We start from the raw sequence: 140,403 nt of genomic DNA on the forward strand, positions 1-140,403 counted from the left end.
GCCGAACCATCAGCCTCAAGAAAACGAACATCATGGGGCAGGATGTCAGAAATGCTCCATCCATCAATATTGGATACCACGCTCTGGAAGCGGTTCAAGAGTTCACCTACCTAGGCTCAACTATCACCAGTAACCTGTCTCTAGATGCAGAAATCAACAAGCGCATGGGAAAGGCTTCCACTGCTATGTCCAGACTGGCCAAGAGAGTGTGGGAAAATGGCGCACTGACATGGAACACAAAAGTCCGAGTGCATCAAGCCTGTGTCCTCAGTACCTTGCTCTATGGCAGCGAGGCCTGGACAACGTAAGTCAGCCAAGAGCGACGTCTCAATTCATTCCATCTTCGCTGCCTCCGGAGAATACTTAGCATCAGGTGGCAGGGCCGTATCTCCAACACAGAAGTCCTCGAGGCGGCCAACATCCCCAGTTTGTACACACTACTGAGTCAGCGGCGCTTGAGATGGCTTGGCCATGTGAGCCGCATGGAAGATGGCAGGATCCCCAAAGACACATTGTACAGCGAGCTCGCCACTGGTATCAGACCCACCGGCCGTCCATGTCTCCGCTTTAAAGACGTCTGCAAACGCGACATGAAATCCTGTGACATTGATCACAAGTCGTGGGAGTCAGTTGCCAGCGTTCGCCAGAGCTGGCAGGCAGCCATAAAGACGGGGCTAAAGTGTGGCGAGTCGAAGAGACTTAGTAGTTGGCAGGAAAAAAGACAGGGGTGCAAGGGGAGAGCCAACTGTGCAACAGCCCCGACAAACAAATTTCTCTGCAGCACCTGTGGAAGAGCCTGTCACTCTAGAATTGGCCTTTATAGCCACTCCAGGCGCTGCTTCACAAACCACTGACCACCTCCAGGCGCGTATCCATTGTCTCTCGTGATAAGGAGGCCGAAGAAGAAGAAGAAGATATTTTAATGCAAGCTGTTTAGAAATAGTATGTAATTAGGCCCTTATTTGTTCCTAATTTGGCTGACGTAGCCACTGTTCAAATCTCTTCACCTGTGAGTTTAAGCTCCAGACACAAAAAACTGCTCAGTAGTTTGCACAAATTTAGGCTAGCAGAGTTAGTGAGCTGCCAGCCTTTCTTGTAGATCAGCAGTTCTCAATTCACCAATCTGACAGGGTGAACCTTAGAATTCATTGAGTTTTTATGGTCATGGTCATGATTTGAGTGTATTCTAGCTATCTTTACTGTGTCCAATGTAAAAATCCTCTTCCATAGATAAGCCCATGCTTTCTGTGAACTGAAAGCTTATAATGAAAGTAAGTGTGAATAGCAGGTCAAAGGCGAATAAATGATCACTTTTGAGCTAAAAAAAAATCATAAATAATATTGATTTCATCATACACTACTCGCCTCTCCAACAAAAGACAAATGAAATGCCTTGAGACTATGGCCAAGATTTTATCAGGGCGACAGGGGTCTCAACCTCCGGCAAAAGGGCCGAGAGCCCCGTGTTGTCCCTTCTATGGGAGGTCCACTGAATCAAGTGCCAATTAGGCAGTTAACTGGAGAACTGAGGGCCTTCCACAGGATCAAGGATCCTGACCATGGAAGTCCCACCCTCAGAGCAACTGGCCAATCATAGGCCAGCAGCTCTTTAATTGAGCAGCACTACCACGGAGGTGGTGGCTTCTGCTGGTGGAGCACGCACACGAGGCCCAGAGGTAGCGCTGGACCCAGGCCACAGGTAGGTCAGGGTGGGAGAGGTCTCGTGGGTGTTGGCAGCAAGAGCAGGGGGTGATTCTCAGTGGGCCTCTCGCTCCACTTTCTCCATACCAGGTCCCTCATTCAGATACTAAGTGCCTTTTAATGAGGGACCCCACCCCCCCTCCCCACCTCCCCCCAGAGCCGGGAAGCAACCTACACGGTTTTTCTTGCTGTGCTTCCCGTGCAGTGACAGGCCTGCCCGCCACTCAGCTAATTGCGGTGATGGCAGGATGAGGCCCTTAATTGCCCAATTAAGGGACTCAGTTGGTGGCAGGGCAGCAAGGCCATTCACAGGCCTTCCCGTCCCGACATAATTTCAGCAGAGGTGGGAAGGTGGCGGGGTCCTTCTGCACCACCATCTCACCTGATTATATGCTCTCCCCGCCTCCAAACCAGTCGCAGGGGAGAGCATAAAATTACCCACTATATATCTCAGGCTATAACTAAGAAACAAAATTAAACAAAAACAAAAGCCAAATAATACCATGTAGATAAATCACAGTGGTTCATTTAACTTACAAAATCTGTAAAGTGTCTTAAAAATCCTGGAAAAACACTCTTAGTTTCGGCCAATGATCGTGAAGCAGTTCTGATGAAAGGTCACAGACCGGAAAGTTAACCGGAAGTATTAGATAGGCTGTCTGTACTTAAAGTGGATAAAGCATCAGGACCGGATGAAATGCGTCCAAGGATACTGAGAAAAGTGAGGGTGGAAATTGCAGAGGCACTGACCATAATTTTTCAGTCTTCCTTAGACTTGGTGGTAGTGCCAGAGGACTGGAGAATTGCAAATGTTGTTCAAAAAAAGGCCAGTCAGTTTAACTTCGGTGGTGGGGAAACTTCTGGAAAAAAATAATGCGGGACAAAATTAATAGTCACATGGACAAATGCAGGTTAATTAAGGAAAGCCAGCATGGATTTCTTAAAGGAAAATCACATTTAACTAACTTGCTGGAGTTTTTTGATGAAGTAACAGAGAGGGTTGATGAGGGCAATGCTGTTGATGTGGTGTACATGGACTTTCCAAAGCCGTTTGATACAGTGCCACACAACAGACTTGTGAGAAAACTTATAGCTCATGGAATAAAAGGGACGGTAGCAAAATGGATACGAAATTGGCTGAGTGACAGGAAACCGAGAGTAGTGCTTAATGGATGTTTTCGGGCTGGAGAAAGCTTTGTAGTGGAGTTCCTCAGGGGTCAGTGCTGGGTCTCTTGCTTTTCCTGACATATATTAATGACCTAGATCTTGGTGTACAGGGCACAATTTCAAAGTTTGCAGATGATACGAAACTTGGAAGCACTGTGAACTGGGAGGAGGATAGTGTCGAACTACAAAGGGACATAGACACTTTGGTGGAATGGGCGAAGAGGTGGCAGATGACGTCCAATGCAGAAAAACGTTAAGTGATTCATTTTGGTAGGAAGAACATGGAGAGACAATATAAAGAGTACAATTCTAAAGGGGGTGCAGGAGCAGAGGGATCTGGGTGTATATGTGCATAAGTCATTGAAGGTGGCGGGACAGGTTGAGAGAGAGGTTAATAAAATGTACAGTGTCCTGGGCTTTATTAATAGGGGCATAGAATACAAGAGCAAGGAAGTTATGTTGAACTTATATAAGACACTAGTTCAGCCTCAGCTGGAGTATTGTGTCCAGTTCTGGGCACCACGCTTGAGAGGAAAGACGTGAGGGCATTGGAAAGAGTACAAAAAAGATTCATGAGAATGGTTCCAGGGATGAGGAACTTCAGTTATGAAGATAGATTGGAGAAGTTAGGACTGTTTTCCTTGGACAAGAGAAGGCTGAGAGGTGATTTGATAGAGGTATTCAAAATCATGAGGGGTCTGGACAGAGTAGGTAGAGAGAAACTGTTGCCACTTGTGAAAGGATCGAGAATGAGAGGCCACAGATTTAAAGAGAAGCAAGAGTGACACACAGAGAGTGGTTAAGGTCTGGAATGCCCTGCATGGGAATGCGGTGGATGCAGGGTCAACTGAAGCATTCAAAAGGGAATTAGACTTATATGAGAAGGAAAATTGTGCAGGGTTACAGGGAGAAGGCAGGGGAATGGAACTGAGGGAATTGCTCTTTCATCGAGCCGGTGCGGACACGATGGGCCGAATGGCCTCCTTCTGCACTGTAACAATTCTGTGATTCTGAGTAGTGAGCAACTTTGTCCACATGAAAAAACAGGCACGTGCTTGAAAAAAAAATATTTAAATTAAAAAAAAACAGAAAAATATTAAAAAGGCCAGTCATTCTCTGAAATTGTTGAACTCAAGCTTGAATCCACGAGGCTGGAGAGTGCCTAATTGAAAGATCGGGTGCTGCTCCTTGAGCTTGTGTTGATGTTCACTGGAACACTGCAGCAGGCCAAGGACAGAAATGTGGGTATGAGAGCGGGGTGGGGGGGGGGCGCGGGGCAGTGTTGAAATGGCGAGCAACCGGAGGTTCGGGGTCGTGCTTTCAGACTGAGCAGAGGTCTTCTGCAAGGTGGTCACCAAATCTGCGTTTGTTCTCCCCAATGTAGAGACAACCACATTGTGAGCAGTGAATACAGTACACAAAAATTGAAGGAAGTACAAGTAAATTGCTGCTTCACCTGGAAGGGAGTGTTTGGGGCCTTGGTTAGTGAGGAGAGAGGAGGGAAAAGGGAAGGTATTACACCTCCTGCGATTGCATGGGAAGGTGCCGTGGGAAGGGGACGAGGTGTCGGGGTGATGGAGAAGTAGGCCAGGCTGTCACAGAGGGAAAGACCCCTTCAGAATGCTGACAGTGGAGGGGAGGGGAAGATGTGTTTGGTGGTAGCATCACGCTGGACATGGCGGAAATGGCGGAGGATGATCCTTTGGATGTGGAGGCTGGTGGGTTGGAAAGTGAGGTCAAGGGGAACCCTGTCGCGGTTCTGGGAAGGAGGGGAAGAATTGAGGGCAGAGGTGCGGGAAATAGGTCAGCCGCTTTTGAGGGCCCTGTCAACCACAGTGGGGGGGAATCCTCGGTTGAGGAAAAAGGAAGACATGTCAGAAGTGCTGTTGTGGAAGGTTGCATCATCAGAACAGATGCGTAGGAGACGGAGAAACTGGGGGAATGGGCTGGAGTCCTTACAGGAAACAGTGTGAGCAATTGTAGTCAAGGTAGTCGTGGGTGTCGGTGGGCTTATAATGAATATTTGTGGACAGCCTATCCCCAGAGATGGAGACAGAGAAGTCAAGGAAGGGAAGCAAAGTGTTGGAGATGGACCATGTAAAGGTGAGAGAAGGTTGGAAATTGGAAGCAATGTTGATGAGGTTTTCCAGTTCGGGGTAAGAGGAGGAAACGGCACCGATACAGTCATCAATGTACTGGAAAAAGGGGAGGGAGTGGGCCTGAGTAGGACTGGAACAAGGAATGTTCATCATATCCCATAAAGGACAGACATAACTAGGACCCATGCGGGTACCCATAGCAACACTTTTTATTTGAAGGAAATGAGTGGAGTTGATGGAGAAATTGTTCAATGTAAGAACAAGTTCAGCCAGGCGGAGGAAGGTGGTGGTGGATGGGGACTGGTTGGGCCTCTGTTCAAGGAAGAAGCAGAGAACCCTTAGACCATCCTGGTGGGGGATGGAGGTATAGCGAGATTGGACATCCATAGTGAAGAGGAGGCAGTTAGGACCAGGAAACTGGAAATTGTCGAAATGATGTAGGGCATCAGAAGAGTAAAGGATGTAGGTAGGAAGAGACTGGACCAGCTGAGAAAAGATAGAGTCAAGTTAGGAAGAAATAAGTTCAGTGTGGCAGGCAGGCTGAAACGATGTGCCTACCTGGACAGTCCTGTTTGTGGATTTTGGGAAGGCGATAGAAGCGGGCTGTCCAGGGTTGCGGGACTATGAGGTTGGAAGCCGTAGAGGGAAGATCTCCAGAGGAGATGAGGTCAGTGACAATCCTGGAGACATGCCTTGATGTTAGGTGGTGGGGTCATGGTCCAGGAGGAGTTAGGAAGAAGTGTCTGAGAGTTGGCGCTCAGCCTCTGCAAGGTAGAGGTTGGTACGCCAGACAACAACAGCACCACCCTTGTCAGCAGGTTTGATCACAATGTTGGGGTTAGACCTGAGAGAATGGAGTGCAGCAAGTTTGGAGGGAGATAGGGTGGAGTCAGAGAGTCATTGAGTTATACAGCACAGAAACAGGCCCTTCGGCCCATCTTGTCCATGCCGGCCATAAAGCACCTATCTATTCTAATCCCATTTTCCAGCACTTGGCCCAAAGCCTTGTATGCTATGCCATTTCAAGTGCTCATCTAAACACTTCTTAAATATTGTGAGGGTTTCTGCCTCTACCATCGCTTCAGGCAGTGTGTTCCAGATTCCAACCACCCTCTGGGTGAAAACGTTTTTCCTCAAAGCCTCTCTAAACCTCCTGCCCCTTACCTTAAATCTATGCCCCCTGGTTATTGACCCCTCCGCTAAGGGAAAAAGTTTCTTCCTATCTAACCTATCAATGCCCCTCATAATTCTGTATACCTCAATCAGGTCCCCCCTCAGCCTTCTCTGCTCTAAGGAAAACAACCCTAGCCTATCCAGTCTCTCTTCATAACTGAAATGCTCCAGCCCAGGCAACATCCTGGTAAATCTCCTTTGCACCCTCTCCAGTGCAATCCCAACCCTCCTTTAGTGTGGCAACAGTACTCCAGCTGTGGTCTAACTAGCGTTTTCTACAGCTCCATCATAACCTCCCTGCTCTTATATTCTATGCCTTGGCTAATAAAGGCAAGCATTCCATATGCCTTCCTAACTACCTTATCTACCTGTGCTGCTGCCTTCAGTGATCTATGGATAAGTACACCAAGGTCCCTCTGACCCTCTGTACTTCCTAGGGTCCTACCATCCATTGTATATTCCCTTGCCTTGTTAGTCCTCCCAAAATGCATCACCTCACACTTCTCAGGATTAAATTCCATTTGCCGCTGCTCTGCCCATCTTAGCAGCCCATCTATATCATCCTGTAATCTAAGGCTTTCCTCCTCACTATTTACGACACCACCAATTTTCATGTCATCTGCAAACTTACTGATCATACCTCCCATATTCACGTCTAAATCATTAATGTGCACTACAAACAGCAAGGGTCCCAGCACCGATCCCTGTGTTACACCACTGGTCACAGGCTTCCACTCGCAAAAATAACCCTCGACCATCACACTCTGCCTCCTGCCACTAAGCCAATTTTGGATCCAATTTGCCAAATTGCCCTGGATCCCATGGGCTCTTACCTTCTTAAACAATCTTCCATGTGGGACCTTATCAAAAGCCTTACTTAAGTCCATGTAGCCTATATCAACTACTTTACCCTCATCTACACATCTAGTCACCTCCTCGGAATAATTCAATCAAGTTTGTTAGACGTGATCTCCCCCTGACAAAGCCATGCTGATTATCCTTGATTAATTCCTGCCTCTACAAGTAGAGATTAATCCTGTCCCTCAGAATTTTTTCCAATAGTTTCCCTGCCACTGATGTTAGACTCACTGGCCTGTAATTACCTGGTTTATCCCTGCTACCCTTCTTGAATAATGGTACCGCATTCGCTGTCCTCCAGTCCTGTGGCACCTCTTCTGTGGCCAGAGAGGATTTGAAAATTAGTGTCAGAGCCCCTGCTATCTTCTCCCTTGCCTCACATAGCAGCCTGGGATACATCTCATCAGGGCCTGGGGATTCATCCACTTTTAAGCCCCCTAAAACTGCAAATACCTCCTCCCTTTCAATGCTAATTTGTTCAAGTACATCACAATCCCCCTCCCTGATCTCTACACCTACATCGTCCTTCTCCATAGTGAACACAGATGAAAAGTAATCATTTAAAACCTTACCTATGTCCTCTGGCTCCACACACACATTGCACCTTTGGTGCCTAATAGGCCCTACTCTTTCCCTGGTTATCCTCTTGCCCTTAATATACTCATAAAATGCCTTGGGATTTTCCTTTATCTTGCCCGCCAGTGTTTTTTCATGTCCCCTCTTTGCTCTCTTAATTTCTTTTTTAAGTACCCCCCTACACTTTCTATACTCCTCTAAGGCCTCTGCTGTTTTCAGCACTCTGGATCTGCCATAAGCCTCCTTTTTTTTCCTGATCCAATCGTCTATATCCCTTGACATTCAGGGTTCCCTGGACTTGTTGGTCCTACCCTTCACCTTTACGGGAACATGTTGGCCCTTAACTCTCACGATTTCCTCTTTGAATGACTCCCACTGGTCTAATGTAGACTTTCCTACAAGTAGCTGCTCCCAGTCCACTTTGGCCAGATCCTGTTTTATCATATTGATATCGGCCTTCCCCCAATTTAGTACCTTTATTTCCGGTCCCTCTTTGTCCTTTTCCACAACTACCTTAAACCTTAGAGCTATGGTCACTATCCCCGAAATGCTCCCCCACTGACACTTCTACCACTTGTCCATCTTCATTCCCTAGGATTAGGTCCAGTACTGCCCCTTCCCTTGTAGGACTTCCTCTGTGCTGGCTCAAAAAGCTCTCCTGTATGCACTTTAAGAACTCCGCCCCCTTTATGCCTTTTGCGCTTGATATTTCCTCATGATTAACTTGACTGTCAGAGGTTGAATGTCTTTTCTAAGAAAGACAAGTATACTTGACATCTTGTCATATTGTTTCTGTGTCATGCAGGGAATTCTACTACCCTTCAGTAATATCTCCACCCTTCAAGAAGATCTCCAGTTTACTCCCCTCATGGCTGTGTGAGCAGGAAGGTGCTGGGTCTCTGCTGAGTCAGCTGACTTCAGTTTTGGCTGGCAGTAGGGTTGGGAACATTGCCCTCAGTGGACTAATTTGCAGGGTTATGGGGAGAAATCTGGGGACTGAATTGGACAGCGAGCTGGCACAGGCACAATGGGCCCAATGGCCTCCTTCTGTGCTGTAAGATTCTCTGATTCAAATTGGCCTTGTGATAGAAAAGGAAAATTGTTCAGTGTTTGCACTCTTGATTGCTATTCAGTAATGCCTTATTGAATGGTGCATGTGTATGGATGTCCGTTAAGGGATAACCTTCTAACATACACTGCAAAAACTTGACATGAATAATGCTCACTTAAATGAGGTACAGGACACACACTTTCTATGTATGGTAACATGTCAGATTTGGACTAATACTGGAAAATATACCACATATTTTTCAGGCAAATATGTATCTGGCATGAACTATTTAGTGATAAAGACTTAACGATATACAATGTAAGACAATCAAAGTGGAATTTGAGGGCTACAAACTAATATATAACCTTCGACATTATATGCTATCTCCTCTTTGCCAATGCATGGAAATCCCAGTCTTGACATTTTTGCTGCACAATATTATAAAGCTCTGATTGATGATATGAGGGAAGAACTTCTTTAGTTGCTATTTGTAGTGAAATCAAAAAGGCATACAAAATGCACTACACATAAAGTGAAATAAAAACAGAAAGTGCTGGAAATACTTAGCAGGTCTGGCAGCATCTGGGAGAGAGAAACCGAGTTAACATTTCAGATCTGTGACCTTTCATTAGAGCACCTAAAACATCACAGACCTGAAACACTGAAGCACACCACTACAGAGGCCTCTGCTCTCCAAGCCTAGCTGTCATGATCTCTTGTCTTCCACAGGTTCCGATATCTGGGAGCCACAACTGGCTCCTGCACCATCACCAGGCCCAATGCAGTCAGAGCACACCCCAGAACAAGCGCACCCAGCACCAGCACTGATACAGTCACCTCGGTGGGTCCTTGCACGCAGATAGATAAGGTGGCACTGGGTAATAGGCACGTCACTAGTGTGCAAGAGTAGTTGTGAGACACAGAGGCAGCTGTGGGCAGTCCTCCTCAGAGGATGAAGGACAGACATAGCCCTGGGTGCAGATACAGGGCCTCAGGAGTCACAAGAAAGGAGGCTCCACCTAGATCTGCAATAGCAGATGTGCTTCCTGTGTCAGAGTTCCCTGAAGTAATGCGGGATCATGGGCTGAGAATAGAGGAGTGCTTTCAACTCATGTGCACCATGGTTCCGCACTTTGAGCGCATGAGCTCCTTCAGCAAGAGAGTGGCCAGCCTCATGGAAAGTCATATGCGGCAACACTCAGAGTGCATGCAGGAACTTCACAGTGACATTCACAAAATGAATGCCACGCTATGCAGCCTTGACCGGTCATTTGCACTGACAGCGCAGACATGTTTGGAGGGGATGCCATCTGGTGCTCGCCTCTACCCATCTGGAGTGCCAGCCAAGGGTTTCGGCAATCTCCGAGAAGAATGAGGGTGCCCCCTCTCATGGGGTACCATCATCATCATCGACTTCCTTGCTCTTCTGATGGAGGGGCCATCTGTGCAGCATAGCCCAGTGATGGAGGCTGCTCTTGCAATGATGCAGGTGCGGATGCCTCTGGAGTTGCCCCCACTGGCACTTTCACGATGAGGAGGTCCACCACGTGCATCTTAGCTGCAGGCAGGGTCAAACCGGCAGGTGCCTCCACCTCTTCCAAGGCCACTGCGTGCAAGTGGCTGAGAGTGAAGGCCATCAAGTGGGTAACTGGGGTATCTATCACATGAAGCTGTGCAATGTTTGTCTTTTTGAACACCATGTAAATTTTGACACATGAAGCCAGACCTATAAGCATCCTTTTGTAAATGGCGGGACAGGAAAAGAGGTATGACGTGGTGGAGGCGAGCAAGGATCTGTGTATGGTGATGATGAAACCTCTGGGCAGATGTGCAAGGTTGCACCTTCAATGGAAGTGTCAGCACAGACAGCTCAGAGTGAGTTCCAGACCATGCCGTTCCTCCTGGATCAGAGGGGCTCAGCTGAATCGACGCTAAATCAGATGATCCCTGACATAAATGGCATCTTGGCAAGACCCTTGTGCCATGCACTGTGCCCAGCCACCTCCCTGGGCACCTCAGTGTTCTGCATAATAATAAAAGCAAAATACTGCAGGTGCTGGAAATCTAAAATAAAAACAGAAAGTCTGGAAATACTCAGTGGGTCTGGCATCATCTGTGGAGAGAGAAACAGAGTTAACGTTTCAGCTCTATGACCTTTTATCTGATGTAGGACCTCAAAGGTAGCAATTTCTGGATTACTCTTGGTGCCATGCGGTAGTGAGTACAGAAATAGGCAGATATGCAGATGAATGTGGGGCTTAACAGATGGTGTCGGCAGGGGTGGGGGGGGGTGGTGTTTAGATTCCTGGGGCATTGAGACTAGTTCTGGTGGAGATGGGACTTGCACAAATCAGATGGCTTGCACCTCTACGGTGTTGGGACCAATATCATGCTGGGGAGCAATGTTCCTTTTAATTTCTGTTTGCTGTGAGTGGTCAGCTTGTTGCACATGTGATCCCTTGAAGATTGACAGGTGGCCCGCATGCGCACATCTTAAAGGGCACATTGCTTGTGCGCAGTCTGTTTGTTCCCTGTCCGGCACATTCCTGATTGTTGAATGGCTGCGCACCCATGTAGCTTAAAGAGAATATTGCCGAGGAGGTTTGTGAATGCTGTTGAGATGGGTTTAAACTGAGGTGGGTGGGTGCTGTTGTGAAGGGGGTCTCAACTCTGCATTCATGAAGGGAGGCACTCTGTTCCCTTGTACCGTAAAGGGGGCCACTCTGCGCCCGTGAACTTTGTGGGGGGAGGGGATAAGGGGGCTGACCCTGCAGTCGGCCAATGATGTTTGGGGGAGGGAAGAACAATGGCAGTCCATGACTCCTTCATGTGGGGTGGGGGCCACAAATGGAAGCCAGTTTAAGGTCATGTCACCGGTGGACCAATCCAGGTGACTGCAATAATATGACTGTGGTCATGCTGCCCTGCTCTTATTTAAAGCTAAGACGGGCAATGTCATGCCAGACCATATAGGTGATTTCAAAACGTACCAAAGCACCAAGTCACATCACTCTCTGCCCTGATAGGTGCCATTGACCTACCAAAGTAACCGAGCTCACGTCCAGCTTACAGATGGGACTGGTTCACCGTCTTTCTGCATCCAGATGCCGTGAGGAGTCATATCCGCTGGAGGCGGAAACAAGAGGCAGGTGTAGCACACATGGAAACTCCCAGCCTCGAGCAGCAGCAGCCACCAAGGCGCATTTGAGACCAGAGAAGACAGCGGGTCTACATGCCCCACATGACATACCTGATAATGTCAGAGCGCCAGTGTCAGAGGTGACTGTGGATGTCCAGAGAGGTGGTGACACTTCTTTGTGTACTGCTGAATGATGACCTGCAGTCGATGGGCTCTAGTGGACACCTTATACCTGTGGCCCTCAAAGTGACCGCGGCTCTTAACTTCTATGCCTCCGTATCATTCCAGGGATCCACCAGCAACCTGTGTGGTGTTTCATAGTCTGCAGTACACCGCTGTATCAGGGAGGTCACTGATGCCTTGTACAGGAGGGCCGGTGACTGTGCGCTTCAGGACAATCCCTGAGAATCAGGCCCAGAGGGCCCTTGGATTTGGGGCCATTGCAGGATTCCTATAGGTGCAAGGGGTCATAGACTGTGCGCATGTGGCCATCAAGGCTCCAGTCGGACAACCAGCCACATACATCAATAGAAAGGGCTTCTACTCACTCAACATGCAGCTAGTATTTGGCCACAGGAAACACTTCGTACAAGTACATGCCCGCTATTCAGGCAGCTGCCATGACTCCTTCATCCTGCACCAAGTGCTGTTGCTCTTCACCACACCAGCTCAGATCCAGGGGTGGATTCTTGGAGACAAGGGATACCCCTTGCAGACATGGCTCCTGATGCCAGCCAGAAATTCCACCAGCGATGCAGGGGAGAGATACAACGCCTGCCATGGCTCGACACGAACTACCATCAAGCAGGCAATCAGCATGCTGAAGATGCGTTTCTGCTGTCTGGATAGATCAGGTGGGGCCCTACAATTCGCACCAGAAAGGGTTGGGTGCATCATTGCTGTATGCTGTGTGCTGCACAACTTTGCAATAAAGAGTGAGGAGGCCTTGCAGGATGATGAGATATTGGAGCAGGAGACATCCTTGGATGATAAGGACACAGAGGGGTTGCAGCAGCATACGCACATAGGAGGACAGAGAGCATCGATGCAGTGCATACATGGTGAGCAGCGAGCAAGGGATGCACGACAATGCCTTATTGCTGATGTCACGGAATTGTATTTATTTTCTCCTCTGTTTTAAACAGTGCACCTTTAAGACAGAGAGAAGGTTTTGGATTGCTGAGGCACAGTGTGCCACAGCTGTATTTTGTTAACTAGGCCACAAAAGGAGAGAGGTCACATGGCATAATGTTTTGATTTGACTGTGTGTAAAACTGGCAAAAACCGGTCTGAACCAGGCACCAGAGAAGCATGCTATTGAAAAGAAGAGCTGTCTGTTTCGCAGCAGAAATTCTACAATGAGCTACATGCCTTGTTAATTGCCTAAGGAGGAAAAAAAGCCCTTTTTAAAAAAAAGAGACCATTTGTATTGCTGGAGGTAGCAAAATTCCTTTTTCTTTACTTCCAATCTAAGAGTGTTTGCTTCAAGGTTGACTCTCAACTGAGAGATGGTCAGTTTTAAAATCTGAGTGGACCCATTACTATACTCCTTGTTTAAAGAACTGTTTGGTGCCTGCTGCAGCCAAAGTGTTTTGAATGCCTATAAAGAACAGACTATTATATCAAATCTATGTGGAAACCTCAAGTGGCATTTGATTATTTTCACATAGAATACCTCACCCATCAGGAACGTAACCCACAAAGACCTACTTATTTATATAATTTAAAGAAACAGCTATTTTTTTCAAAAAGCACTTTTTAAAACCAGTTAACTGTTTGTTTTGAATGTATGTGTGTGAATGGGGGAGTTAGGTTAAAATAAGAAGTTCTAAGGTCTTAAGACATAGGTTTATCTTAATAGTGTTTATGATTTAGTTTTTATTAATAAATGGTTAATTTGTTGTCTAAAGATACCTGGTGTGGTCTGTTTTATTCCAGGGGTTATGAGAGTGTTTAATTTGGCTGTTTTTTCAGAAGGGTGGGAAAACTTTAATAATACGTTGCGACCTGTGGAGTGATGGGACTGAATTGACGATGCATTGCTCCTGCTCGGTCGTAACACTGAGCACTTCCACAATCCCTAAAGTGTACCATATGCTTCCCATGTCACACACCGCCATCCTTCATCTGGGAGGCAGTCTTCTGCATCTGTGACATGGTGTCTCCATCATTACTGGCAGCAGATGATTGAGCCATTGCCCATGTGACTGTATCTGGGCAGTGCCACATCACGCAAACAGACAGATCAATGACATTATTCCATACATTGGCAGTTTTGTCAGGTCAATGATGTAATGGGCGGATGCATAATCAATACATGCTGGCATGCATCATTCACACAGTAAAAAGGCACATGTTAGAAAAGCACATTTAGTGAGAAGGAATTAATACAAAGGCGTGTCACTTGTGAAAACCCATACATGTCATGATGTCTTTTTGAAATGTTTGCGGGTGTTCCTTTGCAATGCTCCTTCTGCGCCAGCAGCTTGACTGGAGGCAAGCTGCTGAACAGGTCGCCCTTCGTCTTTTGACAACTTGGGCGGTCGTCCTCTGGGCGCCTGACGCCTGGAGGGCCCGGACTGCCTGAGGGCCTCTTGCACTTGTGCAGGGCTGTCCTCAGGTATCATAGCTGCTGGAGCTGGACTCACCGGCGGAGGGGCTGAGGAGTCGATGTCCACATTGGAATCACTCTGAGGGGGGACCTGAGATGTGGAGAGCTGGCTCTCCTCCTCCCTCTCAAGGCTCATAGAAACCTCACTGCTCTCCTGAGAAGGACCAGTAGTAGAGACACTTTCCAGGCTCCTGGTCCCTCTCTCGCCTTGCCAAGGCTGCGTCCAACTCATGGCCGAGACGAGGGTTTGCAGGTCTGCGCACATCTGTAGAATGTGGCTGTCCTTGAGGATCACCCATCTCTCAATGGAGGAAGCCCGGTGCTCATATTCCTGGGACATGGCAGCTGTCATGGCCTGGATAGACTCCCCCATTGTCTGCTCAAAGTTGTGCATGGCGTGTGGCATCTCTGCCAGATGTTGCCTTAACTCTCTCTGCAACTCCAGCATGACCTGTGCTGTTGACAAGAGAGGGTCATCATCAGCCTGGGGTTCTGCACGGGCCTGGCCACCTACAGTCCTCCGACTGTCAGAGGCGGAGCCTTTCTCAGCCTCAGCCAGCTGTTCAGGCGTATGTGTGGTGCTCTCACCAACTTGTGACTCAAACACTAAAGCCGAACGGATTCCCACCGAAGTCAGCGTATCTGCACTGGTGGAAGGTACGGGAGTGTCATAGGATGCTGCGTCGTCTGAGGTTGTCTCTTCCTCAGAGATGCTGGAGGTCTCCAAGGGCATTGAATGCTGACTTGGAGCATCAACCTGCCCGATACAATGTGAAGAGCACAGTTTTAGGTTTTGTGGTGCACATGTCATGAATATGACAGCATTGTGTCCAAAAATGAAATGTTTTGGTTAATCGTTGTGTTTGTCAAAGAGCTGTATGTCCACCCGGGAACCCAAGCTCCACGTCTGAAATGGCACGTCCTCCCTGGCTGCCAGCTAGCTCGAGGGCCTCCTCCTGTGTTCGTGGTCTCATGCCTGGCACCTCTCCACGGTCCTGGAGGCCTCCCTCGCATTGTGGGCCCTCTTCGCTTGGAAGAGCATGGATACTGATGTTGAACAATTCCAAACAACAACATGACGCATGTCACAACAGGGCGCTAAAATAAAAAGTGGGGAAGTTCAGTCTGTACTACGGACTCAGCCTATCATGTAGGTGCCATGCTCTGAAGCGCAAATGAGGGTGAGTTTTTTCACACATGCAGCCACTCATGTGGCATCAATCCTCCCTGCCGACCTCCCTGCCTTTGATACTGCAGTAGCACCCATGTGCCACTCTGTGCAGGGACACCCAGGTCAAATGGAGCCGTACAAAAAAGTGCCACTTACCTTTGCCGAGCGCATGAGATCGTTCATCCTCTTGCGGCACAGCACCCAGTCTCGCGGCTGACCCCAGGGCAGCTTACCTCTTCTGCAATCTCCGTCCAGGCTTGCTCAGTCAGGCGGAGGACCTTTTCTTACCATCGCCGGGGAAAAGGATCTCCTGCCTTTCCCTTGCAGCCTGGAGAAGAGTGAGCAGGGAGGCATTGCTGAACCGTGGGGCCACCCTTCCTCGCACTCTGCCATCTCCGGTGCCTTGCAGGAGTAGTTCCTTGGCAGATGGGGCTCTTCAGACTTCACTGCTGGCTGGTCAGCTCCAGCACCAAAAGTTTAAATATGAAGGAGGCTGTATGCAGGGCTGGATGTCATTTAAATATCGCGCCAGCATCTACTGACTTGTCAGCTGATGCCATTCCCGGCGTCGTACAGCCTGCTCCCTCCACGTGATTGCGGTGTGGGGGTGGGGGGTTCGGGCTGACACGAGCATGCTAATGAGCTGCCACACGTGAGATCGTGGTGGCTCTTTGGCGTGCGGCCCGCATTTGTTGAGCTCACTGCCGAGACTGGCAGCGGACTCTTAAAATCCAGCCCTGTATCGCCGTTCCTTCACTGTTGCTGGGTCAAAATCCTGGAACTCCCTTCCTATCAGCACTGTTGGTGTACCTACACCCCAAAGGACTACAGCAGTTCAAGAAGCAGCTCATCACCATTTCCTCTAGGGCAATTAATGATGGGCAATAAATGCTGGCCTAGCCGGGGATGCCCACATCCCATGAACGAATATATAAAAAAAGTTACAGACCAATGATTCTAACTTTGGTGGTAGGCAAATTGTTGGAAGAAATTCTGAGGGAAATTGTAAATCGGACTATACTTTCCTAACTTTTACTTTCACAGCTAAGTGATGCTTTAGCCAATGCTTTTATCCACTAGAATATTCGGAGCACTTTCCACCTCACTGTACTAAATAAGTGGCACGTTCTTTAGCAGAATAGATACCTTCTAAAAGCTGGCAGAAAAGGAATTGATACAGTAGGAGTTTTCTCCACCAAAGAGCCACTTAGTTACTTCAATGCTCTTTTTCTCGTTGGGCTGAAAGATTAACCCATTGTTACGATCAAATGAGGAGGGCTCACATGGCTCCCTTCTTGCCCTTCCTCTTATTTGACCGCAACAGGTATTATTCCTTTTTAAACAATAGATGTGCTTACCACTTCAGTGAGTGTTTTACCTTTTTCCTTTGTTGTGATCGTAAAAGAACCAATCAGACAGGTTTTCTTGAGTTTAAACAAGAAAGAAATGAGTTTATTATACTTAACAATCTAAATCCAATCTAAATAAAATAATAAAATTACACTGCACATTCACACAAACACACAAACAAGAATCACACACACACAAATAGATTACAGAGTGCTGAGGAATAGATTTGTGGTTGGATTAAAGTCCAGAAAAAAAAATTAATACACAGTCTGTGGGGTCGGGTGATTTTGTTGACTTCCGGCTGAAGTTGTGTTCTTGAAGTCTTTGGCTGGTAGAAGTGCACTTTGTGGCTGGCCCACCTGGTTCAGTGTTTTCTTGGAGGCAGAAATGTAGGTGGCTTTCTTCCCCTGGTATTTTTGTCTTGGATCTTGCAACCGGCAGCTAGGCTTCACATGCCCCACCAGGCCTTCTGAAGAGAGCGACAGAGACAGAGAGAGACAGCCCTTCTGGCTTCTGCATAATTTGAGTCACTGGCTTGTTTGCTTTGTCCAAGGGAAACTCAGTTTTCACAGAGGTGGACAGTCACATGACTGCCTAAGTGTATTCGCCAGTATTTTCTAATGAGATTCAAGTTTAGGAATTTCAGTCTGTTAGGCCTCAGGATGTCAATGGTTACACCTGGAGGGGTTTGCCCTTTCAATGTGAATGTCCCAGGATGGCTTTGAATGTCTTGCTAATGAAAGAAATCTACGGTAGTTTAATCAATAGAGCAAACCATTGTTTTGGGTACAGGCTCATCAGACATGTGTCTCCACTTTGATGCCTTGGAATGTGCAAGCTGTTCAAATGCAAATGAAGGCGGCCATTTTTAAGCTGTGGCCATGTCTTTGTAAAAGTTGTGTGTAATATTCCAGCTTTCCTTTTTTTAAGTTTAATGTAAATTTCTCACCGATGAATTAAAATTCCTCATTTGGCATAGCATATTTTCTTGACGCCATTGATTTTTGAACTAGGTTCTGAGAGGCCCTGTCATCAAAAATGGTTTACTTGTTTTAGGATCTTAGTGTAATTATACTGCTTTAACCAGCCCATGGGCTGACATTTGGATTTCATTAGTTTCACTGTTCTCTATCATTGTCACCTGCTGACCACATCTTTAATATCTGTACTGGAGAAGTTACCAGAATCTAGTGACAGAGTGGCTCAGCACATGGACAAATGTGAACTGATCAGAACAAGCCAGCAGGAATTTTTAAATGGTAAGTCATGTCTAATGAATGTAGTTGAATTTTTAAAATTTATTTATTCACGGGATGTGGGCATCGCTGACTGGGACAGCATTTATTGCCCATCCCTAATTGCCCTTGAGAAGGTGGTGGTGAGCCACCTTTTTGAACCGCTGCAGTCCATGTGGGATAGGTACACCCACAGTGATGTAAGGAACGGAGTTCTAGGATTTTGACCCAGTGGAGGTAACTAATGCAGTAAATAAGGATGACAATAGATGTTATTTATATGGGCTTCCAGAAGGCATTTGATAAAGTTCCACATAAAAAATAGTAACATAAATGAGAGTACATTCACCATCTATGATAACACATGAAAAATGGCCATTGTGCCAATATCCATAGAATTGTGGATCAGAAGAGACACTGCCTTCAACAAGGGGGAGAGAGAAGAACGTTCCTGTGCTATCGTCTTTTAAAAGGTTCACAAACCTGGTTGAAGATACTGGAAGAGAAATTAGGTTCTGTAACGTCTGCATTTTAGGTGCTGCAAGGCCTCCTAAAGGTTGAAAATGGCATCTGAGAATCACGCCATCTTCCAACAGTAAGGGTGCCGAACACCATCTTGGTAAAGGTGTTTGTCCAAATGCCCCTAACAGTCACCGGCAGCAAGCAGAACAGGGAGATTATTCTATCAACCAGTGTGCAATGTTAATTTGATGTGAGCGCTGCCATTTCCAAATGTCATTTTCCAGCCAACACCTGTGTTGACCCCATACAGTTGAACATGACGTTAAATGTCATGAAGGATACCCCACCAGTGCTACTTTAAGAGATCATGAACAATTTACAGGGTAATTGTTGGATTATTTGTTCTGGCTGATGATGCAATTGTATGTGCTTTTGGAGATTTCCTATACTTGCCTAAAGTTTCAATAGTGAACAGGGAGTGGTCTGGCTGGTGCTGAGGTACATTTTTGTTCATTTAAAAGCTTTAAATCAAATTGTTTCCAGACCAAAGAAAAACTCACCTCCTGACTCCCCAAAGCCTGTCCACTAGCTAAAAGGACACGTCAGGAGTGTAATGGAATACTCTCCACTTGCCTAGATGAGTGCAGCTCCAACAACACTGAAGAAGCTAACCACTATCCAGGACAAAGCAGCTACTGATTAGCACCCCAATTACCACCTTCAACATTCACTCCTTTCACCACCAACGCACAGTGGCAGCAGTTTGTCACTTACCAATTGGTGTGGAAGGTGATGCAGAGTGAGAATGGCATGGAGGGTGTAGTTAGAGGCAAGTAATCATGTGATGAAACCTTCAGGAATATGCTCAACCAGAGTTATCAACCCTACTCCTAGGAGGTGTGTAAGATTGTCATAGGCCTTCCCAAAGCCGTCCTTAATTATTTGCATAGCTAAGCTTGTGATCCCACTGCATACAGGAAAATGGGGATGGGAATGTGCATTGTAAGATCACCATAGGTCCTCTACCACAGTGCTAGCTATGTCCACAGGTCATTCCTTAATTAGAAGACCAAATGGCTGAGTCAAGAGACTTCCAGGATCACAGTTAGTGTTGCTCCTTGGAAAGCCTGTCAGCAATTACTGAAGCAATATAAAGACTAGCTGCTCCACAGAGCTAGATCTCCTCCCGCACTTCCAAACTTAGATGGGAAAAGTGAGTCCCTAAAAAAAATCCAGATTGTCAACGCTACTTTTCAGTGAAAACCCTATCCTCCCCACCCTAATGTTAGAACAACTCGACTGCTCAAAAGTCATTGTTTTTCAATGAAACTGTGACATAATTCCTACATTATTTTTAATATGAGAACACCATTTTCAATCTGCTACTGAAAACAACAAAAACAGACCCTGACTATTAGAATGTGTTCTACAGCAGTGTACTCCTGTCGTTTCTTGTATGTCATCGATTTTTTTTAATGAGGAACTCAACACTATCACTGAATTGAAAGGTCACCTACATCTTCTAGATTATTTTCGGACCTACCCCATCACCCTTGACTGATGAAGGTCTTTCATATATTGACAGCTTCACCAGATGTAGTAATATAAATTTGGGTAGGAAGGTTCTGTTGCAGGTGCAAGTAGTTTCACGCCCATGACCAAGAAGTAAATTACACCATCATTCAGTGTCTGCCTGACCACTAGACCATAACTTGTACTAACTGATAAATCCGCTTTTCTGGCCTGTAGACACAAGGTTGGTGGTTGCCTTTCGTGTAGCTACCTTAGTATGGTGCAGGTTTTATTCAGTGGTCTAACCGCTTTGAGAGGCAGCTATCGTTTACAATGCATAGAGTAGGTGCCTGGTTTGATGATGTAATTTTTGTCTTGACAATAAAATGTTTGGATGTTTGATATTCTTTCATTATCTTTCTAAATGTAAAGACAATGGTTTTGGTTACAATTAATCTTGAACGAAAAATAACACTTTGATGCAAAATAAGAAGGCTCATGATGGGCAATGTAACCTTCGTCAAAATATTTTAAGTGCCTGTCTCTTCAAGTCAGTTGCATTTTATATATCAGCTCAAGCACTTCACACACAACATGTTAGGAAACATCATGGCCATTTTTCACCCAGCAAGATCCCACAAACAGCAATGAGATGGTTTAGTCACAGACATTATTGTGAGCTGCTTGCTCCTCCTGGAAAAAAACAGTTTCCATGAGATCTTTATAGTTCACCATTTTATAGTATAGTTAGCATTTCATTCAAAAGATGGCACCTCTGAAAATAAAACAGTTCCTGTGAACTGTATAGGAGTGTCAGCTTAGCTTTAGGTCTTGGGAGTAGGACTTGAATCCACAACCTTCTAATTCTACCAAGTAAACTGAAATGACCATCCTGAAATTAGATGTGGGTTGGCAGACTTAAAACCAGCATAGTGTGAGAACGTGTATGCTTTGTGAAGCATGCCATCTGGTACTCTAAGATAAAATTACGCACCTTGTAATAAAATAACATGGACTGTGAGGTTGGAAGCTTTACGGAAGATCTCCGGAGGAGATGAGGTCAGTGACGGTCCTGGAGACAGCAGCTTGATGTTCAGTGGTGTTCTGCTCTTCTCTCCCATGGGATTTCCATTTGTCTGTTTTATCTTGTTCACCTTCATTGCTTTCTATTTCCCTCCTGGTGTTTGATAAGGTGTCTACCAAAACTCATTTTCACAGCCACATCTCCTTCCTCAGCGACTGTTTCCAGCTCCAACTTATTCCATGTGGATTCCAACTGAAGTTCTATCCTTCATGTTTTGAATTCACCCAGGATTACAGGTATCTCCGAGAAATACAACGTTCCTCGGATGCTGCTCTTGCTGTATCCTGAGATCCACACTGAGTACCGTGCGCCGCCACATGTGCACACTCGATCTCTCTCTCCAGAAGCACTGCCTCACCTTATCTCAAAGTTGTTCCGCTTTGCAGTTTCATTTCATCCTTCGTCTTATCCATTATCAAAAACTTTTTCTCTTCCTTTCAGGTGTTCAGGAACGCAAGCTCCAGCAGCTCATGGGTACTAACGTCCCTCCAGATCCTTCTTCCCCTTCACTTCCCTCTGACCCCATCCCTTCTCCTAATCTGACCCCTTGCTGTGCACTCACAATACCCTCTGACCTGCCCATCTCTGACGCTGAATGATCTGTACTTAACAAGACTCAGTTTTATCCCCTTTTGCCCTCACCTTAATGAATTTCATGCTCGGCATGATGTTGAGCTCTTCTTCTGTCATATTCGCCTCCCGTCTCGCTTCATTACCCAACTGGATGACTCTTGACTGTCATTCAATAAGCTTTTCTCCCCCATATCCAATATTTTTATAACTAGTAAATGAAAGTGTTCAAAGAAATTTTAAAAAACACAATATTTTTATTGCCCCTATGATCTTTCCCCTGGGGGTTGCTCATGGTTGATTAATCTTTAATCTCTGGAGACTCCAGGACAATCCTGGCAGATTGGCAAACCTACCTAGGAGACAGCTACAACTATAGCATCCAATGCTCTCAGCTGGGGAAAACTTTGTGAAGGAAGACCGAAAGACAAGAAGAAAACAGAGCAACTTATATAGGGGCACATACAGAAAAAAGCAATATACTGATAATTTGTTTTGGGCTGTTTGGACTGTTCTGATTGGTTGATTTGGTGGGCGAAGCCTGGCATTTGCAGAGGCACATAGGGTGAGCAGAGGACTGGAGTGCACGTGCGGCTGACAATGGTTGGTGGTGGCGGAAGATAAGGGTGGGACATGAGATACTTAATCGTATTCTATTACACAGATAGGGGTATAATTGATATATGGGGCAATATTATCTCCAGACCATTTAACATACTGAGATCAATGCAACCTTGTCTATAGTGCATAGAACCCAAAATGCTAAATACTGTGTTTGAATGTTACACCATTTTAAATGATTCCCAATATTTATATAATCAGTGAGAGATCTATAGACACCACAGTTTCTCCAGAGTTAACTTTTGTTTGGAAGGACAAAATCTATCATTGTACTATTAGCTTTCATTATTGAAGTGAATAAACTGTTACATGTCCATTGTCAGGCTATTTTGAAATCCCAATGGAAAACATTTGTATGAGATTTTATAGGCTGAGCTTTGGTTGGTGGTAACCCTAGCTGGAGAGATTATTTCCATGAGAAATGGGGATGTCATGGGAAGGAAAGAAGGAATAGCATAGGGATGGTATGACTTACCTGGGAGACCAGAGAGGCAGTCTCTGTCTGTGTCGGCAGCAGGAGATCGGTGTGCGCTGGGTGTGAAACGTGAAAACAACTAACAGTGACATGACGGGAAATACATAAGCTGATTGGTTGGTGAGTAACAACTGTTAGATAGTGCCTGTAAATAGTTGAAAAATCAGAGATAAAAGTTCTTTTTCTTTAGACTTTCAATTATCCCCTTATACGTGGTAAAGTTGGTATTACTAAGTTTTAGTTGGTGTAATTTATTAGTAATTACTAATTAGAAAGTGCTGTTTGGACAGAATGTGAGGCTGTGAATTGGTGTGTGAGGGACTTCAGTGACAAGGGGAAGGAGGTGCTCCTTTGTCTCTTTCATTTCTGTCTTTTCAGCCGCCACAGTACAGGGTAAGAAGCTGATCGGTGAGTAACTGGTAAGTTATTCTACTTATTACAATTATTACACTTACAATAACTAGTTTGTAAAGCTAAGGTATGGCAGGGCAGCTCGGCTGAGTGGAATGTGCCTCCTGTGGTATGTGGGGAGTCGCGAACGCACCATGCGTCCTTGACAAACACATCTGCAGGAAGTGTCATCGGCTGCAGAAGCTTGAGCTCCAGGTTTCGGAACTCGAGCAACAGCTGGAGTCGCTGTGGTGCCTCCGTGAGGCAGAAAACTACATGGATAGCACATTTCAGGAGGTAGTCACCCCGGAGCTTAAGAGAGCGCAGGCAGAGAGAGACTGGGTGGCTGCCAGACAGACAAGAAGGTCAAGTCAGGTAGTGCAGGAGACCCCGGAGGGCATCCCACTTTCAACCAGTATTCAGTTCTAGGTACCAATGGGAGAGGGGGGTTCCTCTGGAAAGTGCAGCGAGAGTCATGACCAGAGCACCATGGGTGGCTCAGCTGTGCAGGGAGATAGGAGAAAAGACAGGAGAGAAATATTGGTAGGGGATTCTATTGTTAGGGGAACAGATAGGCGTTTCTGTGGTCACAGATGTGATTCCAGGATGGTATGTTGCCTCCCTCATGCGAGGGTTATGGATATCACCGAGCGGCTACAAACCATTCTGGAGGGTGAGGGTGCACAGTCAGAGGTCAGGGTCCGCATTGGTAGCAACGATATAGATAGAAAAAGGGATGAGGTCCTGCAGGCTGAGTTTAGGGAGTTAGGAAAGTGAGTATAGAAATAGGAGAATACACCAGATGAATGCGTGGCTGGAGAGATGGTGCAGGAGGGAGGGCTTCAGATTTCTGGGGCATTGGGACCAGTTCTGGGGAAGGTGGGACCCGTACAAGCTAGATGGTCTATACCTGAACAGGACTGGGACAAATATCCTTGCAGGAAGGTTTGCTAGTGCCGTTGGGGATGGTTTAAACTAGTTTGGCAGGGGGATGAGAACCTGAGGGCAGTTTCAGAAAGGACAATTTCAGGGCAGGGAACAGGAGGCAGAAAATTAGCGAGTGACTCTGAAAGACAGTAGAAACAAAGGTTAGAAAGTGTGCAACACAGGAATTTGGCAGTGTTAAAGGGTATTTATTTAAATGCAAGGGGGAGAGTAAATAAAGGATATATAAGTGAAGCAGCAGAGGTACAGCTTGTGATTGTAATAAACAACCTGGGTGTGTTATCCTGTTACGTTAACTATATCCTGTGCCAAGTACTTGAACACTCTGCTACTTGTGTAATACATATACTGTGAAACACGTTGCATCCCTTTAATCCACCGAAGGAAGTTTCATCTCCTATACTTGATGAGGTTTATCGTTGTTTCGTCAGGTGGGAAGGCAGGATGCCCTTGAGATCTTCATAGCCCGCACATGCAAGGCTGCTTCAAGATAGCCCAACAAGAGACACATTTTTTAACAATACTTTCTTATTTCTGATCAAGGTTCAAGTTCTTTATTTTCTTTGCAGCTAAAAATAAAATAATCTTGGAGCCACCTACATTGCAACAAAGCTGCTGCCTCTCCTCCAGTGTGTTTAGTTACGGACCTGGCTTCATCTGTTCTCTCAGGTTGATGGAAAAGATTGCATGGCACTATTTCAAAGAACAGGGGAGTTCTCCCTGCTGTTCTGGGCTAATATTTATCCATCAGTATCACAAAAACAAAAAAGATCAGGTCGTTACCAGATTGCTGTTTGTGGGAGCTTGCTGTGCACAAATTGTCTGCTGCATTTCCTACATTACAACAGTGACTGCACCTCAAAAGTACCTCATTGGCTGGAAAGTGCGCTGGGAAATCATGAGGTAGTGAAAGGTGTAGGAGGGGGTTTCCGTCGGGTGCTCCGATTTCCTCCCACAGCCAAAGACTTGCAGGTTGATTGGTAAATTGGCCATTGTAAATTTCCCCTAGTGTAGGTAGGTGGTAGGAGAATTGAGGGAATTTGGGGATGTGGTAGGAAATATGGGATTAATGTAGGATTAGTATAAATGGGTGGGTGATGGTCGGCACAGACTTGGTGGGCCAAAGGACCTGTTTTGGTGCTGTATCTCTCTATGACTCTGACTAAAACAGATGAGCTGAGGGCACAGATAGACATATGGCAACACAATATCATTGCTATAACGGAAACTTGGCTTAAAGAGGGGCAAAAATAGCAGATCAACATCCCTGGATATAGAGTTTTCAGGCGGTATAGAGAGGGGGATAAAAAAGGAGGGGGTGTACCATTATTAGTTAAGGAATCAATAACAGCTTTACGGACGGACGATATGTTAAATGAAACATCAAATGACGCCATATGGGTTTAGCTCAGAAATAAAAAAGGGGCAGCCACACTACTAGGAGTGTACAACAGACCCCCAAATAGTGAGCGAGAGATAGAAGAACAAATATGTAGGCGGTGGCATAACGGTATTGTCACTGGACTAGTAACCCAGAAACCCAGGGTATTTCTCTGGGGACATGGGTTCAAATCCCACCACAGCAGAAGGTGGAATTTGAATTTAATTAATAAATCTGGAATTTAAAGCTAGTCTAATGATGGCCATGAAACCATTGTCGATTGTTGTAAAAACCCATCTGGTTCACTAATGTCCTTTAAGGAAGGAAATCTGCTGTCCTTACCTGGTCTGGCCTACATGTGACTCCAGACCCACAGCAATGTGGTTGACTCTTAAATGCCCTCTGAAATGGCCTAGCAAGCTACTCAGTTGTACCTCACCGCTACGAAGTCAATAAAAAGGAATGAAACCGGCAAGGACTAGGCACTGGAAACGACAACGGCAAACCCAGCCCTGTCGACCCTGCAAAGTCCTCCTTACTAACATCTGGGGGCTTGTGCCAAAGTTGGGAGAGCTGTCCCACAGACTAGTCAAGCAACAGCCTGACATAGTCATACTCACGGAATCATACCTTACAGACAATGTCCCTGACACTGCCATCACCATCCCCGGGTATGTCCTGTCCCACCGGCAGGACAGACCCACCAGAGGTGGTGGCACAGTGGTATACAGTAGGGAGGGAGTTGCCCTGAGAGTCCTCAACATCGACTCCGGATCCCATGACGTCTCATGGCATCAGGTCAAACATGGGCAAGGGAACCTCCTACTGATTACCACCTACCGCCCTCCCTCAGCTGATGACTCAGTACTCCTCCATGTTGAACACCACTTGGAGGAAGCACTGAGGGTGGCAAGGGCACAAAATGTACTCTGGGTGGGGGACTTCAATGTCCATCACCAAGAGTGGCTCGGTAGCACCACTACTGGCCGAGTCCTAAAGGACATAGCTGCTAGACTGGGTCTGCGGCAGGTGGTGGGGGAACCAACACGAGGGAAAAACATACTTGACCTCCTCCTCACCAATCTGCCTGCCGCAGATGCTGCCATCCATGACCGTATTGGTAGGAGTGACCACCGCACAGTCCTTGTGGAGACGAAGTCCCGCCTTCACATTGAGGATACCGTCCATCGTGTTGTGTGGCACTACCACCGTGCTAAATGGGATAGATTTCGAACAGATCTAGCAATGCAAAACTGGGCATCCATGAGGCGCTGTGGGCCATCAGCAGCAGAATTGTACTCAACCACAATCTGTAACCTCATGGCCCGGCATATCCCCCACTCTACCATTACCATCAAGCCAGGAGACCAACCCTGGTTCAATGAAGAGTGCAGGAGCGCATGCCAGGAGCAGCACCAGGCATACATCAAAATGAGGTGTCAACCTGGTGAAGCTACAACACAGGACTATCTGCGTGCCAAACTGCGTAAGCAGCATGCGATAGACAGAGCTAAGCGATCCCATAACCAACGGATCAGATCTAAGTTCTGCAGTCTTGCCACATCCAGTTGTGAATGGTGGTGGACAATTAAACAACTAACTGGAGGAGATGGCTCCACAAATATCCCCATCCTCAATAAGAAATCCATTCCAGCCAAGAAGAAGACCATGTCTGCAACATCTTTAAACCACTGAGGCAAAGACACTGCAAGGTGACCTTGAAAAGTTCCCACCTGAGAAATCATAACAAGCTTCTCACCATCGACTTTGACTGAATCTCAATCAGAGCAGTCTGCAATACTTCAGTGAACCAAGAAAAGGAACACCAGGCCTGCACCGCTGTTAACAAATTCCTCCCGAAAAACCAAGGAGGTTTCAAAGTGAACTCTTTTTACAACAATCGGACTTAGATGCATGCTATCCACTAATCTCTATCTCTTCTTGTGAGTGTGCAAGAGTGTGCATGTGAGAGTGGGTAAGGTTGTGATATTTTTCAGATATTGTTTAATAAATAGTTTATCTTTCTTTTAATCCTACGAGAAAAGCTATTGTGTGTTTATTTGACCTGTAAAATACTCGGGGACTAAAACAATATTTTTTAAACACTGTCTGTGGTCAGTTGAGATATGCAAAGTAGAAGTCATCCACATCATCTCCCTCCTGTCCATAACACTGTTTTTATATTTCTTGCTAGTTTACTCTCATAATCTATTTTCTCCCTCTATTATTTTTGTAGTTATCCTTTGCTGGTTTCTAAAATTTTCCCAATCTTCTAGCCTGTCATTAATCTTTATAACTTTGTATGCCTTTTCTTTCAAGTTGATACCACCCTTAACTTCCTTAGTTATGCACAGATTGCTCATCCTTCTCGTAGTCTTTCTTTCTCAATGGAATATATTTTTGAGAAAACGAAGCCACGTGCAGTACGCAATCATCAAATATGAACAGGAAGATTTCAGTGAACTTTGTACATTTCCTGAGGTTCTGAAAGATGCTAAAGAAATGAAAGTCTTTCTTTTACGTGCACCAAAATATTCAGAAAAAGGCTTTAAAATGCACAGAAAGATGACAAGCCATAAAACCACTTAATTATCTGAAATGTATTGGGTGGGCAGAATTTTATGCAGCCAGCATGAATGGGTTACGAGGCGTGGGGGGCCAAAAAATCATGAAGAGATGTTGCTCGCCTGGAACTCTGACGTTGGTTCCGTATTTTGTCAGTGGTGGGACAAGTCCAAGGCAGCGGTGCTGCTACGACAAAGCAGGACTGCAATTAATCTTGCTGATCAGGTAAATAGCATGAATTTGCATGTGTCTGAATGTGATTTTACAAGGGGTTTTAAATTTAGCCAACAGTGCACAAGAATCACGTTCCTGCAGACCCCTAGCCAGTTAAAGGTGGTGGTACCAAGGCAATGCCTTAGTGCTGCCTCTGGAAGTCAGCCATGGTGACTGTTGGCTGATTCCTCATTGCTTTGAAGAGGAAGAGTGCAAAGCAGAGGTTATTCCCAGTCTGGGTTGGAAGGCCTGTAAGGGTGGGTGCTGTTTTGGATGGTGAGCTCTCTGATAGGGTGGACGCTGTCTCAGGTGGTGGGATCTTCAATTCTGTTGCAGGGGTCTTGAATTCTGCTGGAGGGCTCTTCATCAGTGTTCCTGAGGCAATGGTTTGCGGCAAAACAGCACTCCATACAAGGCTGGCAATGCTTTAAATATGGCGCCAGCACCTGCCTTTGACATGTTGCCCACCTCCGTGCTTCTGTTGAACAGGATCTGCGCCTCCGTGTGTTCGATCAGCCACATGACCCTCATGCAGAAGCGACCCCCACTTCCAGGTCCGCTACCTTGAGCTGCACTATGGGCTAAATTCAGCCTGGTGCGTGCACTTAAAATCTGGACCGAGCTTTTTTTAAAAAAAAAATTGCTCTTGAAGCTCATACTAGTAAAATTTGATATGTGGGAAAATATTAAATACTAGTACCAAAGCACTCTTTTCACATGGTCAACTGGACATTTACTGTTGCACCTCTCGCAGATAGTTCCAGGTACTACTGTGTTGTTTAGACAAGTATATCTATGCCAGAGCTGAGTGAACTGATTTCACCTGGGGCTGTTGTGGTGCAACTGGAATTGGCTTCAGCAACCTGGAACTAGGGAGAGGAATAAAAAAAAACAGCCAGCGTTCCTGCTCCTGATCATTGTCCAGGGACCATTGTTGGATTCTGTGTGCCTGTATAAGAGAGAAACCTGCAGCATGAGCAGCCCACTGAGTTTCACTATCTTGGCTCACACATTTGAGAGGTACCCAAGGGTCTCTGCCACCTGTGGAAGAATTACCCTAAAAAATTTCAGCACCATAAGAGGGGAGAGAACCTTCTCTCCTCCTTTAACATGCTTCTTAAAACGTACCTCTTTGACAAAGCTTTTGACAATAACGCTCCCATAAAGTGGCTTGGGATATTTTACTATGTTAAAAGCACTATATAAATGCAAGCTGTTGCTGTTGTGTCAATGTAATGCTTTAGAATGGAACGTTTGCCCACTATCAATACCCACTGTTGACAAATCAGGTATAGCATGGTTAGATGTCAATGAAAGATGCTCTAACTTTGCAGTTCTGATTTGCAGAGCATCACACTCACTACCTAATTGTTTTCTAAAAGAATTTACAAACTTTGCTTCAATGATAGTTTGCAGCAGAGAATTCCAAATGCTAAATGTCCTCTCCTCACATAGGTTGGTGGTGGGCAAATTATTGGAAAAAAAATCTGAGACATGATATAAATCATCATTGAGAAGGATGGATTAATCAATTATTTGTTAAGAAGTTTGCAGATGATGTGAAAATTGGATGTGTGGTTGATAGTGAGGAAGAAACTATAGTTTGCAGCAAGATATCAATGGACTGATCAGGTGGACAGAAAAGTGGCAAATGGAATTCAATTCAGAAAAATGTGAGGTAATACATTTCGGGAGGACAAACAAGGCAAGGGAATACACTATAAATGCTAGAATTCTGAAAAGTGTAGAGGAACAGCAGGACTGTGGAGTCTGAACTCTGGAGGTAGCAGGACAGGTAGATAAGGTAGTTAAGAATATAGGATAGTTTCTTTTATTGGCCAAGGCCTAGATCATAACAGCAGGGAGGTTATGCTAGAACTGTACAAAACACTAATTAGACTGAAGCTAGAGTACTCTGTACAGTTCTGGTCACTGCATTACAGGAAAGATGTGATCACACTAGAGAGGGTACAGAGGAGATTTACGATGATGATGCGAGGAATGGAGAATTTTAGCTATGAGGAAAGATTGGACAGACTGGGGTTGCTTTCTTTGGAACAAAGGAGACTGAGGAGAGATTTAATTGGTGTAAAATTATGAGGGGTTTAGATAGAGTGGATAGGAAGGACCTATTTCCATTAGCAAAGAGGTCAATAACTGGGGGCATAGATTTAAAGTAATTGGTGGAATAGAAGGGAGTTGAGGATAATTTTATCACCTAGAGGGGTAGTGGGGGTCTGGAACTCACTGCCTGAAAGAGTGGTAGAATTAAAAACCCTCATTGCATTTAAAAAACATTTGGACATGCACTTTGAGGTGCTGTATGCACTGGGCTATGGACCAAGAGCTGAAAGGTGCGATTAGACTGGATAGCTCTTTTTCGGCTGGCATGGTCATGATGGACCAAATGGTCTCCTCTGTGTCAATAATCTTTCTATGTTCTCTGTATGCAAGCTGTTTAATTATCGTTTTACTGGTGAGTTTTTGTCGCCAAGAGTTGTTAAAAATCCTGGTGTAAAACCATTTGGTTGTGAGTTATTAAAATAGAAGGTTATAACTGCAAACAGATTAAAAGCAAACAATGCTGGAAATACACAACCGCAACAGCATCTGTAAACAGAAAAGATATGTTAGTTTTATTGAGCGTTTTCCAATTGTCATTGGAGCAGTGTCCAGTTCTAACTAATAGTCGACCATCTGGTGTTCACATGTCTTTTCTCAACAGATGCTGACGATCAGATCGACTGTGTATTTTTACTTGATTACTTGATTATTTCTTTTTTTTCTGTATCTACTAAAAAAAATGGTTGAATCAAGTTTAGAATGTTTTAGTTTTGCAATGTTCACAGTCTTCTTATGACACACCTCCCTACCGGTTGACATTCAAATATTAAGTGTAATGCCGAGTTGCTGAACAGCATGAGGTCACAGCATGAAACATTCCGAAATTGACAGTTACGATTGGAGTGAGAAGTTCATACAACTGCCTTTTCAGGCAGTACTTTTCTGAAGTTAAAATTGAAACATTATTGAAGTGGGGCGGGACAGACAGAGTCAGCAGCATTAGTACCTGGAGAGTACCTAGTTGCTAACCCAAAATAGAAACCTGTTTCATTCCCGAGTACTTACACCAGTGGCTTTGGTGACTACAGTACCTTAAAGTACTGTAATTACTGAAACCACTGAAGCTTCAAAATGAATGTGTTTCTTTTCTCAGAAGCACTTAGATCCAGACGTTGCTGCTTGTGCTTAAAGACAAATGGAATCGACCTATCGAACGTTTCTGTCATTTTTTTTTTCAGACTTGATTCAAACAGTTTCAGGAACTAACCAAACAAAAAAGTTCTAGCCCTTCCCACAGCATGCTGCTGTAAAAAACAAGCTCTGTTCAAAGTTCCATCCGAACATACAAGAATGTTGGACAGGAAAAGACAGTCCATTTACCCTGTCCCATACAGTCTGATTGCGCTGAGCACATAATTCCCACCACCTCCTCCACCCATCAACAGCTATGTAATCTCCTAGCTGCCCTTTCCACCTCTCGCCTGGAATTTAAAATTCATTTATGCACGAGAAAACCCATGAACAGTTTTGCCCAAACTCATACCTTCGATATCTGCACTGTTACTTTAATACACAAGATTCATCAATGCATGGATAGGTTGTGTGATTAAACTTTTCTCCTAAACCCCTGCGTATATCGAAGAGTGAAATTTGTGGTTTTGCATTTCCATTGTGGAGCCGTGCCCATCTTAAGCACATATCACAATTCTAGGACTCGGTTTACTGAGCATCGTGGGCTCCACACACAAATCGCAACGTTGGAACATGATCTCTGTTAGCTATAAGAAATGCTGGAAATACTCAGCAGGTCTGGCAGCATATGCGGAGAGAGAAGCAGAGTTAACGTTTCAGGTCAGTGACCCTTCTTCAGAACTGGCAAATATTAGAAATGTAAAAGGTTATAAGCAGGTAAAGTGGCGGGGGGTGGGTGCAAGAGATAACAAAGTAGAAGGTGTAGATAGGACAAGGTCACAGAATAGCTGACCAGAACGTCGTGGAGAAAAGGCAATCAATATGTTAACAGTGTGTTGAAAGACAAAACATTAGTACAGATAGGGTGTTAATGGACTGAAAATTGAACAGCCGCAAGTACAAACATGAAAAAAGTGGGTAAGCAAACTGAACAAACTAAGATGAAATAAAATAAAATAAACACAAAAGTAAATATATAAAAAAAAGGAAAAAGAAAAAAAAACTAAAAATAAAAGTAAAATGGGGGGCCCGTCATGCTCTGAAATTATTGAACTCAATGTTCAGTCCGGCAGGCTGTAGTGTGCCTAATCGGTAAATGAGATGCTGTTCCTCCAGCTTGTGTTGAAGCTTACTGGAACACTGCAGCAATCCTAGGACAGAGATGTGAGCATGAGAGTAGGGGGGAGTATTGAAATGGCAGGCAACCGGAAGCTCGGGGTCCTGCGAGCGGGAGCGAGCGAGCCGGCCAGGGAGGGGAAGGAACAAGCGGGCGGGGAGCGAGTGGGCCGGGGGTTGTGACTGAGCGAGCGGGCAGGGGGAAGGAGGAGAGTGCACCCGCCACCAGCAAGGTCTTTCGCTGTGCTCTCCCCGCACCCGCTCTCTACCTGCTCCCCAGACCCCCTCTCCCCCCACCCCTGCTCCCCAGACCCCCTCTCCTCCCACCCCAGACTCCCTCTCCCCGCGTTGTGATGACATCATCTGCGCTTGTGCTAACCAGTCCTGGCACTGTGGAACGCAGCACATGCACAGAAGGTAGGAACCCATGTGCGCAGATTGGTGCAGTCGGATGACGTAAGCTGTCTGCTGCGTTGTCAGTAATCACTTTGTTTCTTATATTTGCCAGTTCTGAAGGGTCACTGACCTGAAACGTTAACTCTGCTTCTCTCTCCACAGATTCTGCCAGACCTGCTGAGTATTTCCAGCATTTCTTATTTTTATTTCAGATTTCCAGCATCCGCAGTATTTTGCTTTTATCTCTTGTTATCTGAGTGGTTTCATAGTGTTGTGAAATTTCTCCTGTTGCTACACATTGGTAACATTGTTAAAACATGTCAGACGGGTTGCCATTAATTGATTTATAATGGCAATCCATTTGTTCTGTTCAGCTCCAAAACATTTTTGGAGACACTTTTTCAGGAGGATTAGTGACCAGAGGAAACCTTTCCCCATACATCTTACCTTAAGAGGACAGTCTGAAAAAAGATGCAAGCCCAGGATAATGAGTTTTCATTTTATTTGTCTGCTGTGTGAGACGAAGGGGCAACGTCAACCGAACCTACAGGAGAAACTGATAAGATTGGGCGTAATGATGGTTTACAGCCCGTCGGATTTTGCTCTCCATTGCAGTCAATTGAAAGTAGCTCTCATGCCTGAGTTACAAGGTCGAAAGGTTCAAGCCTCTCTCCATGACCTGAACTCCAAATCCTAGGCTAACATTTCACTGCACCTTTGAGAGCATTATTGGAAAAACTGAAGCTCCGTTATCTGATGGTAAATATTCCACAATTTTTTAAAGGAACAGCAGTGAATTTTACCCTCACTAACGTTTCTCTCAACGAACATCACCAGATACAGGGAAACTGATCATTCCGTTGCTTTTTTCTGAAATTTTCTTAACGTGCAAAGTCACAACTTTAAAAAAAATTAATTGTAAGGAATATTTTAAGGCGCACTGCAGGTCTAGAGCAGCGCAAGTCTTATTTCTAAATCGTTCCTTTTCAATGGAAACAATGGTGCTACGTCAATACACAAAAAACCCACAGTGGGAGATACTGAATGTCACTAAGAGGAATCTGGTTCAATAGAGTCGGCAAATACAGTCTTTTAAAAATGTTTCATTTTTAGGGGTCTTTTGTTCTGTTAAGAAAGTAATCAATGTTCATTTTATGGCTCTACATTCCCCCATTATCATCAATATGAACTCTTAATTTTCAAAGCACTTGAATAAATTCGGTGTATATGACACACTTGAATTTTCCTATTATAAACAGAACACTCTGACATTATTCTTCAAATGCATATACTTCTGACAAACATATGGAGATGGAGAAAAAAGATCAGAAATATTTAATAAAAGCACATTATTCTGCAATAATATAAAAGGAAAATACTGCAGATGCTGGAAATCTGAAATAAAAACAAAAATGCTGGAAATACTCAGCAGGTCTGGCAGCATCTGTGGAGAGATCTGATTAAGTTCTGATGAAGGTCACTGACCTGAAACCTTAACTCCGCTTCTCTCTCCACATGATTCTGCAATCCTGTTCCCCGGAAATATAATTTTATCCAAAACTGGTTTATTGTAGTCTTGGTTCCTTTCTTTTAGCGTCATGTTCTGTGGATTGCAATTGTCAGCGAACAAGTTTCTATGTGGAGAAACTGTTATATTGAGAAAACAACAGGAAGAACCAATCTACCTTTATTTTGTGATTTTGGCTGAGGGATTAATATTGGCCAGGACACCAAAGGAGAACTCCTCAGTTCTTCTTTGAATATGCCATGGCATTTTAAAAAAGTTTAATGTCCCATCTGAAACACAACATCTCCGACAATGCAGCACTCCCTCAGTACAGCATCAAAGTATCAGTCTAGATTTTGTACTCAAGTTAGATTGTGCTACTGAGGTGAAAAATCAGGCATAAGGGTAGAGCAAAGTGCAAGAATACAGGAGTAATTGGGGATTCAATAGTCTGGGGGACAGACTGACAGCTCTGCTACTACCGATGAGAGTCCACTATGGTATGTTGCCTGCCTAGTTAGTGTCAGAGTAAGAGACATCATGGAGAGGGTGCAGAACATTCTGTAGAGGGGCAAGGGAAAAAGCAAGAAGTCGTGGTCCACCAACAACACAGGGAGAAAGAAGGTTGAGGTCCTGCAGTCAGAGTTTAAGGAGCTAAGAAGTGAAAAAGCAGGACCTCAAGGTAGTAATCTCTGGATTACCCCTGGTGCCACACACTAATAAGAGTAGAAACAGGAGGACATGACAGGCTAGAGACATAGTGCAGAAGGGACATGTTGCACCTGAACAGAGCTGGAACCAATATCCTCACGGGCAGGTTAACTAGTGCTGTGGGGGAGGATTTAAACTCATTTGACAGGGGGTAGTGTTAAAAGTAGAAACATGGGGCAAATAGGACTGGGAGAGACCGTTAATCATACTACAGAACTAGCAGAGACTGGCAAAACATTTGCAGTGAAATTAGTATCTTTATTGCAACAGTACTTCTTTAAATCCCCATCCCAAGTATCATGATCCTCGTGGAAACCACAAGCAAACCAAAAGAATCAAATTCACTGAAAGATCCCAATTTAGGAAATAAAAACCAAATGGACAAGATTTCACTTTTACAAATTTTACTTTAACAGCCAAACCAATATCAACATAAATTAAACATGAACAGTTAAATCATGATTGATATATATATAAAAAAACTACACGTTAATTATCAGATGCAACAAAGGTAGTCCTTATGGGCCACTGAATAGTCTTATCAGCAAAATGGATTGAACAGTTCCACAATACTAGATCAGGATCTTCCTCAGGTAGTTTCTCAAGTCCAGTCCTCCAGAATGCAGATATGATGTCCCGTCGATAGCAAGCAATGCCATCTTCCCTTTAACGGTTCGGTCTTGTGACCTCGTGAACCAGCTCAGCCTTCACACCACCATCCTGGTGGTGTGGCACCGTGGAAACCAATGTCCAGCCCTCAGTCCAGGCTTCTTTAAACAACCACTGCAGAACTTCACAATTCTGAAAGCCTTCTTTTAAAAACCCTCCCAGTTCTTCAGCTGGCTCTAACACTCTGGAGTTTCTTGAAACTGAAACTAAACATTTCCTTGGTAAGAAAACTGTTTTCAATCACAGGACTGTTTGTTTGTCTAACCTGGGTTTGGCTTCCAACCTGGAAACCCCTAGCCCCAAATTAGGGGCATTTTCAAAAAACACAAACTGTACAGCATCACACATGCCATTGCTCTCATGCAATACCCAACTCATTCCTTTCATCCCCCTTGTATCATCCCCATCCAATCCCCCTTTCTCCCCTTCTTCCTATGCTATCCACTCCATGCCTCCCATGCATTCCCTGCCCATGCTACCTGCCCCACATTCCCCCAAGCCATTACCCCTCCCCCCTCAACAAATGGCCATTTGAGAATATGATATTGTGGCAAGAAGACAGACTTGACTCAAAAAGGGGAGGATTGGATGGTTAATATTCCTGGGCACAAGATATTCAGGACAAATAGGGAAGGTACAAAAAAAGAGTGGTAGCAGTTTTGATTAAGAAAAATATTACAGTGCTACAGAGAATGTCTTTGAAGTGTCAAAGACTAGCTGATAGAGTGGTGGATACAGATTCAATAGTAGCCTTCAACAGGGAGGTGGATAAATACTTGAAGGAGAAAAAATTGCAGGGACACGGGGAAAGAGTGGTTCTAACTGGATTGCTCTTGGAAAGAGCCTGCGCAGACTTGATGTGCCGAAATACTTCCTTCTGTGCTTTACTTTTCTATTCTAAAACTGAACAAACACAAGTGACAAACTCCAAACCATTTCATCTTTGCTTCCTGATTCAACTTAAACATTTACTTTCAAACACAACAGTTTTATTTTACTTGCGCTAGTGGTTATCATGCATCATCCTTACATCCTTCCAGTACTAAACCTATTTCCCCCAATTACGGCATTGAGCTGCTGTCTAGACAGTGAAAATCCAGAGAAAGAGAAAGTGACACAATTCACACGTATACAGCGCTGTTTTACTATATAATGGACTCAGTCCATTTCAAACACCAACTACACTTCTACAGATATCTTTATGAAGACTAAGATATGGTGGACTGGGCTTAATATTTCACGATTGTATTGAACAGAAATGCTGGAGAAACAGCTGTCCATCCCCCATCCCCTCAGAGTTTTGAAGAAAATATCATGATTTGTAATTCTAATACATTACAGTTTTTAAAAAAAAGTCACATGATTAATATCTGCTTGCTGGATATAAATGGTGTTGTAGCAGCTTTGAGTGCAGTTTGATAGTCCTGGAATTTAACCTTGGTGCAAACTGGTGCCCTCAGCTTCCCTGCTTGAATCAAGTCACACAACTCGCAGATCATTTCCTGCAACAAGTCTGACAAAATAGAAACACAGCTTTAAAATCAGATATGAAGATTGCAGTCTCCTCTTTTGTTGCATTACACCAAGAAATTGGGGAGAAAAAATGGAGAGTAAAATATTGGAAGGCCACTACTTCACAAAACTGGGAATGCTCAGTTGCCAGCTGCTATGTAGACGAACAGGGATGGAAACCTGCCACAGCAGGCCTCCATTTCTCCCAGATTCATTGCCTTTCCTAAGCAAGTGGACCTCAACCTGTGAACCTCATAGGCACCGGCCCAACAGTTTTAACAGAATGAGACCACCACCACCTACAAGTTCCCCTCCAAGTCATACACCATCCTGACTTGGAACTACATCGCCGTTCCTTCACTGTCGCTGGGTCAAAATCCTGGATCTCCCTTCCTAACAACATTGTGGGTATACCTACCCCAAATGGACTGCAGCGGTTCAAGGAAGCTCACCACCACCTTCGCAAGGGCATTTAGGGATGGGCAATAAATGCTGGCCTGGCCAGCGACGCCCACATCCCTGAATGAATAAAAAAAAAAGGACGGTGCTAGCTCACCAGCCACAATTTTGGTCCAATATACCAATGGGGCACACTGAAATATTGGTGGTGGGACTTGGCCAGGACACTTATCAGGGGGTTGCAGTGGGGGAATAGAGAAACGGCCCTTTGATGTTGGTCCCCGATGATGACGTAATTCCTAATTCTGTTCAGATATTAGTCCTAAAAGCACAGTGCAGTATGTAAAGAAGCATTCTATCTGACAAATTCGAGATTACTGCAACAATTTTAAAAGGCTACACAAGAATGACGTTACACAGATCCAGCTTCCAGTTTCTGATGAATGGTAATTGACCTGAAAGTTTGCCTGAACCGCTGAGTGTTTCCAGCATTTATTGTTTTTATTACACAATTAAGTTACTGATAAACATAAAGTGCAATGGTGTAAATTAAAATACAAAGCACTCATAGAACCAGCATTCCTATTCTTCCACCAAGCAGCATGGAAGTAGGAGCAGAGCATGGACCCTATTGCTTGCAAGTTTTGCTTACCATGTACCCTCTGCTTTCTATAAACCTTTATTGCATGCTACTCTTTACTCCTCAAACATTGAAAATTGGGAGACAGTCAAGGGTCAAACTCTTGACTTACGCTTCAACTAGCAAACAACAGGAAACTGAAACAAGTGGTCTACTCACTTAAGATGATCTGCTGAGGTAGATGTAGGTAGTGGACAATCTGTTTTTCATAGACTTACCAGACTCAGAGGAAACCTTGGCTTGAGGAGTTAATTTAGGCTACTCATGGGAATGGTGGTTTTTTTCCCCCCTCATACTACGGGGTAAACAAAGTCGAAATGAGGAGAGATTAGCTATAAATGTTACTCAATATGTTCGCTTGAAAATGGTAAAATAAACCAATTTGTTGATACATACAGCCACTTTTCACTCAAGTGCCAATCAGTTCTCCTTTTGGACGATTAGACAAATGCGAGCAGAGGCATAAATGAGATCACAGATCCAGCTCAAATAACAAAGGGTGTTCATTGCTACAACCTCCTGACAACTTTATCATACGACTAGACATTGGGCAGTAAAAGGACACTCTTCATTGTAAAGCATACAGGATCTACTTACAGAACCTGAGGGATATCGTGTGCAGATCTGAAATTTGTAACAGGCACAATGACCAGAGGTCCGAAGTTTCAATTTCCAACCTGTGCTGTTGATTGCACTATGAATAAGGCATTTGGCCCATCCTGTCTCTGCCAGCCCTGAAATCAGCCGGGGAGCAACAACTGGGAGCAGTGGGGAATTTACTGACCCTGATTGTTTTCTTTCCCCCATCTCCTTACAATTACAAAATACCAGTTGTATTTTTCCTCTTTCTGAATAATACTCGGGTGCCATAGATCCATATAACATTCTATCAGAATTCAAAGCATCAACCTGCACAAAATCCTTGATACAGATTTCAGCTTCAAAGTTCCACTCACCATGCCCATGGTGTCGTTTCCATTGTGTTACCCAGAATCCACGGATTTTAATATCTTTAAAAATAAGTGCACTCTGGAAAAAAGTAGGAAATGTTAGAAATCCCAACATCAGTATTTTGATCAAACTAAGTACGTTGTCTTGAAAAGATGGTTTAGGATTAATTATTTTGGGCTGGACATAGAAACAATAATTCACCGGACGATCCAGTGGAGTTTTTAAAATATTCGCTCATGGAATGTGAGCATCGCTGGCAAGGCCAGCATTTATTGCCCATCCCTCCCTAATTGTCCTAGAGAAAGTGGTGATTAGCCGCTTTCTTGAACCACTACAGTCAGTATGATATAGTGCTGTTTGGGAGGGAGTTCCAGGATTTTGACCCAGTGATGTTGAAGGAATATAGTTCCACATCAAGATGGGGTGTGGCTTGGAAGGGAACTTGCAGGTGGGTGCTCCCATGCATCTGCTGCCCTTGTTCCTCTGGGTGGTAGAGGTCATAGAGAGATACAGCACTGAAACAGGCCCTTCGGCCCACTGAGTCTGTGCTGACCATCAGCCACCCATTTATACTAATCCTACATTAATCCCATATTCCCAACCTTCCCTCAATTCTTCTACCACCTACCTACACAAGGGGCAATTTACAATGGCCAATTTATCTATCAACCTGCAAGTCTTTGGCTGTGGGAGGAAACCGGAGCACCTGGCGGAAACCCACACAGTCACAGGGAGAACTTGCAAACTCCACACATGCAGTACCCAGAACTGAAGCCGGGTCACTGGAGTTGTGAGGCTGCAGTGCTAACCACTGCGCCACCCCCAGGACGCAGGTTTGGAAGGTGTAGGGCGGGGCCAATAAGACTGAAGTTCCCAAATTTGATTCCCAGTCTGTGCAGAGTTAAGTGTGTCTCAGCTAGGAGGCAATAGTTGGTACATCACATTGGCACCAGTGTCTCAGCTTGGGTTGTGGCAGGGGCCTTTTTGCTGACCACTATTTACTGACCCATGCTGGTGTGTGTAGGGACATCAGGTGTACACAGCATTAGGCTTAGTTAACATGCTGCATAAAAACAGAAAATGCTGGCAATACTCAGCCGGTGTCGGTGGAGAGAGAAACAAGAGTTATTGTTTCAGCTCAATGACCGTTCATCAGAATTAGGGAAAGTTAGAGATGTAATAGGTTTTAAGCAATTAAAAGGTGGGGGGAGAGTGGGAAAAGAACAAAAGGGAAGGTCTACCATAGAGTGGAAGGCAGGAGAGATTAAATGACAAAAGGGTTCATGGTACAAGTTTAAAGGCAGAGGTAATGGGACAAGTAAATAAACAAAAGATGTGTCTAGAAGAGGTGTGAATGGCAGAATCGTGATCAGCTGTCCAAAAGCAAAAAAAAAGAAAAATTGAGAAAAAGCAAAAACAGCAAGGAAAAGGAAACAAAATGGGGGCAGAGGTTACAATCTAAAATTGTTGAATGAATGTTGACTCTGGAAGGTTGTAAAGCGCCTAATCTAAAGATGAGGTGCTGTTTTTGGAACCTCACATTGAGCTTCATTGGAACACGGCAGGAGACTGAGGACAGAAAGGTCAGAGTGTGAGCACAGTGGAGAATTAAAATGACAGGTAACTGGAAGCTTGGAGTCATGCTTGCAGACTGAACTGAGACATTCCACAAAGTGGTCACCCAATCTGCAATTGACCGCCCCTGTGTAGAGGAGACTGCATTGTGAGCAGTGAATATAGTATACTAAATTGAAAGAAGTACAAGTAAATCGTTGTTTCACCTGGAAGGAGTGATTGGGGCCTTGGACGGTCAGAAGGGAGGAAGTAAAAGGGCAGGTGTTGCATCTCCTGCACTTGCATGTAAAGGTGCCTTGTGGAAACATACCTGGAAAAGTCAGTACTTTCAGGAGAGGCGGAAGGAGAACTGGGTGAAAGATACAAATAACAAAATCTGCGGAAATGGATTTTTCCCATGAAACAGAGCTTGCCAGTAACTCACTAAAATTTAGAGACTGTGGAAAATTTCTGGAAGAGTGCTAAGATACATTTCCTAGCACCAAGATTCTTGGTCATGTTTTACATCAACAGTTACCACTGTAAATTGCTTGGTCTAGGTTTACCTAGGTGCTAGTGAGTATAGGAATAGGAAGACAGAGCAGATGAATGCGTGGCTGAGGAGATGGTGCAGGAGGGAGGGCTTTAGTTTCCTGGATCACTGGTTCTGTTTCTGGCAAAGGTGGGACCTGTACAAGTTGGATCGGTTGCACCTGAACCGGAAAGGGACCAACAGCCTTGCTGGGAGGTTTGCTAGTGCTGTTGCAGGGGGGTGGGTTTAAACTAATTTGGCAGGGCGATGGGATACAGAGTGGAGGTACAGTAGGGGGTGATGCACAAATATAGTGCAAAAGGCTTAAAGGGGGCAGAATTCTTAAAATCAATAGAGGAGAGCTTTTTGAGCCAGTACGCAGAAAGTCCTACAAGAGAAGGGGCCTAATCCTAGGGAATGAAGCCAGACAAGTGGTAGAAGTGCAGTGGGGGTGCATTTCGGGGATAGTGACCATAACTCTAAGATTTAAGGTAGTTATGGAAAAGGACAAAGATGGACTGGAAATAAAGGTACTGAATTGGGGGAAGGCCAATTTCAGTATGATAAAACAGAATCTGGCCAAAGTGGACTGGGAGCTACTACTTGTAGGAAAGTCTACATCAGACCAGTGGGAGTTATTCAAAGAGGAAATAGTGAGAGTTCAGAGCCAACATGTACCCATTAATGTGAAGGGTAGGACCAACAAGTCCTGGGAACCCTGGATGTCAAGGTATACAGAGGATTGGATAAGGAAAAAAAAAAAGGTATACGGCAGATTCAGAGCACTGAAAACAGCGGAGGCACTGGAGGAGTATAGAAACTGTAGGGAGGTAAATATAAAGTAATTTGGAGGGCGAAGAGGGGACATGAAAAAACACTGGCAGTCAGGATAAAGGAAAATTCTAAGACGTTTTATAAATATATTAAGGGCAAGAGGATAACCAGGGAAAGAGTGGTGCCCATTAGGGACCAAAGTGGCAATGTGTATGTGGAGCTGGAGGACATAGGTGAGGTTTTAAATGATTATTTTTCATCTGCGTTCACTATGGAGAAGGACGATGTAGGTGTAGAGATCAGGGAGGGGGATTGTCATATACTTGAACATATTAGCATTGATAGGGAAGTGGTAGTTGTTTTAGCGGGCTTAAAAGTGGATAAATCCCCAGACCCAGTTGAGATGTAGCCCAGGCTGTTATGTGAGGCAAGGGAAGAGATAGCAGGGGCTCTGACACAAATTTTCAAATCCTCTCTGGCCACAGGAGATGTACCAGAGGATTGGAGGACAGTGAATGTGGTACCATTATTCAAGAAGGGTAGCAGGGATAAACCAGGTAATTACAGGCCAGTGAGTCTAACATCAGTGGTTGGGAAACTATTGGAAAAAATTCTGAGGGACAGGATTAATCTCCACATGGAGAGGCAGGGATTAATCAGGGATAGTCAGCGTGGCTTTGTCAGGGGGAGATCATGTCTAACTAAAATAAAAGCAAAATACTGCGGATGCTGGAAATCTGAAATAAAAACAAGAAATGCTGGAACCACTCAGCAGGTCTGGCAGCATCTGTGGAAAGAGAAGCAGAGTTAACGTTTCGGGTCAGTGAACCTTCTTCGAAACTGGCAAATATTAGAAATGTCAAAGGTTATAAACAAGTGATGTGGGGGTGGGGCAAGAGATAACAAAGGAGGTGTAGATTGGACAAGGCCACATAGCTGACCAAAAGGTCATGGAGCAAAGGCAAACAATATGTTAATGGTGTGTTGAAAGACAAAGCATTAGTACAGATAGGGTATTAACAGACTGTAGATTGAACAGCAGCAAGTACAAACATGAAAAAAAAAGTGGATAAGCAAACTGAACAAACTAAGATGAAATGAAACAAACAAAAAAAAATTGTAAAAAATGTAAAAAAGAAAAAATAACTAAAAATAAAAGTAAAATGGGGGGCCCGTCATGCTCTGAAATCATTGAACTCAATGTTCAGTCCGGCAGGCTGTAGTGTGCCTAATTGGTAAATGAGATGCTGTTCCTCGAGCTTGCGTTGATGTTCACTGGAACACTGCAGCAATCCCAGGACAGAAATGTGAGCATGAGAGCAGGGGGGAGTGTTGAAATGGCATGCAACTGGAAGCTCAGGGTCCTGCTAACATGTCTAACTAACTTGATTGAATTTTTTGAGGTGGTGACGAGATGTGTAGATGAGGGTAAAGCAGTTGATGTAGTCTACATGGACTTCAGTAAGGCTTTTGATAAGGTCCCGCATGGGAGATTGGTTAAGAAGTTAAGAGCCGATGGGATCCAGGGCAATTTGGCAAATTGGATCTAAAATTGGCTTAGTGGCAGGAGGCAGAGGGTGATGGTTGAGGGCTATTTTTGTGATTGGAAGCCTGTGACCAGTGGTGTAAAACAGGGATCAGTGCTGGGACCCTTGCTGTTTGTAGTATACATTAATGATTTAGACGCGAATATAGGAGGTATGATCAGTAAGTTCGCAGATGACACAAAAATTGGTGGTGTCGTAAATAGTGAGGAGGAAAGCCTTACATTACAGGACGATATACATGGGCTGCTAAGATGGGCAGAGCAGCGGCAAATGGAATTTAATCCTGAAAAGTGTGAGATGAAGAAATTTTGGGAAGACTAACAAGGCAAGGGAATATACAATGGATGGTAGGACTCTAGGAAGTAGAGGGACCTTGCTGTACTTATCCATAGATCACTGAAGGCAGCAGCACCGTAGATAAGGTGCTTAGGAAGGCATATGAGATACATGACTTTATTAGCCGAGGCACAGAATATAAGAGCAGGGAGGTTATGATGGAGCTGTATAAAATGCTAGTTAGGCCACAGCTGGAGTACTGTGTCCAGTTCTGGACACCACACTATAGAAAGGATGTGACTGGCCTGGAGAGGGTGCAGAGGAGATTCACCAGGTTGTTGCCTGAGCTGTGACATTTCAGCTATGAAGAGAGACTGAAAAGGCTGGGGTTGTTTTTCTTAGAGTAGAGAAGGTTGAGGGGGGACATGATTGAGGTATACAAAATTATGAGGGGCATTGATAGGTTAGATTGGAAGAAACTTTATCCCCTAGCGGAGGGGTCAATAACCAGGGGCATAGATTTAAGGTAAAAGACAGGAGGTTTAGAGGGGATTTGAGAAAAAATGTTTTCACTCAGAGGGTGGTTGGAATCTGGAATGCACTGCCTGAAGGGGTGGTAGAGGCAGGAATCCTCACAACATTTAAGTAGTATTTAGACGAGCACTTGAAACGCCATAGCATACAAGGCTACGGGCTGAGTGCTGGAAAATGGGATTAGAATAGGTAGGTGCTTGATAGCTGGCACAGACAGGATGGGCCGAAGGGCCTGTTTCTGTGCTGTATAATTCTATGACTCTATGACCATTCCATTATGCTATGCCAACTTGGATAATGTAACTGCAGACTCTAAGCACTGAGAGGCTTTGTGGAGCAGGTTTCTGAAGTCTCCTAACTCTGCCATCATGCTAAAACAAGCTAATATAGCTCAACTGACTGTAGGCAATACCACAGGCAATTTACTAGAACTGTTAAAAGGATAATTCTTCTAACTTTTTGAAAAGGTCAGCACCTGGATTGTTCAATTTCAAACTTATCAAAACTGTTAGACATGAATCCTCCCTCAAATGCTACTCAGTCTCTGTTGATCAAAGCAATGTTCTTGACATTTCAGACACTGCAAAAGGCAGCAAGAGAGAGAGTGCTGAAATGTTTTTTCCACCGGCTATACGAAACATATTCTGCCTCAATTAAATTCACTTTGAAACAAATGCAGGGAATGTACAATACAATCAAACATCGATATAACTCAATAACTGGAGTGTCTTAAAGCAGAACAATTTTCCAAGAGGCGCAAATGGGTAATGTTGAGTTGTAACCTCTGTAATCTTGAGGTCATCCCAAACTCTGCTGCCCATGTCCTAACTTGCACCGAGTACCATTCATCCATAACCCCTGTGCTCGCTGACCTAACTTGGCTTCCACTTAAGCAATGCCTCGATTTTAAAGTTTTTATCCTCGATTTTAAGTCCTGCCGAGGCCTCATCCCTCCCTAATCTTCCACTGTCCCACAATCTGCCAAAATGTCTGTGTTCCTCCAGTTCTGGTCTCTTGAGCAATCCTGATTTAATCACTCCACTCTCGGCGGTCATTTTTTCATCTGCCTGGACCCTAAGCTCTGGAATTCCTCCCCTAAATATCTCTGACACTCCTCCTCTTTCCCCCTTTATGACTCTCCTTAAAACCTATCTCTTTGACCAACCTTTTGCTCATCTGCTCTAATATCTCATTATGTAGCTTGGTGTCAAATTTTGTTCTATAACACTCCTGGAAAGCACCACGGAACTATATATATTTTTATTTATTTACAGATACAGCACTGAAACAGGCCCTTCGGCCCACCGAGTCTGTGGCGACCAACAACCATCCATTTATACTAATCCTACATTAATCCCATATTCCCTACCACATCCCCACCATTCTCCTACCACCTACCTACACTAGGGGCAATTTACAATGGCCAATTTACCTATCAACCTGCAAGTCTTTTGGATGTGGGAGGAAACTGGAGCACCCAGCGGAAACCCACGCAGACACAGGGAGAACTTGCAAACTCCACACAGGCAGTACCCAGAACTGAACGCGGGTCGCTGGAGCTGTGAGGCTGCGGTGCAAACCACTGCGCCACTGCGTGTCGATATATATAATATATATATATATATACACACACACAAGTTGTCGTCATTATTGTTGTATTAGCTGCACTACACTATCAAATTGTGGAAAGCAAACCTTTGTGTACCTAAATTTACATTATATTTTTAATGTTAGAAAAACGCTTCCCTCTGTTAGCTCTTGTCTAACATTAGATACTCAGTGGAAGAAATGAACAGGAATAGAATACAGGCAAGTAGAAGTCATGTTTCAGCTATGCAAAGCCCTGGTCAGACCACATCTGAAGTACTGCGAACAGCTCTGGGCAGCATACCTTACTAAAGATATACTGGCCTTGGAGGGAGTGCAACATAGGTTTACAAGAATGACACCTGGATTCCAAGGGTTAAATTATGAGGACAGATTACACAAACCCGGGCTGTATTGCCTGGAATTTAGAAAGCTAAGGGGTAATTTGATCAATGTTTTCAAGATATTAAGGGGAACAGATTGGGAGCAACCCATTTCCGCTAGTTGGGGAATCTAAGACTTGAGGACATAGTCAAGAAATTAGGGTCAGACCTTTCAGGAGTGAAATTAGGAAACAATTCTGCATATAAAATATGTAGAAGTTTGGAACTCTTCCACAAATGGCAATTGATGCCAGATTGATTGTTAATTTTAAAACAGAGATTTTTGTTAGCCAAAAGTGTTAGGGATATAGGACAAACACAGGCATCAGAGTTTGGATGCAGATCAGCCATGATCTCATTGAATGGCGAACAGGCTTAAGGGGGGAAATCGCAAACTCCTGTTCCTATGTTCCTGGAAGTCTCTTTTTAAACTTTAATTTTAACTTTTAAACTTTAGCAACTGACTTTACACTACAGGTATACTTGTTGCAGGTGATCTTAAAGGTTGCTACTAAATTCCAAACTAACAAGAATTTCTGGTGCAGTTACACTACTTCTGGGTTACTGCGGTCAAAGCCACTTCACAGTAATGCATAACTTCCAGTTACAACTAAACTCAACATTTCGCTTTGGTTTTAAATGAACAGAAGTAGATAACTAAAGGGTACACTGCACATCTTACTTATTACACATGCCAGTATGCAATCCACTCAGTAAGCAGGGCCCCTTTACAGTGCTACCTTTGGTAGTCATGCAATTGGGCATTCACATCATGGTGTCAGGGGAACTCGCACACAATGTCCATTATCAGGTTATCTAGATATTCTTAAAGTGCGAAACACAGCAACACAAGGAAGACAAAGATTAATTAAGGTGAATTTGCCACATATTCAGCATAGTCAGTAAACTGAAACTGCAGAATTGCATCATGTGAACCCAACTTTGTTTTTAAAAAAATGGTGTGTAGAACTTCATATTCTAAAAAACATTGCTGCAGGCATTCTGAACTTGAATTACATAAATAAATAAATTAGATGCAGGCACTGAAAAGTTCACATTCAAAAACAAACTAAAATGTAACTCAATTATAACAAACTACTTTTGTTTATCATAGGTAGCTGCCTAATGTATACATTGGTGGCTCTTGGCATCTCTTGAGGCAGTGCCGCCGGTTCATTTACTTATTGGCACTGCTGCTGAAATCGGGGTTGCTGTCAGCAGTAGGGATGCAACATATATGGAGCACAAGAACCACTTTAGCACCTTGGTTACTGGAGGTTACACAGATGAAAGTATTGCATGCTGGTTTACATCAGAAATCAGTCTCCATTTGTTCCTTTAGGACATCTGAAGAAGTGATTAATGGCACTCTCACCAACAAATTATGATGGGCTCTCAGTCACTAAGTGAAGCAGTTTTTCATCTCCAAATGCATCACTTCACAGAACCGTCCAAACAACTTCTTCATGTTCGTAAGATTTTCACTATCAAAATAAACTTGAATAAATGTATTAATACTGCTGTCAGGTAATTAAGTACTAAACTATGGAGCCAGGCTTACTTCCAGTACAGCAAGAATATTGAGCACAGCAGGAGTACACTGTTGGCCACTAGTCTAACTACAATGTTGAGACTGAATAGTGACATCATGCAAGACTATTTACGGACATCAATTTTCTTGTTTGCAAGCAAAACAGACAACAAAGGACCTTTAAATTAATATCCACAAATAAGAACACACAAAGAGACAGCACCAGTATCAGTACTCATTTGAATAGATGATGCTTAGTGGATAAAGACGACATGTGCTGTGACATTAAACCATGCAAGTTCAATCCCAGGTTCAAGCCAAGCTCCTGCAGAGTTAGCTGATTTCAACTTTGCAACAGTTGGGGTAATACAATTGGATTTAGTGACCTGGGCTTAGAAAGGAGAATAAAAATCCAATAAAGTAAAAATAAAATAGGAATAAGAATGGTGAATGTGTACCAAATAGCTGACATTCGCTACCTGGGCTTGAACACAAAGAACAACCATTTAGGCGACATGCTGGCGGACAACTGCTGCCTGCGGTACTGTAGCCTACCTAGAAAGTGTCCGCACCTTCAGGAAAAGAGTGGAGAAAATAGGGAAATATATTTTCAACTAGTTGATGTTGCATATGGAGTTAAGACCAAATATAGTCTCCACGTGAAACGAGATTAGAGGGCAGGGACTTTTGGACCAGGCATGCATACGTAACGGAGTCCCCATTTCGCAGTAAGACATAGTCCTTATTTTTTTTACATAATACTTTGATTCTACATTGTTAACAGTTAAATAGCAAAACTTAATAGCAATTTAGGAAGCAGAGAAGTAAAGTTAGTTGGAGCACAGGAGTTTCCTGAAGTGTGGGTTGAGGGGTTGGGAGACACAACATTGAGGCACTGAAGTGCCACCACTATTGAACAGACTGATAATGTAATTTTTAAAAATGGCAACACTTGCATCATGGAATTGCAGGTTGCAGGCTTACACCCATAATTTCCTGTCCTGGCAAGGTCTTACATAAAAATTGATAACTGGTTGACAGGTAGGCGACATGGGAGTAGGAATAAAGGGAACATTCTCTGACTGGCAGGATGTCACAGTTGGTGTTCCTCAGGGATCTGTACCAGGGCCTTTGCTTGACATGTTTAGTTTAGTTTAGTTTAGAGATACAGCACTGAAACAAGCCCTTCGGCCCACCGAGTCTGTGCCGACCATCAACCACCCATTTATACTAATCCTACAGTAATCCCATATTCCTACCACATCCCCACCTGTCCCTATATTTTCCCTACCACCTACCTATACTAGGGGCAATTTCTAATGGCCAAGTTACCTATCAACCTGCAAGTCTTTGGCATGTGGGAGGAAACCGGAGCACCCGGAGGAAACCCACGCAGACACAGGGAGAACTTGCAAACTCCACACAGGCAGTACCCGGAATTGAACCCGGGTCGCTGGAGCTGTGAGGCTGCGGTGCTAACCACTGCGTCACTGTGCCCCCCTATATATTAATGGCTTGGGTGAAGGAATATATAAAGTTTGCAGATGACATGAAGTTAATTAATGAGGAGATGGGAACAGGAAGTTACAAAGAAACATAACCAGATTAGGTGAGTGGGCAAAACAACGGCAGGAGTTGTTCAATGTGAATTATGGAGCCAGCCACTTTGAATGAGACACACAAATCTTTTTTATAAATAGTCAGAGCAAAGGGATCCATTTACATAAATTGCTAAAAGCTAGTGTATAGGTACATAAAGTAATCAAAAAAATTAATGAAATGTTAGTCTTTATCTCAAATCTGAAGAAATGATGCTTCAGCTGTGCAGTCCTTGGTGCGACCTCATCTGGACAATGAATCTCATGAAGGATATATTGGCTTTGCAGAGTCACCAAAATACCAGGGCTTAAAGAGTTAAATTAGGAGGACAGGTTGCATAAACATTTGTTTGCAATTCCTTGTGTTTAGAAGGGCGTAGGGTGATCTAATCGACGTGTTAAAAATGATAAAGGGATTTGATAGGATAGATACAGGGAAACAATTTCCTTTGGCTGAATATAAGGGGTATAATTTTAATAAGTAGAGCTAGGCCATTTAGGAGTGAAATCAGGAAGCACCTTTTCACTCAAGAGATAGCTGAAACCTGGAACACAGTCTCTGAAAAGACTGTGGACGCTGCAACAATTATTATTTTCAGGACCGATTAATATTTTTTTTGCTACTGTCATGGAAGTGCTTCCATCTTTTGTTAAATGAGTCCTTAAAAAAATATTTAAAATGTAGAAGTGTTTAAAGTTGGAAGACTGAAGATTTCCTAGATGCTGGACTTTGTTTTTTTGTTGAAAGTTCACTGAAAGGACACAGAATTCTTCTTTGAAAACAACTTTTCCTGGATATCACATGCCTTAAGCTCAATAAACAACAGAAACATTGGTGACCTGGGGGGGGGGGGGGGGAGATGTTAACAGAGAAGTGACATGACAAGATTTATGAGGGTCAGGAGGTGGTTCCGCTTCCGAGATATTGTTTTGGATCAGTTGGGGTATGAGCAGTTGGTTTTGTAGCCTGCTGAAAAGAAACCCCCAGCTCAGCGTTCCTGCACCTCTCAAAGAGGCCCTGAGAAATACAGTGTGTCAGCTCTTCTTTCTCTGCTTCTTTGAAAAAATTCTGGCAAATCCAGAGTATGATAACTGAATCTCCTGTTGCCACATTTCTCCTGGAAAGTCTACCAGACTATTTTTCAACATCTCCAGAACGAACTGCTTCCAAAAAGACCCCAGTGACCCATCTCCGTATACCCGGATGCCAGACCAAAAGGGACAACTGGCATCCTTCCATATATCTCTTTTTTTCTTCAAGAATTAGCAAGTATCTGGCCAAGTATTCCTTTTTCTGTCTTTTGTTTTGTTTTGGGCAGCACAGTGGTTAGCACCGCAGCCTCACAGCTCCAGGGACCCGGGTTCGATTCTGGGTACTGCCTGTGCGGAGTTTGCAAGTTCTCCCTGTGTCTGCGTGGGTTTTCGCCGGGTGCTCCGGTTTCCTCCCACATCCAAAAGACTTGCAGGTGATAGGTAAATTGGCTGTTGTAAATTGCCCCTAGTGAAGGGAGGTGATAGCGAATATGGGATTACTGTAGGGTTAGTATAAATGGGTGGTTGTTGCTCGGCACAGACTCGGTGGACCTAAGGGCCTGTTTCAGTGCTGTATCTCTAAATAAAAAATTAAAAAAAAATCTCTGCAGAGAGAATTTCTTAATTTTTTTTCCAGTGTGTATGTGGGGGGAGGGGGGGGGCATTTAAAAAGGGAACTTTCATATTTTAATCTGTGTGTTAATGCTTTGCTTTGTTACTGGATAAGTCTTGTTTTATAATAAACAGATAATTTTGTTGTTTCTTAAAGAAACCTGGTTGGTGTATTTTATTCTGTAATAAAGAGCAGAGTATATGATTGACTGTATCGGTAACTGGGTAAACATTAAAAATATATGTTTTGACCTGTGGAGAAGTGTAACTCTAAAAGACAGTGCACGATAGTGCACTCCTCTCGCCTCGGTTGTAACACTAGGTAAGGGCACCAAGGATATGGAGCAAAGGTGGGTAAATGGAATTGAGGTACAAATCAGCTATGATCCAACAGTGGGAAGGAGATAGAGGAGAACATTTGAAGACAAATTACAGAAAGATACAAGAACTACATACAAAGTAGAAATAATAGGGGACTTAATTATCCCAATTTAGACTGGGATAGTAACAGTGCAAAGGGCAAAGATAAGGAGGAATTCTTGAAATATGTAGAAGAGAACTTTCTTGATCAGTATGTTTGCAGTCCAACAAGGAAAGCAGCAGTGCTGATCTTGTTCAGGGGAATGAGCTGGGACAAGTAGAGCATGCTTCAGTGGGAAAGCATATGGGGAACAACGATATCATCAGATTTAGAATAGTTATAGAAAAGGACAAGGTACCAAAGCATAGAAATACCCTAATTGGAGGAGGGCAAACGTCAGTGAGTTGAAAAGGGACCTGGCCCAAGTGGACTGGAATCAAAAATTGATCGGCAAAACAGCAATCAAACAATGGGAAGCCTTCAACGAGGAGATGGTCTGGGTACAGAGTGAACACATTCCTATGAGTGAGAAAGGAAGGGCATCCAAAGCTCCCATGATGACTAAAAATGCAATTAAAGCGAAACTAAAAAAGGAGGCTTATGACAATTGTTAGGTTCATAATACAGTAGAGAACCAAGTTGAATATTGAATGTACAGAGGAGGTCTGAAAAAGGGATTAAGAGGGGCAGAGAGAGAGTATTAGTATAGATTAGTGGTTCACATAAAAGGACACCCAGAAGTCTTTTATAAACGCAACTAGTAAAAGGCTGTGTTCTCACACCCACACTTTTTGGGATTTTCTTCTCCCTGCTGATTTCACATGCGTTCAAGTCCTCTGAAGAAGGAATTTTCCTCCACACAAGATCAGGGGGCAGGTTTTTCAACCTTGCCCGTCTAAGAGCGAAGTCCAAAGTACGGAAAGTCCTCATCAGGGAACTCCTCTTTGCTGACGATGCTGCTTTAACATCTCACACTGAAGAGTGCCTGCAGAGTCTCATCGACAGGTTTGCGGCTGCCTGCAATGAATTTGGCCTAACCATCAGCCTCAAGAAAACGAACATCATGGGGCAGGACATCAGAAATGCTCCATCCATCAATATTGGCGACCATGATCTGGAAGCGGTTCAAGAGTTCACCTACCTAGGCTCAACTATCACCAGTAACCTGTCTCTAGATGCAGAAATCAACAAGCGCATGGGAAAAGCTTCCACTGCTATGTCCAGACTGGCCAAGAGAGTGTGGGAAAATGGCGCACTGACACGGAACACAAAAGTCCGAGTGTATCAGGCCTGTGTCCTCAGTACCTTGCTCTATGGCAGCGAGGCCTGGACAATGTATGTCAGCCAAGAGCGACGTCTCAGTTCATTCCATCTTCGCTGCCTCCAAGAATACTTGGCATCAGGTGGCAGGACCGTATCTCCAACGCAGAAGTCCTCGAGGCGGCCAACATCCCCAGCTTATACACACTACTGAGTCAGCAGCACTTGAGATGGCTTGGCCATGTGAGCCGCATGGAAGATGGCAGGATCCCCAAAGACACATTGTACAGCGAGCTCGCCACTGGTATCAGGTCCACCGGCCATCCATGTCTCCGCTTTAAAGACGTCTGCAAACGCGACATGAAATCCTGCGACATTGATCACAAGTCATGGGAGTCAGTTGCCAGCTTTCGCCAGAGCTGGCAGGCAGCCATAAAGACAGGGTTAAAGTGTGGCGAGCCGAAGAGACTTAGTAGTTGGCAGGAAAAAAGACAGAGGCGTAAGGGGAGAGCCAACAGTGTAACAGCCCCGACAAACAAATTTCTCTGCAGCACCTGTGGAAGAGCCTGTCACTCTAGAATTGGCCTTTATAGCCACTCCAGGCGCTGCTTCACAAACCACTGACCACCTCCAGGCGCTTATCCATTGTCTCTCGAGATAAGGAGGCCAAAGAAGAAGTAAAAGGGTAGTCAAAGAGAACTGCGTACAATTTTGGTCTCCTTATTTAGGGAAGGATATACTTGCACTGAAGGTAGTTCAGAGAAGATTCACTAAGTTGATTCCTGGAATGAAGGGGTTGTCATATGAGGAAAGGTTGAGCCTATACTGATTGGAGTTTAGGAGAATGAGAGGAGATCTTACAGAAACATAAGATTCTGAGGGGGCTTGACAGTGTAGATGCTGAAAGGATGCTTCCCCTTGTATGGGCATCTAGAACGAGGGGAACAGTTTCAGAATAAGAGACCACCTATTTAAGATGGAAATGAGGAGGAATTTCTTCTCAGAATTGTGAATCTTTGGAATTTTCTGCCCCAGAGAGCTGTGGAGGCTAAGTCAAGGCTGAGATAGATTTTTGAATATAGAGGAGTCAATGATTATGGGGAACAGACAGGAAAGTGGAATTAAGGCCACAATCAGATCAGCCATGATCTAAATTGAATGGTGGAGCAGGCTCGAGGGGCTGTATGGCCTACTCCTTTTTCTTATGTTCTTAAAGGAAGAGTGGGGCTGATTGGGACCAAAAAGGAGACGTTCTTGTGGAGGCAGAAGGCATGGCTGAGGTAATGAAATTAGTACTTTGCATCTGTCTTCACCAGAGAAGAGGATGCTGTCAATATAGCAGAAAGTAGGAGGCAATAGTGATATTGTATAGGATAAAAATAAACAGGAGGTACTTAAAAGATTGGCAGTCTTCAAAGTAGAAAAGTTATTGGTACGATGGGATGCATTGGAGGTTAGAGGGAAATATGGGTGGAAATTGCCGAGGTTCTGGCCGCAATCTTACAAGCCTCTTTGGATAAGGGGGGTGGTTTCCTAGCCACCGGCTCCATCTCTCCCGGTACAGTCTGAGGCTGCAACCTTGGTGCCATACTGACCCCGAGATGAACTTCTGACCACATATCTACGTCATCACTAAAACCACCCATTTCCTGCTCTGTCCTTGCCTCAGCTCATCTGCTGCTGAAACCTTCATCCATGGCTTTGTTACCTTTAGAGTTGACTATTTCAGTGCACTCCTGGCCGGCCTCCACCATTTTTCCCTCTGTTAAGTCCCATCCACCTATCACCACTCTGGGCTGATCTACATTGGCTCCCAGTCAAGCAATGCCTCGATTTTAAAATTTTCATCCTTGTTTTCAACCTGTCCACGGCCTTGCCCCTCCCAATCTCTGTAATCTCCTCCAGCCCCACAACCCTTTGAGATACCTGCCTCTTGAGCATTCCCGATTTTAATTGCTCCACCATTGGAGGCTGTGCTTTCAGCTGCCAAGGCCCTAAGTCCTTGAATTCCCTCCCTAAACCTCTCTGTCACTCCACTTCTCTCTCATTCTTTTAGATGCTCCTTAAAACTCCCTATTTGACCAAGCTTTATAATGCTCCAGTGAAGTGCCTTAGGACTTTTTGTTACGTTAAAAGCGCTATAATAAATATAACTTGCAGTTGCCAGAGGACTGGTAGAGGGATAAACCCGACAACTACAGGCCAGTTAGTCTATTAGTGGTGGGGAAACTTTTAAAAACAATAATTTTGGACAAAGTTATTTGGAACCTGGAAAAATTAGTTAATAAATGTCCACACGAATTTGTTAAAGACAAATTGCGTCTGACTAATTTGATCATGTCCTTTGATGAAGTAACAGAGGGGGCTGATGAGTGTGGTGTGGTTGATGCTGTTTGTGTATCTGGACTTTTAAAGAATGTTTGACAAAGTACCGCATATAGACTTGTTAGCAAAACTAAAGCCCAAGGAATTAAAGGGACAGTGGCAGCATGGATAAGGGACAGAAAGCAGTGAACGACTGTTTTTCAAACTGGAGGGAAGTATACAGTGGTGTTCCCCAGGGGTTAACTGTAGGACCACTGCTCTTTTTGATATACATTAATGACCTGAAGTTAGGTGTACAGGTATAATTTCCAAGTTTGCAGATGATACAAGACTTGGAAATGTAGTAAACAATGCGGAGGATAGTAACAGACTTCAGGCAGACATAGACCTACCTACTGGTAAACTGGGCATACTCATAGCAATTAATGCTGAGAAGTGTGAAGTGACACATTTTGGTCAGAAGAATAAGGAGGCAACATGAACTCAATTGTACAATTTTAAAGGGAGTGCAACAGCAGAGAGACCTGGGGGAGTGTGGGGACATAAATCTTTGAAGGTGGCAGGACAAGTTGAGGAGACTGCTAAAGCATATGGGCTCCTTGGCTTTATTAACAGATGCATAGAGTACAAAAGCAAGGACGTTATGCTAAACCTTTATAAAACACTGCTTAGGCCTCAGTTGGAATATTGTGTTGAATTCTGGGCACCACACTTTAGTGAGGGTGCAGAAGAGATTCACTAGAATGGTACCAGGGATGAAGGACTTCAGTTATGAGAAACTGGGGCGCAGAGAGCAGAGAAGGTTAAGAATAGATTTAACAGAGGTGTTCAAAATCATGAAGGGTTTTGATAAAGCAAAAAAGGAGAAACTGTTTCCTGTAGCAGAAGGGTCAGTAACCAGAGAACATAGATTTAAGGTGGCTGGCAAAAGAATCAGTGGCCACATAAAGAAACTTTTTCTTAAACACAGCGAGTTGTTGTGATTTGGAACACTTTGCATGCAAGGATGGTGGAAGCAGACTAAATAGTAACATTTAAAAGAGAACGGGATAAATGCTTGAAGGGAAAAGATTACAGAGCTACAGGGAAAAAGCATGGGAGTTGGATTAATTGGCTAGCTCTTCCAATGAACTGGCAAAGGCACGATGGACTGAATTGCCTCCTTCTGCGCTGTATTATTCTATGATTTTATAATAGAATGGTGTAATAAGCCTGAGGCTCCATTGGCTTACACCTATTGCTATAAGAATTGGTTGCTTAAGGCAGTGAGCCATACAGACTGGAAGGTCAGTTCTTTTCTTTCCTTCATTAACTCACCTCAGTGAGTTGTGATAGGTGTAACATTTTGTGACTTTTAGTCAGTTTTATTTAATTGCAGATAGGATTTTGTGAATGAGTTAAGCTGAATCATTGTATTTTAACAACAGCATGTTGCACTTATATAGCGCTTTGTCCTGGCATTTAACAAGAGCAATATCAATAAAAACATTTTTGACACCAGGCCACAGAAGGACCAAAAGCTTGGTCAAAGAAGTATGTTTTAAGGAGCATCTTAAAGGAGGAGAGAGAGGTAGAAAGGCAGAGAGGTTTAGGGAGGGTATTCCAGAGCTTAGCTTCAAGGTAGCTGAAAGTATGAATGCCATTGGCAGAGCGATTAAAATTGGAATGCTCGAGAGCCTGAATTGGAAGAGCACAGAGATCTCAAAAGCCTGTAGGGCTGAATTGAAGTTATACAGGTAGGAAGGGATGAGGCTATGGAGGGATTTGAAAGCAAGGATGAAGATTTTGAAACTGATGTGTTGCCAGATTGGGAGTCAATGTAGGTCAGCAAGCACAGTGGGTGATGGGTCTACAACAGTTGGAGCAAGTTGAGATAGGGGCAGCAGAGTTTTGAATAAACACAAGTTTATGAAGGGTGGGAGATTTTAAAAAAAGTACTTTTGCACAGGTTTAAAAAGAAAGATTGCAGGCATTGCAAAATGTATATTAAAGCCAGCCAGCTTGGCAGTTGTCACAACTCAAAGCCTATTTCAAACTGATGTGAGGATATATTGCCTCATCCCAGGCAATGTTCCCTTTAAGTTGTGTGGCCACATAAAAGTTCCAGTACAGACTGAGAGCAAGTTGGACCCCACTTGTTACATGTGCATGGCTATAAAAAAAAATTTAAAGGGGCCGCGTGCTCCAAAAAATAATTAGAGGTTACACTAATCCAAGATAGATCCATTAGCCAAACAGGGATAAAGAGGAACATTAATCATTTGGTTAGCTCATCTCAGGTGGCCAAATATTTACATCCAATATGGTGAAAATGATTCTATTAATAAGGGCCTGGTATCAAGTCTCTTTGGAGGATATACTTATGGGAGAAAGGGTAGTCTGTCTGGTTGATAGGTGTGAATCCCCTAGATATCAGGGCACTACCCTTCTTCCTAGGGCCAGAATTAAGAACAAAAGGGACAAAGGGGTACAAAGAGGACTGACAGACCCAGCCCTTGGCTCAGAGCTGGAAGTTAAAAATTGCTAGCCAAGTTTTTCAGTTATTAGTCTGAAAGAAAATTAATGCCAAAAAGCAGTCAGTCTCAAAAGTGACAGGGTGCATGGTTGTTTATTTCTTTCCATGTTTTTGAGGATGGAAGTGTGATTGAGCTAATAAGTTGTGTTTGTTTTGACTGTTATTCGGTCTACAAAATAAACAAGCTTAATAATTTGCATCTGACCTTGTCTTATTAAATGTTTTTCACTCTACCTTCAAAGAAACTACAGAAGCAGATGTGCAGAATACATAAAATTCAGTTCAGATCACCAGTGATCCTAATGTTACAGCCCTGGTTTATGTTATTGTACTGTTTGATATTGAGCAACCCTAAGCACAAGGTGCTCAGACCACTTATGTGAGAATAATCAGCACTGTTGCACTCAAGAGAAAATGAGACAGACCCTGAATTTGTAACAGTAGGCATGCTAAAATTAGCCTCACAATCAACTGTGGAAACCCAATGTAACATTAATGTGTCAGGATAAATCAAACTTGATAGAATGGGATATTTTACCTGGGCAAGTAAATTACAATAACACAATAAAAATCCAGAATATAAATATATATTTGAAAATTCAATTGACGCCTGCCCACTGAGTTTCCTATTAGACCTGGCTTATAGTGGCAGACTAAATGTCAGTGTGAGAGCCCTCCTTACTTTGTCTTATGCATCTTATCAGTTAGTTCAAAGTGCTTCTGACAGAGGTCAGGAAGCAGGTTGCTTGCCTTTTCAGCCAGAGCTGCTGCTTGCTGTGAGATGATCAGTGGAGATGATTTTCTTTAGCTGTTTTAACTTGTGCTCTTGTAAACAAATAGCTCGTATTTTGAGTAAAATCACCAAAACAGACCATATTTACTTTATCAGTAGAAAAAAATGCTCCTACATTTGTTTGTCATGCCACTGCACTGGGAGGAAGTCCACAGAGGACAAAAAAGGGAATTTACACTTAAAACAGACAGGGTTTCTTACCACTGGAACTGTGACAGGTTGTTTTGCCATTCCACCATATGTTACTATAGTCCCTCCTTTCCTGCATTAAATACAAAATACAGTGCCTGTTGATAAGTTATATGAAAAAATTAGATTTCATCATAACCTTGTAATTACAGGGCAAAGAATATGATAGATTGGTACAGAATTTAGAAGGTTTGCTGTCATTTATCAAATTCATTATTGCCAGTATCTACTTTTTGTTCCTTGCTTTCCCAATTCCATTGAGTATGATTCCTTATATTTCAAATCTTGAATATTGTTCACACAATCACTCATGGTTCTCCAGAAAGGACGTTCACATTCATGCAAACAAAATGAGCAATTTTCAGGGATATGGTACATAATCTGCTTCAATGGAGCTCATTTTACAAATATCTGGATCTGTACCATCCATACTGCCTATTGCCACATAACGAGAAGCATTAACATGCGATTTGAAAAAAAAATCCATTAGGTAAACCCACTTGGAATTGGGGTCAAAGGGGGAAGTCTGTGCAGGGTGCCTCAATATACCAAGCAAACTGCTGGAATCCCTATGATAGCTTTGACTCATGACAGGACCTTAGACCACATTTGAAATTTTGTTTCAGTTTACGTTATATGAAGTCACGGCTTCTTATTATGGAATCACTTTAAATGACAATAGTCCTCCAAGGTGCTGAATTCACCCAGGTTGCATTGCAGAGTTAATTCAGGATAACAAATGCAAAAGCACTAATTCTAAAGTCATGTTTTCAACTTTATTATTGTGGCTTCTGACTTTCAGTGTTTGATGGGGTGGGTGGTGGGGGGAGGGGGGGTGTGGGCAATGGTGTGGGTGGTAGGATACTTATGTTGACATCAAAACTGCTGTGGACCAGATGTAAGTGCTGTGCAGAAACTGGCCATTGCACTGTCGGGCAGCAAAATTACTACCACGTCCTTGGAGATTTCAGTGCCTTTGCAAACACATGCGCCATGCCATTAATGCTATAGAACTATTTACAGTGGCACACTTAGAAAAATAGAAACATAGAAAAATAGGAGTAGGAATAGGCCATTCGGCCCTTCAAGCTAGCTCTGCCATTCAATACGATCATGGCTGATCGTCCAAACTCAGTAACCTGTTCCAGCTTTCTCCCCGCATTCCTTGATCCCTTTAGCCCTAAGAACTATATCTAACTCTTTCTTGAATATGTTTAATGATTTGGCCTTAACTGCTTTCCGTGGTAGAGAATTCCACAGGTTCACCACTCTCTGGGTGAAGAAATTTCTCCTCATCTCAGTCCTAAATGGCTTACCCCTTATCCTTAGACTGTGAACCCTGGTCCTGGACTCCCCTGCCATCGGGAACACCCTTCCTGCATCTAGTCTGTCCAGTCCTGTTAGAATTTTGTAGGCTTCTATGAGATCCCCTCATTCTTCTAAACTCTAGTGAATACAAGCCGAATCGACCCAATCTCTCTTCATACGTCAGTCCTGCCATCCCAGAAATCAGCCTGGTGAACCTTCGCTGCACTCCCTCCATAGCAAGAACATCATTCCTCAGATAAGGGGACCAAAACTTACCATTGAAGGCACCCTGCAAGGTAAACTGGGTATTAGTCTTCAACACCTGATGCAAGCGCACTGCAGGCTGCTAAGTTTAAGCAGCTAGTGGACTGACCAGGTATAGCATCTTTGCTGCAATTTGTGATTAGCTACAGGCAATGGCTTCAACTATGTTGCAAATCTGCAGCTTGAGTGGACTGCTAGAGAGGAAAGTTCATATAAAGCATCACTTGAGCATCAAAAACCACTGGGATGGGGAGGCGAGCTGTAAACAGTGACAATAACAACTGTACACAATGAAGCACGCACAATACAAAGCTGAACTTGCATCAGTGTGGATTAGCAAATAAAAGTTACAATACAAAAACCTGTCAGGGTCACTGGTAGGGTCCCATTCACAAGCAACTCATTTAGAGCATTCCTTTGAGGTCATTCAAGGCGTACAGTCTTCAGATGAAGCCATTGGTAATCCCGTTCACAGTACTGTGCATTTCCTCAATTCAAATTGGCAATTCTGTCTGCTGTAATCTTGTTACTCACTTTAAATGCCGCATGATCTCTGTTGCACTTTTGCCTCCAACTCCATTCAGAGCCAGACGTGGTCTTGGGACTTTCTGCTTGTAGGAAAAGCATCAAAAATATAATTTTTTTTAAATTTAAAGAAATGAGATAATTTTCTATATGTCAGTTCAACAGTCTAATTTGAAGTTGCAGCTAATATGAATAGAAGCACCATTTGCATACACACTAGCTAGTTTGAACGTAAATGTTTGTGCACTTAAGCTTCTTTCATACGGGTCAAAAAAATAGAAAGCAGGCATACCATTGTATGGAATGTAACTTGGTTCTGCAAATTATAATACTGGTGATGCTTCAAAACAAAATAATTGATTAAATGCATTTTTATTGCTGACCCCATTATCTACAAACCCAAAAATCAGTTTGTTACAAATTGCTTTGCTCAGTGAAAATAATATCCTTTTTACAATGTTTAATATCCTTAACAGGAGCACCCGCAGCAGACAGGTGAACTCGTGCTGAAATTGTAATCTGCCACAATGAAATTCAGACAAATGTATTGAACAAAAATTACCCTTTTTGAAAAACATGCTATCTATAAAACCGTCATTGATCTTCAAAACTTGCATGAAATCTTTATTCTTACATTACACAGAATCTTGCAGCATACAAACAGGCCATTCATCCCAACCAGCCTATGGTGGTGTTTATCCTTCACGTAAGACTCCCCCCACATTACTTATCACCCTATCAACATATCCTTCTGATGAACGGTCACTGACCTGAAATGTTATCTCTGCTTCTCTCTCCACAGATGCTGCCAGACCTGCTGAGAATTTCCAGCATTTGTTTTTATTTCAAATTTCCAGCATCTGCAGTATTTTGCTTTTATTTTAACATATCCTTCTAATTCCTTTCTCTCTCATGTACTTTTCTAGTTTCTCCTTAAATGCATCTATGCTATTTGCCTCAACCACTCCATGTGGTAGGGAGTTCCACATGCTTATCATTCTCTGTGTAAAGAAGTTTCTCCTAAATTCCTTACTGGATTTATTAGTGACTATTATATTTGTGGACTCTACTTTCGGACTGCTCCCCCCTTCCTCCACCAAGTGAAAATAAATTCTCTACCCAGCAAGTTTCTTCATAATTTTAAAGAACTCCATCAGGTCACCTCTCAGTCTTCTCTTTTCCAGAGAAAAGAACCACACCATTGTAAATCTTATATTCTGTAATGAATTCACTTCAAAAGCTCCAGCTATTTTATAAGCTCATAATGCGTTTTAACATTGACCACTTATTCAAATGCTTCTTTCCTTCTGGTTTCTTTTTAATTACACTTAGTGCATTCAAAGAAAGTTACAGAAATATGATACTCATGCTGAGCTGCAGAAACAAATTATCTGCACAAACAAAGCAGACACTGAAATGGTTTATATGTAGCAAACACAGATGAACAAAGTGTATAATATTCCCAATGTTTAACCCTTTCAGACAGCTATTTTGGCTAAAAGTAATTCCAGAAGCTTTTCATTTATTCAGAAAAAAATTCCAACACAAAATATTCAATAGAGCCAAGTGTTCCAATGTTTTTCCCCTACAGCTTTTCAACATTCAAACACTTACAGGTTTGTTTAGTTTAGTTTAGAGATACAGCACTGAAACAGGCCCTTCGGCCCACCAAGTCTGTGCTGACCATCAACCACCCATTTATACTAATCCTACACTAATTCCATATTCCTACCACATCCCCACCTGTCCCTATATTCCCCTACCACCTACCTATACTAGGGGCAATTGCTAATGGCCAATTTACCTATCAACCTGCAAGTCTTTTGGCTGTGGGAGGAAACCGGAGCACCCGGAGAAAACCCACGCAGACACAGGGAGAACTTGCAAGCTCCACACAGGCAGTACCCAGAATTGAACCCGGGTCGCTGGAGCTGTGAGGCTGCGGTGCTAACCACTGCGCCACTGTGCCGCCCTGTTGTTAAAGATACACAAGTGAAGGGCATTGTTTAATTCAGGACTTAGAGTGGATATAAAGAGAACCTGCTGGGACAAGGGGGCAGAAAGCAGAGATATGTAATGCTGCATTCTGTGAATAAACCGACTATCAAGAAAAGGATCTGTGTCTAGCTTCATTCTTCACCATTTGGCTTGGATCCATTTATCACAGACGCCAGCTCACCAACAGAGCCATCTACTTTAACCTCATTCCCCAGACACTTCTGCCTCCACCTCTGCAGGTGTGCTGAGTGCTCAGTCTGCTTGTAAGTTGGCTTATCACTTGTTAGTTTGTTCTGTGCTTTGAGTCAATAGGGAAGGTCCAGAAACTAGAAAATAAAGTTGTAAATTGTAATGTAAATGGAACACACTCTACAGCTTTGGCAGAATTAGACATTATCTGAAGCAGTTCTGGAATACAAAGGCAATACAAAACCCAATAGTAGGCAGTCTAGCAGTGCATTGATAGTCTGTGCAAATGGAATAAGCAAAGCAAAAGGTTTCACTTAAAGACTACTTATTCAATTCAGATTGTTGCACAAAGGATTGAAAATAACTGGAGTTTGGATTTCATCTCTTTCTTGTGTTTTTTCCAGTCTCTCAGTTAATCACATACCTTGATCATAAATTACACACAAAGAACAAACTGACATGCAGAATTTACAATAATGACTTGTCTTCACACCTTGGGATCTATTTAAGCAAAATCTTGCTGGGTAGCATTCTGTTCCACTTTCCAGCACTTTAGTTGCATTTACTCAATTGCAAATCTAGCCCTGCTAACACCAAGATATTCATATCTGGACTGGTGGTTGTTTTTGTATCGTAACACCATTCTCCAAAAGAGTGTGAAGTAGTGGAAAGATTTGCAGGTTGATAAATAGTCTGGCAGGAACTGTTCCATGAAACACACCTTCAACAGAACCAATAGCAGCCAATAAGATAGTTAGTCCTATACTAGCTGGAGGGTTTTATTGGCTCCTACAACTCATAAGATTAGGTGGCACTCACTGTTGAGGCTCATGCATAGAAAAAAGGCACGTAGATTAATTACCAGAACGCTGTCGGCACCTGTGGAACCTGCCCTAATATGCGTTAGTGTCTTTAGGACAATGCTTTCTTCGCTGTATATGCTGCTGTGAGAAAATAATTTGCTCCATTTGCATTAAGTTCGCATTGGGACAGCTCCCTCCTCAATGAAGAGCTGCACGGAAGTGCAGTATAATCCAGATCATGGAGTTTGGGATATATATTTTCAAGCAATTTCAAATTGAGAATAGTGATTAATTTTAGCTAAAATTTTGCTCTTTAAATGTAGCTGATAAGTTTGAGATTGTAGATGAAAGTGCTCCGGTTTCCTCCCACAAACCAAAAGACTTGCAGGTTGATAGGTAAATTGGCCATTATAAATTGTCACTAGTATCGGTAGGTGGTAGGGAAATGTAGGGACAGGTGGGGATGTTTGGTAGGAATATGGGATGAGTGGAGGATTAGTATAAATGGGTGGTTGATGTTCGGCACAGACTCGGTGGGCCGAAGGGCCTGTTTCAGTGCTGTATCTCTAATCTAATCTAATCTAATGAAAACAAGGAATCAAAAGTAATTACCATTGTGTTACAACCAAGGCAGGAGGAGTGCACTGTTAATTCAGTCCCACTTCTCTACAGGTCACAACATATTCTTTAAAGTGTTCCCTTTTGTTGAAACAGTCAATCAGATCTCCTATTCCCACCACCCCCCCCCCCCCCAGAATAGAACACACTAACCAGGTTTCTTTACTGAACAACAAAATTAACAGTTGATTATAAAACAAGTCTTACCTAGTAATGAAGTAAAATAATAGCACATAGATCAAATTTTTAAAGAGTCCAACATTAAATTCTGAAAAGTTCTCTTTTCTACCTTAGTCCCTTCACACTCACACACACATATATATTCCGGTTAACCGAAAAAGTAAAAAAGGATTTTTAGTTCACAGCTGTTACAAACAAAAAGAGCTTGGATCGATCACTTGCTCATTTTTTGAAGTAATCAGCAGATGAGATATGTTGTTCCAAACTGGCATACAGTCCAAGTTCTGAGCACACAAATCTTTAGAACCTTCCAGAAATTAGTTCTGTTCAGACAGCATTGAAAATTATTTAGCAGGCCTTCTTGAAATACAGGAAACGAGACGAATTCACAGTGGACTTCACAGGATCCTTCAGAAATATTGGAAAATGAAGCTGGGTTGTGGTCCTGGGCTTTATTAATAGGGACATACAGTACAAGAGCACGGAAGTTATGTTGAACTTGTATAAGACACTAGTTCAGCCTCAGCTGGAGTACTGCGTCCAGTTCTGGGCACCGCACTTGAGAAAAGACGCGAGGGCATTGGAGAGAGTACAGAAAAGATTCATGAGAATGGTTCCAGGGTTGAGGAATTTCAGTTATGAAGATAACTGTTTTCATTGGAGAAGAGAAGACTGAGAGGTGATTTGATAGAGGTATTCAAAATCATGAGGGGTCTGGACAGAGTAGAAAGAGAGAAACTGTTCCCACTTGTGAAAGGATCGAGAATGAGAGGGCTCAGATTTAAAGGATTTGGTAAGAGAAGCTAAAGTGACATTAGGAAAAACCTTTTCACACAGCAAGTGATTAAGGTCCGGAATGCGCTGCCTGAGAAAGTGGGGGAGGCAGGTTCAATTGAAGCATTCTAAAGGGAATTAGACAGTTATATGAAAGGGAAGAATGTGCAGGGTTATGGGGCGAAGGCAGGGGAATGGAACTGAGGCAGTTGCTCTTTCAGAGAGCTGATGCAGACACGATGGGCCGAATGGCCTCCTTCTGTGCTGTAGCGATTCTGTCATTCTGTGGTCTTTTCTTGACTTCTTCTCCAGGCTTGACACACGCACTGATTGACAACCAAAGAGCTTGGCAGTTTTTGCCCACCCAGATGTTCTGTGCCTCCTACTGGGCTTGTACAATCAAAGGAGTATTGTCAATTTTCTGCCCCTGTTGCCATGGCCCTAAGCCATGTTAGCCCTAAGCCTAACCCGACCCAGCTGACAAACAGTAATACTGTTGCCAGTTCAGCCCTCACTGTCCCCTTGATACTTAAACATTCAGCTTAACTATAAATTTAAAAAAAACTTTATTAACAAAACAGAGTCACTTTTATAACAACAGCTACAACTTAGTAAGGATGTTGAAAGATTTAACATTGTATCCCATCAGAGTGCATTAACATATGTAAATCTTATATTAAAATTGGTGCTTTCTGGTTAATTTTAAAACACATTTTTGTGCCTCACAGTTGATAAAATATTAATCCTTAAAAAAATCTTAGTCGATGAGGTTGGGTCCCCACCTTGATAAAAGAGATAAAAATTGCTTGAAAATATATATCCCAAACTCCATGACCTGGATTATACTGCAATTCTGTGCAGTCATTCACTGCGGAGAGAGCTGTCCAATGTGAACAGCACTGTGGGTGTACCTACCCCACAGAGACTGCAGCAGTTCAAGGCGGCAGTTCACCACCACTTTCGCAAGGGCAATTGGAGATGGGCAATAAATGCTGTCCTATCCAGCGATGCCCTCATTCCATGAATGAATAAAAAAATACATTAAAGGGTATTTTTCCAATAGGCTGAATGTAGGCTTGAAAACAGCAGCACAATTAGTATGAATTATGGGATGACAGCCTTGAAAATTTTTTCAGATGATGGAAATCTGGAATTCTCTTCCTAAAAAAAGACCGTGGTTGCTGGGCTAATTGAAATTTTCAAGACGGAGATTGATAGATTTTTGTTGGTAAGGGTATTGAGGATATGGAGCAAAGGCTGGTAAATGGATTTGAGGTACAGATTAACTCTGATCTAATTGAATGGTGGAGCAGGTTTGAGAGGTTTAATGTTTTATGCAAATTTGCCAGAGCAATAAATTAGTGCAAATGTACCATGTGTGTACTTGAATTTACCGAGGCAACGACACCAAAGCTTATAATTCTTTCCAGCTTTATTCTCAGCCTGTAAAGAATGATCCACGGACACTTGGTTTGCAAGAACCATTCAACAAAAAGCCTGATGCACTTAGTGAAAAAAAAAAATCGAATTCTAGTATTTAGTCTAGGAACACTTAGTATGATAATCATTTGTTATGAAATGTATGCAGAAAATAAGCAAAATGTTCAGACTACTTTTCAACTAAACAAACTCTCATCCACCATTCACTCACTTTTTTTAATTGACACATTGGCCGGAATTTTACGGTGGATGGATGGGAGCCGGACTCCGACGTGAAAGTTGGTGGCGAACTCGCTTCCGCCTAGCCCGGGATTCCGTCCCGTACTTTACGGGTCCCCGGGCTTTAATTGTCCTGAGGCGGGACTTCCACCCACTTGAGGGAGGAGGTCCCGCCTCGGAGAGCTGTCGATCAATCTACGGACTGGCAGCTCTTAGTCCCAGCAGCACCACCGGGAGCAGTGACCACTGCTGGGACTGCAGCCCAGCCGACGCCATGGATTGAGGAGGGAAGGCAAGTAGGGGCATGCCTCACTAGTGGGATCGGTCCTTCCCTGGTGAGGCTAGAGTTGTTGTTTGGGGGGAGGGGGCTGTCTTGGGTCCCGGGGGTGGGTTGGGAGGCGGGGGCAGCCCTCAATCGGGCACCCTGTGCCCGACTGCCATATGCACCCCCCACCCCCGCGCCCCACAGGGCGTGGAAAGGCCGGCAGCTATCCCTGGGCAGCCTTTCTCGTCCCCAGGGCCCTTAAGTAGCCACTTAAGGGTCTTGATTGGCCTCAGGCAGGTGGGCGGGCCATTTCCCAACCCCCCCCACCTGACCACCGTAAACCCGTCCGGAGGCTGAAGCGGGGCAGGTAGGCCTCCCAGAGCCTGCCGCTCAATTTTATGCTGACCCATACCACCATCCGACCCGCTGGGTCTGCGTAAAAATCCGGCCATTACCTACACTTATGCATTAAATTTCACTTTTAGAAAAAAACGTATAAATGATTTTCACCCTCTTCTATCACCCCTACACTACAGGAATTTTTTATTTTGATTTGATTTAGAAAAGATGATTAAATTAGTAAGAGGTGGATAGAGTTAGGGAGGGAATTCCAGAACTTAGGGCCAAGCAACTGAAGGCACGGCTGGCTGCCAATGGTGGGGCGAGGGAAATTAGGGATGTGCAAGAGGCCAGAATTGGAGGAGTGCAGAGATCTGAGAGTTCTAGGGCTGGAGGAAGTTACTAAGATAGGGAGGGAAAGGCCATGGAAGGATTTGAATACAAGTAGGAGAATTGTAAATTCATCATATAACTAATAAGACAGCAGTAGCTGAAAGACACGAGCTAGCGGTTGCATATGAGAATACATCCAAGATGTGGTGCCTATCATTTTTGGCGTGCAGAAGGGGAAACATTTGAAGTTCTGTGCATCCAAATGGTGGAACCAACATTCAGTGGGATACTGAGAGTGTTCATATGGTCAGGATGACGGTATAGAACTCTCACGTTTGTGGCCAGTGTTACTGTTTGCCATCCTGCTTCTATCTGTTGTCCACCTAGCTTGGGCAGAAACCCATGTTTTTCAGTTTTTTTTAAACAATCAACTAGTGGCTAATTTTTGAGGAGGGAATGAGGTGGAGAAGGGACTCTTGTCTACATAAATTGAAGAACACCTCACATTCATTGTGTGGAAATGCCATTGATTCCTATCCATCTGCGAAGATAAATAAAGGGCAGGATTTTGCCTTTTGGGTCAGGACCCCGACATCAGGGTTAAATGGGACTCCTGACCCTGCACTGTGTTAGGAACTGTCACTCAAATGTGGTTTTCCCTGAATTGGCCAACTAGTGGCACGCTTGCCATCTAATTAAGGACAGTGGGCAGGCTCTCAAAGCTTCAGGGTCAGTAGGAGGCCCTCCAGAATGGAAAGAGCTGCAACCTGCCATAGTAGGTAAGGGAAAAGGCTTCTCCATCTTGAGGCACCCCCCTCAGCATTTTAAACATTTTTCAACTAAAATATGGCCACACCTACCAGGCCACCATTGTGGACGGGATCCCCTCAGGGTGGCCTGTGGCCAGGTAGGCGAGGAGGGCTCAAAACCTGCCTCTGGTGCAGGCCCCCCTCAGTCTGTCGCCAGAAGGTCATCCCCAGGCAGCTGGCTTGTTCTCAATGCCAGTCGGCCTCTGATAATTGGCCATGCTGGGAAAATGGCTCAGAGGCCGGATGGTGCTGGCAAACTGGCATATCGGCTGGCGGCACAAAATTACTCACCTGCCCATGTCCATTCCCACCCCCATAGCTGGTGGGGGGGGGGGGGGGTCAAAATTTCACCCCAAATAGAGAGGGTTTTTTTGAAATGGGAAGGCTGAGGGCAGTCAGGCTTTTAAAAGAGAGCTGCAAAAACTTTACACAGGCTCAAAAAGTCAGAAAGGTTGAAGGAACAGTTCAAAGACATCTTGTTTAAATGAAGACATGAAGAAGCATGGTGCGTTCATTTTAGTCATAGAGCTATACAGCACAGAAACAGGCCCTTCGGCCCATCGTGTCTGTGTCGGCCAAGCACCTATTCTAATCCCATTTTGTATCATTACACCAAGATACGTTGTACTGAATCAATCAAGTAATCATGATCTTTACATGATTTCTCAGTCCACCTTTGGAGATATTGAACAAGGCTGTTCGTTTTACTGAGCAATTGTTTCTAATAGTTCAGCAACAATTTGTCTTTTATGTGTGAACAGCAAACATCTGGTTCAAGTCACATGAAGGTACTGGTGTTATACCCCCACCTCAATCACCCTAAAGTGCAATAAATTATCGAGCAGAATCAACTTTCACTGAAATAAGATGTTCTGATTGCTTATAGAAACTTATGATACTAGTGAACTACAGAAGGTACCTAAAGCAAACCTGAATTTCTAACACTTTCTTGTTTCAACCTCCCAGTATTTTCACTATTTTCCATGCTAGCTTTTCCTGCATTTATTTACTGACTTACTGGCACCAAGCTTGCCCAGTCCTCCTATGCTCCTCATGTGCAAGCTCAAACCCACTGCAACAACCAACCTAAAAAGGAAAGAAAGTGTGTACATGTATGACTACCAACACCCTGCAATTTAGTGCAGCCAAGGAAGCTTTCCAGTAAAAGGCAAGTTGTGGCTGAACTATTAGAAACAATTACTCAGGTAAAACTACAGCCTTGTTCTTTCGTGACATTATCCAAACATATAGCTATTGATCGGTTAGTGACATGGCAATAGAAACTGAAACTTCTCCAAAAGCTACCTTAAATAATTCTTTCATCTCTAGTTTCCTGAGTGCCTCCTCTGTGATCACGTAGTCAGCTCCCATTGACTTCAGACTGTCCACCAACTGTTGCAAGTCTGGTCTGGAAAGAAACATCAAGAGATGGAAAAAGACTAAGAACTGATGTTATTAAGGCTTTCAGTTTTGTTATGCTTTTGGGTAGTGGTAAAATGTACTTTTCACTGTCACCTAAAAGCATTTCAAATTGTTTCTCTCTCCACAGATGCTGCCAGACCTGCTGAGTACTTCTAGCACTTTGTTTTTATTTCAATTTGAAACTTGTTTCTGATCGCTCTCCACGCTCAAGGTAACACAGCACTAAATAATATTCTAAGAAAAGCAACAAAGACTCATTGTGAGGACTGTACATGTGTCAACACAAAGATGCAATAAAATGATCAGTAGTTTTTAAAATATTCACAAACACAAATACAGTCATCGCAGCTCCTTTGAGCAACCAGCACCATGCAGTGCACAGCAGCCCATGCTGCAGGGGTCACATTCTAAGTGTGCAATTATGGCCCAGAAATGACTGTTGAAAAGTTATTGGTACAACGTAGAAGAAAAAAATTACAGAAATGCAGTGTTGCTTTTCTAGTTAAGCCGATGAAAATATTAGAATAGAAACAAGCGTTGCCATCTTAGGAATGGGACTTTGAGCAAAATTTGCTATGACAAACTTGCAACTTTTGTTCGATTCACTGACTATTCAGACACCTCTCATCCTGCTTGGCATTTTGTCCCTCCCCTTCTTTCCTGAAGTCATCTGGTACTTTGCTCAAGTTGCCATTCTTCATGAGCCAGTCTAGATAACGGGGGATGCTATATAAACATTATTAAATCATCACCTGTTTTCATAAAATGGTTACAGCACAGGAAGCCATTCAGTCCAGTGAGCCGTGCCAGCTCTCTGCAAGAGCAATTAGCTCGTCCCTCTACCCTGCCCTTTCCCCATGGCCCTATAAATTTTTCCTTTCAGATGCTTATCCAATTCTCTTTTGAAGGCCATTATTGGATCGGCCTTCACCGAACTGTCATGCAGTGTATTGCAGATTGTAACCACTTGCTGCGTAAAAGTTTTTCATGTTGCCTTTGGTTCTTTTGCCAATCACTTTAAACTTATGTCCTCTGGTTCTCAACCCTTCTGCCAATGGGAACAGTTTCTCTCTAACTATTCTGTCTGGACCCCTCATGATTTTTGAACATCTCTATCAAATCTTGTCTCCTCGAATAAGAACAACCCAGCTTCTCCAATCCATCCTCGTAACCGAGGTCCTTCATCATGGGAAACATTCTTTTCTGCATCCTCCCTAAAGCATTCATATCCTTCCCAAAGTGTAATGCCCAGAACTGGATGAAATACTCCTGCTGAGGCCGTACCAGTGCTTTATAAAGGTTCAACATAACTTGCTTGTTTTTGTACTCTTTCCCTCTATTTCCCAAGTCCAGGATCCCATATGCTATTTTAAACTTTCTCAACTTGCCCTGTCACCTTCAACGATTTTTGCACATGTACTCCCAGGTTCTGCACCCTCTTTAGAATTGCATCCTTTAGTTTATATTGCCTATCCTCATTCTTCTTACCAAAATGGATCACTTCACACTTCTCTGCACTGCATTTCATCTGCCATATGTCTGCCCATTCCACCAGCCTGTCTATGTCCTCTTGAAGTCTATCACTATCCTCTCCACAGTTCACTATATGGATCCAATAAGCAATGAAGCAGGGCAGAGGCCCACAGCTGATCTGCATGGGCATTTGAGCTAATGCTAAATAGATTTGGCTGGCAACTTGCTGAAATGAGCATATGCATCGTTTCAATTACAAAATCATGTCCCTGTGCTCACTGCCGACTCAGACTGGGAAAGTCATTTATACTAGCTGGCATAGATACGATGGGCCAAACAGTCTCCTTCCACGCAGTAACCATTCTATGATGCAAGTCAGTCAATATGCACACAAGTACATGCACACACAGAAAGTAACAACTGCAATTATCTGTTAACAGTGTGGAGATAATTGCCAGAGTTAATCAAGAGAGGACAACTGGAGGCAAACGGGATGAAAAGATAGAACACGCAATTTTGGATTTCCAATTTGCTTCAGAGTGCACTGTGGCTAAAGATTTGTTTGATAGATTACATGAATTAGTGTTCTTTTGCAAATTAATTCAAAATTGTGCAAAATTTGCACAAATAGATAACTGTATGGATATATATAAGAATATACAAATGAATGGAAAAATGAACTATTACGATCAGGTGAGGAGGGGTTGAAAAGCTCTGCTTTTGGCCCTCTCTTTGTTTGACTGCAACAGGGTTTATTTCTTTTAAAACAGTGGATATACTTACCAATTCAGTGAGTGATTAACCCTTTGTGTGCTATCATAAAAGAACCAGACTGGTTTTCTTGAGTTTAAACAAGAAAGAGGTTCGTTTATTGTACTTAAAACCAAAACCCAATCTAAGTAAAATAATAAACTACACTCCAACTTTCTCTCGCACACACAAGTAGGTTACAGAATAAAGAAGAATGGATTGGTTGAATTGGAGTCCAGAACAAATAAAAGAATATACAGTCTGTGGAGTCTGGTAATTCAGTTGTCTTCTGGCTGAACTCGTGACCCTGAAGTTTCTGGCTGGTAGAGGTGGCCATCTGGTTCAGGGTTTTCTTGGAGACAGTGATGTAGATGATTTTCTCCCCTGGGTTTCTGTCTGCAGCAATGATAGACTTGGATGTTTTGCAGCTCGCAGGCAGGGTTCGAACTTACGTGATTGCCTGGAGAGAGAGAGAAAAAGAGACAGACAGACAGACTTCCAGTTGGGTTCTGCACTCGTCAAAAACAGGTGCTTGTCTGCTGTAGAGAAGAAAAACAAGTTTTCACACAGATGATTACCCAGTGTATTCTCCCTTTCACATCTTAATTAGTTCACGTCTAAGAATTCCAATCTCTCTCGGGTCCCTTTGCTTCAGTGTTTACCCTCTGAGGTTCGCCTCCACCAGTGTTAATCTTCCAAGATGGCTTTGAATGTCTTCTTAATGGAGGTAAGGCAGGTAGCACATTCAAAATTCGCAAGCTATTGTGCTGGTGGGAGATTAACCAAACATTTGTCTCTACCTCGATATCTTGGTATGTGTTCCAGCATTGCATCCCTGCTTTCGTATTCTATACCTCAACCAATAAAGGAAAGCATTCCATATGCCTTCTTCACCATTCTACCTATCTGTCCTGCCACCTTCAGGGACCTGTGGACATGCACTCCAAAGTCTCTCACTTCTTCTACCGCTCCCAATATCCTCCCGTTAATTGTATATTTCCCTTGCTTTGTTTACCCTCCCCAAATGCATTACCACACACTTCTCTGGATTGAATTCCATTTGCCACTTTTCTGCCCACTCTACCAAACCAGTGATATCGTTCTGGAGTCTACAGCTATCCTCTTCCCCATCAATTACACGGCCTATTTGTGTGTTATTAGCAAATTTCCCAATCGTGCCTCCCACATTTAAGTCCAAATCATTAATATATACAAAAAATGCTGGAAATACTCAGCAGGTCTGGCAGCATCTGTGGAGAGAGAAGCAGAGTTAACATTTCGGGTCAGTGACCCTTCAGTTCCGAAGAAGGGTCACTGGCCCAAAACGTTAACTCTGCTTCTCTCTCCACAGATGCTGCCAGACCTGCTGAGTATTTCCAGCATTTCTTGTTTTTATTTCAGATTTCCAGCATCTGCAGTATTTTGCTTTCATTAATATATACCACAAACAGCAAGGGACCCAACACTGAGCCATTCGCAAAGACATCTGTCGACTACTATCCTTTGTTTCCTGTCATTGTACCAATTTTGGATCCAACCTGCCACATTCCCCTGTATCCCATGGGATTTCATTTTTCTGACCAGTCTTCCATGCAGAACCTTGTCAAATGCCTTACTAAAATCCATGTAGACCACATCCACTGCACTACCCTCATCAATCCTCCTTAAAAAACTCAATCAAGTTAGTAAGATGTGACCTTCCCGTAACAAATCCATGCTGACTATCCTTGATTAATCCATGCCTTTCTAAGTGGCAGTTTATCCTGTCCCTCAGAATAGATTCCAATAATTTACCCACCACCGAGGTCAAACGGACCAGCCTATACTTATTTGGCCTATCCCTCACACCCTTTTTAAACAATGGTATAACGTTCGCAGACATCAAATCCTCTGGCACCTCGCCCGTATCCAGTGAGGATTTGAAGATGATCCTCAGCGCATCCGCGATTTCCTCCCTGGCTTCCTTGAACAACTTGGGATATAATCCATCCTTCCCTGGCGATTTATCCACTTTCAAGGACGGCAGACCCTCTAGTACTTCCTTTCTCATGATGCTTATTGTATTTAATATTTCACACTCCTCCTCTTTTACTATCACGTCTGCATCATCGCTCTCCTTTGTGAAGCCAAGAGACAAAAAACTCATTAAGAACCCTGCCCACATCTTCTGCATCCACACATAAGTTCCCTTGTATATCTGACAGTCCCCACCCTTTCCTTAGTTATCCTGTTGCTCTTAATGTACTGACAAACCGTCTTTGGGTTTTCCTTGATTTTACCTGCCAATAGTTTTTCATGTCCTCTCTTTGCTTTTCTAATTTCCTTTTTTACTTCACCCCTGCACTTTCTATATTCATCTAGGCTTTCTAAAGTATTAAATTTTTTGTGATCGTCATAAGCTTTCTTTTTCTGCTTTATCTTACCCTGTATGCTTCTAGATAAACAGTAGGCCCTAGATTTGGCTGCACCACCCTTTATCTTTGTGGGGACATGCCTATACTATGCCTGTAGAATCTCGCTTTAGGGTGTCTCCCACTGGTTTGCCACTGATTTTCCTTCAAGTAGCTGTATCCAGTCCACTTTCGCCAGATCACCTCTCAGTTTCGTAAAACTTGCTTTCCCTCAATTTAGAACTTTTACTCCATCTCACAACTATCCTAAAAACATTCCAGAATTGAATATCTTCTTCTAAAACAAAGGAGGTGCAAAGTAGCCACGTCCTGGGCCATTGTGTGATCACTATGGGAGAGAAACTGGAGTGTTTCCTAACAGCAGGTGAGAGGTGACACAGTTTTACCTTAAAACAAAGACAGCCAGAGAGAGAGAGAGAGAGAGAGAGACAGAGTCTGACCCATGAGGTGAAGCTACTTTTAGCAGCTGGTATTCCAGCAAGACAGAAAGCACCTGCCCTGCTAAAAAATCCGAAATCTATATAATACAGCAGAGAGAGAGCTGCAAGTGATCCACCATCTTCAATCAAGAGACAAATCTACAATTATATCAGTCATGCAACGATCTCGAACTTGAATATCAAGAGAATTCAACAGGTTTATTGTAACCCTTCTCTCCCACTACAACTCATCTACCTCCTTCCCTTCTCTAGCGGTATCTTTTTTGTGTGTGTGCCTGTGTGTGCGCCTGTGCGTGTGTGCGCACAAATGCATGAGTGAATGAGGTTGTGACAATTTTGGGATAAGACGTACTGATCAATAAACAATTGACTTTCTGTTTTTTTTTAAATCTACAAGAAAACCTGTCGCTGTCTGGTTATTTGAAAAATAAATCAAGGGGTTAAACTCTTAATACAAATACACTTGCTGCTGTTAGGTGGGGGGTTGGACAGTGGGAACTACCCACTCACCCCTGTTACAGCCACATGGTGTGTCATCTGTATGAAAGTCTTCCTCTATTTGACTTCTTTTGGTTGGGGAAAGTGAAGTGCTGCCATCTTCTTCCCCATGATCTCTTGTGCAAGCAGGAACATGTCCACCAAAAGTTTCTGTGAAGAGTTCTCTTCCATCTTCTGTTGATCTGCTTCCTTTAAAAATTGAGGTTTTCTAAATGGAGCAGTTTTGAAGCCACACAGCATTTTAGCATTTGGCTGTTTTACAAAGAAATGAAAATGTGTCAGACACACATGGTTACGGCATTTGCTAGGTGAACTTGAGAAGCATTTTGGCTAAACCTGAAAGGGAATCTCATCAACCAGAGAAACTTTGTACCTTTCCTTTTGGGCCTCCTTATCTCGAGAGACAATGGATACGCGCCTGGAGGTGGTCAGTGGTTTGTGAAGCAGCGCCTGGAGTGGCTATAAAGGCCAATTCTGGAGTGACAGGCTCTTCCACAGGTGCTGCAGAGAAATTTGTTTGTTGGGGCTGTTGCACAGTTGGCTCTCCCCTTGCGCCTCTGTCTTTTTTCCTGCCAACTACTAAGTCTCTTCGACTCGCCACAATTTAGCCCTGTCTTTATGGCTGCCCGCCAGCTCTGGCGAATGCTGGCAACTGACTCCCACGACTTGTGATCAATGTCACACGATTTCATGTCGCGTTTGCAGACGTCTTTATAACGGAGACATGGACGGCCGGTGGGTCTGATACCAGTGGCGAGCTCGCTGTACAATGTGTCTTTGGGGATCCTGCCATCTTCCATGCGGCTCACATGGCCAAGCCATCTCAAGCGCCGCTGACTCAGTAGTGTGTATAAGCTGGGGGTGTTGGCCGCTTCAAGGACTTCTGTGTTGGAGATATAGTCCTGCCACCTGATGCCAAGTATTCTCCGAAGGCAGCGAAGATGGAATGAATTGAGACGTCGCTCTTGGCTGGCATACGTTGTCCAGGCCTCGCTGCCGTAGAGCAAGGTACTGAGGACACAGGCCTGATACACTCGGACTTTTGTGTTCCGTGTCAGTGCGCCATTTTCCCACACTCTCTTGGCCAGTCTGGACATAGCAGTGGAAGCCTTACCCATGCGCTTGTTGATTTCTGCATCTAGAGACAGGTTACTGGTGATAGTTGAGCCTAGGTAGGTGAACTCTTGAACCACTTCCAGAGCGTGGTCGCCAATATTGATGGATGGAGCATTTCTGACATCCTGCCCCATGATGTTCGTTTTCTTGAGGCTGATGGTTAGGCCAAATTCATTGCAGGCAGACGCAAACCTGTCGATGAGACTCTGCAGGCACTCTTCAGTGTGAGATGTTAAAGCAGCATCGTCAGCAAAGAGGAGTTCTCTGATGAGGACTTTCCGTACTTTGGACTTCGCTCTTAGACGGGCAAGGTTGAACAACCTGCCCCCTGATCTTGTGTGGAGGAAAATTCCTTCTTCAGAGGATTTGAACGCATGTGAAAGCAGCAGGGAGAAGAAAATCCCAAAAAGTGTGGGTGCGAGAACACAGCCCTGTTTCACACCACTCAGGATAGCATTTGGCTGTTTTACAAAGAAATGAAAATGTGTCAGACACACATGGTTACGGCATTTGCTAGGTGAACTTGAGAAGCATTTTGGCTAAACCTGAAAGGGAATCTCATCAACCAGAGAAACTTTGTACCAATTGCATGCTTTTCTAATTGCACCTTAAACGCCCCAATAATTGTCTAAAAATAAAATCACACTGTTTCTTGAATACCCTGGAGTGCTCCAGCTATTCCAGCAATGATTGGGATCTTTTTAACTCTTTAAATATCCCATTTTGTGGCAGGATAGGAAACTGGTTTATGCCAATCTGGATTAGATTGTTAAAATTGATTTTAATTTATTATAAGGCTCTCTAAGAGGTCGCCTTTGTTTCTTGTGTTCTCCTTGGAATATTGCACAAACTGAAGGGATGCGTCTGTTCTTAATTTCAGTCCTCAAAATGCCCATATTGTCCATCATTGAAAAGAGAACTTGCTTTAAACTAATCTCGTGCAGCATGCACATGAACTTATCAGACCTATTTTATTGTCATCAACAATGTTCTGTCATTGCTATCCTGTATGATTTGAAAACATTAATTCTTTATCTACTGTGCTGCAGAAATTGTATGCAATTACTTAATAAAGTCTCTTAAGAATGGGGAAAAAGAAGCAAATGCAATTTCTCTAATCAAGAAAGGAGGGAGACAGAAAGCAGGAAACATTAGGCCAGTTAGCCGAACATGTCATTGGGAAAATGCTGGAATCCATTATTATGAAAGTAGTAGCATGACATTTAGAAAATCATAATACAATCAGAGTCAACATGGTTTGGGAAAGGAAAATTGTGTTTGACAAATTTATTAAGAGGTCTTGGAGGATGTAACAAGCAGGGTGGATAAAGGGGAACCAATAGATGTCGTGCATTTGGATTTCCAAAAGGCATTCGATAAGGTGCCACATGAAACGCAAATACACAAAATAAGAGCTCATGGTTTTGGGGGTAATATATTAACATGAATAGAGGATTGGCAAACTAACAGGAAATAGCCAGGATAAATGGGTCATTTTCAGGTTGGCAAACTGCAACTAGTGAGGTGCTACAGGGATCGGTGCTGGGACCTCAACTATTTATAATCAAAGTGAGTCAGATGAAGGGACCAAATGTACTGTAGCCAAATTTGCTGATGATACACAGATAGGTAGGAAAGCAAGTTGTCAGGAGGACACAAAGCATCTCCAAATGTATATAAATAGGTTGAGTGAGTGGGCAAAGATTCTGCAGATGGAGTATAATGAGGGAAAATGTGAGGTTCTTCACTTTGGTGGGAAGAATAGAAAAGCAAAATATTATTTAATAGAGAGAGAATGCTGCAGTACAGAGGGATCTGGGTGTCCTTGTACATAAATCACAAAAAGTTAGCATGCAGGTGCAGCAAATAGTTAGGAAGGCAAATGGAATGTTCGCCTTTAATGCAAGGGGTATGGAGTATAAAAGTAGGGAAGTCTTGCTACAACTGTACAGGGCATTGGTGAGAGCACAGCTAGAGTAGTGTGTACAGCTTTTGTCTCCTTATTTATAGAGGGATATACTTGCATTGGAAGCAGTTCAGAGAACGTTCACTAGGCTGATTCCTGGAATGAATGCAGTTGCCTTGTGAGGAAAGTATGAGCAGGTTAGGACTGTACACATTAGCGTTTAGAAGAATGAGGGGTGATCTTATTGAAAAATATATTGAGGGGGCTTGAGAGGGTAGCTGCTGAGATGACTTTTCCTCTCATGGGGGAACTAGAACTAGGAGGCACAATTTCAAAATAAGGGGTCCCATTTAAGATGGAGACGAGGAGGAATTTCTTCTCAGAGGGTCACTAATCAATTCTCTAGCCCAGCGAGCAGTGGAGCCTGTGTCATTGAATATATTCAAGGCTAAGCTAGACAGATTTTTGATCTACAAGGGAGAAAAGGGTTATGGGGGCGCAGGCAGGAAAGTGGAGTTAAGGCCATAAGAACACCACCAAAACTGCTGATATTTTTATTTTATTTCCGACACTAGTAAACCTTGTAGCTCGCACTGTAAAACTGTACACAATTCAGTGCCAATTGGTAATCTCACTCAACAAGCTACAAGGTTTACTAGTGTCGGAAATAAAATAAAAATATCAGCAGTTCTGGTGGTGTTCTGTTGTGGTTCATTTCAGGCAAATGTTAAGGCACTGGCCAGGGAGCTTTATCTTCTATCTAATCTATGATTGAGAATCCTGAATATCAGGATTCACAAATGGGATATCAACGGGATATAATCAAATGGGATATAAAACTGGATATCACAAATGGAAAAGGAATCCATTTTCCAGCATGAGCATTTCTCATGGATGAGCACAAGTACTTACTGCCATACGATGGTAAGCTGTAGTAGAAAACAGTCGTGATAAAAGACAACAACAACTTGCATTTGTAAAGTGCATTTAACAGAAAACAAGTCTCAAGGTTTGAGGGATAAAAATATAAATAAAAATATGGAGTCATATTAAAGAATGCCCATAAAAATGGAATTGCAATTGTATTGACAAAGATCACAGAATGACTGAAAAAAAGCATTCAGGCTGCTGTGCCAATGCTGGGTCTTCAAGTGAGCCGACTCTATTCCCATTTCTCTGCCCTTCAACTCTATCCTTTTAGAATCTTCCTTTTCTATACTGGTACAATTCCCTTTTAAATTAAGCTTAGTTCCTGCAGCAATAGTCAGTAGTGGCAAAGCATTCTACCTTCTAATAACCATCTGTGTAAAAGCATTTTCTTCCGACTTCCTCCTTTGTTCCCTAGTTTACGCTGTCTTATTAGCGATTCACCAACTAGTGAAAATAATTTATCACTATTGATCCTCTCAAAACCTTCTAGAAGTTTAAAACTTTACTAGATCCTCTAAATTCTTATCCTGTCAAAAAAAAACTTTTTCTAAGACTTTATCACTATTACCTCTCATTCTTGGTGAATCTTCACTGTTCCCTTTCCATGGCTCGAATAGCCTATTTATAATGGGGTGCCCTGAACTGCATGCAGTATTCAAACTATGGCTTACATTTTGGGGCTTTTCATCAGATTCAATGTCATTGGCCAGCTCCTCCAAGCACACCCTCATGCCTCTCATGAGGCACAGCATGCAATATATTGGTAAATATAAGACTGAGGGGTTGAACACGGAACCCTAACTTGCTCCAGTTTACTGGACTGGTATCGCCTACTGCCATTCGCTTTGGTGAGCATAAGAATCACACCATGAGACTGTGGCTCAGGCTGCAAACCACTAAACTTATTAAATGTAAAACAGGTAAAAGAACAATGCGCAGTACAAAAAGTATTCTTGGCAATTACAAACTTCACTTTTCCTCAAAATAGTTGCAGCTGACTGTAAAGCTACAATTCGCAGCTGTTTATTAATCCAGAAGAGTAACAAATAATCGTGGTACAGTTCCTTTCACAAACCTAACTCGAGTCTTCAATAGCTCTCAATCAAAGCTATTATTTTACTAAGAATTCCAGGATGTCAATCACATAGGATGTTTGAACTGAATTAATGGCTAGTCTCATTGATCTGTTCCAATTATTTGATCAACTTGACATTGCAGGAAATTACTATTTGTTCCATGGTAACAAATCGGATTGGTATCCTTCCATCTACGAAAGATGACAGACACGCATCAAACAATCTATTTAGGTGGGGTGTCTTCTCTTGGTACACCTTAGCTGATAGCAGAGAAGGCCAATCTTTGAGAGGCAGGTTCTGCCACAAGTGCTGCACATGAAACTGCTAAGTGATGCTGTGAGTTGTTTTTGGTTGGCACCTGTTGCCAAGCTGCTGTAGCAATTGGTCGCTGTGGTAGTGCACATCAGTCCACTCTTTCGCAGCTAATGACACCCAGGTGTGATAATCGACATTTAGGGCCTCCATGTCACACTTGCAAGCATCTTTGAAGCGGAGATTTGGGCACCCCACTGGTCGTCTGGCCCCGGTCACCTTACCGTACAGAAGGTTCTTGGGTACGTGACCGTCTTCCATCCTGAGGACGTGTCCGATCCATCGAAGCCACCTCTATTTGATTAGTGCCAATGCACTTGGGAGCTCTGCCTTTGACAGGACTGCCACATTTGAGATTTTGTCCTGCCAGGATATACCCATAATGCGTCCCAAACAGCAAAGATGGAAAATATTGAGCTTCTTTTCCGACAGCTGTAAGTTGCCCATGTTTCATGGCCATACAGCAAGATGCTGAGAACACAGGCCTTATAAACCATCAGCTTGGTCCTCAGAGTCAGCTTGGTGTTATCCCATCAGCATTTCGTGAGTCGGACAAAGGTAGTAGCTGTTTCCCTATGCACGTATCGAACTCTGCATCAAGGGACAGACTGTCTGTCACTGTGGATCCAAGGTAGCAGAATTTGCTGATCGGGGCGGAGATGCAACAGCTTGTCCCATGACCACGGTTTCCTTGACACTTATAGTCAAAGAGAACAAGTTACAGGCATGGGAGAGACAGTCCATAATCCTTTGTTTTTTTTTTTGAGTTTCCTTGTGAGCAAATAGCACCATATCATCAGCATACAGAGTTCTCTGATCAGAACGTGATGTGTTTTTGTCTTCACTTTCAGTGTTGATAGATTGTAGAGCTTGTTGTCTGACCTAGCATGCAAGTAGACTCCTACCATATCTGCAGGGAAGTTGAAGGTCAGCAGCATGGAGAAGGTGCCAAACAGAGTGGGGACTAGGACACAACCCTATTTCACTCCAAAACTATCAGAACTGGAGCCATCAAAGCGCACAGTGCAGGGCATGATGAGACTGAGGAGCTTCGGTGGACAGCCAATTTTTCTCAAAATTTTGTAGAGCCCTGCTCTGCTGATGGTGTCAAATGCCTTAGTGAGATCTACAAAAGTAAGGTAAAGGGGGTTTTACTCAGTTCCCTACACTTCTCTTGTAGCTGGCGTATGGAGAAGATCTTATCCACATGGAAACCGCACTGTGGTTCCGGGTACACTCTGTCTGCAAGTAAATGGAGCCTTTGAACTATAATCCTAGCAAATGCCTTCCCCATGACGCTAAGGAGTGAGATGCCCTGTAGTTGTTGCAGTTTCCTCTGTTGCCTTTGTTTTTGTATAGTGTGATGATTTTGGCATGATGCATTTTCTGTGGAACAGAGCCTACTTTCCAGCAGAGAAGGAAAAGGTCTTAAAGGTAAAAGCAAAATACTGCAGATGTTGGAAATCTGAAATAAAAACAGAAAGTGCTGGAAATACTCAGCAAGTCAGGCAGCATCTCTGGAGAGAGAAGCAGAGTTAACTTTCAGGTCTGTGACCTTTCATCACAACTGGTAAAGGTTAGAAATGCATTAGGTTTTAAGCAACTGAAGGGTGGGGGCTGGGGGATGGGGAAGATAACAAAAGGGAAGGTGCGTGATAGGGCAGACAGCAGGAGAGATTAAATGGCAAATATGTCATGGGACAAAGGCAAAGGGAGTGTTAATGGTTGTGGTGAAAAGACAAAGCATTTTTCCAGAGAGAGTGTTATTGCCAGAATAATGAGCAGCTCTGTCCAAAAGCACAACATGAAAAACCAAGATTAAGGCAGGCACATGGTTAAAATAAATAAAAAAAAAAAATAGGCCAGTCATGCTCGAAAATTGTTGAATTCAATGTTGAGTCTGGAAGGTTGTAGTAGGCCTAATCGAAAGTTGAGGTGCTGATCCTCGAGCTTGCATTGATGTTCACTGCAACACTGCAGCAGGCCAAGCATAGAAATGTGGGCATGAGAGCAGGGTGGCGAGTTGAAATGGCAAGCAACCAGAAGCTCGGGGTCATGCTTTTGGATCGAACTGAGGTGTTCCGCAAAGCAGTCACCCAATCTGCGCTTGGACTCCCCAATGTACAGCGACCGCATTGTGAGCAGTGAATACAGTATACTAAATTGAAGGAAGTGCAAGTAAATCGCTGCTTCACCTGGAAGGAGCGTTTGGGGCCTTGAGGAGGGAGGAATTAAAAGGGCAGGTATTATACCTCCTGCATGGGAAGGAGCCTTGGGAAGGGGATAAGGTGTTGGGAGTAATGGAGGAGTGGACCAGGGTGTCGCGGAGGGATCAATCCTTTCGGAATGCTGACAAGGGGAGGGAAAGATGTGTTTTAGTGGTGGCATCACGCTGGAGGTGGTGAAAATGGCAAAGGATGAGCCTTTGGATGTGGAGGCTGGTGGGGCGGAATGTGAGGACAAGGAGTACCCTGTCGCCGTTCTGGGAGGGAGGAGAAGGGGTGAGGGCAGAAGTATAGGAAATGGGTCAGACATGGTTGAAGGCCCTGTCAACCACAATGGGGGGCAATCCTTGGCTGAGGAAAAAGGAAGACATGTCAGAAGCACTGTTGCAGAATTGGAACAGATGCGCAGAGACGGAGAAACTGGAAGAATGGGATGGAGTCCTTACAGGAAGCAGGGTGTGAGGAAGTGTAGTCAAGGTAGCCGTGGGAGGCGGTGGGCTTATAATGAATATTGGTGGACTGCCCATCCCCAGAGATGGAGACAAAGTCGTCGAGTTAGGGAAGGGAAGTGTCGGAGATGGACCATGTGAAGGTGGGAGAAGGGTGGAAATTGGAAGCAAAGTTGGTGAAGTTTTCCAGTTCAGGGCGAGAGCAGGAAGTGGCATCGATACAGTCATCAATGTACTGGAAAAAAGACTTGGTGGAGTGGGCCTGAGTAGGACTGGAACAAAGAATGATCGACATATCCCACAAAAAGACAGGCATAACTAGGACCCATGCAGGTACTCATAGCAACACCTTTTACTTCAAGGAAGTGAGTGCAGTTGAAGGAGAAGTTGTTCAAAGTGAGAACAGGTTCAGTCAAGTGGAGGAGGATGGTGGTGGATGGGGACTGGTTGGGCCTCTACAAGGAAGAAGCAGAGAGCCCTCAGCCTGTCCTGGTGGGGAATGGAGGTGTAGAGAGATTGGACGTCCAAAATGATGAGGAGACAGTTAGGGCTAGGAAACTGGAAATTGTCGAAATGACGTAGGGTGTCAAATGAGTCACGGATGTAGGTGGGAAGAGACTGGGAAAAAAGATGGTCAAGATGGGAAGAAATAAGTTCAGCGGGTCTATCAGGTCAGTCCTGTTTGTGGATTCTGGACTAATGTTTTGTCCTTCACCACAACCATTAACTGTCCCTTTGCCTCTGTCCCACGACATATTTTGTCATTTAACCTCACTTGCCCTTTGCTCTATCACACACCTTCCCTTTAGTTCTCTCCCGCAAACCCCCACCCTTCAGTTGCTTAAAACCCAAAACATTTCTAACCTTTGCCAGTTCTGATGAAAGGTCATTGATCTGAAACGTTAACTCTGTTTCTCTCTCCAGAGATGCTGCCTGACCTGCTGAGTATGTGCAGCACTTCCTGTTTTTATTTCAGATTTCCAGCATCTGCAGTATTTTGTTTTTATTTTAGTGTATAATTCACTGCCACTCTCTTCCAGGGATGCCTAACTTGAAGAAGTTCTGCTCCTTGCTCCAACTGGATTTCCGTTTCTCTTTTACCTTGTTCACCCTTCATTGCTTTCTATTTCCCTCCTGGTGTTTGATAAGGTGTCTACAAAAACTAATTTGCACAGCCCCAACTCCTTCCTCTCGACAGTCTCCGGCTCCGACGTGTTCCACGTGGATTCCAACTGAAGTTCTATCCTTCATGTTTTGAATCCACCCAGGATTACAGGTATCTCCGAAAGATAAAACGTTCCTCGGACTGCTGCTCTTGCCACATCCCGAGATCCACGCTCAGTGCCATGCGCCGCCACGTAAACACACTCGACCTCTCTCTCCAGAAGTACCGACTCAGCTTATCTCAAAGCTGTCTTGCTCCACGGTTTAATTTCATCCTTCGTCTTATCTGACGCATTAACAAAAACATTTTCTCTTCCTTTCAGGTGTTAAGGAATGCAAGTTTCAGCAGCTCATGGGCTCTAACGCCCCTCCAGATCCTTTTTCCCCTTCAATTCCCTCTGACCCCATCTCTTCTAATCTGACCCCTTGCCACATATTCACAATATCCTCTAACCTTCCCATCGCTGACCTGAACGATCTGTACTCAACATAGGACTCAGTGTTATCCTCTTACGCCCCCACCTCAATGAATTTCGCACTCGGCGTAACGTTGAGCTCTTCGCCTCCGGGTTCACTTTGACCAGGAGTCCTCCCCCAACCAGTGAACCCTTTCATCCGCTTCCTGTATTCTCCCTCTATCTGGAACCCTCCCTCTGGCCTGTTGCCCACTTTTGAACTTTTCATTGAGAACTGTTGGTGTGACATCGGCCATCTCAATTTCTCTGCTCCCCATCCTTCTGAACTTGCTGCACTCCATTCTCTCAGATCTAACATTGTGATCAAACCTGCAGACAAGGGTGGTGCTGTTGTTGTCTGGCGTACTGACCTCTACCTTGCAGAGGCTGCGCACCAACTCAGAGTCATAGAGAGATGCAGCACTGAAACAGGCCCTTCGGCCCACCGAGTCTGTGCCGACCAACAACCCCCATTTATACTAATCCTACATTACCTACCACATCCCCACCATTCTCCTACCACCTACCTACACTAGGGGCAATTTACAATGGCCAATTGACCTATCAACCTGCAAGTCTTTGGCGGTGGGAGGAAACCAGAGCACCCGGCGGAAACCCACACAGTCAGAGGGAGAACTTGCAAACTCTGCACAGGCAGTATTCAGGTTGCTGGAGCTGTGAGGCTGTGGTGCTAACCACTGTGCCACTCTCAGACACTTCTTGCTACCTCCCACTGGACCATGACCCCACCACCAAACGTCAAGCCACTGTCTCCAAGACTGTCACTGACTTCATCTCCTCTGGAGATCTTCCCACTACAGCTTCCAACCTCATAGCCCCGCAACCCCGAACAGCCCGCTTTTACCTCCTTCCCAAAATCCACAAACAGGACTGCCCTGGTAGACCCATCATTTCAGTCTGTTCCTGCCCCATGGAACTTATTTCTTCCGATCTTGACTCGATCTTTTCTCCCCTGGTCTAGTCTCTTCTGTTGCCCTACATCATTTCGACAATATCCAGTTTCCTGGCCCTAACCGTCTCCTCTTCACCATGGACGTTCATCCTCTCTACACCTCCATCCCCCACCAGGACAGGCTGAGGGTCCTCCGCTTCTTCCTTGAACAGAGGCCCAACCAGTCCCCATCCTCCACCACCCTCCTCTGCATGGTTGAACTTGTTCTCACATCAAACAACTTCTCCTTCAACTCCACTCACTTCCTTGAAGTAAAAGATGTTGCTATGGGTACCCGCATGGGTCCTAGTTATGCCTGTCTTTTTGTGGGATGTGTCAAACATTCCTTGTTCCAGTTCTACTTAGGCCCACTCCACCAAGTCTTTTTTCCAGTACAATTATGACTGTATCGATGCCACTTCCTGCTCTTGCCCTGAACTGGAAAACTTCAACTTTTGCTTCCAATTTCCACCCTTCTCTCACCTTCACATGGTTTGTCTCCCACACTTCCATTCCCCTCCTTGACTTCTCTGTCTCCAGCTCTGGGGATGGGCAGTCCACCAACATTTATTATAAGCCCACCGACTTCCATGGCTACCTTGACTACACTTCCTCACACCCTGCTTCCCGTAAGGACTCCATCCCTTTCTCCCAGTTTCTCCATCTCTGATGCATCTGTTCTGATGATGCAACCTTGTACAACAGTGCTTCTGACATGCTTTCCTTTTTCCTCAATCGAGGATTCCCCCCACTGTGATTGACAGGACCCTCAACCGTGTCTGACCTATTTCCCGCACTTCTGACCTCAACCCTTCCCCTCCCTCCCAGACCCACGACAGGGTTCTCCTTGTCCTCACTATCCACCCCACCAGCCTCCACATCCGAAGGATCATCCTCTGCCATTTCCACCAGCTCCAGCGTGATGCCACCACCAAACACATCTTTCCCTGCCCTCCAGTCAGTATTCCAAAGGGAACGATCCCTCCATGACACCCTGGTCGACTCCTCCATTACCCTCGACACCTTGTCCTCTTCCCATGCAATTGCAGGAGGTATATCTGCCCTTTTAACTCCCCTCTCCTCACCATCCAAGGCCCCAAACATTCCTTTCGTGAAGCAGTGATTTACTTGCACTTCCTTCAATTCAGTATAGCGTATTTGCTGCTCACAGCAGTTGCCTCTAAACTGGGAAGACCAAATGCAGATTAGGTGACCGCTTTGCGGAACACCTTCGCTCAGTCCGAAAGCATGACCCCGAGCTTCCAGTTGCTTGCCATTTCAACTTGACACCCTGCTCTCATGTCCACATTTCAGTCCTTGGCCTATTGCAGTGTTCCAGTGAACACCAACGTAAACTCAAGGAGCAGCACCTTATCTTTCAATTAGGCCTACCACAGCCTTCCGGACTCAACAGTGAGTTCAACAATTTCAGAGCATGACTGGCCATTTTTTAGAATTTATTTTTTAACCATGTGCCTGCCTTAAACTTGGTTTTGCATGTTGTGCTTTTGGACAGTGCTGCTCATTATTCTGCCATTAACATTCTCTCTGGACTAACGCTTTGCCCTTCACCACAACCAATAACACTCCTTTTGCCTTTGTCCCATGACATATTTGTCATTTAATCTCTCCTGCCCTCTGCCCTATCACACACCTTCCCTTTTGCTCTCTCCTCTAACCCCCCCATCCTTCAGTTGTTAAAACCTAATGCATTTCTAACCTTGGCCTGTTCTGATGAAAGGTCACAGACCAGAAACGTTAACATGGCTTCTCTCTCCTCAGATGCTGCTTGACCTGCTGCGTATAATTTCTGTTTATACTGAAGGTCATAAAAGTGTGGCAATAGATGGGACTTTCCGTGCTTTTGCAGTTTGGCTAGGATTCTGTCCTCTCATTGATTTGTTCTAATGATTTGATCAACTTGACATTGTAGGAAATTACCACTTGTTCCATAATAATAAATTACAGACATATTAATACCTTCAGCAAACTATAACATAATGTATGTTCTCTGAAGACTGATGAATCAGCTCACATGACCTGTTAAATTTGTGTGCTCTGACCAGCAAAAAAATCTAACGTTGCCAAAAATGTTTAATTATCATAACTTCCAATTATGAAGTGCTCAGAACTGCACACAATACTCCAATTTACTGTCATACACACATTCAACATCCTTTCCTTGATTTTACATGCCATGTCCCTATATATAAAATTAAGAGTCCTGTTGAACCTTTTATGTCCTTTTCACCTGCATTCGCACCTTTAAAAAAATATTTCTATACCCACAGATCTCTATATTCCTCCTCTCTGAAGAATCTTGTTGTTTAGGATCTACTTCCTTTCACTGTTCCCCCCCCCCACCAAAATATAGTGCTTTATATTTCTCTGCATTGAACTACATCTGTCACGTGTTTGTCCAATCCATTTATGTCCTCCAATTATCCTCCTCACTTTACCAAATCCCCTAATCTGGTGAGCAAATTTCAATATCATCCCTCTTGCACCCATGTCTAAATCACTCATATAAAGTGTAAACAAGAGAGGTCCCATGCTCGGATCCCTGTGGTGCATCAATACTCACATCCTGCCAACCCCCCAAAAATCCATTTATCCCTATTGTGTTTTTTGCCCTCCAGTTATTCAAATAACTTACATTCCCTTTAATACTATGCTCCTAAAACTGAATAAATCTCTTACGTGGCACATCATTAAACATCATATATGCAGCATCCACTACATTCCCTTTATCTATATACTGTGATTTTTGCAAAGAGCTCAATTAACTTAATCAAGCTCATCCTGCCCTCTACAAATCCAGGCTGATTAGGCCTTTCCAAGTGATCACCAATTTCATCCTGTATTATGGACTCTAGAAGTGTACTCACAACTGAGGTAAGACTGGTCTCCAAGCTGCTGGCTTAACATATTCTCTTTTCTGACACATGGGTATATTTGCCATCTTTTGGCACAATTCCACTATCCAAAGCATCCAAGAAAACTATGCTTATTGCTTTCACTATCCAACCTTTGCTAGTATTCTGAGCCTAGTCAGATTTCCACTTTTCTTAACTATTTAATACAGCTTAATTTTGAATTATTATTTCCAGTAGTTGCTCTTCCATATTTTCCTCAGGTAATCCTATAATGTTATATTTGTCGTCTTCTATAAAAATTGAGGTAAAATATTTATTATGGCTTTGTTGTCATTCTCTCGCTCTCAAGTGCCGGATAGACCTTATTCTCCAACTGATCTCATCCCTTTGACTTATTCTATTTTTACATGCTATTAAAAGATGTTTGATACATTTATCTCAATTAAGGCAGTTAAAATGTAGAATAGGAAAGAACAACATGTGCGTGCAAATCAAAAACTGAAAGAGTGCAATTTTCAAAAAGTTTTGCACTCAAATGCCTTTTAGGTGCTGTCATGGTCGTGTAGTTTTTTTTCCTCTGGGGAATATGCAGTTTGCCTTTAAGGTTTGCAAAGGATTAGTATTGCTTTAAGAACCAGCAAGCCTCAGGAGTTATAGAAAGGTACATTTTCGGTTGCCGTTAGAAATGGCCATTTGGAGACTGCAATTCAAAGGGTGCATTCTCGTTACCATAGATACAGCCAATGGGAGTGAGTAGCAAGTGATACATTTGTTACAATTCAAATTTGAACTGGCTTTCATTTGAAGACAGTTTGTTCTAACAGAACACACAGACACCTGTGGTGTCAGCACCTGGAAAACGAGCTCTCAACCATTTAAACTGAAGAGGATTTCAGTCTGTTTAATTATTATCTCTCAAAATTCTAAAAAAAGTCAAACCAAAACAGAGATCTCTGATAATTTAAATTGAAGAAAGGGAAGTTAAACTGTGACAATCTTTTATCCCTCAAAAACTCTAAAGTCAGCTTGATTCCATCGAAAGTGTTTGCAAGTCGTTAATTGTTGAAATTCACTGGAGAAGGAAAGCATCACCTACTGCTAAAGTTAGACTATGGACTGTTCTACTGTGGAAGACCCTTTTTCCCCACATCAGATGACTGTAAGGACTTCAAGCAACACTGGACTGTAAATTTGCAAGGACTCTAGTTTTTTCTATTTTAAATGTTGTTGATATCTTCATCGTGTTTAAGAATTTAATTCTTCTGATTAAAGAGTTACTTTGTTGATTTAAAGACACCTGGTTTGGTTAGCCTCTTCGGGGGTTAATAGATGGTACAATTTGATTGGGTCCTTCTAATTTGGAAAGTTTTAAATGATATGTTAGGCGATCTGTGGAACGACGGGATTGAATTATCAGTGCATTTCTCCCACCACAATCAGAATCGTATATTTTGATTGGGGGCTTTGACTGGAGCGGTCGGTCGTAACAGTGCAATATACATTTGAGCTATTTCACTATCCTAATATATGGTGTATTATGCCATTGGGCAAACTGTGTTTAGCTAAATTCATAATCATCCATAGACAAACAGCAAAGCTCTGCCTTATCTGAAAATAGTGCCCAATAAGAGAAAAGCAGTAAGAACTTGTCAAAAAGTTAATGAAATGTATCTTACTGAATCTGCAAATTGGCGCTCGTGGCACATATACTAAGAATCTGATGGGAGGTATTTCCCTAACAAACCTGATGAAATTCATTCTAATGTTTTAACGTTACTGAGATGAGAAGGAAGTATTCATTTATAGAATTACAGACACTCTGTCCCAAGCATAATGATTCAAAGCATTCATATTTCTGGAAGGATCCCAGAAGATTACCACTTTGATCAAAATGCAATACTAGGCTTTTATGGTACTAAAGTGATAATCTCACAGATATATGAATGGCTAACTCCAAGCCTCCTCAAAAAAAAATCCACTGTCTAGTGGGGAAAAATATTTATGTATCTTAGTTTTTAAAAAGGACTAACTGTATAATACCGCCTTGACTAACTTGGTGAGATGGTGTTACAATTATAATTCTACTTGATCAATCAATTCAGTTCTTCAGAGAGTGCTTGTGCAGACAAAATTTAACCAACACTCACCTATCTCTGATAATATTAATGGTTTTCAGTCCCATGGCTTTGGCTATCTGAATTGCTGCTTGGCCCACACCACTATTTGCAGCATTCTGTATCACAGAGTCACCTGTAAAACATCAGAGTGTGACAGATCTCCATATCAGCTTTCATAAGTGCTTCAAACAATATGTGCAGTGATCTGATTTGCATAAAATAAGCATTTTGAGATTAAAATTATTAACATGCTATAACTTAGATCTTAGATGCCAGAATCTGGTCAAATGTAACACATTTTGTCCTATTAATAGCTAGTTGAGATACCTATGTAAATGCCAAATCTGATAGAGTCAAAAATCAGCAACATCAAATTTGAGAAAATTCAGTCTTGCTTTTTGTGAGTCCTGCACTTCTAAAGCCATTAACATAACATAAAAGAAAAAGACTTGAGCACTAACTTTATCAGTGAGGATCTCCGTATGATAAAAACAAGCAAGCATATACTTTAAACCACAGGCATCTATCCTGAATAATAAATTGCTGTCAGACCTTTCAGTTCCTAGGCAGGATGCCCATTACCTTCATTACTTTTTGTGCTTCCCTTAAAGCTATTGCTTCTGGTAATTAGACACCTGTAGATTCAAACGAATAACCATGGGAAAAGGGGGGTGTGTGGAGTATTTGGATTATTCTGCTGCTATTACAAAATCTTGAAGGGAGGGGCAACAGCAAAGGTACAGATAACATAGATCTTTAAAATTTCAAAAGTACAGCTCCACTGGTATATCAGCAAGTTTACTTAATGTATCGTTGAGGCATACAGATCAGGAAAGTCGCAGGTTCAATTCTGCTGACCTCAGTCAAGGATTCTACAATTTGTGCCAGCACTCCTAGATTAGGGAGAGGAAAATCAAGCAGCGTTCTCAATTAGGATCACTATTCAGCAACTCCTGCTGGAAGTATGCTTTGGTGGACATCAAGTGAGGAGAGAAATGAGACTCAGCTGCAATGCCCCTGATGCGCAAATCTTCTGCTTACACTCAATGATTAGGCTCACACATGAATAATGGCCACTTGGGTGAGATATTGGAGAACTTCAAGTGATTGTGGAATTGTGGCAAGGAGTGAACCATTTCAGAAGAGGGAGAAAAATTGTTGGAGAAAGTTAATAACATTGGCACGATGAGCCGAATAATCTCGCTCTGTGCTGTATTTTTAATGAAGAGAAACTGGATCGTCAAAGACAATCTTTTCCTCATATGGATATAGCAATAGCCCTGTTGCAGATTGGGTAATTTTTAAGTGTAAATGAAGAAAGTTGACCGTTACAGATAAACTATGAGGAAATATATTAAAGTAATATGAAATGGTTGAAACCTTTGCCTTTAATCCTTATGGAGTTGATTATATTGGGAAGTGTTTTTTTTAATTCATTCATGGGATGTGGGCGTCACTTGCCAAGCCAGCATTTATTGCCCATCCCTAATGTTTAGTCATAATGCTCAAGCCATCATGAGGTGTTGGGCAAGCTGGACTTTCCATGCTTTTAATTTTGTAAAATCATAGCTTCAGCAAAGGCTACTATCTTACCAATTATACAAGCAGAATGATTTCACCATCAACAATTATTTTGAAAAAGATGTAACTGATTGGTAGCTCAGGGGAGAGAATAAGGGCTGGGTATAGGGATTAAGAGTAGACATGGTTACATGCACAGAAAACCTGCACAAATAAAAAACTTAAGAAAACACTGTTCTGCAGGCTTACCCAGTCCCAAAATGCACCCTATGAAGACATGGATAATGCAAAAAAAGTGAGTTATTGGAAGTGCATGGGACAGGAAGCAGGCAACATGCAAATATTTCAGTATTGCCCTGCCCAAAAGGAAGCTTCTAGGAGGATACTTTAACACTTTTTGTAACATTTTATTCATTGGCTCAAGTAAAATCAGAACTGAGGAGATAGGGAATGTACAAATCAAAAGTGAGGAAAGCAACCAGAAAAGTTTCAGCGAAAAACTGACATTTCATAAAAAAATAATCAATTCTGACTGATTATACAAGAGCACTTAAGACCGAGTGGCGAAGGCTAACCAATCAAGCCGCCTCCCCCACCACCCCCCCAACAAAAAAAAATTTAAAGCCCCTTTATCCATCTTTCCCTTACCTCCAGTCAGTAGCTAAAAATTTCTAATCACCAAAAGATAAAAACATTAAAAAAACATTTCAAAAAACATGATTAAATTTACCCATTAAACTGTCATATGTGTCTTTCTCACAGCTATCACTGTTGGTCTTGGGAGATGCAGCCGTTTAAAGCTGCTCAATTTCACATCATGCATCAAAAGTACTTCCACCAGTGGGAGGATCAAAAATCTCAATTTTTTTCCTTCAGGTAATGGTTGCACTTTAAATATTATCCACTGCTGAACTGTTGTTCAAGTTTTACCTTAGAAATAGGCATACGCCAATAGCTGTGCTTTGTTGTTTATAAGGTAGTCAAAGCCAAAACAAAATTTATTTATTTAATTTTCTCAGTGGAAAACTTTTCATTTTAGATTTTTGTATTAAGAACTTTTCTCTTTTCCGTTGAATGAACATTCACAATGGAGAAATGGGTGATTTTGAAATAATTGTGTTTTTGGACAGTTTTAGTCATACTTCAAAGTGTCAACAGTATGTATCCAAAAAAAAAATGGGTAATCATTTCATGCTGTTTTCTTCTGACTGGAAATTTACAAGCACATGTTGTACACAAATTTCCTGCAACAAACCTGTAATTAAACATGAAGAAGTCTCTTTGTTGTAACATAATGAGTGATAGAGAAGCTATGCTACACCAGACTCTGTTCAAGTTTCTTTCTGTATCAAGGACTCCATGTTGTGGTTAAAAGACAGTCTCTGCAGTTCAGAAACGTGTCCAAAATCAACTCGCAACTTCAGGATCTGTCTGTTTTGTTAACCCTGTACCCTGATGTAGTTAGACAGGTAGTTTATGCGATATCTTAAGCCTTTCATTGATGTAGATGAATTTTGGCCAGGTCTCTGGAACGCTGAGAAAATGCAGGTTAATGTAAATCAAGAGTAAAGGTCAGGGAATGAGCACAGGGGACGATGGTGTAGTGGTAATGTTACTGGACAAATAATCCAGAGGCCCTGACTGATGCCCTGGGGATATGAATACAAATTCCAACACGGCAGCTGGTGGAATTTAAATTCAATTAATTAATAAATCTGCAATCAAAAGCTAGTCTCAGTAATGGTGACCATGAAACACCAGATTGTCATCTAGATCACTCATGTCTTTTAGGGAAGGAAATCTGCTATCCCTACCTGGTCTGGCCTACATGTAACTCTAGACCCACAGCAATGTGGTAGACTCTAAACTACTCTCTGAAATGCAAGTCACTCAGTTGTACCGAACAGCAACAGAAAAGTGGAAATTGTGGGTGCATCTACACCAGATGGACGGCTGCGGTTCAAGGCAGCAGCTCGTCACCATCTTCTCAAGGGCAGCTAGGGATGGACAACAAATTCTGGCCTTGCCAGTGTTGCTTACAGCCCATAAAAGAATATATTAAAAAAGTAATGGCCTTTAGCTAAGTTAACTGTAACATAAAGACATGTTGTCGAAGCTTTGCATCTTGGACTCAGCAGGACTATCCGCAAGAATAACCAATGTAAGGGAAAACAACAACTTATACTGTATGAGAAGAGAGTGCTGATTGGTTGGCAAGTGAACTCTGATTGGTAGAGGCGTTGCCGTGGAGAATGCACCAGTTTACAATGACTGAGTTAACTGTGAAGCTTTGTTTGAAATTTAAACCAGGCAGCTTGACTCTGATTGGTCAAGACAGTGCCCTGAGGAATGAACCAGCGAATGGCTGTCACTTATTTGATTCAGTTGAAACAGGCACAATGTGTTTACATGTTCTTTGTCTGCAAATAGGGCCCTGTGTATTAATATATGTAGCTCCCACACTGACTGGCTGTCAGCGTATTTCTTAGCACTCTGTGGATTATTAGCAAACGTTGTCCAATCGCGGAATCACATAGAATGGTGGACACCGTGTTTTGAGTTTTGCAATCATGGGCTGGCTGGGTACGGCCTGTACCTTACCCATTGTGAACAGCAGAAGGGACATGTTGTTTGATACGATCTTCCAGTCTACCTAGCATCACTGGCATTGAAATTCATATATCATATTACTCATTTGAGCAATAGGCAGGATATTTTTTAAGCTTGACATCAGCATCCTGTTAGTGGGGAACACCACCCATGTCGCTACTGCATAGTAGCAGCATGAAACAGCTAGCTTTACCTGTTGCTCAAATTTTTGGGATACATTACCCTTCCAGGGTAACTTGAGGTAGACTGTGCACCTTTCAGGGCCGAACAAGACGGCCTTAGGCCCATTCATAAGTTTGCACGATATATAGCGAGAAATGATCTGATCAGGGTAGCCATAGTCATGCAAGATGTCTTTGATTCGCCCTATTTCAGCATCAAGCTGGCATGATGAGCAAATAGCTCGGGCCCTACTTACGAGGTTGCCGATAAGGTCAATCTTATAGGGCGTGGAACTGTAAGAATCCCAACGCATGTACTGACCAGTGAAGGTAGGTTTGCGGTAGACCATAGTAGAGAACCCCTCAACAGATTTCTCAACGAGTAGGTCAAAGAAAGGGAGCTCATTTGACTGCTCCATTTCAAACATGAATTTGAGCGCAGGATGGAGCCAATTAAGACGTGTAAGGAAGTTATTGCATGCATCAGTGGATTCAAATATAGCAAACGTATCATCTACATATCGGGAATATGCAAAAGTTTCACGCTGCTATTATGTCAATGCTGCCTCGCTTCAAAGAGCTTTAGAGAGCCTCTGAAGTATTTTCTTTGTCTTCCCCTGGAACGCTGGCCATTTGAGAGTGGAGAAAATAGGACCTGGCTGAAGAGATGGTTTTCAGCCATCCAGACAGTGTCCAATCCGTTGTAGTTGGGTTGCAGGAGTTTTGCCTGAATGCTTTGGAGCTGGCTTCAGGAAGGACACTAGTACTTGTTCAATGGTCCTCCCATTGAATCCAGAAGATGTGAGGGAGGTATTGATAGAATTTCTCTAGCGCTCTTATAGGTCACTGATACACAATCCTGGTCTCACTGCAGTACAGGAGTGTGGTGACAGAAGCTGCTCTGTGCACTAAGGCTTTTGTTAACTTCTGGAGGTCTTTGTTGTCAAACACTTGCTGCCGTAGTTTGTAGAAGGTTGAGCTGGTGCAGCTGATCCGGTGTTGGATCTCCTCGTCAATGGTGGCCTTTTGAGAGAGTGGCTGCCAAGGTATGGGAAATGCTCAACATATTTCAAAGTCTCTCTTTCAACATATATGGGAGGTTGAATCTTTGGCTAACCAGGTGTGGGTTGATATGAGGTTTGTTTTGGCAATATTCAGGGACGGGACGAATCTCTTGCATACAGAATCAAAGAGATCGAGAGTGGCTTGCAAATCTGCTGCAGAGTGGACAACAACATTGCAGTTATCCACAAACTGTAGATCATGTATGTCTATGGTGGTCAGTTTAATTTTGGCATGGAAGTGACTGAGGTTAAAGAGTTTTCCATCGAGGTCGTATTTAATATTCACATCAGAAGGCAGCTGATCTTTGATGAGGTGAATAGCCACTGTCAAGTAGATTGTAAACAGTACAGGGGCTATTACACAGCCTCGCTTGACTCCAGTCCAGATTTTGCAGGCGTCTGTTTCAGATCTCCCACTCAAGGCAATTGCAGTCACATCATCATGCAGCAATTGCAGGATTGTGATTAAGATTCTTGGACATCCAAATCTTTGGAGCACAACCGCAGAGCCTCGTGATTTACTGAGTCAAATGCTTTGGTCAGGTCAATGAAGAGCTCCTGGTGGGGTTGTCCACATTTTTCTTGGATTTGTCGGGCAACAAAGAACATGTCAAAGGTTCCTCTGGAAGGTCTAATGCCACACTGCATCTCTGGGAAGATTTCCTCAATCATAGGAAGTAGGCGATTCAAGAGAATACGTGTCAGGATTTTCCCTGCTATGGACAAGAGGGAAATACCTCGATAGTTTCAACAGCATGATTTGTCTCTCGTCTTGAAGATAGTTACAATTGTTGCATTCCTGAAGTTGGTGGGGGGGGGGGCGGGGTGTGTGGGGGGCAGGAGTTCTTTCTCCTCCGAAATCCATAGGAGTCTTGATTTGAGCAAAAGCCCACCAGCTTTGAAGATCACAGCTGGAATACCATTAGGGCCACAGACTTTGCTGTTTCTCATCCATTTGATTGCTTGTTGCAGCTCTCCCACGGATTCTGTACTGGGGGATAGCCTGGACAGTATCAGCTGCCACTGTGAATTCATGGTGGAGGAGTTTTTGAAAATATTCTTTCCAGCATTGACGGATGGCATTGTCATCCTTAAGACAGACCCCATCCAGTGAGTGAAGGGGATTTTGTCCATTTGACTTTGGTCTATAGATGGCGCTGGTAGCTTCAAAAAAGCTTTGCATGTCATGATGGTCAGCATTTCGTTGGATCTCTCAGGTTTTCTCTTCCCACCACTGTCCGTACATAGCTCTATCTTAGTGACATTTGTTATGAAAGTGCATTTATATTTTGTTAAGTATTTTTTTTTTTGAGGACTTATATTTAAATTGTGGAGATGGATTTGTGGAGAAGGTTGTAGATCTCACAGAAGTTGGACTTTGCTTTGTTGTTGACAGTTCATTGAAAGGATACTGAGATGTTGTTTGAAAACAGCCTTGCTAGATGCCATGTGCTTTAAGCAATAAACAACAGAAACCTTGGTGACCTGCAGAAGATGTTTAGAGAAGTGACAGCTCAAGATTTATGGAGGTCAGGAGGCTTAACTCGAGATACTGTTTTTGGTTTCGCTTTGGACAGCGTGTTGGGGTAGGAACTGTTTTGAAGACAGTTGGAGAAAACCAGCCAAGAGAGCTGCCACCATCAGCTCACCCTCAACACTTCCTGAGAATCAAATGCAAGAAGTAGAGAAACTGATGTTGCATTCCTCCTGAAAAACCTGCCAGAAACTCCTGATGCCGCATTTCTCCTGAAAGCCTCCCAAACTGATCCTCAACGTCGCCTGAAAAGAACTGCTCTAAAAGATTCCAGTGACAGCCATCTATGTGTATTTGGGACACTAGCCCAATAAAAGGACAACTGACATCTTTCCATATCTTCTCTTTTTTTCTTCAAGAATTAGCAAGTATTCAGCCAAAGTATTCTTTAACAGATCTCTGCAGAGAGAATTTAGGTATTTTATTTCCGTGCTCGTGAGTTTGTTTGTGGGGAATTTAAAAAGGGAACTTTCATATTTCAATCTGTGTGTTAATGTTTTGCTTCGTTACTGGTTAAGTCCCGTTTTTAAAATAAAATGATAATTTTGTTGTCTATTAAAGAAACCTGGTTGGTGCATTTTATTCAGGGATAAACAGTAGAGTATGTGATTGACTACAGGAGTAACCAGGTAAACATTTAAAAAAATATATCTTGGGACCTGTGGAGAAGCGGAACTAGAAAATACAGTACACTCCTCCTGCCTTGGTGGTAACACATTACATTAGTTCATTCCAAGGTATAACATTCCTATTGTAAAACAGCACATCATCATACTTACCATGAGTATAACTATAACTAGTATTCTATTTAAAACAATTACAAACAAAGTTTGTGAATGCAACAGTTCTGAGAATGTCACTCCAATCTTTTAAAAGAAAAATAGATCTATACAATGGAATGTTGAATATTTGTTCAATGAAATTTTTCATTTGTACGAAAAGTCACCAAATTATTATTTTTTATTTATTTAGAGATACAGCACTGAAACAGGCCCTTCGGCCCACCGAGTCTGTGCCGACCATCAACCACCCATTTATATTAATCTTACACTAATTCCATATTCCTATCACATCCCCACCTGTCCCTATATTTCCCTACCACCTACCTATACTACGGGCAATTTATAATGGCCAATTTACCTATCAACCTGCAAGTCTTTGGCATGTGGGAGGAAACCGGAGCACCCAGAGGAAACCCACGCAGACACAGGGAGAACTTGCAAACTCCACACAGGCAGTACCCAGAATTGAACCCGGGTCGCTGCAGCTGTGAGGCTGCGGTGCTAACCACTGCGCCACTGTGCCACCCACAAAATTTTAATAAAAATTTTACTTAAAAATATTTTGGTCTCCTTTTGCTGCTTAGCTCATGTGAATTTCAAGCCCTGGTGGCGTGGTGGGGGTGGGAGTAAAGTAAGAGATAGACTGCTTAATTCACATTAAGGACTAAAGCAGATTCCATCTTTGTAGTATAAATGGGGTATCAGATAGACAGGATTAATTGTTTCAACCATTGTAACACAGAGATGTTTCTAATTCTTTATTACAAGCATGGATAATCTGAATTCAAATAGAATGGCATTTGGAATCATGCCATTAAAAAGTGGTTAAATGGACAGCACTTAAACTCAAGCAGCCAACAGATTACTGTAACACTGATGAACCGCTTGAAAATAAGTTGATTCATCCAAAGTGAATAAGCTCTTATCTAAACCACAAATTTTGCTCTAACATGTCAAATTCACAGCTGTACAAAAAAAAAGACAGGAAAAAAAACGCTAATGCACTGAGTTTGCCCCATACTGACCTGGTGTAATTTCGTCACACCATTCAACATATTGTCCCCCTCCTTGAAAAAACTAAAAATAACGTGGAAAAACCTTTGGCCAATTTAAGAAAATATTCTGGAAAATTCCTCTCTGGCAACTGAAGGCAATCAGCCAGGTTCAGACACCTCAATGACTAGGTAACACAACTGCTAATGACAAACCTATCTCCTATATATATATATATTTGCCAGATGCAGGAACTTGTCAAGCTTCATTTTGAACAAAGCCACACTCACTTCATCTTTCCGGCACCTCCCTGGAGCTCAAAAACTCTGGTGAAAAGAAGTACTTCCTCCATAACCTATCCAGTTCAAAGACGCAATCCAATTGCACTGAATCTAACCCTTTCACTAAGTTAAACACCCCAATCATATCCCTTCAAAGTCTACCATTTTCTAAAGCAAAAAGCTCTTGACTGTCCTGATAACTAATGACCCTTAGGTACCTTTTCACCATTATTATGGGTTGGCAATCTGGCTTTAATACATGCTGTCTGCTTCAATTCTCAAAATAAAACAGTTGATGGGACATAGCTGTTGTTCCTGGGGTTGGGTTTGGTTGTGACATACTGACCAGCTAAGGTAGTTATTGACAGCCCACTCCATTGTTCTTTTTAGCTGAATGGATTCACAAAACAAGATTCTCCTTGCTTCCATTGTTTGTTCTTGTTAAATTTTATTAGAATTCTGGGTGCTCACTATAATGATACCATATTTAAATGACAGCAGCACTGCAAGGTAGTGTTCTGGAATTTGGGAACACGATCATAAAAAGGTGAGTCTGTCGCAGCTGGTAGCAGGAAAAATAAATGGATGCCACTGGTGCTGCTTGTACTTCACTCTGGTCTCACACATAAGCCAGCGATGTACTTTTAACATTGTTGCTCTTTGCTCTCTACTCCTACCAGTCATCATTACAAGTAGTTAGTGGCAGAACTATAAAGTCATGAATGAAACTTGACAGTACAGTTGTTTCAATGTTACTGTCAGTCTTCAAGCTGTTCTACAGCATAAAGGATGTGAATTCAGATCACATGTAGGATGCTAAAAATGTCTGCTCTCATCCATATTTAGTAAACACTAACTAAAATGCGTCACTTTGAAACTTTAAAAACCCCAGACATCTCAAAAACCTTTCCCTGTTGCTGACTACAGGCAATGTTAACCAAGAATGTATAATGTATCTCACTCAAGCAGCATCCATTATATAGCTGTTAAAACAGCATCAAAATTAAACAAGTGGGAAAGCAAGTTATTGTCTATTGATGGTCATATGTAGCCATTTTCTTTTCAGGACCTCAAAACTCATGTCTCTTCTCTTTATCCTATAATCTGCTAGGTTTTGAAACCCAAGCTTGGTATCTCAAAAAATCACTGTTTCTCTTCACTTCATCTTTCATCCTACTGTTTTCAACCTGTGTTGCCCTGCACAGTGGATCCTTGATCATTCTCTATTTTAGATTTTAAAAATATTGGGGAAGGTTAAAGGCAAAACAAAATCTTAATCATTTGTTATAACTGTAGGATTATTTCTTAAAAATTCTGATGGCCTAAGTTCCCCATCAAATTTAGCATGATACTTATAATAACTGTTGTCCTATAAATTGGGCTTTGATTTTCAAGGGTTGCTCGGCCATTTCAGAGGGCAGCTCAAAGTCAACCATATTGCTGTGGGTCTGGAGTCACATGTAGGCCAGACCAGGTAAGGACAATTCCTAGTTTCTTCCTAAAGGACATTAGTAAACCAGATAGCATGGCACACTTCAGAATTATAATACTTGAGAGCACATGCCACAAAGATGAAGATACTCGTCTATTTTTTTTCGTGGAAATGCCGCTAAATAAAAAGATCAGGAAAAGGTTGCAAATGTTTGTTGTGAACTTAAGGAATTGTTATGATACCCATGGACCACTAACAAACCAAAAGAATTGAATCCACCGACTGACCCCAGTTTAGGAAACCAAAAAAACCGACAAGATTTCGCTTTTATAAATGTTACTTTAACACACAAACTAAAACCAACATAAATTAAACATGAACTAACAGCTAAATTATTAATGGTTACACGTTAATAAGCAGATGCAACAAAGGTAGTCTTTACAGTTTGCTAAACAGTCTCATCAGCAAAATGGCACTCAACGGTTCCACAGTACAAGATCAGGATCGTCCTCAGGTAGTTTTTCAAGTCCAGTCCTCCAGAATGCAGATATGGAAGTATGATGTCCCATCGATAGTGCGACGTCATCTTCCTATTAATAGGTCGGTCTTGTTGCCTCTCGAACCACCTTGGCCTTCATACCACTGTCCTGACTGTGCAGAATCATGGACATCCAATGGTCAGCCCTCTGTCCAGGCTTCTTTAAACAATCACTGCAGAACTTCACAATTCTGAAAGCCTTCTTTTAAAAACACACCCAGATCTTTTAGCTGGCTCCAACACTCTGTGGAGTTTTCTTGAAACTGAAACTTAACCTCTCAGTCACATGTCCTTGGTCAAAAAACAACTGTATGTATTCAATCACAGGACTGTTTGTCTAATCTGGGTTTGACTTCCAACCTCGATACCCCAGCCCCAAATCAGGGACCGTCTCAAATAGACGAACACAAGCCGTACAGAACTCAGTTTCCACACAAAGACTTCCTAACAGAATGTATAAGTAATCTTTCTGACCCTCCATGTATCAGGAAAACTTGTAAAACTAAATGTCCTCACGCCAACACTATGGCTCAATGGATCATTGAGCTTTCTTGAGACTAAGAAGGAAATTTCACCACCAAAAGGCGCCCAACATAACTAATTCTGAGTGATGCTTCAATGATAATCTTCGACAAGATTATACATCATACAAAACGTCAATATAATCCAAGAATTATTTTGTACAAGCCAATGTAGATCAAGTTCGTGGTTAAGTGGCTTTACAGAGGAATATTTAATAAGACTGCATTTGACTCAATTTGTCACTGATTGCACTCACCTTACGTGTTCTCACTATTGCTCCCTTTTATCATGTCTTGCAGTTCTTACAGATGATAACTCAGCTCATTGCTCTCATCGCTCAAAGTCTCACCAACCACGATTTATTAAGTTACTTCAGTCTAATAATTTCTCAGTGATAATGACTGGGCCTCATGCCACAAACCACTGTGGGACTGACAGGGAAAAATTAATAAAAGCAATCAAACTGGGACCAGCAGTAAGGGACAGCAGGGTACAATAACCTTGAGAGAGTTCACGTAAATCACTGAACAAAAACTTCAAAAGAAAAACGCTCAATTAACCAAATATGGTGCGCTGGGTGCAACTGACTTTATGGATACACGAGAGGTACCAGGAGCAGTTAAAGTATGTTGATGCACAGCCATCTCCTCTCAAGCTTGATGTATTGATGTGCATTCATATAGAAACCTTCTGTACATGTAACTTAAAATTTAAATAAGCTAAAGTAACCACAGTCCCTGCAGCAATTAAGTTTTTCATCAACATTATGCATCAGCAATCACTTTCTTGTTAATGCTTTTTCAGCAAAAGAATTGGTTTTGATGCTAAAAAGTTTTATTTTCTAAGGAAATGCTGCAGGTTAAGAACGTATGTGAAATACAGTTCCGTTTTCAAAACATATGTTTCCTCCCTTCTTCTCCGTAGATGCCGATTCCCGTTGGGTTCCAGTTTCATTCGAACCTTGTCCAAGTAGCCATTCTTTTTGTGTGACAGCGATCATCAGTGAGCACCTCATCCGTGGACTATATCATAGCTAAGTGCAGTCCTATCCTTGCCAAAGTCCATACATGCACAATTTCCAGCAGGGATCATCAAGTAGCGAGGTTCTTAAATTGACATGTCATCTTTGCTACTTTTCTAAGACCAGCCACTAAATACATCACATCTTCGTTCAGCTTTAGTTACCAGCATACACTTCCTTCCTCCCTGCTTTTAGTAATTTATTTGTAATGGGATGTAGGCATGTATTTTCCACAAGAACAACTTGAGGTTAAGGCCCCATGCTAAAGCATTCCTTCAAAGCTACTTCTGAATAGCAATACACACATTTAAAGAATCGGTTGCACGACAATTAAAAATATCAGAATTCATGGGCAGCCAGAAGAAGGATCCCTAAATGATGCATCATTATCACGATAGACTGATGGTCTAGAACTGAATAGATACATACCAGGCTTCAATGTCTCAAAGTCATACAACATCCTATAGGCGGTACATGGATTGACACCCAAGGTTGCTGCACAGAGAAGAGGGATGCTCTGTGGAACTTTAACAAAACCATTCATATTTCCCACTGCTTCTATTCTCCAGGTTCCTGTTAAAATAACACACTTTAAACACAGAGACTAAAATTGAACTGTGAAAGTTTCTAAATGAATTGCTATTGTGTCTACAATTAATCTTTCTCTACTGCCTATTTTTGTTTCTTAAAGGCTTTTTTTTGTTGTCTGGAAAAGGTGAGGTGTCAGCACATCTGAACATTTTAAGTGTTAATATCAAGCATTTCTGGGTCAAGTATAAGCTGGGTAGGACTTGTAGAAAAAGGATTTTGGTAGGAAGAACATGGAGAAATAATACAGAATAAAGGGTACAATTCTAAAGTGGGTGCAGGAGCAGAGGGACCTAAGTGTATATGTGCATAAGTCATTGAAGGTGGCAGGAAAGGTTGAGAGAGCAGTTAATAAAGCATACAGTATCCCAGGCTTTATTACTAGGGGCATATAGTACAAGAGCAAGGCAGTTATGTTGAACTTGTATAAGACACTAGTTCAGCCTCAGCTGGAGTAACGCATCCAATTCTGGGCACCGTACTTGAGGAAAGACGTGAGGGCATTGCAGAGAGTACAGAAAAGATTTATGAGAATGGTTCCAGGGTTGAGGAATTTCAGTTATGAAGACAGATTGGACAGGTTAGGACTGTTTTCCTTAGAGAAGAGAAGGCCGAACAGGTGATTTGATAGAGGTATTCAAAATCATGAGGCGTTGGACAGAGTAGATTAGATTAGATTAGATTAGAGATACAGCACTGAAACAGGCCCTTCGGCCCACCGAGTCTGTGCCGAACATCAACCACCCATTTATACTAATCCTACACTAATCCCATATTTCTACCAAACATCCCCACCTGTCCCTATATTTCCCTACCACCTACCTATACTAGTGACAATTTATAATGGCCAATTTACCTATCAACCTGCAAGTCTTTTGGCTTGTGGGAGGAAACCGGAGCACCCGGAGAAAACCCACGCAGACACAGGGAGAACTTGCAAACTCCACACAGGCAGTACCCGGAATCGAACCTGGGTCCCTGGAGCTGTGAGGCTGCGGTGCTAACCACTGCGCCACTGTGCCGCCCTAGATGGAGAGAAACTGTTCCCGCTCATGAAAGGATCGAATATTTGGTAAGAGAAGCAAAAGTGATATGAGGAAAAACTTTTTCACGCAGCGAGTGGTTAAGGTCTGGAATGCACTGCCTGAGAACGTGGTAGAGGCAGGTTCAATTATTTATTTATTTAGAGATACAGCACTGAAACAGGCCCTTCGGCCCAGAGTCTGTGCCGACCAACAACCACCCATTTATACTAATCCTACATTAATCCCATATTCCCTGCCACATCCCCACCATTCGCCTACCTACACTAGGGGCAATTTACAATTACCAATTTACCTATCAACCTGCAAGTCTTTGGCTGTGGGAGGAAACCGGAGCACCGGCGGAAACCCACGCGGTCACAGGGAGAACTTGCAAACTCCTCACAGGCAGTACCCAGAACTGAACCCGGGTCGCTGGAGCTGTGAGGCTGCAGTGCTAACCACTTCGCCACTCCATGAATTGAAGCATTCAAAAGGGAATTAGACAGTTATATGAAAAGGATGAACGTGCATGGCTATGAGGAGAAAGCTGGGGAATGAAATTGAAGTAGCTGCTCTTTCAGAGAACCAGTGCGGACACGATGGGTCGAATGGCCTCCTTCTATGCTGTAACAATTTTGCAATTCTGAGAAGGATGCATTGACTCTGGCTCAAAATGGTGCTTGAAACCCAAAGCACCCACCAATGCATCGGATTAACACCAGCTACTCAAAGAATGAGTGCCAAATTTAAGCCAATCTGTGTGCATTTTTCTGCTCTAGATCCAAGCTCATGAAAAATTGATTGAGACCTCCTAGTTCACAGAAAGACAATTTTAGCATGTCAATTTGAATTGGTACTGTACCTTCTAACTTAGCTCCCTCCTCAGGCAGATATATTCTAAGTGTTTATTCCTACTTCTTCTACAGGCAAGATGTACCAAAACTCTGAGCTGTAAAGGGAATTCTGTACTCAAAGTGTTAATCTGGCTTCAGAACCCCCTGCATAAATATTCACATCACTCATGAATATTTTTCTAAAACAATTAACATAAGTTAAAGCAATTCACTATTTAAATATCCAATGATACATGTTCACAGATACCATTGTCAAAGAGAAAGTAAATTAATGGAATAAAATTATGGGATACTTAACTCTTTAAACAGCCTTTGCATGCTTATACATTTTTAAAAATACTGCTCACCACCATCTGGAACAAAATACAACGTGGTAGAGGCAGGTTCAATTTTTTGTTTATTTATTTAGAAATACAGCACTGAAAGAGGCCCTTCGGCCCACCGAGTCTATGCCGACCAACAACCACCCATTTATATAGGGTATCAACACTACCCTATTTAAAGCCACATTTTACATTAGTCAATTGCATTTAAGAGGAAGCTAGATAAGTAAATGAGGGAGAAAGGAATGAGAAGGATAGGTTGATAGAGTTAGAGGAAGTAAGGCGGGAGGAAACTTGTGTGGAGCATAAACACTGGCATAGAACTGTTGGGCGAATGGTCTGTTTCTGTAAGATTCTATGTAATTGAATTTGAATCAGGACGGAAGAAATTAATACTTGTTACACGTGATACAGACTAAACCAATTTTTATTTGTTTTGGTTTGAATTCAAATATCCATATTTACAGGCATCAATCAGATAATCTTCTGAATGCTCCTATATCCAATAGTTCTTCCCCAACTAAGCTTATGGGACAAGCCAGGTGGATTCTAAATGAAGACCTGGTCTGAAGGGGAAGGTCAGCTTGTTGGGGGAATAAGGATCACATATACTTAAGTGCACAGGATGCTTTGTTCAAAACAGTGGGACGATTTGCTTTGTGCAACACCGGCTATTTCTTGAAAGAGGGCAAGTTATCTATTCCATATTGGCATATCTTATAATTAACACTGGGTAGGATTTCTACCGTATCAAACTTTATTCAATTCAGTATCACAGCTTCAAATGACAGTTTATTAATAGTGTGAAACTATTCAGGTACTTGAATGAGCAAGGCATAAAGGAATTAATGCAGGCAGATGGGATTCGTATAGATAGGCATTATGGTCGGCATGGACACGATGGGTCAAAGGGCCTGTTTCTATGCTGTACGTCTCCATTTGAAAGATTAGAGCATGGATTTAACTAATGGAATGCTGCAATGGCAGAGATTTTAAACTCTGTAGTACAGAGTTGTTAACCAAATTATATCTCCTCAGTTCAGGTGGATATTGAAAAGCCTATATCACCATTTTGAAGGTCAGGGAGTTCTCCTGGTGAATTCAAATTCAAACTTGGCAACAAAAAGAAACACCCCCCTCTTCTGTTTTATTAAAGTTGCTTTATTTGAACTCCCACAGAATTTCATTTTTTTCCAAGCAAAAAAAATATTTGCGTTAACTGGGGCAGTGTACAAGTCAGGCTGTTATTTGATAGTTACCATTTTGAGTGGTAAATGATACCAGGGTTTTTAAAACTAACCCTCTACCATATTTCAATAAGCTAAAGATATGCATCAAGTTGCAAATCACAGACAGGAAATAGAGTGACCAATTTTATGTTTGTAGCTTCAACGACAATAAACCATGGCAGCACACCATTTGATCCTATTCCTTGTTTGCTACATCAATTTTGAAATGAAGCTGAATACAGAAACTTACCCAGACCGGTATCAGATGGTATCACCCAGTCTCCTGGCTTCAGATTAGTTACTTTACTGCCTACAGCCAGAACTTGTCCTACTCCCTCATTTCCTCCAACTGCTGGAAGATCAGGAAGAATGGGGTAAGTACCTGCAAAAAGACAGTCACATAATGCAAAGTGTGAGAAGACTGCACTCAACCTTTCGTAATATTTTGTTAACTGCTCAGCCTGCCAGGCTGTATTATAATACAAACAAAGATAAAGTGAGTCACTTTCTGCTTTGTGACTGAAAGGTGAGCCTTAAGCTATGGTAAAAAAAAAAAGGTTTATCTTTTTGCTTTGGTTTTTATTTCATTAATCAAGGAAACATAGACATAGTAGTTATGTTACTGGACCAGTAATCCAGAGGCCTGTCCCACTGATCCAGAGACACAAGATCAAATACCACCATGGCAGCTGGGGAATTTAAATTCAGTTAATTAAATAAATTTGGAATTGAAAAAGCTAGTATCAATAACGGTGACCATGTAACTACTGGCTTGTCATAAAACCCCATCTGGTTCACTAATGTCCTTTAAGGAAGAAAATTTGCTGTCCTTACCCAGTCTGGCCTATATATGACTCCAGACCCACCAGCATTAGATTAGATTAGATTAGAGATACAGCACTGAAACAGGCCCTTCGGCCCACCGAGTCTGTGCCGAACATCAACCACCCATTTATACTAATCCTACACTAATCCCATATTCCTACCAAACATCCCCACCTGTCCCTACCACCTACCTATACTAGTGACAATTTATAATGGCCAATTTACCTATCAACCTGCAAGTCTTTTGGCTTGTGGGAGGAAACCGGAGCACCCGGAGAAAACCCACGCAGACACAGGGAGAACTTGCAAACTCCACACAGGCAGTACCCGGAATCGAACCCGGCTCCCTGGAGCTGTGAGGCTGCGGTGCTAACCACTGCGCCACCCATTGTGGATGACTCTTAACTGCCCTCTGAAATGGCCTAGCTAGTCATTCAGTTGTCAAGAACGTGGCACACCACAATCTTCTCAGGAGCAATTATGGATGGGCAGCAAATGCTGGTCTTGTCAGCGATGCCCACATTCCGTGAATAAAATTTTTTAAAAATCAAGAGGATAAGTAGGTTGCGACACTGCATTTTCACCTATGGAACATGGGTTCAAATCCACTCCACATTGCTGGGATGATGGTCTCTTCTCTCTCTTTTTCTAATGGATGTAACAGTTCTAAGTAAAATGAACGGTCCTCCGTCAAGTCCACAGGGCAAAACAGTTCATAAGTCAGCATTAAATTGGTAGACTTGCTTTGACAGGAAACATGAACGATTAGTGTGAAAATGAAGACTCAGTTTTGATGCATTTCAGGGCAGTTTCTGAGGTCAAGTGTAAATTCCTGAAAAAGTGCCTGCCATTTGAACTTGCTAAAATCAAACTGAAAGGTCAGCAGTTATGGACCCTTGTGAGACCTCAGCAGTGCAGTTCCCAGTGAAGAGACCCAATATGACAGGACACTGCACTCCCTCCAAGGCCAAGAACATCCATATTTGGAATGTCTTCATACAGGCAAGACAAACAGGAGATTCTGTTGTGGGGGGGGGAAGGGAAGGAGAAAGGGGAAGTACTATAAATTGGAAGCACTTTCAACATATTGCTTTTCCATTTGGAAAGTTCCTCAGATGCCAAGTCATTGAACCTTTCAACAGTAAAGTGAAGTACTGACTGACTTACTCCTTCTTCTTCTTTGGCCACCTTGTCTCGAGAGACAATGGGTAAGCGCCTGGATGTGGTCAGTGGTTTGTGAAGGAGTGCCTGGAGTGGCTATAAAGGCCAATTCTAGAGTGCCAGACTCTTCCACAGATGCTGCAGATAAAATTGGTTGTCGGAGCAATTACACAGTTAGCCCTTGCACTTCTGTCTTTTTTCCTGCCAACTGCTAAGTCTCTTCGACTCGCCACACTTTAGCCCCACCTTTATGGCTGCCCACCAGCTCTGGCGATCACTGGCAACTGACTCCCACGACTTGTGATCAATGTCACAGGACTTCATGTAATGTTTGCAGACGTCTTTAAAGCGGGGGCAGGGACGGCCAGTGGGTCTGATACCAGTGACGAGCTTGCTGTACAATGTGTCCTTGGGAATCCTGCCATCTTCCATGCAGCTCACATGGTCAAGCCACCTCAAGCGCCGCTGGCTCAGTAGGGTGTATATGCTGGTGATGTTGGTCTCCTCGACGACTTCTGTGCCGGAGATACGGTCCTGCCACCTGATGCCAAGGATTCTCCGGAGGCAGTGAAGATGGAATGAATTGAGATGTCGCTCTTGGCTGACATACGTTGTCCAGGCCTCGCTGACATAGAGCAAGGTACTGAGGACACAGGCTTGATACACTCAGACTTTTGTGTTCCGTGTCAATGTGCCATTTTCCCACACTCTCTTGGCCAGTCTGGACATAGCAGTGGAAGCCTTTCCCATGCGCTTGTTGAGTTCTGCATCGAGAGACGGGTTACTGGTGATAGTTGAGCCTAGGTAGGTGAACTCTTGAACCACTTCCAGAGCTTTGTCGCCGATATTGATGGATGGAGCATTTCTGACATCCTGTCCCATGATGTTAGTTTTCTTGAGGCTGATGGTTAGGCCAAATTCATTGCAGGCAGACGCAATCCTGTCGATGGGTCTCTGCAGACACTCTTCAGTGTGAGATATTAATGTAGCATCGTCAGCAAAGAGGAGTTCCCTGAGGAGGACTTTCTGTACTTTGGTCTTCGCTCTTAGACGGGCAAGGTTGAACAACCTGCCCCCTGATCTTGTGTGGATGAAAATTTCTTCTTCTGAAGACTTGAACGCATGTGACAGCAGCAGGAAGAAGATCCCAAACAGTGTAGGTGTTAGAACACAGCCCTATTTCACGCCACTCAGGATAGGAAAGGGGTCTGATGAGGCGCCACTATGCTGAATTGTGCCTTTCATATTGTCATAGAATGAGGTGATGATACTTAGTAGTTTTGGTGGACATATGATCTTTGCTAGTAGTCTGAAGAGACCACATCTGCTGACGAGGTCAAAGGCTTTGGTGAGATCTATGAAAGCAAAGTAGAGGGGCATCTGTTGTTCGCGGCATTTCTCCTGTAGCTGGCAAAGGGAGAACAGTATGTCAATGGTGGACTTCTCTGCTCGAAAGCCACACTGTGCCTCAGGGTAGACATGCTCAGCCAGCTTCTGCAGCCTGTTTAGAGCAACTCGAGCGAAGACTTTCCCCACTATGCTGAGCAGGGAGATTCCACAGTAGTTGTTGCAGTCACCGCGGTCACCCTTGTTCTTATAGAGGGTGATGATATTGGCATCGCGCATGTCCTGTGGTACTGCTCCCTTGTCCCAGCACAGGCAAAGCAGTTCGTAGAGTGCTGAAAGTATAGCAGGCTTGGCACTCTTGATTATTTCAGAGGTAATGCCATCCTTCTCAGGGGCTTTTCCACTGGCTAGAGAATCAATGGCATCACTGAGTTCCGCTTTTGTTGGCTGTACGTCCAGCTCATCCATGACTGGCAGGGACTGGGCTGCATTGTGGGTGGTCTCAGTGACAACATTTTCTCTGGAGTACAGTTCCAGGTAGCGCTCCACCCAGCGGTGGACTTTGGTGCCTAACAAAATGTATATGAGCAGTCTGTGACATTTCATTGTGCATAAAGCACATTTCAAGTGCTAGGAACGCAGAAATATGCCATTAACAACTGTAAGCACAAGATCTTAACACTTGCAAATACCTTTGGGACAAATTACAGAAAATTATTCCGAGACAGAATCAGCGTTTCTCTGGGAACGTTACTGAATTTATTTTTTGTATAAAAAAGCATCAAATGCATTTATAAAGAATACTGTTCAGATTTAACACTTGAACTTTTGAAATTTGTTTTTGATTAATTAAAAACTGTTCAAAATTATTTGGTTAATCCAAATCATATTTTCCTCTGTTCCTCTTTTCCCAGAAGTGCTGACTTTTGCTGGATACTGTTAAACAGAAGCTTGCCGCTTCCTAGCATCTTATGCAAGTGGCCATTCTTCACATTTGAGTCTGGAGAGTGAGTGTTAAGAAGCTATTCACTCCTTCCAGCAGCCTTGCCCTCACCCAATGTCTGCATACACCCACACACATGCACGCACTTTCCAGCTTGCGGGGTAGTGGGGGCTGGTGGGTGGTGGTGGTGACGGTCACTGGATTTAAGTAACAAAGAGAATCCTTGATTGCATTTCCCCCCAACCCCACCCCCCCCCCGTCAGGAGTGCTAAGGTTAATGGCCTGTATAGCACCAGCAAGCAATCTTCAATATAAATTCATTAAGAGGATTATGGACTTTGATTTGGACATTTTAAGGTGAGGAAATTGTCAGGTCTATTTCTCTTTCAATTTAAGCACTGAAGTCAGAGGTCATATAATCCTCTTAATAAATTTGGATTGACTTCTAGACTTTAAACTAATAGTTTACTTAAAAATACGGGTCCAAAAGCATTTTCCTGAATCATGTCAAGTTGAAAGCAAGCAGATGCATTTGGCTCCATTTCTTTGAACTATGTTGGAATACAAATAACATTAATTTTATTGTAATTAGTCATCATTCAGTTTAAATTTCTTTAAAATCTGTACTGGACAGTACAGTAGTGCAAGGCATTGGACATTTTTTTTTAAACTATGTTATGGCAAGGTGCAGATCTAAATTTGTTTACCTGGTAGATAACTCCTGACGTCAGTTGCACTGATGTAGAAATGTTAGAACAGAACACTTCTTTACAAGTTAAGGAAAACTGTCATAAATTCATACACCTTTTAAACTCCTATCAAGGCCAACGTTAGGGCAAACTGCAAGTGGATGTCAAATTTTACTACTTTTGTTTAAGTTTCTATATAACCTTGGACTTTTCACTAATCTTGAATATAGTGTAGCTGAATTCTGACTTTTTTCCCAATTATTTCACGCAACAGAAGGGTAATGGTCAATACAATTTGCATATTTTGCTTATGAGACTGAAGGATTAAAATACAACCAACTTTGTGTACAGGCACTTAGCTACAAATCAATTAGAACTTCTTCCAGCAACTTGAGCAATATGTCTTGCTTCTAGATGAGCTACAAAGAAAGAACACAAATGCAGGAAATCTGAAATAAAACCAGAAAAAGCTAAACTACACAAGGGTCTGTTAGTAACAGAGAAGAAAGATAGGTTAACATTTTGGAGTATTGAGTGATCTTTCTTTTTCAGATACTGTCAGATCCCACTATACATTTCCAGCACTTCCTTTTTAAGGTTCAGCACCAATATTCTTTCTCAACGCTTTAAAGTCAATCTAGAGTTGCAGATAATTGCAATTTACTGAATGCAGAAAATGTAGTTAGTAAATCACAATTAATTCAAGTGTGTTGTCGAAATCACTCAAGCTCAGAAACAATGCACCATATTACCTTGCACCATGTTCATATCTGATGGATTGATGGGTGCTGCTAACATTTGGACCCTGATATCAGAATCACCAAGCTGAGGAGGCTCGAGGGTCTCAAGCCTGCAATAAAAGAACAGAGCATTTTACTGAATACAGAAATATTGATTTATTGAGAAATCATAATTCCAGACTGGACAAATTATTTAATAAGTCAGGATTAAAACAGACAATCCAGGTTTTTAAAATTTATTTTCTCATGAAGTGCATACTGACATTTAAATGGAACCTGGAGACTGTAACCAAAAAAAGCCTAATCGATAAACAGATTGACTTCACTTGATATCGCTGAATATATATGACTTGTGAAACATATACATTCGATAATCTTGCGTGAATTAGCCTCTTGATAGATTTCTTGGTAATCTATACATAAGATTCCATTGTATATACCCATTACAGTAATGAGATTTCACAAAGCACAAGAATACCTTTTTTTTAAATGAAAGCAACAGATTTCAACATATTATTTTTCCTTGAAGTGATTATCTGCAGATGACTCAATGGTGTGATGGTATTCTACACTCTCACCTTTGATTCTTAGAACTGACACTAGGCCAGGCTGATGGGACCCAAGTCATGTCTCTGTCAAACCTTCTGAGGCACCATACACATATGCTGTTAAAGCAGAGCAAGGAGAGCTTTACCCTGCGCTTGAACATACTATATCTGAATTGGGGGCACATCACTTGAACAATGGATGTCCAAAACAGGAAATATTTCCACCCTATGAGCAGTAAAAAAAAGTCATTCTTGTACATTCATTTTAAATGGACAAATACATCCCCATTCAACGAACCATGAGTTTTCAATTTTTGTTTCTACTTCAAGTTTTGCTGTTTGTCTGGTTGAGCAGCAGACACAAAGAAATTGTCAAAAACATGCACATATTAAATTTACTCTAATGAAAAAAATAGTGTGGAAGAGATATGCCCTGAATTTATTCTAAAGGACAGTTCGGAGAAAGAGGCTACACTCTATTATGGTGAGAAGTCAGGATACTGCTACTAGAGTTACATGTTTCTGAACCCATTCGGTGACATAACATGCTAGGCACAAAGTCTTGAAGCATAATCAGAACAGGAGATTATCTAAATCAGTATAAAATTATCTAAAACCTAGGTTACCATTTTAGAAGAAACTTCTGTGCCCATTATTCTGTACAATATATAGCACAGCAAGAGTGTTTGGTTCCAACTTCTATTCTAGTGTGGGTTATCTGCCGATCAGACTAGGTCAAACAGCTGTCTCTTGTGGGCTCATTCATTATTGTTCAATTTGCCTAGTGTTGTGGAATAAGATTTTTATAAACAATCTGAGGCTCCTATGGACCGACTCAGAAGAATACCATTGCTTCTACACATTGATTGTTCTCATATCTGTGCTGTAGAATATAATCATGTGTGATATTATCAGTTAGCAACAACTTGTAAGCATACAGCATGGAACAAGACAAAAATAGGATTAAATTTAAGAGTACCTCGGACACTCAATACTAGAAAATGCACTCTCTCATTTATTAACTACTATTACTTCCTGAACCATCACCCTTCCCCCCACAAATCACACACTTTCCCAAGTACAACTAGGCAATCAACCCGCCTCCTCCTTTTCCGACAAAGTTCTTAATGTAACCATAAACTACTGGCAGCAGCAGTGAGTAATACTTCACCTCTGTTGGAAAAGCTCTGCTGTGAGAGGCATTTAGAGAAGCAGAGGTTTATAAATTTAATTTGAATAGCAATCACCCGAACATGATAATTACAAGGAATAGCTTGTGGTTTAATGAGTTATGGACAGGCACAAATACCAGGCTTCTGTGGCCCAAGTATATGAAAAATGTAGAATTTGTTAGATTGGCATTCCAAAGTTATGTAAATTAGCTCATTGACATGTTTTTGTCCAGTTATCTCCCAAAATCTAAATGTATAAAGCTTCGCCATCAGGTTCTTCACTGTATTATGGTGGATATGGAAATATTGGATGGTTTGGTGCAGTCTCATTTTAAGAGACTAAAGTGAAATTGTGGCACCAACTCATTATTTGGACTTCCATAAAAATTTCATTATCCACTTAATATTCAGAAAAAAGCATTTTTGAGAATGTTTTAAAATATATCCTTATGAAGACCAGTGGTAGATAAAAATAATTTAAACTTTTAAAGGGGCAGAATCTAGGTCAACAGAGCTACAGCACTCTGCCCATCGTATTAGTATAATTTATAGAATCCAGATGCTAGTTAGAAAAAGAACTTTAAATTATCAGAGGGGAGTTTTAAATTGAGTCAATGAATATATGGGATGTTGAAGATACAATATGTGACTACACATATTTGTGTAGTCATTCTGACCAACGATTCACCTGAAACTGTCTTGCTCACTAGCCATATGTATCGAATACTGTTTCCCCATTACCAGAAAAAAAAAGCTGGTTTATGACTCAGTTATACGGTACTACAAATTTTGGCTGGATGTAATGGGGTTTTTGGATCACTTATACTATGTATTTTGTGCTGTTGCAGCACAAAGACTATGTCACCTCTGGATGTTTTACTACGTTAAATATGCCAAATAAATGCATGTTGTTGCTGTAATATCACAGGAACACATTAAAACCCAGAGCTCATGCTCTAACTGCAATTTGGCAGATCAAGTGAGATCACCTCAAAGGGGTAGTCTGACAGTACCCTGACTTCAGACTGACTGCAGAATAATTAGAACATTATAGCACAGTACAGGCCCTTCGGCCCTCGATGTTGCGCCGACCTGTGAAACCATCTGACCTACACTATTCCATTTTCATCCATATGTCTATCCAATGACCACTTAAATGCCCTTAAAGTTGGCGAGTCTACTACTGTTGCAGGCAGGGCATTCCACGCCCCTACTACTCTCTGAGTAAAGAAACTACCTCTGACATCTGTCCTATATCTATCACCCCTCAACTTAAAGCTATGTCCCCTCGTGTTTGCCATCACCATCCGAGGAAAAAGACTCTCACTATCCACCCTATCTAACCCTCTGATTATCTTATATGTCTCTATTAAGTCACCTCTCCTCCTCCTTCTCTCCAACGAAAACAACTTCAAGTCCCTCAGCCTTTCCTCGTAAGACCTTCCCCCCATACCAGGCAACATCCTAGTAAATCTCCTCTGCACCCTTTCCAAAGCTTCCACATCCTTCCTATAATGCGGTGACCAGAACTGCACGCAATACTCCAGGTGCGGCCTCACCAGAGTTTTGTACAGCTGCAGCATGACCTCGTGGCTCCAAAACTCGATCCCCCTACTAATAAAAGCTAACACACCATATGCCTTCTTAACAGCCCTATTAACCTGGGTAGCAACTTTCAGGGATTTATGTACCTGGACACCAAGATCCCTCTGCTCATCTACACTACCAAGAATCTTCCCATTAGCCCAGTACTCTGCATTCCTGTTACGCCTTCCAAGGTGAATCACCTCACACTTTTCCGCATTAAACTCCATTTGCCATCAATTGCGAACTTTAAGGGTGCAGTTAGATACTGTGCAATCAATTGGAAACGAATAGTTGACGAACATAAAGTGCAGCCACCAAAACCCCCATCATGTCACCAGGCTGCAAATCAGAAAAATGTTCTGCACATGTTTAATGTTTTCAGAGTGATAGCCAGTGTCCACTTTCTCAGAACATTAAAAAGACTGCAGTACGTTACTATAGTGACCAGGAGTTCTAATACTGAGTGCCCATTAAACTTAGTATCACATGACACTGGAATTATACACCACACAGCTTAAAGCCCTAGTGCTGAGAAACTGCCTGGAAGGGAAAAGGAGTCTCACAGCTACATTCTGGAGTTGGAGCAGAACCTGTCTCCAGATTTAAACTGCCACTATCATATTGATTTGCAGCAGTAAACTGATGTACATAAATGGGTAATAGCAGTATATTTGCAACCTTAACAGATCATACAGTACTTCAGACCACTGTGGAAGCTTGAATTTAATTTCTCAATTTTTTGGGTGTTAAAAGAATTGCCCTGTCATTTATTCACTGTTAAAATGTGACTGATTTAAATTTGGAGTTTGTTGCTTTGTAGAAGCATGCAATCACACATGTATAGAGCTTTTCTCGCAGTAGAACTCAGCATGTTAGATGGTGTGAACTGGATATCCATTCATACCTTGATCTACCAAGTTTAGAAAGGCACCATCCCATCACTCAGTTGAGGGCCATTTTAAACTATGAAACTTAATGCTTTAACTCTGAGCAATAATGTGGTTTCAAACCCACCTCAGGATACAAGCACTAAACTAAATTGACATTTCAGTTTTGTACTAAGAGACTATCAGATTGTTAAAGGTACCATACTTTGAATGAAATATTAAACCAATTTTATCTGATGCAGTAATTCTCTCTCTTTGGCCTCCTTATCTCGAGAGACAATGGGTAAGCGCCTGGAGGTGGTCAGTGGTGTGTGGAGCAGCGCCTGGAGTGGCTATAAAGGCCAATTCTAGAGCGACAGGCTCTTCCACAGGTGCTGCAGAGAAATTTGTTTGTCGGGGCTGTTACACAGTTGGCTCTCCCCTTGCGCCTCTGTCTTTTTTCCTGCCAACTACTAAGTCTCTTCGACTCGCCACACTTTAGCCCCGCCTTTATGGCTGCCCGCCAGCTCTAGCGGACGCTGGCAACTGACTCCCACGACTTGTGAGCAATGTCACAGGATTTCATGTCGCATTTGCCATCTCAAGCGCCGCTGACACAGTAGTGTGTATAAGCTGGGGATGTTGGCCGCCTCGAGGACTTCTGTGTTGGAGATACGGTTCTGCCACCTGATGCCAAGTATTCTCCGGAGGCAGCGAAGATGGAATGAATTGAGACGTCGCTCTTGGCTGACATACATTGTCCAGGCCTCGCTGCCATAGAGCAAGGTACTGAGCAAGGTATGTTAAAGAGCCTCGTCACTACTTGAAGGCCAGTGCATTCTCCCAGCACACTGACCATCATTCAACCTACATTATCAGAAATAGATTTAACTGGACATTGATCTCACTGTCGTTTGTGGGATCTTACTTTCCTACAGAAGATGTAACTGCATGTCAAAAAGTAATTAATTGCATGCAAATCAATTTAGGATGATTGTGACAGACATGATATGGCATTATATAAGTACAATTCTTTACTTGCAGTGAAGTCTGTTCAAATTAATTTGTGGTTAAAGAATTAAAACAAACACCAATCCAATCCAGTCCAGTATTTATTCTTCTGTTGAAAATAAAAAAGCTAATTTAAAAGAATCTGTGAAAATGAACTATCTTTATGAGGACAGATGCAATTTAAGAATTCTTGGTACTGAGTCTGAGCTTATTCCATATAATGTCATGCTCTTAATTTAAAGCATCATCTAAATCTCTCCAAGGGTCAGTTTTGTTACCGATACAAGTCTCGAAGGGAGTCACATGGGGCTAGCGAATTCAAGTTACAACGCCATCGGTTTCTGTACGTAAAAAGCAGAACTCAGGCCGGTTTATCAAATATTATTATTAACAGCAAGCCGAGGCTCTCTGACACTACTAAAACAATTAAGTTTTGAACGTTACGGAGCAGCATTATAAACTCAGCTTTGCGCCCAACTCCAGCTATGCTGCATTGAGAAAGAAGGCAGTCCTGTAACTCTTGCCTTTTTTTTTTAATAGGGGCCGTCAATTTAGTTATACATATTTTTTCATTGCTGTCCCCCTCCCTTGACATTTGCTGCCAGACAGTTTCCATAAGCCTCCTGAACTCCAATCCGAAATATGAAGAACCAACTCTTGGAGAAATAAACAAAGACTTTAGTCCCACGTTTTCACTGGTCTACGATGCTGTGCCTGTCCTGCCGGTTGGGTCATTTACAGCCAAGGGCGCATGTGACAGGGAAAAAGACCACGCGCCTATCGGCGGCTTCAACCCTTTGTTGCGAAAATACCAATCTACTGCTGGTGAGTGAATGCAGGTAGTTTAACTTGGCCATGGGCGTTACCAGCTTGCTCCACAGTGCGGCCTATGGGCCGTGTTGCACTGACTGGCAGCTTTCTGTCCCCAGCAGTGTTAGTTAGTGTAAGTCGTCTCTCTCAATTACTTGCCCTTACTGGATAACACGGAGCGGCTCGCCATGCTTGTGGTAAACCAGAGCTTCGCACCGTTCCCGAGCTGCTGCTGAACTGGCGAAAGCCCGACACCGTAACCAGCTCAGAAACTCCCAAGTCTCGACCCCCCGTGTCAGGCCCCAAACCCTCCTGAGTGCCATGGCTGTGTTTCTCTGGCAACAGTGGGACGCCTTCTGATGACGACACCGTCATGGCGGACGCGAAGAAAATGACGTCTCGGGAACCTGAGTAGATTATATAAAATATAAATACACATTATTCAGAATATATATCTTTCATATTCTTTTGTCTTACAGTTTTCAATAAAATTGTACCATTATACAACACAGCATTATACAACAACTTTCATTTACGCAGCACCTTCGGTGTGGTGAAACGTCCCAAGGGCTTCACAGGAACCATTATCAAACTAAATTTGCCACCAAGCCAGATTAGGAAATATTAGGACAAATGATCAAAAGCTTGGTCACAAAGGTAGATTTTAATGAACATCTTAAATTAGTATGGAGAGTATTCCAGAGTTTAGGGTCCCGGGCAGCTGAAAGCATGGCCACCAATGGTGGAGCGATTAAAATCGAGAATGCACAAAAGGCCAGAATTAGAGGAGCACAGATATCTCAGGAGGGTTGTGGGGCTGGAGGAAATTACAGAGCTAGGGAAGGATGAGGCCATGGAGGGATTTGAAAACAAGGATGAGAAATTTAAAACTGAGGCGTTGCTTAACCGGGAGCCAATGTACAGTGAGCACAGGGGTGATGGGTGAATGGGACGCCGCGAGTTAAGACATGGCTAAGACTAAGACCTTTGGATGACATCAGGTTTACGGAGGTTATAATGTGGGAGGCTCCCCAGGAGTATGTTGAAATAGTCAAACTGAGAGGTAACAAAGTCATTGATGAGGGTTTCTGCAACAGATGAGCTAGGTAGGGGTGGAGTCCAGAGATGTTACAGTTGTGGAAATAGTGATCTTACTGATGCCATGAAACTTCAACTTGGGGTCAAATAAGACACCAACGCTTTGAACAGTCTGGTTCAGCCTCAGTTGTCAGGGAGAGGGTTGGAGTCAGTGGTTAGGGAGTGTGATTTATGGCAGGGAATGAAGACAGTCTTCCCAATATTTAGGTGGCGGAAATGTCTGCTCATCCACTCCTAAATGCCGGGCAAGCAGTCTGACAATTTAGAGACAGTGGAGGTGTCAAGAGGTGGTGGTGAGGCAGAGCTGAGTGTTGTCACCATACATGTGGAAACTGACATTGTGTTTTTGGATGACATCGCTGAGGAGCAGCATGTAGATGAGAAATAGGAGGGTGCCAAGGCTTGGGCAGGGATTCAAGGGGCATGCATGCTAGTGGAGATGGTCCAGTAGAATTCGAGGGCTGAGAAATAATGTAGAGTTGACCATGAGCCAACAGAAGTTGATCCAGAGTGTCCAGCTGACATGTGTAGTGCTGTTAACAGTGCACACCGGTGTATCTGAAAGACCAGCAGTGGGAGAAGGAACCATCGGATTGAAACCCAAAGGATGAAGAGCAGTGAAGTCCCGGGAGCAAGGAGAGAATGAAGGGTAAATCCATGTCATGAATGCAGATGAAATAGCGGGGCTGAGGGGTGCACAATATCAGGAGCCAGCAGGAGATTGAGGAGCCAATCCAGCTAAGCCCAGTGGAAGGTAATGGAGTTCTGAAAAGCAAGTGCAGCAGAGCAGAGCTAACAGCAACAGAATGCAAGCAAAGCACCCATTATTCAGTAGCATAGGAGCAGAATCTAGATCAGGATGTAATTCGGCAGGAACATTCAGAGCTAGCTGAACATAGAATGTAAAGTTCCAGGGGACGAACAGGAACTCAGTATGCAGAAGTAGACCAGGCAATGGAATAGAGGCAATTCAACATAGAATACACTCTCAGTAGAAGACAAACATTGCAGTAAAGGTGAGAAGCCTGCGTGAAAATGGAATTCCGCCCAGGAGAGAGCAAATTTCTGCCCAGAACCAATAGAGCAGCAAAGTAAAACTGAGCCGCATTGGTTTACAGGCCAGAAGCCCAGCAGGTAAGAGCAGCAGGTGGGGGGTAGGCACTGCAGGATGAAAGATTACTTTTCATTAATTTAGAGGAGGCTTTATTCATTCATTGAAATATTAACTTCTGTGTCTGTAAAAGGATATCTGGTATACATTTAACTTTACGTGAAGGATATATTTGAGTTCTAAATGTCGTAGCAATTTTACCATTCAACGTCTTGCTTAAAAATTTGTGTGCATCTGTGTATATATGTTTTATTTTCAGTGAAACAGACTTTAATCAAACAAAGACAAAAAAGCCCATCTGATTCTCCGGCTATAAAATTCGCTTGTGTGGCACCCGTATTTTCGGCACTATGGGGACATTTCAATTCCAAAGTAGTGCCCGGGCTATTTGTGAATGCTTCAGGTGCAGTCCGCTGCTTACACATTTTGGGTAGGTTGTTAGTGTGGACATTGGGAGCACATGTCAGAAGTATGCTGAATAGGCAGACTGCGATGTCAGTCAGCGTGTAAACTTGATTTGATACCAACGGTGCCATTTTCAACCTGACCGCTTCAGTTAACGTCCTTTCTTAACCTTGCACAGCTGAATATGTATTCAGCAGCAGAAAGGACCACTGCTACCCACCCCCCCCCCCCCACCACCTTGACATTTAAACAGCTCATCAACTACTTTTAGATTTGTTGCCAATTGATTTCTGCTGGCTGTTACTGAGTTAGTAGATGTGCTTGATGGTCTGTACTGGTATTTAAAGTTGGGGAAGTCTACAGGCACATGGTAAAGACCTTGGTTCTGACTTCAAGGGTTCTGTTGAGATCACTTACTCCCAGTCATAGGTGAGTAGTTTCTATCTCCCTTGGCCTGCAGCATGACTGAAAGAAAGTTAGAGGTGTGACTGTGGAGGACAGGCTGCTCAATGGGAAAGGAAAAGAAGGGGGGAGAAGGACTCTAAGCAGGAGGCCCTCAACGTCAGCGAGGAATAGTGTGTGTGACGTTTCCACTTCACTAAGGAGATGCTTACTGAAATCTGCTATCAGTTGCAGGCAGAGCTGCAGCCTCAGAGCAGGGTGAGGTCGACATTGCCAGTGGCTGTGATTCTGGTCATTAATTATTTTGTGTCAGGCTCCTTCCAGGCTGCTTACTAGAGTGTCTAATTTGGCTGTTTCCGGTTGGGTAGGAGAACTTTAATAGTATGCTGAGACCTGTGGAGTGATGGGACTGAATTGACAGTGCATTGCTCTTGCCTCAGTCGTAGCACTGCCAAGGAAAAAAAAAACACCCAGCTCAACTCCTTCTCTACCTCTTTGAAGAAATTCTACAAAAATCCAGTGAGGGAGAGCTAAAATCTCTGATACTGCATAGCTCCTGAGAAGCTGAAACAATCCTGCAATTCAAGTGTGTGCTGGCGGAAAAACCCTGATGCCACATTTCTCCTGGAAAGCCGACTAGAATAATTCTGTATCTCCAGATCGGACTGCTTCTGAATTGAGCCCAGTGACCCCTCTCTGTATACCTGGATGCCAGACTGAAAAAGGGACAACTGACTTCCTTTCATATCTTCTCTTTTTTTCGTCAAGAAATAGCAAGTATTTGGCCAAAGTAGTCTTTTTTTGTCTTTTTTGTAATAGGCCTCTGCAGAGAGAATTTTTGTATTTTTTTCCAGTATGTGTGTGAGTGTAATTGGGGAATTTTAAAAAGGGAACTTGCATATTTCAATTTGTTTTAATGCTTTGCTTTGTTGCTGGTTAAGTCTTGTTTTATAATAAACTGATAATTTTGTTGTTTATTAAAAAAAACAGTTTGGTGTATTTTACTCTGGGATTAAAAAAAAGATTGGCTGTACCAGAAACCAGGTAAACATTTAAATATATGTTGTGACCTGTGGAGAAGCGGAACTAGGAAAGGCAATGCACTCCTCCCGCCTCGGTCATAACAATACCCATCAGCCATTTTCTGTAGTCTACGCCTTCACAATCCTAATCTGAATCCTCTGCAGCAGACCTTGTGTGTGCTTTTGCCCTCCAGTGAGCTGGCACCTGCACTAACCTTTCCCCCTGCCCTGACTGCAGGATAGACATGCCCAGTTATTCGCCACATGTGGATCCTGCCTCTATGCTTCCCTCTAAAATATGCAGTGTCAGTATCTGAGCTCGTGGTTGTGAGTGTGTGATTGAGTGATGGTGTTTCTTCAACATCCGTCTCGTCTTCCTCTTCCACTTGCTCCTGCATCACTGATTAGCCAGGTTGTTGATCCTGGGTTTCTGAAAGGAGAAAGGCATGCAGCCGCTCAACCATGCATTTAGTGCTAAATATACTCTACAATCACGGTACTAAACAGGCAGCATCAGAAGGAACGGGTTAATCGTGCATTGTGATCCCCATGCCTGTTTTTGGGGGTTATTCCCTTTTGCCCTCTCTATATCTCACTGTTAGTAAATACTGAAAATGCTGGAGTTGTGTACCTATCACAACCTCTGCATCACCAACTTGTTCTTTCAAACTAAACCCTGTCATCAGGTTTCATGGAGACACCCAAGATCACGTCGTCGGTACCAGCTGGACCTTATCGTCACAGGCGAGCCTCTATAAACAGTGTCCAAATCACACGCAGCTTCCACAGTGCAGACTGCGACACTGACCACTCCTGGTGTGCAGCACAGTTAGACTCAAACCAAAGAAGCTACATCACTCCTAGCAGAAGGGCCGCCTGTGCATCAACACTAACAGAATTTCTTACCCACAGCTGTCACAAAAGTTTCTTAATTCACTTGAAAAAGCCCTTCAAAACACTCCTGCAGGGGATGCAGAGACCAAGTGGGCCCACATCAGAGATGCCATCTATGATTCAGCAATGACCACCTTTGGCAAACGTGAGAAGCAGAATGGAGACTGGTTTCAATCTCACACTGAAGAGATGGAACCAGTTATAGCCGCTAAGCACGCTGCACAGCTGAACCACAAGAAAGCCACCAGCGAGTTAACATCTTAGCACTTAAAGCCGCCAGAAGCACCGCACAAAGAACAGCCAGGCACTGTGCAAATGACTACTAGCAACACCTATGCAGTTGTATTCAGCTGGCCTCCGACACCGGAAATATCAGAGGAATATATGATGGCATTAAGAGAGCTTTTGGGCCAACCATCAAGAAGATCGCCCCCTCAAGTTTAAATCAGGGGAAATGATCACTGACCAACGCAAGTAAATGGACCGCTGGGTGGAGCACTACCTAGAACTGTACTCCAGGGAAAATGATGTCACTGATTGCGCCCTCAGTGCAGCCCAGTCTCTGCCAGTCATGGATGAGCTGGATGAACAGCCAACAAAATCAGAGCTCAGTAGCGCCATCGATTCTCTAGCCAGCGGAAAAGCCCCTGGAAAGGACGGCATTACCCCTGAAATAATCAAGAGTGCCAAGCCTGCTATACTCCCAGCACTCCATGAACTGCTTTGCCTGTGCTGGGATGAGGGAGCAGTACCACAGGACATGCGCGATGCTAAAATCATCACCCTCTATAAGAACAAGGGTGACTGCAACAACTACCCGTGGAATCTCCCTGCTCAGCATAGTGGGGAAAGTCTTTGCTCGAGTCGTTTTAAACAGACTCCAGAAGCTGGCTGAGTGTGTCTACCCTGAGGCACAGTGCAGCTTTCGAGCAGAGAGATCCACCATTGACATGCTGTTCTCCCTTCGCCAGCTACAGGAGAAATGTTGCGAACAACGGATGCTCCTCTATGTTGCGTTCATAGATCTCACCAAAGTCTTTGACCTCATCAGCAGATGTGGTCTCTTCAGACTACTAGCAAAGATCGGATGTCCACCAAAGCTACTAAGTATCATCATCTCATTCTATGACAATATGAAAGGCACAATTCAGCGTAGCGGTGCTTCATCAGACCCCTTTCCTATCCTGAGTGGCGTGAAACAGAGCTGTGTTCTCGCACCCACAATTTTTGGGATTTTTTTTCTCCCTGCTGCTCTCACATGCGTTCAAGTCTTCAGAAGAAGGAATTTTCATCCACACAAGATCAGGGGGCAGGTTGTTCAACCTTGCCCATCTAAGAGCGAAGTCCAAAGTACGGAAAGTCCTCATCAGGGAACTCCTCTTTGCTGACGATGCTGCTTTAACATCTCACACTGAAGAGTGTCTGCAGAGTCTCATCGACAGGTTTGCGGCTGCCTGCAATGAATTTGGCCTAACCATCAGCCTCAAGAAAACGAACATCATGGGACAGGATGTCAGAAATGCTCCATCCATCAATATTGGCGACCACGCTCTGGAAGTGGTTCAAGAGTTCACCTACCTAGGCTCAACTATCACCAGTAACCTGTCTCTCGATGCAGAAATCAACAAGCGCATGGGAAAGGCTTCCACTGCTCTGTCCAGACTGGCAAGAGAGTGTGGGAAAATAGCGCACTGACACGGAATACAAAAGTCCGAGTGTATCAAGACTGTGTCCTCAGTACCTTGCTCTATGGCAGCGAGGCCTGGACAACGTATGTCAGCCAAGAGCGACGTCTCAATTCATTCCATCTTCGCTGCCTCCGGAGAATACTTGGCATCAGGTGGCAGGACCGTATCTCCAACACAGAAGTCCTCGAGGCGGCCAACATCCTCAGCTTATACACACTACTGAGTCAGCGGCGCTTGAGATGGCTTGGCCATGTGAGCCGCATGGAAGATGGCAGGATCCCCAAAGACACATTGTACAGCGAGCTCGCCACTGGTATCAGACCCACCGGCCGTCCATGTCTCCGCTTTAAAGACGTCTGCAAACGCGACATGAAGTCCTGTGACATTGATCACAAGTTGTGGGAGTCAGTCGCCAGCGTTCGCTAGAGCTGTGGCGAGTCGAAGAGACTTATCAGTTGGCAGGAAAAAAGACAGAAGGGCAAGGGGAGAGCCAACTGTGTAACAGCCCCGACAAACAAATTGTTCTGCAGCACCTGTGGAAGAGCCTGTCACTCTAGAATTGGCCTTTATAGCCAGTCTAGGCACTGCTCTACACACCACTGACCACCTCCCGGCGCTTACCCATTGTCTCTCGAGATAAGGAGGCCAAAGAAGGATTCAAATTTCTTTAGTGTGAATTATCAATTAATTTGGATTGAAATTGTGCAAACAATGCCTCCTACATTTACTTAATTTGCTTAATTTGCACTACAAGACAATTCAATTTGTTTTTGCAAAAACAGCTTCAAATTGAACAGGATTATATTGTGAATGTGTGACAAAATGACATAGTTACATTTATCCATTGAATTGTCTTTTGTATATTACAGTACCTTAATTAAATATTTTACCTGAACGCTTGGACTTGATATTTCGCGCAGAGCTGTGACAGTGTGCTGAGTTTGGGTTGTGCAGCTTGAGCATTTAAACTATACTCAATTTTTCAGTGCAGTCCCAGAATTCAGTCAGTTGTATTGATTTAATTCTTTTGTTTCACTCCTAGCTCTTTTTGCAGAGTAACTTCTCTTCAAATAATTTTGAATAACATGTAGACAAGCTTCAAAAGCTTTTTGAAGCACCGTTTATATATTCACTTTTTTTAAACAGTGAAGCTGCTTGTGCGCAAGAGAGAAATTCTTACTGGTTACACATCAGTTGTAGCTTTGGCTTTGTGTTCTATAAAGTATAAAATGTGTATTTTGCTGAGGAAGGGAGGAAGTGATTGGAGTCTGTGAAAAACTGTTATCTGATGCACCTCAACTCTTTTTACCCCCTCCCCCCCCCCCCTCCCCTCCCCACATCTCTTCATATGGAACAGGCACCTGTTTTGTCTGTTTAATCAAGCCCCTACTGGGTAGCACTGAATGATGCCATGTGGGAAACTCAAAGCCTCCCATTGTCTCAACACTGGTGAACAATGTAAAAGTGAGAAGTAATGTAAAAGTTAAGTGCAAAGGAACTGGCTCTGGGTATTACTGGCAAATACAGACACGCACCCATTGTAACATTTGGGATTTTACCTGGAAATGATTGGGGAAGACAAGCTGTCAGCGTTGCTATCTTGATTTCTCAGTTGAAATATTCCATTGATTTCATACCATTATTTGTTGTTTGGCTTTAATCACCCTCACCCTAGTTTTTTTTCTTCTCTTCTGATGACACTGATTCTTGCTGCGATACAGCTCCACTGTCCTGGCAGCACTGCAGTAATCTGGGCTATTGCTATTCTTCATATGTGAATATCAGACAACTTCATAGAAATGAATAGAATTTACAGCACATGAACAGGCCATTCTATGCCAGAATTTATGCTCTCCACGAGCATCCTCCTACTCTATTTACTTCGTCTCAGCCTATCACCATATCCTTCCAATGCCTTTCTCCCTCGTGTACTTATCTAGTTTCCCCTTAAATGCACCTTTTCCACCTCAACCATTACATGTAAAAATGAGTGTTACGACCAGGTGAGGAAGGGGTCTCAGGCTCCCCTTTCGCCCCTTCTCTGGTTTATTTAGCTTACCGCCTTAGTGAGCACTTGCTCCTGCTCCTCTAATTATAATTGTAAATGAACCAAGAAGTCAGGTTTTCTTGCGTTTAAACAAGAAAGATGTAAGTTTATTAACTTTATAACTCTAAACCAGTTAGAATTACTAAAATACACAATGCAACCATGCTCACATTCATACGAGAGGGACATACACACAAATAGATACAGAGGGGAAAAAACAGAGTTGGGAGGTTGAAGTAGAGTCCTTAATAGAAATGGAATTTAAATACGAAAGTGTAGTCCCAGTGTCCTTAGGTGAAATTGAAGTCTTGAAGTACTTGCTGGGCTATTTGCACAATTTGGGCTTGCTTCTTTGGTTCCGAAAGACCTAAGAGAGACTTTATACATCTTCCTTGTTGATGACTATCAGGATCTGTAGATTTGAGGTTTAACTGCAGCCGTGGCCTTCCTGGGACTTTGCTGGAGAGGGAGAGAGGAGAGATGTTCCTTCTTGGAGTTCAGTTACTGTTTTTCTGAGGCACAATTCACAAACTCTCAGAGTCACACAGGCAGTCATGTCATGTGACCACCTCTTTGTTTGAAACAGACGTTTCTGGAAGGTCTTTTGAAATTCAAAGTTCTTCTCTCAAGCTGTGCAAACATACTTGGTTGGGGGTGGGTTTGGCCCTTTCAAAGTCAATGGGTGTCGATGGTTTTTGACGACCAACGTTGACAAAACCATTCTAGTTAATTGAATCAGGGAGCACCCCCACGGTTCTGGCTAGACGGGGTAATCACCTCAGTCTCTCAGCCGGCTTTTGGCTTCTCACATGCAAATTGTGCATGGCCATCTTTCGCTGTTCTGTTCTGCTTTTTAAAAGTTATTGTAATGATGTCCAGTAAAACGTCTCAGGCAAAGTTTCATATGACAAAATTAATATTTTTCCATTTGGCATGTGGGGTTTCTGTCACAAAGTTCCACATTCTAACCACTCTGAGTAAAGGAGATACTCCTGAATTTCTTATTAGATTTATTAATGATTATCTTATATTTATGGTCCCTGGTTTTGGATCCCCCAACAAATGATAACATCTCTATATCTACCCTATCAAACCCCTTCATAATTTTACAGATCTCTACCAGATCACCTCTTAGTTTTCTCTTTTCTAGAGAAAAGAGCCTCTATGTGCTCAGTAGTTCCTGATATTTGTATTCTCTCATTTCTGCTGTCAACCTTGTAAATCTTTTTTGTACTGAGGTAGAAATTTAGGCTACCTCTTGCGGCTAATTGCTAAATCATATAATCTCGAAATATTAACTGAGACTGTATAGGTACTGAGCAGAAAATTAATCCCATTTTGATGGCCTGAACAAGTTAAGCAATTGGGAGACCACTGAAAAACAAGAAAATAATTCAATGGTTGTATCAAGTTTCGGGTCTTAGATATTCCAGCATACAACAGTGCAGGTCATTCTTTTAAGCAGACTGAGGATCTCATGTTCAGGAGTGAGCCTATTCCACTCACAAATTATATAATTGCATAACTCAGTGATCTAACACTCTTGCACATTTCCTCACATGCACTTTTCTAAACTTTAGTAGCTGATTGAAACACTGTTTTGAAATGAGTCCTGTTAGAAATCATTGAACTATTTATATCAACCCTGGCTCAATGAGTGACACTCTCACTTCTAAGTCAAAAGTTGTGCATTCAATCCCACACCAGAGACATAAGCACAAAAATCGAGGCTGATATTTCAGAGGAGTACTGAGGGAGTGCTACACGGTTGGATGAGATGCCTTTTGGAGATGTTAAACCAAGGCCCTGTTTGCTGTCTCAGGTAGATGCTAAAGGTCCTATGGCATTATCTGGAAGAAGAGCAAGGGCGTTAACCCCAATGTCCTGGACCAGATTTATCCCTCAATCAGCATCCCTAAAACATTATCTAGTCATTCTCACTTTGTTGTTTGTGGGAGCTTGCTGTGCATAATTTGGCTGCCTGCATTACCAACACTTCAAAAGTATTCATTGCCTGTAAAGCACTTTGGGATGTTTTGAGGTTGTGAAAGGCACTATATAAATGCAAGTCTATATTTTTTCGACAGTAAATGAACATACAGTTGACAGTTGTAAATGAACTCCACTTCCCCTATTCAATTTTCACTTCTGCCCTTGAAAAACGAGGAATATAAATCCGTTCAGATCCTTCTCTGGGCTGACGACAAAATCTCACCAACTGCATGTTAGCTTCTAGTTCCAGGCCCAGTTCTACACTTGCAAATTTCCTCTTTAAAACCCCAAGTGTTTCTTTTCTTTTTTTTTGTACTCGCAGCAAGTGAGAGAGTTGTCTCTTTGACATTTTCTCCATTCAATAATTTGCTATTACATCTGTCAATAAAACCATCTGCTTCTTCTCCACCCACTCCCTTGTGTGTGGGTCTAAAAAAAAACATCGCCAACAGTTCTCAAAATGATTAGAAATCAGCCTGGGTTATTGATCCAAGAGGAATTAAATGACCCACATCTCAGCTTGAAGCAGATTTTCAGCTTCAAATTTCCACAAACTCGCTCTTTTAGTTTTGGTATACATCTTCAATGCCTGCCTTGTTAACAAATATACCCCTTGTCTCAGCGGCTGCAGTCTGTGGCTTTTTAAGCTCTTTAACAATATCACTTTGTTTTAATACGCAGCACTTAAAACATATCTGAATTTCAATTCTTCTCCATGAGGAAAATATCAAACCATACCAAAATATGACTATGGTCTTCACCGCCATATGAGAGCCATAAATTAAAACATTGCCTATTAGGAGGATGCACAGCTCCTTATTATATTGACTTAGTTCTGAAATGTTGGGCTCATCTAATGTCCAAATATTGGCAAAACTGGGTATTTATGACCAAATCCTGAGCCAAGTATTTGAGGGAAATTTAATCAAGATCCTCCAAATCACCATAACTGAGCAATGCAGACCAGGATGGTCCTCGTCTTTATCCCTGGTCTGCACTGAGTTAATTGATTGAGGATTCATTGGCATTAAGAGAACTGAAAATGATCTCAATGCCACTAGGCTAAAGATAGGGGGATAAAAAATCAACCATGGTTCCCACTGTCATTGGGAAAGATCACCTCACTGCAGTCCCTCAGATCCACAGCAGGATCTCCAGGTAAGAGATCCCAGGTCTCCTCTTCATTCCTGAAGGGCCATGGCCCCTTTAATTAGAAATTCTTCCTTTGACAGATCCAGCTTGAGATCCGTCCTGCTCTCCCTGATTGGTTGGGGAATCCGAAAGCAGGATGATAATGGCACAGTTAAAGAGCCATGGCAAATCCCGCTGATGGTTCTGTTGCGGCGGCAGGGACTAAGTCCTCAAAATTCCACCCCATCTTTCTACAGGAGGTCAGGCGCCTCAGGGCACACACTGAGAAGGGAATGGGAGATGGTCAATTCCCAGAGTCTGGCAATCTAGGGATGTATAGCAGAATTTTAATCTTGGTATAATTGGGCTTCAAATTATTTTACTATCCATTGCATTTCTATCTTAAATGTCTCCTCATAAAGAACTCAGCTATCACAATTTTTGCTCTAATGTTTGTTCATATTCCTGGTCAATATGCACATCAACGTAATGGATTTCACAGTTGTATGGTTTGAGTAAATTTAATCCATGCAGCCAACTGTGCAGCATGTATTCTTTCAAACAAACACTGAATTTTGAATACACAGAGACCTGACAAAACAGCTATGTGGTTTTAAAGTGTTGGTATGATACTTAGAATTTTTCCAACTAGTTATATAGCTCATATTGCTCCAGCTATAGATCTGCATTTTTATCATAATCATTTGGCGAGTTGCCAATAATATAAAATATATTGGATTTGGGAATTATCCTGTCTTGAGGTTTACTTGCACCAGGGCACAAGAGCTGATTCATGCCTGTTATCAGCTAATGCATATTAAGTGATTCAGCTTTCTTCTCGAGCCCTCCAAACCTAGCTCCATTACACTCAAAGAGCCATAGCATAATTTCTCACTTTATTTTTGAGGGGAATTGAATTGCTGATCAGAACATTGCTTAAGGAGAGTGGCTAGACAAGATGTATTCAATTAGCTGACAAGAAGTTGGATACCTATCTTCGGGAATTGCATGGCAGGCCTATGAACAGAGTGCTCAAAGCTTGGGGCCTTCACTTTTAGTCTAGCTTCTGGAGGTGAGATCCCTTAACTTTGATGCTACTAATTGGTTAAGACTTACATGTACATACAAACTGCACCACATTTGCTAAACTAAATTAGTCAGTTGAATATCCTTTTTTCATTTGTGCAATTTGCAATCCCATGGGTTCTACTGAACTTAATTTTGCTACAGAGCAAATAATTAAAGGTAAAACTTTAAAGAAAATTACACTATGAAATTTCTCCCAAAGACCAAAATTAACATGGCCTTACATTTATCTGCACTGAATCCCATCAACCATTCCTTAGTTCTTCTGCTTAATCTGCCTAGATCCCTTTGACTGCCCTGCAGTCCTGCCACATTCGGTCATGAATGGTGGTGAACCATTAAACAACTAGTGGAAGGGGGAGGCTCCATGAACATTTCTATCCTCAATAATGACAGAGCCCAGCATGTGAGTGCAAAAGACTTGGCTGAAGTGTCACAACATTTTCAGCTGGAATTGCTGACTGGTGATTCATTTCAGCCTTCTCTTGAGGACCCCACCATCATGAATACCAACTCGGTTTACAGCATGATATCAAGAAGCGGCTGAGCACACTGGATTCATCAAAGTCTATGGACCCAGACCACATCCCGGGTGTTATACTGAAGACTATACTCCTAAACTAGCTGTACCTCTAGCCAAGCTGTTCTTACACTGCTACAACAATGACGTCTACCCGACAAAGTGGAAACTTGCCCAGGTATATCCTGTCAACAAAAAGCAGGACAAATCAAATTCAACCAAATACTGCCCTATCAGTCTACTTTCAATCATTAGCAAAGTGATGAAAAGGATTACCTGCTCACCGATGCTCAGTTTGGGTTCCACCAGAACTACTCAGCTCTAGACCTCATTACAGTCCAAACATGGACTGAATTCCAGAGGTGAGGAGAGAGTGACTGCCCTTGACATCACAGCAGCATTTGACTGTGTGTGGCACCAAGAAGTCATAGTAAAAATGAAGTCAGTGGGGTTCAAGGGGTAAGCTCTCCACTGACTGGAGTCATATCTAGTACAAAGGAAGATGGTTGTAGTTGTTGGAGGCAAATCATCTCAGCCCAGGACGGCTGCAGGAGTTTGTCAGGGCAATGTTGTCCTAAGTCCAACCGTCTTTAGCTACTTCATTAATGATCTTTACTCCATCATAAGATCAGAAGTGGGGATGCTTACTGATGATTGCATAGTATTTAGTTCCAATTGCTAGTCCTCAGATAATGAAGCAATCCATGCATGCATGCAGAAGACCTGGACAACATTCAGGCTTGGGCTGATGAGTGGGAAGTAACATTTGTGCCACACAAGTGCCAAGCAATGACCATCTCCAACAACAGAGAGTCTAACCACCTCCCCTTGACATTCAATGATATTGCCATTATCATAACCCCCACCATCAATATCCTGCAGGTCACCATTGTCCAGAAACTTAACTGGACCAGCTACCTAAATACTGTGGCTACAACAGCAGGTCAGAGGCGGGTATTTTGCGGTGAGTGACTCTGCTCCTGACTTCCCTGTGCCTTCCACCACCTTCAAAGCACAATTCAAGAATGTGATGGAATACTCTTAACTCACCTGGATGAGTGCAGCTCCAACATCACTCAAGAAGCTCGACCCCACTCAGGACCAAGCAGCTCGCTTGATCGGCATCCCATCCACCACCTTAACCATTCACCCCCTGGACCACCGGTACATGGTGGCATCAGTGTGTACCATCTACAAAATATGCTGGAGCAACTTGCCAAGGCTTCTTTGACAGCAGCTCCTAAACCTGGAGCATTAATTACCTAGAAGGACAAGGGTAGCAGACGCATGGGAACACCTCCACTTGCAAGTTCCCCTCCAACTCGCACACCATCCTGACTTGAACATGTATTGCTGTTCCTTCATTGTCGCTAGGTCAAAATCTTTGAACTCCCGACTTCATAGTAATTGCAGTGGTTCATGAAGATGGCTCACAACCACTTTCTCAAAAGCAACTAAAGATGTGCAATAAATGCTGGCATTCATCCCAAGATGAATGTATACATTTTAAAAAATCTTCCCAATGCTATTCATCTGGGCCTTGTGCCAGCAGTTCTGATGAAAGGTCACAGACCTGAAACGTTAACACTGCTCTCTCCACAGATGCTGCCTCACCTGCTGAGTATTTCCAGTACTTTTTGTTTTTATTTTATACTTGTACATTCTGGAGGGAAACAGGTTAAGGGAGATTTCTTGAGGTTTATAAAATTTTAAATAGGACATAGAAAATCCACCCAGCAGAGGCTTCAAGGTAATTTAGGACAGTGGCACAAGAGGCGTAAATTTAAATTAGTGAAATATAAATTTAAAATATATATCAGAAAAACTTTATTTGATCAAAAGATGAAAACTATTTAGATCAACTAAGATCAAAAACATTCAAATTGCAGTTGGATTGTAGTTGGACATTATATTGGCCATTGTAGTAGAACTTTGATAAACAAAACCAAATCTTGTTTTTTCCATTTACTTAGATTCTTGTAACAGAGTGGCGCAGTGGTTAGCACTGCAGCCTCACAGCTTCAGGGACCCGGGTTCGATTCTGGGTACTGCCTGTGCGGAGTTTGCAAGTTCTCCCTGTGACCGCTTGGGTTTTCGCCGGGTGCTGCGGTTTCCTCCCACAGCCAAAGACTTGCAGGTTGATAGGTAAATTGGCCATTGTAAATTGCCCCTAGTATAGGTAGGTGGTAGGGAATATGGGATTACTGCAGGGTTAGTATAAATGGGTGGTTGTTGGTCGGCACAGACTCGGTGGGCCGAAGGGCCTGTTTCAGTGCTGTATCTATAAATAAATAAAAAATTATTTTGTTCTTAAGTTAGTGTTTTTCCTCTAAGTAGCACTACAGTGCTGTATCTATAAATAAATAAAAAATTATTTTGTTCTTAAGTTAGTGTTTTTCCTCTAAGTAGCACTACATTATGCTTGGAGTGAAGCACTGTCAATGACATTTTCAGTTACCTTTTGGGCTGATGGACTGCAACTAGTAATAACAGGAATTTGGAACAAGAATGACGTTATAATGGATTTTTCACCCGTTGATAACGAGTAAAATCTATTAACAGTGTGCAACTAGATTTTAGACAGGAAGGAAATGGTGGCTAATGCATCTTAATCCCTCTTTCCAAACAGTGTTCCCTACAATTCATCTGCACTCCATTAATTTCAACAGTAGGACCAAATGATGGATAATTTTATCCTGTGGACCCCTGCCAAGTAAACGTTCAGCTGAGAGTGACCCAACTCAGACTCTAATGGTTAGAAAAGCAGCAAAAAAACATGATCCGTTGTAGTAATGAATCCTTGGAAAACACTGATACAAGTTTATAATGTTAAGTTCATAGTTGCCTTTTAAATGATTTGCAACACATTAATGACATTATGAATAGCATAACATGGCATATAGTTAAATTGTTGCTAAATGTTGAACAGTTCTGCTAGTTGTCTGCTTTATGTAAAATTGAAGTTACCCTGAGACAAATTTATAACTTGTAACTTTCCTCTCAAATTTTCCTTTAAAAATTTTAATTGATTTGCTTTTTAGCAGGGAATGTTTTGTGGCATGGGAGGAGAGCTAAAGAGGGGGGAAATATCAAAGAGCAAGGGGCAGTGGAGGTAGAATTTAGAATTGTGGCAGAGGAGGAAATTGCACCCTAACCATTTTAAAATTAATATTTTTGTTTATTTTATTCACTTTAGCTCTCTCCAGGCCATGCACTTCTCTGAGGATCTTTATTATTAGCTATAGCCGCATGCATTTAGTCATCTAAACTCTAGCAGTATCTCAGTACACACTTGGAGACCAATAAGCCTTCGTTTTTGCCAACCTGTGCCCAAGTTCTCTGGATTTAGATAACTCAGGTATGTTCTCATAGGACAGACTGCATTCTCCATATCCAAACAGAAATTCAAGTGGAATAAAAGCAGAAAATGCTGGGAAAATGCAGAGAGTCAGGCAGCATCTGCGGAAAACGGAAGATTGTATTATCGTTTCATCTCGGTGACCTTTTGTCAGAACTGGAAGATGTTACTGATGAACAGCTTGTAAGGAGGAATGCAGCCAAAGAAAAAGAGGTGGCGAGAAGGAAAAAATGATCTCTGATTAGGTGGAGGATATGTGATGATTGGAGGACAGAAGTAATAATAGCGTAAGATATATCGTCCATTTCTCTAATTTCTCCCATTATTTCCTCTTTTTGATTGACATCTTTATAACTTCTGAAATGGTTAGCACTCTGGGCTCCAAATACAATTTGGAGTACTATTTGAAGGAGAAAAAATTGCAGTGATATGGGGAAAGAGCAGGGGAGTGAGACTTCATTTTAGGGTATAATGGTTATATTATTAGACAAGTAACCCAGAAGCCTTGATTAATAATACAGAGAACATGAGTTCAAATCCTACCAATAAAATCAAGAAAAAAAAATCTCGAACACAATGAAGGCAAGTGATATTGGGCCACAATCTGTTGGCAAAATAACAGTGACTTGAATGTGCTTGCTGTTATTAATGTGCAAATTGGTAGTAACTTCTTGTGAGGAAGGAATAACCCGTGAATTGTAAATCGCCGTAAGATGCTGGACGATTTGCACAGTCCCATAAGTTTCAAGACATTGCTGCAGTAGCAGATTAATTGCCAATTAAACTCATTACAGAAAATTAGTGCTGGTATTTAATAGCATAAGTATTTTTTAATGAGAAGATTTATGTTCCTGCAATGCCACTCAACCTCTCCAGACCTGAAAGTGAACAAATTAAACTGCAGAGTTTAAATTTACAATTGAAATGTGAAAAATTCCTTTCTTCCTTTCAGTCTCTTTTTCTTCTCTCAATTTAATCTTTCTTTTTATCTCTTTGTTTCTCTTTATGTATCTGATTTGACTCGATATCAGCCTCCTTCTCCATCGTTCCTCTGTTTCTTCCTCAAATCTTAAACCTCATTGGTTAAGGAGATAGACTGTTGATCCTGCAATTGAAATGTGGGCCCAATGATTCCCGTTCTTTATTGAAAAATTATTTTCCAGCAGCCCGTTAATTTCTACAATTGTTTGTTATTTCGTCTTCTGGCAGTAATTGGCTGTCATATATTTTCCAACAGCTACAGTTAATTAATTTGATATTTCCAAAATCATTTCACCTTGCTCTCCATCTGGTCCAATACCTTGATAATATTAATGAAGCTTCCAGTAGTTTGTCGTGACATCAATTGCAGTTTTACTGCATCTTCAAATGGCATATACTTAAAACTCCAACTGTACTACTAGCCTCATCCACTGCTCAATTCTATACGTCCATATCGTCAAACCACCAACATCTCTATGAATCAGTACGCAACCCTAAAATGCACAAGCTTTACCTACCCCTCACATACTGAGCACTTTTGCAAGCCTTGTATCCACAACTCACAGCTCACATTCACTGACAGCTATTCAGCCATGACAGCCATATCACCCGAACATATTGCAGGTCCCTCACTGGTGCACTGCTTTCTTTCTTGCAGGAGAAGGTGGTACATAACAGCAGGCAGCAGCAATGAACTGCAGGAGGACAAGCATGTCTGCATCTTTTAACCCCCATGGAGTAGACAGTGCTGGCCTTCATGGAAAGGGGCATCACTGAGTCCGTGGCCACTGGCAGCGCTGAAGTGATTGATGAAGAGGATATCGGCATACTTAATCCTCCTTTTCTCATCCGACTTGTCCCTCATCCGTCATGACTTAGAAGCCACAGGTGATGTAAGTACACACTTATTTTTTTGCTAACCCCTCACCACAATCCAACGCTTATCTCTTTTTCATTTCAGGTACCCAAGAACTGGAGGAAGAGGAAGAAGACAGTGAAGATGAAGAGACACTGTCATTCAATCTTCCAGTCATAGCCACCAGCTCAGATTAGGTATATTTTAGAGGCTTGGATAGAGGAAAGATCCGTATGCAGTGAGGAGGGGAAAAGGATAGTACAGGTGCCAGCTCGCTGGAAGATGAGGTCGCACACTAGTTCTGCTGCAGAGGACTCAGATGAGGACTTTGATGGGCCAGGCTACAGAAGAAGGCTGAATAGTTTCTTTTTTATTTGTTCAGGGGATGTGGGCATTGCTGGCTAGGCCAGCCTGTATTGCCATCCCTAATTGCCCTTGAGAAGGTTGTGGTGAGCTGCCTTCTTGAACTCCTGCAGTCCATGGGGTGTAGGTACACCAACAGTGCTGTTAGGAAGGGAGTTCAAGGGCAATAAGGGATGGGCAATAAATGCTGTCCCAGTCAGCGATGTCCACATCCCGTGAATAAATAAATTTTAAAAATTCAACTCGATTCATTAGATATGACTTACTGTTTAAAACTCCGTGCTGGCTCGCTCTGATCAGTTCATGTTTGTCCACATGCTGAGTCACTCTGTCACTAGATTCTGGTAACTTCTCCAGTACAGATATTAAAGATGTGGTCAGCAGGTGACGATGATAGAGAACAGTGAAACATTTGAAATCCATATGTCAGCCCATGGGCTGGTTGAAACAATATAAGTACACTAAGATCCTAAAACAAGTAAACCATTCTTGATGACAGGGCCTCTCAGAACTTAGTTCAAATATCAATGGTGTCAAGAAAACATGCTATGCCAAATGAGGAATTTTAACTCATTGATGAGAAATTTACGTTAAACTTTAAAAAAAGGAAAGCTGGAATATTACACACAACTTTTACAAAGACATGGCCAGCCACAAAGTGCACTTTTACCAGCCAAAGACTTCAAGAACACAACTTCAGCCAGAAGACAATGGAATCACCCAACCCCACAGACAGTGTGTTAATTTTTATTTGTTTTAGACTCGAATCCAACCACAAATTTATTCCTCATCACTCTGTAATCTATTTGTGTGTGTGTGATTCTTGTGTGTGTGTTTGTGTGAATGTGCAGTGTAATTTTATTATTTTATTTAGATTGGATTTAGATTGTTAAGTATAATAAACTCACCTCTTTCTTGTTTAAACTCAAGAAAACCTGTCTGATTGGTTCTTTTACGATCACAACAAAGGAAAAAAGGTAAAACACTCACTGAAGTGGTAAGCACATCCATTGTTTAAAAAGGAATAATACCTGTTGTGGTCAAATAAGAGGAAGGGCAAGAAGGGAGCCATGTGAGCCCACCTCATTTGATCGTAACAATGGGTTAATCTTTCAGCCTCACGAGAAAAAGAGCATTGAAGTAACGAAATGGCTCTTTGGTGGAGAAAACTCCTACTGTATCAATTCCTTTTCTGCCAGCTTTTAGAAGGTATCTATTCTGCTAAAGAACGTGCCACTTATTTAGTACAGTGAGGTGGAAAGTGCTCCGAATATTCTAGTGGATAAAAGCATTGGCTAAAGCATCACTTAGCTGTGAAAGTAAAAGTTAGGAAAGTATAGTCCGATTTACAATTTCCCTCAGAATTTCTTCCAACAATTTGCCTACCACCAAAGTTAGAATCATTGGTCTGTAACTTTTTTTATATATTCGTTCATGGGATGTGGGCATCCCTGGCTAGGCCAGCATTTATTACCCATCACTAATTGCCCTAGAGGAAATGGTGGTGAGCTGCTTCTTGAACTGCTGTAGTCCTTTGGGGTGCAGGTACACCAACAGTGCTGATAGGAAGGGAGTTCCAGGATTTTGACCCAGCAACAGTGAAGGAACGGTGATACAGGACTGGATTTTAAGAGTCCGCTGCCAGTCTCGGCACTGAGCTCAACAAATGCGGGCCGCACGCCAAAGAGCCACCACGATCTCACGTGTGGCAGCTCATTAGCATGCTCG

The 140,403-nt window shown here is 42.9% G+C and overlaps 1 protein-coding gene across 3 annotated transcripts; it reads right to left on the reverse strand.

The window, feature by feature from the left end:
* Positions 1–35,588: 35,588 nt before the first annotated feature.
* mecr (mitochondrial trans-2-enoyl-CoA reductase) lies at positions 35,589–120,092 on the reverse strand. 3 transcript variants are annotated; one of them, XM_068011604.1, is made up of 10 exons: positions 119,887–120,092; positions 113,740–113,837; positions 108,273–108,374; positions 104,433–104,576; positions 91,575–91,677; positions 70,278–70,380; positions 61,015–61,091; positions 58,921–58,981; positions 39,511–39,583; positions 35,589–37,516 (listed from the first exon to the last, which is right to left on the reverse strand). In XM_068011604.1, the coding sequence occupies exons 1-10, from the start codon at positions 120,042–120,044 to the stop codon at positions 37,359–37,361; spliced, it is 1,077 nt and encodes a 358-aa protein (XP_067867705.1). In that variant the 5' UTR covers positions 120,045–120,092; the 3' UTR covers positions 35,589–37,358. The 3 variants fall into 3 exon arrangements, with proteins under 3 accessions (XP_067867705.1, XP_067867703.1, XP_067867704.1); XM_068011602.1 differs by having other exon boundaries at positions 108,273–108,404; XM_068011603.1 differs by having other exon boundaries at positions 35,590–37,516; positions 61,015–61,088; positions 108,273–108,404.
* Positions 120,093–140,403: the final 20,311 nt, after the last annotated feature.

The sequence above is a fragment of the Heterodontus francisci genome, chromosome 31 (assembly GCF_036365525.1).
Source record: "Heterodontus francisci isolate sHetFra1 chromosome 31, sHetFra1.hap1, whole genome shotgun sequence".
NCBI classification, from domain to species: Eukaryota; Metazoa; Chordata; class Chondrichthyes; order Heterodontiformes; family Heterodontidae; genus Heterodontus; species Heterodontus francisci.

Coding starts and splice junctions, on each gene's coding strand:
- mecr (XM_068011602.1), bottom strand. CDS start 120,044: ATGGCACTCAGGAGGGTTTGGGGCCTGACACGGGGGGTCGAGACTTGG. Junction 108,405..113,739: donor AGATATGAACATGGTGCAAG/GTAATATGGTGC, acceptor GTCTTTTTGCAG/GTACTTACCCCATTCTTCCT. Junction 39,584..58,920: donor AACCTGTCACAGTTCCAGTG/GTAAGAAACCCT, acceptor ACTTTTTTCCAG/AGTGCACTTATTTTTAAAGA.